This window comes from Chelon labrosus (genome assembly GCF_963514085.1).
Source record: "Chelon labrosus genome assembly, chromosome: 13".
Lineage (NCBI taxonomy): Eukaryota > Metazoa > Chordata > Actinopteri > Mugiliformes > Mugilidae > Chelon > Chelon labrosus.
This window is the reverse complement of record NC_140346.1, coordinates 21,045,612-21,189,790: the sequence shown is the minus strand read 5'-3', so window position 1 is coordinate 21,189,790 and position 144,179 is coordinate 21,045,612. Positions and strand designations below refer to the sequence as shown.

General features: G+C 42.7%; 1 protein-coding gene across 1 annotated transcript; it reads left to right on the top strand.

The window, feature by feature from the left end:
- Window positions 1-71,650: 71,650 nt before the first annotated feature.
- On the top strand, window positions 71,651-134,316 carry dph1 (diphthamide biosynthesis 1). The gene is made up of 12 exons (XM_084558299.1): window positions 71,651-71,774; window positions 73,902-74,051; window positions 84,760-84,823; window positions 104,762-104,883; window positions 108,950-109,104; window positions 111,149-111,270; window positions 114,018-114,086; window positions 114,649-114,805; window positions 120,589-120,689; window positions 130,287-130,365; window positions 133,112-133,246; window positions 133,568-134,316. The coding sequence occupies exons 1-12, from the start codon at window positions 71,723-71,725 to the stop codon at window positions 133,649-133,651; spliced, it is 1,290 nt and encodes a 429-aa protein (XP_084414425.1). The 5' UTR covers window positions 71,651-71,722; the 3' UTR covers window positions 133,652-134,316.
- The last annotated feature ends 9,863 nt before the right edge of the window (window positions 134,317-144,179 follow it).

The following is a 144,179-nucleotide window of genomic DNA, read 5'->3' as shown; positions in this document are numbered from 1 at the left end:
TTTGAATATCATCATGCAAACTCCGCATGTGCGTTAATGAGTCATGGCTTTAATTAGATCAATGAATAATTCATTTTGTTAGTATTCAAAAATTCATGCCCGCACATGATACATGCATCAAGCACACGGGCCGGAGAGAGCCCTTCTGCACCAATTGCCTTACAATGGAGTGATGAAACGATGTAATGATTGCTGATTGTCAGGGTCTGATTTCATTTTAAATGGGGCCAGACAGAGATGGAGGGCAGTTCGTGGAAGAAGTTATAGAAATAATCTTTCATTGGACAATTTTACATAAGCTTCAGTTTCACGTCAACAGTCTTCCACTTAAAGAGACGATTATTAGACTGCTAGTTTCATGTTTTATCTCATAGGCATGATTTCACTTCCAATCTCCTGTAGCTACAACTATCCACGGGTTTAGCAGCTGTTGTATTTACTCTCACTTTTAATCTCATCTCTGTCTTTGTGTGCTGTTCAGGGGCACACGTTAGCATCCTGAGCGGATCTCCCCTGAGCCGACCATCAGGGGAGTCAGAGCTCTGAATGCTGCCTCGTTCCAGGATTACCTCCAGCTGTTTATATTACTGATGGATATCATTCTGCTTTTCACTCATCCTACTTCTCCCCTATTTCCCGCGAGATGTTCACATGAGTGACAATTCCTCAAGGGGGTTTGTTGAGTGATTCGATAGGGAAGGTCCTCTCCAACAATAATCTACACCGTGCCTCTTAAGATCCGCTCATAAACAAGAATGGACACGTGCACATGTAGGAAAACGCACAGCTGCACATGTACAAACGCTCTGCCTGCACCCTGTGGAGGCATAGCCTCATCTTTCCCACTCTGCCCTTTGCTCTTCTCATTTTCCACCTGTCTCTGATCCTCTGCCTCTTTTACATTTCAATCCACCGCCTGTTCCTCCTCGTCCTGACAGGGGAGTGAGCGGAGAGAGAGAGAGCAGGAAAGAGGGAGTTGTCCCCTTTGGGTAACTAAGCGATTACCGTTTGAAAGATCCAATCCCTTGCATCATAGTACCTCTCACAACCTCCTCTGCTCTCACATTACTCTGTGGGAACCCGTTTCTGCCTCCTCTGCACGTCTGGCGCCTCCACTCGCCTTCGCTTCATCTCTCCTTATCCGTTTATTCTTACTTCATTTATGACTCCCCTTGTTGTCTCTAATCCCAGCAGTCCATTAATTCACACTTATGAGTTTCTCTGTTTGCGTTGTCATTATTTCTATGTGTAGCTGAGCTCTGCGCTGAAAGAAACTGCAAACTGTGATCAGGTATTTGAGACAAAATAGTGTCGACCAGCAAAACGTCTCTTTCTGAGATAAGATCACGTTGAAAGTACTTTAAAAATATTTGTATCTGTATTTTCACGTTTTCTGCCTTAAAGTAAGATGTGCTTGTAAAGCGTATATCCCGGTGTGTGTTAGCTGCTTCAGGAGCCATTTCTGCTTGCCTTATCTGGCTGAGTGGAGTGCTGTGGAGAGCCAGAACCCACTGCCCACTGCTTAAGTGGAAGAGGACTAATCCCCCTTCTCAAAGCCCACTCTAGTAAACACCACTTCTCCAAAGCCACCCAGCTGTGGTCTTCAGCTCTCCGTGCATGCTATGTGCAGCCCGGGGTTGCTTCACGGAGGGGGGAAATTATTGCTGGTGCCTGATCTCATATCAAATAATTACCAGTGCTACATTCCATTAAGAGTTGAGGGGAAAGAGCTTTTTGTGCATACTCTTGTACAAACACGTTATTTGTCACTTAAATTCGTCGGCGCAGCATGCCCACATAGAGTTCTCTGCATCAATATACCAGTTTCCCACATTCATTACCCTGTATTTCAATAATGAAGGATAAGATATTGTTACGGAAAGTGTAGCTACTGGAGCTAAGAACCACAGACATCGGAAGCCATCTAACAGCTGCCAGTGAAATGTTCCTAAATGGGTTTTCATTTAAACCTCTGAGGGGTCATTCCCTGATCTCAACTGGGAAAATGATCTCCTAGCTCGGTGTCTTCGGGGTATAATTTATTCTAATGAAAAAAGATTACATCTTGAATTAAAAAGTGCTCAGCGCTGACCAACACACCAGACCGGAATCATCTCCGAGACAATCATACGATCTCCATCTCCCGTTGCAGCAAATTTACTCCCATCTACAATATCTGTTTGAATATGCGTCTCACACCAATTCCTGTATCAGTATAATTGTTATTACAGCGGCTAATAACTCAACAGCAATGAACACCAGCAGTGTGGAGCACATAACCAGTCAAGGACGTATAATGGTTTTGCTTTACTTGTTGTGCGCCGCATATAATTAACAGTGGTTTCTGAGGGTTTTCTCGTCCCTGCTGTGTAACTGAAGGCCATTCTGTGCTTACCTCGCCGCCATGAAACACTGTATTTAACAGGAGAAGGTCAGATGCAAAACAGAGATCTGCCATATGGCGTGACGAGTCTTTGATGAGGAAATTCATCAAAATCACTGCCGAGCTGGCAGCCTTGTGATTTTTCACCGCAACGCTTCCTTTAGCCATTTTGGGAACGTTTTAAAGGTGGGTGGGTGTTTGGAGGGACAGGGTTGCAGACTGAAATTCATTAAAGCGAGCTCTGCATACACGCCTCACTCCGCTCTGCATGGGTGGTTGGCTCTCTACTCAATCAGTCAGGTAAAAATTGACCTACATCATCCATTCTTCTGTGAGGAAGGAACAGTGTGTAATGTGGCATGCTTTTTCCATTATTTCAGAGTGGCCTTGCTTTTGGTTTTTTTTTTTTTCAGTTGCAGAGCAATTATTCCATTACCTGAAACAATTAAACTGTACAAAAAATGGATCGATAATTGGCTGGCTTAGTGTACCATAGCAAAAGTTTTTCCTTCATACGTTTGGGAATTCAGTCGGCCATTAAAATGAGAAGAATGCTACACCCTTTATTGTTATTAGGACATTTACACCAATCAGGCATAACATTATGACCACCTCCCCAGTATTGTGTCATATATTGAGTACAGTTGTGACTCATCAGAGAATGGACATGGGCCTTCTGAGGATGTCCTGTGGTGTCTGGCAACAGGATGTTGTTAGTGGGGGCCTTTGGGTCCTATGCGTTGAGGGGAGGGGCCTCTGTGGATCATCATCAGTTAGGATCTAATGAATTTGGTGGCCAGGTCAACACCTTGTGCCGTTTTTCATGTTTTTTTTAGTTGTTCCTAAACCGTTTTGTGTGTGCGCCTGTGTCAGGCTGCATCCTGCTGCGGATGGCTGCTGCCATCAAGGAGTGTCATTGCTATGGGGTGGGGGTGCCTGGTCTGGTCTAGGTGGGTGGTACATGTCTAAGTAACATCCACACGAATGCCAGGTCCAAAAGTTTCCCAGCAGAACATTGTATTGTCAATGTAACTTAATTCTCCTGCAAGTGGTTTTAATGTTATGGCTGATTGGTATATATTATGAACCATACCGTCAGTGTCCGCTGAAAGCCAATAAAAGACCATAGGCTAAAAAACAGCCCATTCTGCCATAATTTTTATCCTGTGTCAACAGTTAAGACTGAAGCTACGAGATTTGATTAAATGTATTTATTCAAGCAGCCTGTGTTCTCACGCAGCCTCTGCAGTGACCTTCTGGGGTTGAATCTTCAATCAGTCCAAGTCTGTTCAAATCTTTAAAGAGGACACTGGGGAAACTGTGGATTGAAGTTAGAACAATCTTTATTTAGCACATGCTGACAAGATAGGGAATCGCTTCAGCAGCAGCTCGAGTAAACTTGGATGAAATATAAGAAGCCTGGACGGCATTATATGTAGATGTGTTGAGTCAGGACGAGGCCTGGTCTAGTCAGTCTGTGTCTAGAAGTTCCATTGGCCCGTCCCTGCACCTGTGAGACTGTGCTGCAGGTTTAAACTGCTCATCAATCTTTTAGGACATTTTCCTGTGAAGGCAAGGTGGCTGTGGAGCTGGGTCACTGCCAGATGTAGCACAGCCAGATACTGAGCGGGTCCAAACAAGCACAAGCTGCAGCAGCCGGCTGGGCTTGGATGGGCTGCTCTGCTCCGGTGGACGGACACCAGAGGAGTCCAGTCTGTTTGTCTTTTTTTTTTTTTGCACAGCAACAAAACAGCCCAGCACAGCACCGTCAGTGCCGATATTTTGGCCACAGTCAATGCATGCATGTGTGTCGGACACTTTAGTAACAACAGGGAACGCGGGGAGCTGAGGAGCGTGCTGGTAAATTGTGTTTGTCTCTGCCAGTGAAACCACATAGCACTTTGATCCTTTTTTACTCATCTAACCCAATGCACACAAACACCCAGGCTATCTCAGGCTCCCTGTCAGCTGTCAGAGAACACACCACGTCTCAGCGCCGCCTTTTCCCTTTCAAAGCCGGTCATCCCACGATAGCAGGAAGGTTATTTTCTGCCAGAAACATGTTATAGGTGTAACCCTCCAATGTTACTGTCAGAAAAAAGCTAATGAGCATCAATTCTCATTCACAACTTTTCACTTCACACGGACACATGCCGACACAAGCGCACACATCAAATCTTCAGCTCCGCCAGCCGAGGACACACACTCTCTTCCACAGCGGGAGCAAAAACACTCTGTTGCTGATTCTGTTTGTTTCTCCTGTTGGATGGAGTTGAGCGTCCCTGGGGCACAGTCAGAATATTGTGGGCATCCACAGAACATAAACGATCCGGGAGTTGCTTTTTAAGTCGGGCTCATCGTCCAAAAAAAAGAACTTCACAGAGAGGTTAGTTTAAAGCCGATATAAAGAACAGCCCTCCTTGTTTTGTATGTTTTCTATGTAAATTTCAGCAGAAAACAACTGGAAATGTTCTGTTTTGGAAAACCATCATAATGCATTATCCACCCTGCCAATAACCTTTTCTGCATTCATCTGTTGATTTTTGCAAAGTTAAATGGGGATGGCGTCCTGGAGTGCTATTAAGCCTTTGCATTTCTGAGTGGCTTCAATTAACCTTTTTTAATGATTGCACTGGAAGACACATTGAAATCCATTGTTAATCCAATAATTATTGGCTGGCGGATGTACTTGACTTCGCCCCGCCGCCCTGCTAATTCACTTCATGTATTTGTTTGCCGGAGTCAATAATTCTTCTGATTAGAATTGGATTTGCGGTTTAAAACGGGAGATGTTTCATAGATTGTTCAGTTAAAATGCCACTCATGCAGAGCTATGTAATTTACCTGTACGCTTGCAAAATGTTAAACACATTTCACTAAATAGATATCCATTTGAATTGTAATTCATATTAAATGTCTTCTAAAGATATTGTAGCCATGTCAATTTGGAAATTGGACTTTTCTATGTAAAATAAACAGGAGTCCTTCACATTTAAAGAAGATGTGGCCATAAAGAACACAGTTGATTTATGAATATGTATACAAGCACTTATTTAATGTTGTATGAGTTGTATAAATTATTTATGAACAAACTGATGTTTATATTCACAAGAGCACATCATAAATGAGAGGTCAAGTCTTCCTCCCTGACCTCTCTCACCCCCAAACTCTGCATACACTGAAACTCCATTAGAAACACCAATAGACTACTAAACAGAACTTATTAATTTTTTTTATTATTTTTGAAAAATGTCATCAATTCAAAATCATCCCCCGAAAGACTGAAACTGAAAGAAAAGAAACCCTCCGAAGCTCTTGAATCAACTCAAAATTTCTCACCGATTTGATCTCACAGGCCAAGTGATGAGCTCCAAACTACTATCATCTGTCTGCGATGCTCCGCCATGTCGAAAGAGCACTTGCCTTCATGAGAGCACTATTCCCTGAAGTTCGTGAGACGATGATTTCAGCTGGCCATTTCAGTGCCTTTTAACAAGTTGGCTTAATGGCGCCCTGTTGGTCATACAGCACTGATGTTTTGCTTGTTGAAGACATTCGAGAAGCAAAACATCAGTGTTTTATCTCCTCTCGGTGCTCGAGCTCAGTGGCAACAGCCGGCTCCTTATTCCTGTTCCTCCCCTCCCCATGCTATTTCTCTTTCTCTGCAAGGCGCCCATCTGTTGTTAGAAATCTTTTTACCAATAATTATTTGCTTCAAAATTTCAACCCAAGAGTGTTACTGTAGGGCATAAGAAGACTTTTTTTTTATTTTTGTGCCATTTTGAAAAATTTTCCATGGTTCCTTAAGCTTGTTACATACTCTGTGAGAAGCAAGAAATTTGTTCTTGATCCTAAGGCTGTGAGAACAAGTTCAATTTGGCCAGGTCATTTATACTTCCCGAGAAACTCAAGTACAGAACTCTGGGGAACTCCTCATCGGGGCCCTCCTACTGCAGCATACGTCACACGCGCTATGCATTGTGGGAGATGGGCGACGAGAGGCACTTTTCTTATTTTTGGATGTCGGCCAGTCGTTTTGACGACCGTGTCCGTCGGATCACGCCGTTAATTCAGCATGGACCCACACACAGCATGCCAATCTCTACCCAGGAGAGTAGAGATCGGCAATTTCTGACCAATTGCAGAATACTTGCCAGACACGACACAAGAAAAAAGTTCTGCCCTGTTGAGAACAAGCTGCGAGAACACAAATGTCTCGCTTCTCGCAGAGTATGTAACAGCCTTTACCCTTAAGTGGTAAAAAAAGAAAATGTAAACATGTATTTTAGACCATAAGAACACAAGTGCTGATTCAGGAACTTGTCAACACACACATTATCACATTAGACAACATTAGGCCACTTCTGCGTTGGACCTTGCAGACTACATTTGACCTGAGAATGTTTCCTTGATCTGAGAGGCACGTGCACACAAATTAAAACGCGTAACTTTTTGTGTAATTTTTAAAAGTGCATCATCTCCCATGTGTTTTGGACTGTCTGTATTGTATTATACACACACTTTATGCTTAGTCCCTTGTATTGTACTTAGTCCCGTGTCTTCATGCAGCTCCATGGTCCTAGAGGAACATCCTCCCATCTCACCATGTGCTTCACCTGCTATATATGGTTAAACTGACAGTAAAAACCCTTTTGACCTTAACCCATGAACCATTTCAGCATTACACTGCAAAGTATCTCTGGACTTGTATAAAACATCACGGTGTTGCCACAGTGTGTCTAGAAACCTGGTTAATATTCTAAACACCAAGTGAAATTTGAGACTGGCGCTTCCTTAAAGTGGTCCATTTATCTTGTTTGAGGAGACTTTGGGACACGCTTACAAGACAAATCGCAATCAAGCAACAGAAAAGCATTCAAAGGCTTTCGTGCGGTCATTTGCTAAAATTTGCCTCTGTTCCTGCACACGTTGTCCTGCAGAAACCGCTAAAAAAACATCCCACAAACTGGTGGTAACTGCCAATGACAGAAGGCCTCCTAACCAGAAAAAGTACAGCGTCTGCCACATCTTATCACCAGCAATGAGCCCACGATGACTGAAGCAATTTATTCCAACACACTTACAAGTTAGAGAAAGGTTGGAGTCAGAACTTGGATGCAGAAAAAACAAAAAATGCAGATCATGACATAAAACTGAAGTAGGTTTTTATGGGGTGACAGTAAAGGTTGAAATTAACAATGATGAAACACAAGTGAGAAAATTAATATGAAATTTTCTAGCAGTGTAAAATGGCCCTAATGAAGTGAGGCGATATCAATTAATGTGAGCGGGAGGACGGGTGGAGAGGGTTTGGGAGGGGGGTAAAGCAGGGAGATACAAAAACCGTGACAGTGAAGGAGGGAGGTTTGAATCAGGAGTGTGATGTGGTACGTGACTGTTTCAGAAACACGGTTCGCACTCCATTGCATGGCTAAGGAGGTCAATTTGAAGATGGCAACAATCCTGCTGTGTTTAATGATTTATCTTCCTAATCTGACGCGGATCATTAGGCGAGGGCCTCTGTACAACCAAAACAAGGAGAGCATTAAAAACATCACTAAATCAGTTTTCTCTAACAACATCTAAATACAAATTCAACACAATCACACATCTGCTAGAAGAGATGACAGCCTGCTTGAGTTTATACATCCCTGTTCCTCTTGTTTTTTTCTGCCCTCTATGGTGATAGAGGGATGCCGATTGAATTTTCTTATTAACAGTGACTGATCGGGATGTGTATGTGGCAGCAGGTGGCGGGCTTTGAGGGAGAACCAGCCCGGCTGAGACAAAGCCTAACTGCTGGGAACTCACCAACAGGACAGACACATATGGAGGAATGCATGCACTCCTGAAGAGTTGTATTGTGTAGTATGTGTGTGTGTGTGGACAGTGCTGAAGCCTTTCACACGGGCTCCATTATAAATGAGCACGGCTCACTGGGGCAGCTGGACCAATCCCGGGGCAGCTGGGTAATTTGGAGAGTTGCGGGGAGCCGTTTGTTGGCCCAGCTGTGTTAGCTGAGGTGGTAAAATTGGTCTGGGTTGATAGAGTGTGTGTCCGTACATATATGCCCGCCGCTGTGCATGCGCGCACGTGCTCCGCGAGGACGGAGGCGCCAGTGGTGGCTCATCTCAAATCCTTGAAGTAGACAGGGGAAATAAACAGGGCTGGAACAGAAATGACACTTCACTGAAATATTGATCATCCTCCACAGCAGAGAAAGAGCGTGGAGCCAGACACAAAGATAGATGGATGAAACTGAGTAATGCAGATATGAGGGAATAGGTTTCTCAACAGAATCTCCTGCCCGCGTGCAGTATTGTAAACAAGTTTTCTTCACTTTGAACCCCACACTTATAATTTACAAGAACGCCAATGGGTGGCGCATAATCTATTCTTATAGATTCCATGTTGACAACTCCTATACGGGCAGTCCTGTTATCTAGAATAACTTTAAATAAATAAACAGATAGGCAAGCCACAGTGTTGAAAAGGGAAATGTTGCAGCTAGTCTGGCTACTCCAAACAAATAAATTATTCAGTTTACGATCTCACAGTCTTTGCTACCGCACACACACACACACAAACTACAGGTGTGGGTAGGAACAAAAACGGAAGAGCACCATTCAAGAACCCTGTCATCTATTTTTTTATTTTTTTGAAAAATGAAACTTTTCATCTTGCCACAGAATACGCATTTCAATAGCACGAGAAAGCGGGTGGCTTTTAACAAATCAATTAGCACTATCTCCCTGTGATCCATGCTGACTGACGACTGAGAGGGAGAGGGGGGGAGAGAAAACTAGAGGCACTGGAAGGAGGGAGAGGACATGTGGAGGGAGGCAAAGAGGAGATGCCTTTGTTTTTCTTTCTCTCTGCCTTGCTCTAATTAGACAGGGTAGTGTGAGCGGAATCTCAATGGCAGCATGCACGAAGCAACAGATGTAGAGAGGAGAAAGGAAAAGCAGATAGGGTGGTACACCTCGCAACTGAAGAACGCGGGAAAGGTACATATGGTCCCAGGGCTTGAAGATGGGAGGATCAAACGTAGACAGATGTAAAACAGAAAGATGGGAAGGTTCTTATTTGGTGGAAAAAGAGAAAGAGGGAAGAAAACAACAAACCACACTGAGTGTGTCTGACGGCAGACAAAAGGTAATTTAGGAGAGATGCTGCAGAGTGCACCATGCAGTGGCTCCCCACCCTATTGAACTATCAAAGACCTTGATACTCTTTGCTATTTATGCTCCTTTCTGAGTGACAGGCTGACTCGAAGGATAACAATTTCTCCAAAGAACAGCTTTCACCGCCAACATTTTTACAAGGATACAGTGACACATATAAAAAAATAAATAAATGCAAGGTTTAAGTAACCGAACATCTCTAAAGGTTGTTGAAACTCTGTTGTGGCAACATGCTTGATACAATAAACAAGTTCCCAGTCTGAGACCACCCAAGAAGATATTCCTTGAATCTGAAAAATGATGCATAAAATTTTGGATGCTCTGCTTTACTGACAGCAGTGGTCTGTCTAGCAGCAGAGCTTGATAACCCATGTCACCAGCGTGATCTAACAATGTTCCAAAGACCTCCTCATGATGTCAAGTTTCAACATGCCTCATAAATGCTCACTGGATTCAACTTCATGACTATATGAAAGTCAGTCACAGTTAACAAATACAACGACTTCAAGGAAATTACAAGTCATCCAAGCCTTTATGTCTTTAAGGCATGCTTGGAGTTTAACCAGCTGATTAGTTTCATCTGGTTTCATGGATAAATATAGCTGGGTGTCATCTGCATAGCAATTGAAGTTTATGCCATGTTTTCTAATAATCTTGCCTAATGGAAACATGTATAACGTGAAATGTATTGGTCCTACCACAGAACCCTGAGGAACACCGTAACTTACTTTTGTATAAGTAAAAGAATCATTGTTGACATGGATAAACTGGAAGATAGAATTCAAACCAGTCTAATGCAGTTCTTTTAATCTCGATCTCACTTTCAAGTCTCTGTAGTAAAATATCAATAGTGTCAAATGCATCAGGCAGAACAAGTATAGAGAGTCCACTGTCTGAAGCCATGAAGAGATCGTTGGTTAGGACTCATTGGTGTTCGTTGGTCTTATTGTAAGTGATTCTTTCAAAGCCTTATGCGTGTTTGAGCTCAATATCTTGCCGCGTTGCGACTCCTTCTCTGCAAACATGCAAACCAGAGGTTATAGCATACCTCTGAAAAATGGAGTGCTACTTCTCTGTAGTCAATTCTCTTCGGCGCAGTTTCCAAATACAGAGTAGCACTTCTGTAGACCTCAATATTCTCACCACCATGTTCCACTGCGGTCAAATAGACTGGTGAATAACACACACCTTTCAGTTTCAGCTACAAATCTCGAACTAGGATTCATCAGTAAATGTATTTTTTGAGTGTGTGTGTGTGAAATGCCACTATCTTTGATCAACGTAGGCGTTTAGCCTTGTCTCCCCACCAATGATGTGGTGTAGAGGCGCCATCTGTCCCAGACAACTAGACAGCCTTTCTTTTGAAAAGATGTCTGCTGCTTGTTAATCTCTCAGTGAACAAATCTTGATGGGTTGTATTGTATTTTATTGATCTCAGGTCTGGTCGCTTTCGGTCCACCTGACTGTGTTTTCATTGCAGATGATCAGGTCCAGACCGAAGTAGAATAAAAATAAGACTTCTCACACTGTCATTTAGTTCTCATTGTGTTTTCGTCACAATGCAACTAAGTAGGGAAGAAAATCTGACCTCGTTTTTGTTGCAGCTGCTTTGGTTAATGCCACAAACCTGCGTGAATGTGATTGTTGAGTATCTCTACATCCGTTTTCATGTCATGTGTAACTTCTTGTCTAAATCATTAGAGGTACTCCTGTGTTCTTGACTTAATGTTATGATTAAATAACATCTAACATGATATTAAGTAATCAAATAAAGCCAATAACGCTTCTAATATACACTTAATTATGTCTTGTTATGGCAATTTCATCCATTGCATCTCTGCTCCCTTAATTGCCAAACAGAACAATCAAAGTAAGTATTCGTCTATGTTATTCTCTGTCTACATTTCAGCATAACTATGAAGTATGAAAAGCATATGGAATATTCAGGGAACAAATGGATTATGAGCCTCCAGCTCAGCTTCATCGTCATAGGCCAGATTTGTCATTCGGCAGGATTTTAAATATCTTCCTCCAAGCTCTTAAAATGGATTCCCTTGATTTGTGCCACTATTTGGATACTCGAGCCCGCTGATGAGCCACCACAAGGCTGTCGCTGAAAAGAGTCTTTCACAAGTGATAAATTAAGTGAACCTGACTTATGAGAGCAGTTTTCAAGGTTTTGATGCTTTAAATACACGGGGGAAAAAAAGAAATTCATTTGTGAATGATTTAAAGTACAAAAATAAAGCGGTTCAACTTTTATACTTCTAATGACAGAGGAAAATCTCACTCAGATTGTGCAGCTTACAACAATGAGTGTTTGCGGAGATCTGAGGTGGCTTCATCAAATATTGAACGGTATTTCAAATGGAACTGTCAGACTGTGATTGAGAATAGCACATCTGAAAGCGAGATAATCCATCAACACGTTCGAACCTGTAGACGCTGATGACCCATTTCTTCTTGACACCTGTTTCAACACTTCAGCTAAAAGATGCATAATTAATAACATTTATCCGTCGTTTCCGAAGCCCGTGGGTGTATGTGTGCGCATTTGTGCGTGTGTGAGAGAGAGAAAGAGCTCGCGAAAATATGAAAAATGAACCCAATGGTCTGTCACAAAGATATAATAGCGCTCTCTTTTGATTTTACCTTTTGCTTTTAGATAAGTGCAGAAGTTCATGTCCAGGTAGTAGAAACGATGATGGCATTTATTTCAGATTTCTACTAATAAACAATAAAAAGTAAAATTCCCTCTATGGTGTATTTGCAAGGTTCTACCACTTTTAAATGGCATACAAAGACTGCAGAAAAGATTTTTCTTTCGTGTAAAGGCTTGGTTGCTATGCTTCCATGTGGTAGTCCAATGCAATACAACAGCTATAAAATGACTGTGAAGGCCATATTCCCGCACCACATTAAATGGACTTGTTTAATAGTGCATTTTTGTCTAAATCCCGTCTCTAAATGGAGGCTAGCAAGCCTTAACGGTGTTCTGGAAATTTCCTTGAAACCTCCCACTCAGAAACAAAGCCTCACGGCCAACTGTGGATAATCCATCTGATTCAAGTTTTTTCAGGGGCTGTAATTAAATTTTGTAATGGTCGAGGCTCCGTAATGGAGGGGGATTGGACATTGGGTGGAATTGAAGTTCAGAGGAGCGAGACCTCTATAATGAAGCTTATTCATTTAAAGCATATAGCGTGCCTCCAAACACAGCTATCACGCTTACACCATGTAGTTGCCAAATGACCTGACAAAAAAGTAAGATATATTCTACCATATGTGGCAGCAGTAATAATCCACTATAATATGAAACCTGGTGCAGATCACAAAGACGCAACACATGTTTTTTAATGAGGGAGACAATTAGGCTGTGATTCTGAGGGTCCATGTGTATGAGATTGTTAATTTCAATTATGGGATACATCAGTATCCACCTCAGCTCTCCTTCCTCCGTGGGGAAATCTTAGATCCTCCACTATATAATGGAGCATAACTGTATTAAGATGAGACAGGTGAGCCTGCAATCCTGATCACAGCGCAGCTGTACCAGCTTGAAGGAGAAGAAATAAAAACGAAAAGAGATGATCAGGAAATATTGTCTGCAAATAACATTTGATTTGGTTGAGCTGTGCTGCTCACCCACAGGCAGGGGGGATGGCCACATTTTATATAAAGTGAGGAGTTTAAATATCACATCTTGTTCATGGGTGAAGGTAAATGGATAATTAAATCAAACACATTTGGAGGATTGGTGATGCAGCTGCCAGCATGCAGAGATTGTAAAGTGTAATTAAAAACATGGAGGCAAAGTTTCAAGTTTACCAGGTCATCTTTATTCTGTGCCTTACTTACTGCGAGGATAGGATTGATCCTGAGGGAAAGAGCAAGGCTGAAGTGAGAACCACTGCTCCTTAGCAATAAATACTGATAATTGAGATGGTTAAGGCATCTGATTAGAAACCCTTGCATTTGCTTCTGTTTAGGAGGCATGTATGACCCTGACATTGAAGCAGTTTTTGCTGCAGCCTGCTGCAGTACCATAAGGTTTTCTTTGATATCCAACTTCCTGTAATCTGTGAAGGATTACTTCGTTCAAAAATAGATTTTTGGATTGTTGCAAGGAATCATTTGGTCCCTATTACCCTACAGAGTGTCCTGTTCAGTAACCTTTTGATTGTGCTGGAGTGCATTTTTGACGATGCCATTTTTCTGGCTTAACTTGACTTGAATTCTTAGTGTGCCGGCTCGTTTTGCGGCTGGCCTTTCCATCCATGTGCGAAGGAATAACATGTCTTCTAAGTCTTACCCATGTGTGACAGTAAGAAGGATCATGGGATTAATGTAGGGTGTCAGCTGCACTTATTGCAGGTGTTATGTTGGGATATGGAGCTGAGTGAGTGTGTAGGCCAGCAGATCAGGGCTCTTAATTTTCTGCTGTTGGTTTTGCATTGGTCATCTGTGAACATGCGATTTGTGCAGGACTAAAAAATATAAAATAGCACTGCTGAGGGTTCTCTTCAGGTTGGCTGGCCTAATTTTGTATGGGGAAAAAAAATGAGGGCATCAAGTTGTATAAAAGTTGCTGGAGAAAAGAACATCTGGTCTATTCCCAATTGGCACCACAATCCTTAAAAGATTACTGTGTAGACTGGATTTATGGATGCAAGGATGGAAAATGCCAAAATGCGCCAAAAACGTCAACACAACCATTTGCACAATTGCTGCTGCAGGATTGAAGAACCTCAACACGAGGGCCTTGCAACGGTAACAAATGGCTCAACCCTCTAATCTTTGGTGTAATGCCATTATTATTGGTGACATGGTGTCAGCTCAAAAGCCGTGATACGGCGCATCACAGAGTCACTTTGTGTTCATTTTTCACAAATGGATGGGGAGAGTGCGGCACGCTTGGAAAAAAAGGAAAACAAAATTAATCTAACGAGCTTTTGCTTGTTAAGTACGTGCTCTGTCTCCAGCTGAATGACAATGACGAGGCATCCGCTTACCACGATACACATTCCATTGTGAATAAATGAATATGTGAGCACACTGCAAAACAAAGGCAAATGGAGGAATTAATTCTATGAAATGAAAAGCCTGCATTGCCAGATAAGCCATAAGGCTTCGAGGCTGAGGTATGAAAGATGACAGTGTTTGTTGAGCCGCATGGATATGGTGGCTGGGTCTACATGTGACAATCTGTCCACTCAGTGTCCAGCGTGGTCGGCTTGTACTAACCCGGGCCAGAGTTTCGTGCATCATTAACTGAGCATCTCCTTGGAACAGAGTTTTGGCTGCTTTTTCTGCATATGGGCAAATTGAACGCCAGGAGAAACAGAGGTCAACAGAGAGCAACAGAAAGAAAAAACTTTCATTGCTGACTAGCTTTTACAGTTTACTATATATATAACATCTGACTGACATATATATATATAATATCTGACTCACATCCACAAGGATTTGTAAAGTGACCTCATGTTATATTTGTATTTATATAGATGTATTTCATACATGCTTATGTGTTTCTACTCCCGCTTACAAAGAGGGGATCCATACCAAGATCAGCATTCAACCAGCAGTGCATCAGAGCCAGCGGCTGCCCAGAGGGTGGGAGGCTGGACGTTCAGCTCCAGCAAGGCCATTCAACTATCAGGATAGCAAAGACAGGCACAGTGCCTGGTGCCGGCCTGCGGAGAGCCGAGGCCTGCAGGGGAGTCCCGTTTGATGTGGAGGTGATAAAAACATGGTCACCATGCCAACTGCACTCTAAGTAAGGTTCAGGGTTGGCAAACCGCAAATAAAAAAAGAAAGAAACTAAAGCTGGATGGTTATGACCGACCTAAGCGGTGCTGAATGGTCGTGAATGCTGGGTAATTAGAAAGGGAGATCCCTTGATGAGAGCGAGAGGATTCTGCTCACAGCTAAGTGAAACCTCTTCCACAACCACATGTTCTATTTCCTTTCTGTAACTATCGTGGTCTGCTAATGAAGCCCCTTTGAATTTGTCCTGGCGCAGTGCTGCAAACAGTTAACACTGCTGTTGCGAGGGCAGGAAGACACCATTGAGAGTTTCTAGTGTTATGTCTTATATAGAGACAGAGAGCTAACAAGAATTTACAGTGTGTGATTGGACAAACTACGGCAGCTCCCTCAAAGCACATCACCTGATTCATATGGTGAGGAAATTATTTCTCATTCTAACCTGATTTACAACAGTTATTTAGTTTTCCTGCATGTCATCTGAAATATATTGGTTATCAACATATTTTGTGCAAAAGTCATTCTCATGCTGATGCTAATATGCATTTCAATATGCAAATCTTTATTAAGGTTTGTCATTCTATCAGTGTTGTTAATTTGTTCAGGTAAGGGATTTATTCATAATAATTTTCCAGAATAGTAATTCCTGATTAAGTACTTATAAAATAAAATAAATAAATAAATAAATAACAATACTTGTTAACTTTAGGAAAATTAATGACGTTTGATTCCCAGTTGAATTCTGCGTAATTGTTTTATGGGGGGGCAAAGAAAATGGCATGAAACTAAGCTCAAACAAGAGGGTAAATAAAGATAATAAGTGTTTTTTGGGGGTTTTTTGGTTACTTTTCCCTTCGTTAAATTGGATTGGAATATTTTTATTTTAATGAGAGGCGCAATCTGATGCCTATAAGCATTGGGACAATGGATTGCGTTTTTTCCGACTGAGAAGTAAGCTAGCTAGTTTAGCTACTGGTCGCTGTTGCGCGTCAGACGTCGGTTGTGTTCTTCACCAGCACGGACGAAAGAGAGAAAGAGAGAAAACTACAGGAGCTGTTTCTGCTTTTCACCGCTGCTGTGTTGCCACGGAAGGACATACTCTCGGAAGGAGAGGTCTCTAAAGACAGCAGGTAGGAGCTGGGTTCACTGTGCATAAGGAGGCATTGCCATATCTTCTTTCATAAGCTCCAACGTTAAGCGTGCCAAAAAAACAAAACCAAATTTATTTTAATTTATTTTCTTATTGGGTCTTTCATTTTGGGTAATGTGGAGTTTTTCAATTAATATAACGTCTAAACTGAACACTGTGTGCTGTATAGTTGAACAGGTTGATTCACCAGTGTTTCCCTTAAGTTTACGGTTTTATGGGGCGGGGTTTGAGGAGAGGGGGCGGGGTTTATGGGGAGGGGCGGAGTTTGGGGAAGTGGGGGTGGACACTGACACAAAGACGCCAGTCAACATAACAAGCGAACAATTATTTGAGCTTTTGAACATTTATTCTCAGTTTGTTAGACAATTTTCCTCTCTTTTTCAGGGGTTTGTCATAACAAAAAATGAGATCCTGTCGTGTAAATAAGATAAATAACATAACGCTATATAGTTTGTTTAATAAAAGGACAATGTATAGACCTGTTCGATAGGAAAGGTAACCTGAAGTTACTTATGTTGTGATCTGATACTGTAAAGAAAATAAAATTTACTTGACTGTGGGGCGAGGGGGGGGCGTGCCCCTCTGATATAATAGTAGGGGAAACACTAACTTAAAGGCATTATCTACGGGGTTACGAAAACCAGGGTTGTTCCCCAGCCTCTAATGATTATCTGGAAATGAAGTGAGAGTCTTTGTTTACCCTAGACCTGTTTATTATACAATATGTCCCTTTCACCATCTTTTTAATCACTGAAATTAATACTTGACTAAGTACTGCATCTAAAGTTTCATATGAGGAGCCTATGGTGAAAAGGGTTACATAAACAAAGTCAGCTTGAGATTTCTCAGGGTTAAAGAAAAATGAATTTTTAGGAACAAATTAAACTAACAGCAACTTAGCAGTGTGACCTTGACATTTCTATCCACTCAAATGCATACCCAGGAGTTTTATATGACCAAAACAGAGGAAAAAGTGTCCTGCAGACATCTGCAGGGGGCATTAGCAGAAGCTAAAGAGGACAAACTGCCAGTAAACATTTACGATAATAAAAAAAATAATACATATTTTGAGAACTTGAATTGGTTACAATTACTTTTTTATGACTGATTCTAGTCACTATTCAATAGTAACTCAATAACACATTCCTTTAAAAAAAAGTACAACAGAAAGGCAAAAGATGGATGTGAAAAGGCAAGCGATGACATTAAAATGCAGCTCAGCAAATACTCATTATTTTTACACTTGTGCAGTCATAGAAGAGGAAAAAACCCTGCCGTTGTATGAGGGCAACACTTCAGATTAGTGGACTGAAAAGAAAAATGAGTGAATTCAAATGTATTCCATCTATGGCTCTCTGTTCTTCCCTCTGAAGTGTTCCCAGAATGATGGGGAGGTACATGGGAAAGGTATTTAAGCATGACAGTGGAGCTGGAATTAGTTAAAGCTACAAAATACTGCTGTCAGAATCCTTCGTGCTCGGTCACACAGCTTTAGCAGGACTCACAAGTGACCTTGAATATATACATAAATGTATGAACACATGGACACGATATAGAAATATTTACATTTAGATACACTGGTGGTCCACTTGGACTTCTTATATCCCACATCTCTAGGTTTAAAAATTGTACAGTGAGATGTTCAGGAAAACAGATTCAGATTCTCAGGCAGTGTTGACAAATCTCGAGGGTGCATGCAATTCTCTAAAGGAGCTGTTTAACATTTAGATGTATAAAAATGATTAAAAAAAATATTCTTTTACTATATCCGCTTATAATTTCATCTTTCTAGAGTTGGCAAAATAAATCCATTTGTTGCTTATTTTTAAGCGAAGAAATGTGAGATTAGTGCCATGTTTTGTTACCTACGAATAGACTGATTGAATTCTTGTACTTCATTTTACATTTTACAAGTTTTAAAGAGAAAGAGAATCTTAACAGGCTAATGCACATGGGTAAGAAACAGTATGTGGCTGCAGACTGAGAAGCTTGAATGCTGGGCCTTAAAATAAGCTTGACAATTAAGTGACAAAAACATGGAAGTTTCCTGCTCATTTCTTATCTCTGCTATATAAGCCTATACTGCCATCATGCACCTACATTCATAATCTAACTGTTGGTGGTTGTAATGCATTGTAGGTACAGGCCAGGTATTGACAAGGAAGATTAAAATGTGGAAAACATCAAATCAAATCTCTCATTCTGCTTTATTGATTCCAGTGTTTTTTTAATGGTCCTCTTGAGTGTAACAATGAATTATTTATTTGATGCTGTGGCTTTAAGACATTTGGACATAAATCAAAGCAATTACCATTTGATAAAGCGAAACGGACAATATTTTGGCCACTTGATGGCAATGGAAACTTACTGTGACTGCAACTTTGACATTTGGAAAACTTGTAAAACAAATTCTAGCAGCGAGATTGTGGGCTGCAATCAGCTGAATAACCTTATTTGATGGCTTCCTTTCCAAACATGTTGAAGAACATTGTTTACAAAAGGCATTCATAGAGTTTTGTCCGTCCAATCCGGACTAATGTCAAAACATGGTTGCACAACATGGTAGAAAAGGAACTACTCCCTATGTGTTGTAGATAAGGCTCATTCTAGGTTAACAAAAATACACTGTTTTTTAGGATTATACACTAGTGAAAATATAAATAAGAGTCATATTTCTGTTCCATACTCATTCTCCATTTTAACTCTAGTTTTGTCTCTACCATGACTGCTTTTGGGAACATAGATTGACAAATATTTAATGGCTGGATCACTTGGCGTTAATTATTACTGGGTGCAAGTTTCTGCAGTGTGCAAAGCTACGGCTCAATTGTTAACACTGCCTCCCTACAAGGTAATTTTGCATATCACTCCAGCTCTAGGCTCCATTTCCCTCCCCTTGCTCTCTCTGTAGTTTCTTCTATTTTTAAACATTTATTTACCCAGAGAAAGTTGACTGAGCATGCTTGTCCTCCTCTACGCTGCCCTGCTAAACAGTCATAGAGCTACACAGATTTACACCCGGGACCTGCGCGGTGCAACGACAGACCTCTGCTATTAGTCACTACGGCACTCTGAGGCATTTGTGGGTTCACTGCTTTCCTCAAAGGATCATTAACAGTGATTGCTATGGCAGAGCAATGTATTTGATTCACTACTTTTCCCTGTAGTTTTTTTTTTTTTTTTTATTAGTTTGCCAAGGGGCATTAGCAATCTTTTTGTTAATCCAGCTCTCTAGCTGCTTAGCCAACTCGTGCTGCTCCAACCAGCAAGCTGACAGCATGCATAAATTCATTATTTTTACATTCAAGCCACATGTTTACTTTGAATATTCCTCTGCACGTCAGATTTAGTCCTCTTTGGGTCACCTAAGGCATTAATCAGCTTTTGTTATCTGACTAATGTTCCTCATTAAGACTCACATTACCATTATGATGCAGTCAAAACAATGGAAAGCATTAATGACTACAGAAACCTATCTTCCATCTGTTCTTTTGCTGATTGCACAGCTTTTTATCCCTTATCCCCCGTTTCATGTATCATGTCGTATCATGCATTCGCAGTCAAGTATCAAACTGCCAACCGCTACATTAACCTTTGAACATTGCCCAAGCAAAAATCCACCGTAAAAAATCTCAGGGAAGTCTCAAGGGGTGAAAGGCCATTAAGTGGTCTACAAGGAGCCTTAAACTCCGCTGCACTTTACCTTCTCTGCCCGCCTGGCGCTACACTTCCATTACAAAGGGAGACGTGCACATTGCAGATACCACAAGCTTTTCTTCTAGCTCCCTGAAGAGAGCTTTATACTTTCAAGATCTTCACAACCCACTGACCACAGAGACTACCAGCGTTTGTGTAAAGTCATAAAAAGACAGACCTCAAGGCTGTATGACAGGACTTTGAAGGCGTATACGTTTACACTATTTGGATTATTACTGGCAGCACAGATTCTTTACTAACCAAGAGGAAATAATTGCTTTGATACAACAACTTTGGCGATAATGCCCATGTTATTTTTTCCTGTCTTACATCTTACTTAATAATATATTGTATATTCTGCTCTTTCTCATCGCCTGCAGCCCTGCCAGTCACGGGTTTCCACTGTTGTCAAAAATTTAACAGAAACAGCTCCTTGACACTGCAGCTTAGAATGATGTAATATATCACGCAGGGAAATCATGTGTGCTGCAAAATAGAACCAGTTTCAATTCAGCTTCACCGATTTTGAAGTTACGGAGTCATGCGAAAGAAAAATATACAGTCCGTGTGTTTTGAAGTTGACAGAGTGCATTAGTTCAGGCAGCAGAATGTCTCTGTTCGCCGCTTTTAATGGATTTCAGACAACAACGGCCTGTGAGGCTGGGAGGCAAAAGGGAAATAAAGAACAGTGGCTTCTAATTGTGTGTAATAGATTAGTGGATTAATAATTAATGGTGCTAGAGTTGTACATATGTATATTGAGATTGTAGGATCGCTCCTGAAAATGCTTATCAATTTTTAAACGTTTCAAAATAGTGTAGGTGTTTATATATACACATATATATATATGTATATATATATATATGTATATATATATATATATGTATATATATATATATATATATATATATATATATATATATATATATATATATATATATATAATTTCTGTTTCCAGGCTGTTATTGGTATCTATAGCATATGGTGGATACTATAGGATTCAAGCAAACATTGTGCAACATCTGGGGCATTTACCATAGGAAATACAGTACAAAGTGTTCTATATTTATATTTAAAATCTTGTGCTGTATCACAATCAGAGAAACGTGTCTGGTGTGGAGAATCCTGATTAGTGATTTTCTTGTTCTGAGCAAAAAGCTCACCTCCACCCGCACTAATCATAACCTCTGAAGTCAGTGAGAGGGTAAATAGCCTCCAGTATGAGGAGGAAAAACCAAGCTTGAGCCAACAGCCCCTGGGGCATGTGTGGATGGGCCATAACAACTAACCAACACTAGTTCCCTCTCTGGATCATTCTCTCCGGCAAAGAGGTGCACTGTTTTTGTATTTAGTATTTAGTCAGTAATGCTGTAGTGCAGTACAACCTCTCACTGGGTTGTTTGAGGGCATTAAAGGTTTATCCAAGGATCCATCTCAATTATTTAAGCTGATGGTGGTGAGCAGTTGGAAAGATAATTTATTCATACATTTAGAAACAAAGCAAGAGAGTAATGTTCTGTGTTTGTCCTCAGTCACTCTTACGGTTCCTCTCCTTGACACACAGTTTTACAGTGAAAGTCAAACTCCATCTTATGATGCTACTACACGTATTTGAGATGTTTGATTTTAAATTTTCCCCTTTTTTTCCCTCCCTTGTCATTTCAGCATGCCTCATCAGCCTCTGCTTCAGTCAGTGATCTCCCAGAATGACTTCAACCAGCTGCTACAGAAACAGCTTCTCACGACAGACACAAGCGGTTATGGATGAGTCCCTTCTCTCCAGGTGGGACAAGCCTCATTAATTGTAAAACTATTAGATACATTATCATTATCAGCAATGCTATCTTGAGATTATTATGTGTTCTTGACTCATTTTCAGATGTGCAACAAGAAAGAAAGAGAGAAAGGGAAAAAAAAAACTTTCGAAGTTTTAATGGCCAAAAGTAATCCATTTCTATCTAATTGTTATGCATAATTCATAGCTGCTAATGAAACCTCATATATGCATACAGTTCAATATAATGTCTGTCATCACCCAGAATCGTTTATGCTTCAAAGGTCCTCTTGATTATTCTTTAAGAACACACTGTATATACTCCAAGTATTTCTACTATGTTATCAGTCTCCTTCTATTGTGCATCACCTAGAATCATGTAATCTTGTTTGTATCATGTACAGTAGTGGTGTCAACTCAACCAGAGAGGGGGGCCAAAATTAAGAACAGACTCCAAATATATATTTATTCAAAAGGAGACACAATTTATCTATATAGAAATATGAATTTTTCTTTTTCCAAGCCATAATAAAAAATTTAGAATAAATCAAAGCTCACTGATGAATTTGCTAAAATAAAACGAGACTAGCGGGACTAATGTGGTGGTTGCTGCTGTTATTTGGCTAACAGACACTTTCAGTGTGTCTGCATGTTAGTATGTTAACCGACTGGTGTTTGGCTGTAGTGGTGTTGTCATTTATATTTTAGTAAGTTTTCTGTTTCTGCCTTGTGTGCTACCGTGGAACAGTAGGGTAACCGATTTAGCCTGTTATCTGCTAACTGGTACGGGATTACTACGTATTTGTGTAAGAATCTCTGTTAACATATTTTAGTATGTAGTGCTGTAATGCTTGTGGCTTGAGCTTTTATGGGTCAACTGTATGTATGGGCTGTTGTAGCCTCAGAACGCTGCGCTGCTGATACGCTGAATTGTTGCCATGGCAACCATGAGACTCTGATGATGTTGTCAATCAAGTTGGGAGGGGGAGCTGATTGATGTACCTGCCTGATGCCTAAAGTTTTTGCAATGCAGTCTGTGAGGTGTAGTATCAATGGTGCGCACGCAAAATACCTGCGGGCCAATTCTGACAGATATGAAATATGTATTTACTGCATGTCTATATTAAGAACAGAAGATTGTGAGTCATAGGGGAAATTGTACAAGCATGAAGTGAGAAAAATAGGTCAGTGTCACATGTTTTATAAAAGCTTACTTTTAAAAGAACCCTCACAGCCATTGGTAAAACATATTCTGAAGTAAAAACTGATCAAAAACTAAGGCGTAATATAACCACTATTTTGCTCACTAAAAGGTGAAGGGATAAACTGTGTTTTGGCATTTGACGATAGAAACACGCCGATTGGCCTGATGGGTATATTAAAAGGTCAACACTTCACAAATCACAGGATGAGGCATCTTCTCACTGATTGATCCTGCTGTTTGGAATAAACAAGGATCGTCTTCAAGTCACTTCTCTTTTCTCCACTTACTCTCCTCCCGCTGCTGCACATTTCACAGCCCAGAGGATTGTCAGCGGTTGCTGCATGCATATTCTCCTCATTAAACACCTTTATGATAGCGATGAAGGAAACAAAATGCCATTTAAGTCATGCATCGAGGGATAAATCAAACGAGAGCTCTCCAAAAACGACGGTGCGTTGCGCGGGTGACACAGCACCATTTATCACTCTGTAAATCCATGGCCTTCTGACGACTTTAAGTTGCCTGACAATACTTTATCTCGGTGTTTCACCTCCAGCACAGTGATCAGTGTCACCTGTATCCACTTTATCTCCGGCCCCTGCGCCAGCCCATCAGGACAGCATGTCACGGTGCATATACGGCCACCAAAACACCTGTATCTCCTCCAGTGAATAATAAGAATGGAGGGAAACTAGCAAAAGAATCATGTCTATATATAACTTTTTAGATTCAGTATGAAGGTACGGATCAAAAGTGATGTTTACTGCCTTACGTTTTTCTGCCATCCATCACAGAGATGCAGGCACGCTGGGTGATTTATGTCGTCTCCACACACACTGCTGAGAAGAGTAAGACATGCCGTTCTCTTTATTTATCCTCCCTACCCATCCTACCCAAGTAATAAATGTTGCGCTATATAAAATGTGAGCTTGAAGGCTTTCGTTTTCTTTCTTTTTTTTCATTTACAATTATAGTACCATTTATGAGAGGAGATGCCATCGCGGTTTGGATAAAATCAGTTGGATGTTTTGTAGTTGCAGACGACAGGGGACTGGCAACTGAGAACAATATGAAGCTCTAATGCCTGTTCATCTCTCACTCTCTCGCATACACACAGTCACAAAAGAAGTTGAGATGAGAAGATATTTATTTAATACGATCAGATATTATCACAGCGGGGGTGACAGCTGACAAGAATTTAGACCTCAGCAGTGAAGACTCTTTTAGGCTTTTATGTGATCAGTCACTCAGCAAAGTTTTTAGCAAATTAACACACAGCAGTCATTTAACGTTCTGCATTTACCCGATCTAAACAATTACTTCAGTCAAAGGCACAGTGGATTTGCATTTGAGGATGCTCCTGTGTGCGGGTCAGCAACAATAGAGTGGGTAAATGAATGGCCCTTGCCTACCTTGTTCTTTCATGCTTGTCTTTTCACAGAAGCGTTTCTCTAGTTTTTTTCTCCTATCAATCCAGATCCTCTTTGTTTTGTAATCTAATAATACAGAGATTGTGTGCATGTGTACTTTTGAGAGGTGCCGGGCGGGTGTGGGGATACTCAGTCCTGGATGGGTGCCTCCGTGCTTGAGTTCTCCCCGATGAAGGAGAGGGTCGCCTCCATGCGATTACAAATAGCTGGGGGTAAGGTTTTGACAGTTGTCTGCGCATATGCACCGAACAGCAGTTGAGTGTCCGGCCTTCTTGGAGGCCCTGAGAAGAGCCCTGGAAGGGGCTTCACCTGGGGACTCCTTCTGGCAGACTTCAATGCTCATGTGGGCAACGATGGAGCAACTTGGAGTGTAGTGACTGGGAGGAACAGCCTGTCTGATCTTAACCCAGGCGGTGTTTTGTTGTTGGACTTCTGTGCTGGTCATGGATTATCCATAACAAACACCATGTTCAAGTATAAGGGGGCTTATAAATGTACTTGGTACCAATGCAACTTAGGCCAAAGGTGAGAGCTGTGGCCAGAAGGTTGTCAAACCTGCTGGTAGACACCAGTGGTGAGGGAAGCTGTCAAGCTGGAGAAGGAGGCCTTTTAGGCTTATTTGGCCCAGCCACCACCAGGTGGTGAGTTGGATCGGGTGGCGGGAAGGCTGCTGGTCAGACCTGATAAACCCAAATGTATAGTGAGGGTGAACTAGGAACAACTAGCAGAGATCTTCAACTTCCACCTCTGGAAGAGCTTCTCTTGCATCCCGGGGGGAATTGGGGGCATGGAATCGGAGTGGGCCATGTTGCTGCCATGTTGGTGCCATGTTGGTGGACACCAGTGGTGAAGGAAGCTGTCAAGCTGGAGAAGGAGGCCTTTCAGGTCTGCTTGGCCCAGGGCACTCCAGAAGCAGTAGGCAGATATCGGGAGACCAGACAGACTGCAGCTTCTATGGTCTCAGAAGCAAAAACTTGGGTGTTGGAGGAGTTTGGAGAGGCTATGTGAAGGTGAAGGTGAAGGTTGGCCTCTAAGAGGTTCCGGCAAACCATACGGCGAAAGTAACAAGTAATGAAGTCGGTATTATTGTTTAGACCTCATATTGTGTATGTTTTTATACCCAAAGAGGAGCGTTTGTTGTTCTAATGTTTGCAGCATCACCCCTGTGCACCCTAGCCTCAGCCTCATGTTGGTGATGAGGAGAGAAAAGGAGAGAGAGGCCATGTCTCCATGACCGCTTTCATACTACAGTACTTATTGATTGATTGCCAGTACCGTGGGCTAAACCCCCCTTCCAAGGACAAGCGGCTTTCACATGCCCATCCTGCAACTAAACACACACACACACACACACACATACACAAACAGAAGTCCCTCAAGCTTTCGCTTTGAACAGGTCTCTAAAGTACACCGTGCTCGCCTTCTGTGTTTGATGACAAATTCAGTACAGGAGCTGATGCAAACACTGAGTCTCCCTCTAAAATGAAAGATGCTTTGACAAAGTCGAAGCAGGCTGCTTCTGCACAAGTAATTAATGTATGTATGTATGTATGCATTCAGCCATTTGAGTAAATAACACTATACACTAATATACTATGTAGACAACCCTGAGACTGTATCTCCCAACCTCAGCGACAAATCTTGCTAACACTCTTGTGGGCGAATTATGTTGCACCACCGAGGTTCCAAAATCAGTCTAAAAAGATGAAAAGAGGCAGACTGCTTATTTGGAATGAGCTGTATCTTATATACTTTTTTATCAGTTTAAAGTTACATACAGTATATATGGCCAATAAATACAAGCAAATAACCTGTCTCAGCCAACAAGTGTTCTTCTGTCGTGGACGCTGATGAATGTGCCTTTGTGCTCACCAGGGACATGACTCGGGTACATAAAACTTTCCAAATCAATGCTTCCCAAAAGCGACAATGTTAAAGCCACAGTGGAATATACCAACCTCTGCAAAACGCTGAGCTACAGTTAATAAATAATTATTTTTTTTATGACAACTGAATCAACGCAGCATTTTTTTAACAGTACACCTTGACTTCACTTTAAACTTTGTATCATCAAGCTGCACTTATTTCCTGCTTGAAATATATTGTGTGCATATATATATGTATATATATATATATATATAACGGACGCGGTCACTTTAACACCAAGCCACCCAGTGTTAGGGTGTATGAATAAATGAGCGTCGGAAGTGATGGCTAGAGTTATGGGGTTATGGGTGGAGGCTGCAGGGCGGGCAAAGACAGTGGACAAGGGGGCGGTAGAGGGACAGACTGCCACCAAGCAGCTGTTAAGCTCTGCCGGCCTGCCGTGTATTATTTATTACAGCACTGGTTAGGATCTCAGCATGGTGTCTGCAAAATGGGTCAGCATATTATCTACCTCCCTCTTTTGCTCCTTCCCTCAGCCACTATCTTAGACTCCTCATCATGCAGCCCTTTCACTAACACTGACTCTGCCTGACATCTGTTTCACTACATATCTCACATCTTTGTTCTTCATTTTCCTCCTCTCATCCCTGCCAATTTGTCTACTTCCTCAAACTTGGCTCTTTTTCTTCTCCACACCGCCCTAATACCGCTTATTATCACATCAGTCCCTCTTCTCCGACTGTCCCTGGGTCATCCTCTCATCATTGGTGCATCGCTGTAGTTTTTCCACATGTAACCTTGCTGAGGAGGAATATGGGTGGAAGTGGCCAGTAAACAACAGGAGTAGATTACTGCAGCCCAGAGACCCAATGAGCATCATTAGCAGCCTTCCGCTGTGATTCAGGAATCACATTTAAAATAATAAATGCACGGCGCTCACAGGAGAGTACACGCTTCCATGCGTAGCCTCACACTCACACGGTGGAATACATTCAAATACAAACAAAGTCCCATGCTCAAAGGCTTTTTAACAAACCCAAGTTCATGGACTTTCTACAATTAAATCCCCTTGCTGCTCAAGAAAATGTCCAAACATGGCCTGAATTCATCCTCCTGACTTTGTGAATCCTCCTCAGAGTGCATGATCATCAGACCAGGAGCCAATAAGGATGTAGCCTGCTGAGTCATCAAGGTTTTTTTTCCGTGAATAGTCTCTGGGTTTGGTTTTGGACCCTCAAGGCTTGAGGGCTTCCAGGTTCCCACAACTCTTAAGAGCTGCACTGATGATTTGCAATCCTCTCTCTGACTGGCCTAAAGCCTTAATCAGAATCTCAATCCCAGCAGCCCCTGGGGTATGGGCGGGGCTCCTGCCTATTCCCACAGCCATGTTGCTAGGATACAGGGCTGAGATCTAATAAAAGTGAGCACCTGTGTATGAATTGCACCTGCTACTCTAAGGGAGGAATTATTAAAATCTATGCCAGCACTTCTCCTCTAATCTATCTTTCCTATTCATCCTCATTTGATGAGAACAGGTTCATTTTATGGCGTAATTTAAATAGTTTTGCAAACATAACCAATCTTTCTCCATCAACAGCAAAAAAAAGTCCTATCCATGCCAAACAAGCTGTACTTAAACTGTTTCTCTCAATCTTTAACGATACAGGACAGTTAAAAAACAACAACACTAAATCTAGACCATCCAGAGTCTTAGTGTTTCATGTTCTGCTTTTGGAAAACACATGCACACACAAGCCCAGCAGTAAGAATATGATAAAGCAAATGAAGCCACTCAAGCAATTCTTGCTTCCTGTCTCTCTCCTCCTTTGCTTCCCTGCGTGGTTCCTATTTCCCCATTTCTCCGACCCTTCCTCCTCAGAACATGTGGTGGTCTTGCAGAGAGAATTGCTTTGGAAGGATTGCAGCCAATTAAAGGAAGCAGCGCTACACTTTGAAGAACTGCTGCACACAAGACAAAGCGGTATGTTTGTAATCTGGCCGAGTGTCTCCCTTGCCGGTCCACGCTCATCAATCCTGGCTACAGCGGGTGGCAAAGGGGCAGGCGCTTTGCACCAGGGTCACTTCATCATCACCTTGCACCAACCTACCACTACATCTCTCGCTGCTATTGCCTCTTCCACGGGGCGCTATAAATGTCAGCAGTACCCGCGATACTCTATGGTCCATGCCCATATACTGAGAATCAACCCCCCTGGGACATGATACATGTTTCTGTCCTTCCCTGTTCACTCTTCTGTTACCCCACAGCGTACAAGGCTACATAATGAGCGTCAGTACTGAAGCTTCACTCATTCTGCTGTGAGATGTTTATGGTGACAGGAATTACAGGTGCTGTGAGACATACTGTATCTACTACCTGTTTAATGTAGCCCATAGATTTTGGACAATATTACCACACATAACATATGCTATGCTCTTTTTTGTCCTTCATAAATAATGTAATTTGTCAGCATTGTTGCGGCTTCAGATAAACAGATGCTGCTGTATGTCCTGTGGCATAAACATGGAAGATTTGCCTTTACACTGGCTCGCCCCCTGCTTGCCCCTGCTGTGGATAACAGCTATTGAAACAGCAGACCTGCAAGCCTGCGAAACAGCAAATGAAACACACTGCAATCGTGATAGAAGACCGTATCCAGTAAAGACCTACAAGCCATGTAGTACATGTCCCATCGGAGCTCTGCTCATCTCCTCCATGCCTCTCCTCCTTGACATTTACTTACTGCATGCCTGTGTCCCTTCCTAATATCTTGAAAAGAAATTTCTTGTCCATCTGTCATTTTTTTTCATCTGTTTCATTCTCCTCAAGGGCAATGGATATTTTTATCCTTTTGTTTCTTGCTTGTGCCCTTTTTTTTTCTTGTTCTGCTGAATGCCCTGCTCCCCTATAGAAAGGATACTACTGTTCTTTTTTGCCATCGCTCATAATCAGCGTTTCAAATTCTGTATCAGTTTTAGTTTTGCGCATAGGACAAAAAGCATTTGTCTGGGTTCAAAAGATTTTTGGTGCATCCCTTTTTCTACTGACATGAATTTTCGTCATTTGAAACTGCAGTAGGCTCTCAAGCCTGAACGTACACTATATGCCATTTGTCCATAACATCTGACTACAACCCAAAAAGCAATTTTTAACTCACCTTGGTTTAAGGTTTGGGCAAAAAAAGATCAGGTTAAAGGTTAAAACATCCCTCATCATGGTTTCAGTGATAAATATGTAAGTTTTTGAATGGTCTAAGATAAAAGTAGCGCTAATTACCATATCACAATGGGAAACAAACAGCCGTCCCCCGTGTTAAAGTCCAATCTTTTGTCGACCCAATTCTTCTCCCTTGATCTCCAGAACAGCTACATAACCAACATTGATTTCCTTGTTCATTCATATGGATGCCTGTCTGTGTGTGTGTGTGTGTGTGTGTGTGTTCTCTTGTACACCTATCTTTCTCTGGACCAGTTTTTAGTTTTATACCATCAGAGTGAGTACATTTGTGCAAAGTGAGTACATTCTGGCCAGTCCTCACTTCTTTACAAGGCTGTTTGAGCGTTAAGACTCGGTTTTAGGGCAAAGGTTGCAAGTGTGTGTATGGTTTCATTTGCTTTCCTTGTCTTGTCTGTGAGGCACTTGAAAAATGGTCTTGTTGGCCGATTGACTTATTGTCAGCATGTTAAGTGTGTAAGTATGTGTTATGCAAACTATGCTGTCAAGGTTCAGCAGTCTTTGCTAACACTGACAGGTACTGTAGGAGACAGAATGAAGAAAATCTCCCTTATTATCACCCCCTGTGACTGCATAAGCAGCCATCTTGGACCAGGCATGCACTCATGGCATACTGATGGCTGCAAGGGATAAAATAAATAAATAAATAAATAAAAGCTTTAAAGTCATGCAGGAGCTTCGCTGTCTTTATGTGTATCATGGATAGCTCCACAGAGGATTTGAGGGCCTGTCCTTTCATAGTGCTGAATAAGAACTGTAATACTGTCTTTATTTCAGTGAGTCAGTGTTTAAAAAAAAAAAGAATAAAAAAAAAAAAAAGATGTGCACAACAGAAATATGTGTATCAGAGCCTAAACCAGCTGTGGCCTGAATGTGTCAGGTTCAAACGTCACATTGTGTATTGAATGAGGAAAAGAGCATAAGCAGGAAAAGCGGAGGAGCTTTATGGGGGCGCCGTCAGTCTTAATGGAGTCTGAGAGGCAGCTATGTACACCACGTCGTCTCGGATTGTTCGAGTGCGCTTCTCTCTCCCTCTATCTTCATCGTTTTCTCCTCAGTCCTTCAGTTGCCTCAACACACATTTCAGAGCTATTAGAAAATGTCAGCCCCAGCAAACATGGAATAACGCTCGAGCACATAAATACTGACTTGACACCGTTGCAGCATGCTTTGCTGCCATTATCCCCGCTGTCACATTTACAGTAATTTCATTCTTATATTAATGTTGGAATCACTTTTCTTCCTTGCAGCACATAAAGTCCCATCTGTTCACATCATCCCAAATGCGAACAAATAAGGCCATTTTCGGCGTCATGGTGAATTTTTCAACATTATTTCTCATTGTTCAACAGAGGACAATATTATGACAACTGCAGTTTGTACTACAGACAAGTGCTACATGTCTGGAAATGGCTCCTTCTTGTCTCATACTGCACCATTCCTGTGCATCTTTTTTTTTCCATATTCGTGTCCTTTATATCTTTGTCTCGCATAAAGATGCACATATATGCTCTTGCACATATCAGGTTCATCACCATGACTACCACATCCCATACAGTATATTCACTCATACACTACGCCTAATGATGTCAGAAACATTTTTAATAGGCCAAACTGAGGCCACCATCTTTGTGTGGCATTTTTCTCGTCTCATTAGTATCTCCATTCCTCGGCTTAGCGAGAGAATGAAAAGAAGAATGGAGACGGCATTGTTTCGTGGCCTTGATGTGCGTCGCCAACATAAATGAAAAATAAACATGTCTGTCTGCAGTTCTGACATCAACTACAAAGCCCCATGGAAAAGGGAGGAAAAGAAAAAATTAGCTACTCTTGACATGATTGTGGCAGCTGACCCGTAAACTGCTGTTCGCCTGTCGCGCGAAAAGCAGTTGCCTGTGGATGATGTATGGTTCGGCAAAGCTCTGTCCTGTGCGCCCGAACACAGAAGGATGTATGACAAATGCCACTGATCTCAACACAAATACTGATCAAAGACACAGGCTCTGTCTGTATGTGAGGTGGGAAACGTGCAGACAGTTGGATGGGTGGGACTTGGTGACAATAGAAAATAAAAGACAAACACAGAATGGAGTGAAGGATTTTATGGGTCTCCACTGCTGTCCAGTGCCAGTTAGTTGGCAGGGCATGTATCAGATGAGTGTAGCTTTGTCTGATTACAGTTTGTGTGGTTCACTGTTGAAGCAAGATAAGAAGCAGGATCAATGCTCAGAAAAGAGGGAAAAAAACCTTTGGTGCTCAACAAGGACATGGCTGCTGCAGACAGAACTCTCTTTGATGCATGCAAAGTAGACGTTAATGTGAATATCTTACTGGGCTACTGCTGTGCCATTTGGGGGGGAAAAAATGGACATGCATTTAATTTAAGCTCTGAGGCTCGGCGTGGATTTCTGTCTAGAGTAGAAGGGCAAAGTTCAGAGAGAAGGGAAGATGAGTGGCTAGGACTAGTATGGGCAAAGGAGCTTCTTAACACTTGTGATTGAACAATATGGAACATAATTTTTTTAGATGTATTCTCACTGTCCAAAGGCTTACGTTAATACATCAGGACACAGTAACTAGTTTACTGGTTCATTTAATGTTGGACACTATGTTCAAATTATTCCTTGTTGTGGCAAGAGTAACAGAAATAGGTTATATCCAAAGAGCACTGCATTATCACTGCTAACATAGCAGTCCGAAAGAGTTTTTGATGAAATACTGCTATTCTTCTGTAAGTTCAGTATATAATTCTTTCCTAGTATGCCACTAAAGTATTCATCCTTGCATGGAAAAGCGTGTTCTCGCCTTTAGTTGCTGCTGTGTCTGGGAAGCGTAGATCAGTTAATCACAGCATGCGCCGAACAAATGGCTGTGATAGGTCAGACAGTCTTCCTGTTTTATTTCATTACACCCAACCAGACATTTGAAACATGAAGAGACAATGTCACACCTGGTCAAGTAAAATTACCATCATTTTGGAATCCAAAAACATGATCACAGTTATCACATTCACTGTGAAACCCAACATTTACTCAGCATCACCCTCCACTCCACCCTTTTAGAAACACTTTGCTGGGTACAACGTACGTATCGGAGTGTAAATTATAGAAAGAGACTATGTAAGAAACACCTGGAAAAAAATGAGTCTGAGATTGAATGTGCTGAGGAGGTAGATATGTGCTATTCTCTAACTCTCTAAGCTTCAGTAGGTGTGACTGCAATCTGCAAAGTCCTACCGCATCTTATATACAGTACTATGCACATGAACAGATGCTGATGAGGAGCTGGTGCCCAATAAGTAAGATATATACTATATGTGTCAATATCCATGAATGGTGTGCATCCCCTCATGAGAGGTCTGCAAAGGGAACTGTAAAGGAGGAGTCAGGGCATGGCTGACAGATGTGCTGTGCAGCAGGAACACAGGTGCCGGCCTGTTTAATGAGCAAAGGGAGGCCATGTGGACTAAACTCCCTCATCTGTTGCCATCACATCTATGATGAGTCCATTTTGGGGTCAGTTCCGCTCCGTTTACCCTCCTCCAGGACAAACTAGATTTCAAACTCAGCCATATGGAGTCTAATACTGGATAGTGAATCGCCATGGCTCTGACCTATTAGACTACTGCTGGGCTACCCTGTGTTTATAGGGAGTGCTAAGGCTGATTTACTAAAAGAAGTTGGGGTATCTAGTTTTCCCAACAGAGCAGGATACTTCCTTCTTAAAATAAACAGTGAGGTTTAATGCCTGAATTCGAATGCAGCGTTGGAGAAAATTAGGCTACATTAATATGGTCTTGCATAGACGTCTCCTTCTTGTCTAGTTCTAGTATTCCAAGAAACACAAGAACAGTGTGGTTAAAAACAGTATGGCTCATGTTTAAATTATAACCAATGATGTTACCCTGCGGGGAACTTGTTTGTGCCCAACCTGAGGTACTGTTTCCTGAGGCGAACATTTCAAACTCACTGCCAGTTGAACAGCTGTGTAAGGATTACCTGAAATCTCACTATTACATTTTGTAATGAGTTTTTTCTGCAGACCACTGTGAACCGTACAAGCATGGGTTCTGGCTACTTAAGATTAACAATCATGTAGCACTCAGATACTGTACTTCTCCGTGGGATATGAACAATGTTGCATGCCAAGAAGGGCAGACAGGAGTGAAAGTGTACTTGAGTGGGGCTGCTGGGGCTGCCTGGTGTGTGCACACAGTTCTGTGCCAGCCTCTCAGAAGGCCCAGAAAGTAATTACCGGATTCAAAGAGGTAATGGGAAATATATGTCACACTCTCAGCCTCACAGAGTAAGGTTTGAAATTTGCAATCAACCTGAATATCCCATTAGATCCACACAAGTCTTTTGTTGTGCCAGTGGCTGATGCAAAGCTAAAGCTACATGGGCACCAGAACTGACCTGGCGCTACCATTACCTCTAGTCTAATGTTGCATTGCATTCTATTTGTATTTGATTTTTGGATTTACTGAACAAACGTACACTGCCTGGCCACAAAAAACATAAGTCACCACCTGGATTTAAGCCAATAGGTACGAGCTTCCTATTGGATAATTACTGCATGGGTGATTATCTTTCAGCTGGCAACAAGTTATTTAACCCCAACTGATGCAATGAATAGCTTCACATTTCTTAAACAACCATGCTGAAAGACACATCCCATCCCAGGGTCAAATCATTGGCATGCATCAAGCAGAGAAAATATCTAAGGAAAATGCAAAAACTACTAAAATTGGGTTAAGTACTGTCCAACGCAATATGAAAAACTGGAAGGATAATGGGGAACCATCGTCTTCGAGGAAGAAATGCGGTCGGAAAAATATGCTGATTGCTTGTGATCGGTGATCACTTAACGGTTTGGTGAAATCAAATCGAAGTAAAACAACAGTAGAACTCAGGGCTATGTTTAATAGTGAAAGTAAGAGCATTTCCACACATACAGTGCGAAGGGAACTCAAGGGATTGGGACTGAACAGCTGTGAAGCCTTGGGAAAACCACTAATCAGTGAGGCTAACCAGAAAAAAAGGCTTCAGTTTGCTAGAGAGCATAAAGATTGGACTCTGGAGCAATGGAAGAAGGTCATGTGGTCTGATGAGTCCAGATTTACCCTGTTCCAGAGTGATGGGGGCATCAGGGTAAGAAAAGAGGCAGATGAAGTGATGCACCCATCATGCCTAGTGCCTACTGTACAAGTGTGTGGGGGCAATGCTATGATCTGGGGTTGCTGCAGTTGGTCAGGTCTAGGTTCAGCATCATTATGTGTCCAAAGAATGAGGTCAGCTGACTACCTGAATATACTGAATGACCAGGTTATTCCATCAGTGGATTTTTTCTTCCCTGATGGCACGGGCATATTAAAAGATGACAATGCCAGGATTCATGGGGGTTAAATTGTGAAAGAGTGGTCCAGGGAGCATGGGATATAATATTTACACATGGATTGGCCACCACAGAGTCCAGACCTTAACCCCATTGAGAATCTTTGGGATGTGCTGGAGAAGGCTTTGTGCAGTGGTCAGACTCTCCCATCATCAATACAAGATCTTGGTGAAAAATTAATGCAACACTGGATGGAAATAAATCTTGACATTGCAGAAGCTTATCAAAACAATGCCACAAACCACAAACCACAAATGCCACAATGCCACAAACAATGCAACGAATGTGTGCTGTAATTAAAACTAAAGGCGGTCCAAGGAAATATTTATCTGTGTAATTTTTTGTTTTTGGTGGCGACGTTTTTTTTGGCCAGGCACTGCATTAGCCAAAAGATGCTGGAGTTTCCATATTGTCTTGCTTGGGGTCACGAGGTAAACTTAGCAGGTGAAACTGGATTTGTGTTTCTGCCTTTTGAAGTCCTTCTTGTCTGACATGGCTTGTACGGATGGGTTGCAAAGCAAATAGATTCAGCCGGGGCACAGCCCATATGGACATGGACAGAAGAAAGGTTTTGGTACCCTGCTTCTGACAACAGCAGTCAACAGATCTCTGCTTTGATGGTGGCACCCTATCTTCAGCACCTGCCCGATCCTACTAACCTCTTGGTGTCCTTGCAGAGGAGATAATCATCATCTCTGTCGCTCCCTTAAATATCACTAGCAGCCCTGCTTTTTACCACTGCCGCCTTCTGTATCAAGTTTGTCTGTACAATGAACCTCCTGATCTCAACCATCACTGTTTATTACCATCAACAATTCAAACTAATCAGAAATGATTACTCTGGTAACAAATTGGAGAAAACTCCCTCTGCATTGACTACAAATGACATGATGGAGACTTACTGGCCCCTGGTTTTCACAGTCGACATCATGTCACGTGTATCAACATCATGGACCGTGGACAAAATGCGGTTTGTTACAAATGCATGTCCATTTCAAGTAATGTTTTCTATCATAGCACGAAATACAGTTTATTATCTGAGAGAGGAGGACTGGGTTACATTAGACTTTGGGAAACACTACCCTATTTTTTAGCCCTGCCTGCTCTAAATAAACCGTGTGTCCTTATGTAAACCGAGACTCTCTCTGAGTCCATTTCGCAAGGTTGAATTTAGTTAGTCTCCATGGATTCAGAGATGCCGATAAGACGCAGGATCACATGGACAAATGGTCCTGCTCTTGATGGGATGTGGGGAGTTACATGAGAGGGGATACTGCAGGTTACTCAGGCCAAAGAAATGAAGGCAGCACTACTGCGGTCTCATCCCTCTCAGCTTTTGACCTCTGAGCAGTAACATACTATTCACTACAGATGGCCTGCATGCACCTCGCTGCTCATTGCTCACCCAGGTACCATCACTGTCACCTTGTTACCTCCAACTCACACACACCAGTCACATCGCCAACTGACGGGGCTAAGAGCTGGCGAGTGCCCAACTGCCCTGGACACACCTCAGTGCAGCTGGGGAAGCTCTTATACAACTCACTTGAGCTTTGTTCAATGCACTCTGGGCTGCCTTAAATGCAAATGTAGGCTTTAATTGTGTGCAACATTAAATGCAGGACTGATAGTTTAGTTTTAATAATCAAAGACAAAACAACAACAACAATTTTTGTCAAAAGAAATCATGTTTATCTCCTGGAAGACAGAATACCATTGTACAATCTGCACTCACATCTGTGCTTCATTATAAAAATATTGTTGTATTTTGCACAGCTTTGTCCGTCCCCGTATCTTGACTCTGTCTTTTATGATTCACTGCAGCTGATAGGTGAAAAACAACTCTATCTTCTTTGGAAAAGCTTAATGGTGCAGTTTAACCAACAAAAAGGCAACGTACAACGTTTTTCCATAAGTCATCATCGTTTCCCTCTGATCTGCTCTAAATACAGCAAAACAGTACAGTAAATACACTATTTTTAGTACCTAGCCTTCTTTTTTGAGGTCTAACTCAAAATAGCTGAACTCCTGTATTACTTGTTATAAATACCATGGAAAATAGAGTAAGTGAGGTTTATTCATGCGTTAAAAATGTGATATTTTGGGCAAGGAAGTCAAAATCTACCATAGTGAATTCATATGCGTATACTTGGGTTGTTATCAGCAATACAAAAACCTTTAACCTTTAACTTCAGAGTCAGAGTCAGTTATCTACCTGCATTGCAGTTGTTGGCTTCATCATTAATGCAGGAAAAAAAAAAAAAGAAACTTGCAAGCAAATTGAGGTTTGCGTTGACAAATGCTCTGTTTACTGTTTTTAAGCTCCAAATCATTCTGTCACCCACTCACCTCCTCCCTGCCCATCGCCACCCCGCTTCCTCTCTGTCAGTCAAAAGCGCCGAAAAAACACCCCCTCAAACGACACATATACACAGTCAAACATATGGACACACACATATATGCCAATCCGGTTCCCTGCAGCATTTTCATTTGCAGATTCACAGCAGTGGAGAGAGAGCGGGAGAGAGGGAAACAAAAAAAGAGAGCGAGAAGGGAGAGAGATACATGGCTAGAAGACGTTTTGCTCACAATAACAAGCATAGAGCTCTGCTAACTGCAAGGAGCCTCCAGCGTAGATAAACACTAAATAAAATTATACATACATATACGGAGGCACAAGAAAGAAAAAAGCTACTTCTATATAGGCATCATTGAATGCAGAAGTAATGCAAGAATTGACTAAATACATGTAGCTGCACTTAAATCTGTACATATACTGTATGATGAGACTACTGCTGGCGTTCTTTGGGCTCTAATTGGTCTGTTTGCAGCAAGGTTGTGTCATGGAGCCCAGACATGATTCTCTCATTTCATGCTGATGCAGCAATTAGATGAAAATGTGGTTGTGGATTACCGTGAAATAGCCAACGACAAAGCTATGCCTGCACGCTTTCAAACATCCAGGGTTGAATCATCTTCTCATCTGCTTACACAATGTTGTGGCTTGGCAAGTAAAGTTTGAGGTGACACTAATTATAAAAACATCTTGGGTCACGATGAGTCCAAAGATAGTTAAAAGCCAACTGTACTGTCTTTACGAAGCATTTTTGTGTCTTTCAGCTGGTTTTACAACGACCCACTTTACTGTTTTGGTTCTTTCTTTGGTTCAGACTTTTGTTTCCCCACAGAGGTAGGAAGAACTGACTTGTCTCCAAATTGTTAAGACAAAACGACTAGCTGGTTATCGTAGGAATTGAGCTGCTAAGGGTTCAGATATTTTTGCACAGGGGTTGGTGGAGACCCAAACAAAGTTGAATGAGAGCGAATTTTAGACTCTGTGTGAATGAATGTGGTGTTTTACAGAATATATTTGAACTTATCACTGTTAGGTAGGCACAAGGGTCTTAATTATGGCTGCACTGTAGGTCTTGCTTTTGTACCTTCTGGTTGGAATAGAAGCTGAGCCATCATACGCTTGAGGTTTCCCAATTTTGACAAGGCTTAACAAGTCCCTTAGTGAATGCTTTATAGTAGGCCTATCCCCCCAAATGGCTGAAGAAATCAGTTGAATTCATTGTTAGCATTCACATTTAAGCCTAAATTCACCAACATTGAATTAAAGGGGAATTACCGCTTTTTACAACCTGGACCTTATTTCTGGCATAAAATACGTTCGTTTACTCACACATATAACTTTGGTGTCATTTGGAGTCGTTTGGACGATATTTAGAGCTGCGTATATCCATATAGTGGGAGTGACTGGGGCACCAAAACGCAGTCTCTAAATAACACATTATCTGCTGCGAAACTCGTTAATTTCATCAATATTTTGTTATGATACGCTAGTGCTATTCATAGTTACCTGCTATCTATTCGCGGACGTGCAGCGGTTTGTGACATCATCCAGGTCAGAGGTTAGTAGGTCAATCTACAGACCCCAGATGATGATAACAGGTAACTCTAGACTCAACGAGGAATAGCACTAGCGTATCATAACAAAATATTGGTGAAATGAACGAGTTTCGCGGCAGACAATGCATTATTTAGAGGCTGTGTTTCGGTGCCCCAGTCACTCCCACTGTATGGATATACGCGGATCTAAATATTGTCCGAACGACTCCAAATGAAACCAAAGTTATGTGGGTGAGTAAACGATCGTATTTTATGCCAGAAATAAGGTCCAGGTTGTAAAAAACGGTAATTCCCCTTTAAAATTCAAACAGAGATGCAAGGTTGTGTCTAATTTGTAGTCCATGACTGCATTAACTGTGTGCAACTCTCTGTGTCAACAATGTCAAGCACCTAACATGGTGTTGATTTGGCGTAAATGAAAAAACAATGAAAACAACAATAAAACACTGATGCAATTCTTTTCCTGCCTGTCAAATCTTTCTCAAGCGAGATTTTGTGTTGCCTCCCGCCCACACCCTGTGTTTACTTCAAAACATTTCCTCTTTTGATGTACTCTCCCCATCAGTGAAGTCGGCACCGGCACGACAGAGGCAGGAAGACCCCTCACATGCACACACGTATGTGCGGTTGTAAACTTGTGGGATGGAGCGATGGTGTGAATACCGCTTTGGTTATTAATGGCGTCCTCACATGTATGCACGTAGAGGGGATGTGCTATGGTAGCTTGAGAGATAGATTTGCTTTCAGATGTCTGGCTTAGTGCGTGTGCATGCGTTAATGTCAACACTGAGTGCAGTGGGTGAGGTTCATTGTCTTTGAAGACGTCAGAGAGAGATGAAAGAGCTTTTTCCGCACTGATGTCCCACCCTCCCTGTTAGCCCCCTCTACCTTTTCTCTCCCTCCATAATCCAATGATGGGCCTCGCTCCCGTCCTCCTCCCTCCCTTACGCACGCACACATTGTTGTATTGACATGCATAGACCATAACCCTCTCTTCTTTAAAGGAAAATGGATTTTGCGGAAGTGGGTCCTGGAGCACTTTTGCCATGTTGAATGTCCCGGGAGGTTTGAGAATGGATGGGTCTTTCACAAGAGCGAGCATAAAGAGACGAAACCTTCCTTAACAACACACACACACACATACACACAGAGTTAATCTTTCAGCCCTCCATCCCGCTCACTACATCCGCAAACATCCAAACAACTGTTGAACGCTGCCCTCAGAAAGCATGTTTACTACTTCCACTCCCTCAATGCAATGGTAAAGTAGAGGTTACACGGGTAAAGATAACAAAATAAAATAAACATATGCTGCAGTTATTTCGATCATTGGTTATTTCCGTAAATTTCTCGGTGTGGTAAATCTTGTTTTGGCAAAACACAGCATCAGAAAGCCAGGGCGAATGGTGCAGTGGGACGAGCAACTTCTTGGCTGGTGCATTTCAGTAGATCCTGATTTGTTGTGCAATTTAAATCAACTGACTCAGAAGGATTCTCTTATGCGCCAAGGTGTGTTCAACCTGAATGTGTAGCCGTTTTCAGAGGTGGCACAACTGCATAAAAAGTCGGTGCAAAGCCACAAATGAATAATGTGATTTCCTGCCGCTAGGTCAAATGAAGGTGAAGTTTCATCCCCGCAGGTTGAATATCTAGAGGTGTTGCGAAGCAGAGTCGTACGAAAACGAAGGGGGAACCGGGAGAGGAAAATAAGAGGAAGAAATTGAAACCCTTTTGTGATCAGTCGGAGGGTGGGCTGTCACTCAAACACGGCGCAGAGAAATCCAACACAAGGTCAAGGGTGTGTGTTATAGCCAGCCACTGCTGCATCTGTTGGCTGCTTGGCCTGAACGAACACAGACAACGCGGCTTTCAAATTCGTGTGAACAACCAGCGGTGAAAATTTGCTTTGTTCTCTGTCTGAGCAACCATTTAGACATGCACAGCTCAGTTGCTGGACTGCTTAATTTGCCGCTACCTAGCATTTAGGTCAATGCACAGGGGTCTGCCAGCAGCAACTCCCCTCTACCTGCTCTCCTCCAGGACAGATGAGACGCTCTCAGCTGTTCAATTACTCTGTCAGTAAGGAGGCAACGGCACAAGGGTGAAGGAGTAAAGGGCCGTGCACGGGCCCTCCTCTTCAATCTCTGCCCAGCTCCAAGCTTGGTGTCCTATATTCATCAGCAGAACCGTGAATGTCAGAGAGGAGAAGAGATTAGTACAGTGTCAACCCTGACGGAGGTTAATGCAGGAGCAGGCCAACCATTTGCAACCCAAAAGGAGATTAATTACTGTCAGACTGTGCGTGCGTTGATTTGAGCAGTGACTATTTCAATCGCTTTGCTGCCTTTTTTTTTTTTTTTTTTTGCTGTGTTTGTACTTGTTTCACGGATTGACATCTTAGCTTCAATGGGGATTATCTCTTGCTCTCCTTGCTCCATCTTCCCGTGGCGCTGTTCTCCCTCCCTCCTTGAAACAGCATCCGCCGCACCATTAGAAAGGCCAGGCTGTTTTATTTTAGAATTTCATTAGTCGTTCAGATACACAAGAGAAGACGGATTGGAAGCTCGAGCCAAAACACACCCACTGCTACACACTCTGCGTGGTAAACCCATTCTTTAATGTAGGTTCTGCCTTAGTGGGAAACATTTCCCATCATGAGCTGCTCTGCTTTCATTTAGCGCGGCAGCACAAAATAATGATGTATTTAAGGTGACATCAGTGATCAGTTTCACTCACACATTTCACACGCACTCGTTTTCACACATATTTCCATTTTTGGAAGTTCCTTCTTCCTTTTGCTCTGCGTTTTAACTAGTGATTAGTGGAGGACAATGGTACAGCTGTGCAACATCTTAATGTGATCAAATTATTATATTTTGCATCACTTCCAATTCGCCATCATTCTCCAGCTAGCTAGTCCACTGAACTAGCTAGCTCATTTGTTCCTAAGCTATTTAAGCCATTCAAAAACCACCATAACCCGGGAGAAATTGGAAAAGAGAGAACTGAGGGGAGGGCTGAAGGCTACACCAGAGAGTTTTTTAAGAGGAGGCTTTACACTGAAAATAGCAAATTACCGCTGCATGCTCATTCAGGGCACTCAGGATTTTTAATACTGCTTCAAATGTCAAAGGAGCACACTGATTTTTTTATTTTTTGTATGGATAAAATTTCTAATACTTAATCTTCCATTTTAAAATATTCAGGGATAATGAGGCGCAGATGTGTTGGGTTTAAATATTTTTTTCGAGCTTCATTACTCAAAAACAGCAAACAATTAAATATTATTAGGTAGGATAATTACACAAAGACTGACAGAACACAGGTTACAGAAGGCCACAAGAGTCTGACCACACTTTAAAACTTTATTTCTCTCTACAGTGAAAGCATACCAACTGTAGGTGCTGTGGTGCCCTAGGTTTTGTGAGAGTACATGCATTTTTTTACAGTAAAAAATGGCTTTTACAGTGTCCACAGAAAGTTTCACCACTAAAGTTTTGTATTGCATATAAAATCGGCCCCCTGCTGAAGGGCTTCGGTGTGGATCCAAAGGGGCAGAGCCCTTCAAGGTCATTTAAAACACAAGGAGTTGCAGGATGACAGAAGAGGAGAGTAACACTTTGTAGAGCACGCATATATTACCCCTTCTGCTGCTGCTATTTAAGAGCAAATAACAAATCCCAACCAGATAACAAGAGCTGCAGCTATTATCGAGGGAAATAAAGTGCAAGGGTGAATTGCGGCTCACAGTAACCTCAAGGTGCAACACATGTTTGTAACGCAGCACCTGTGGCAAAGCAAAGACGGTGGTGGTAAAACAATTTGTACACTGTCGCACTGTGACATTTTTCTGTCTTGTTTTATTCAGCACAGGATCTCTTCGACTGATCCGAGTGCGACACCGCTGAGTCACGTCTCACTTTTGCGGAATAAAAAGGTGGAAGATGGAGGAAGCCATCCATCGAAAAGCTCGCGTGGGGGACAACTGGGCGAGGGAAAACGCTCAGGACGGTAGGAAAGGCTGAGAGAGGTGAAATAATTCGAGCACTGTCCCTGTGGTAAGCCAGTCTGATGAGAACAACAGCACTGCTAACTGGCCACAGATGTGCCCACACATACCCGGTGCTTTCTAACAGAGAAAATGGGACAATAACCCCTTGCACCTCCCTCCCTCCGTATACCCACTAGCTTCATCTAAAGCTCTGCAGGTTATCCTGCTATGATCCATCCTGCATTTAACAAGTAATTGGTTAAGCTACTGTGGCACCTAGTGTAAGCATCCTATCAGTCAGCAATCACCACTTCAGTCTACACACCCAATGTGATTTTCTAGCATTGTTATTTTCTAGTAATCGGCCTTTGCTAGGCTCATTTTTACTGATTATTCTCATTTCAATTAAGTGTGTCAAAGTGGCTTAATGTACGATCAGATATGGCTGTGTTTGAGGGCTGCATGCACTCGTAATTAAGGCTCAGTGGGAGCCGTGGCCCCGGAGGGAAGCAGGGTCTCTAAGGTCAGACTACAATCACTGCCTTCACATGTGGCCTGCCTGCTTTCCTCTGTACCACAGAGAAATCTGAGCTTCCAGCCAGGTGACTTTATCATCAGCAGCCTAATTGGGAAAACATGGTTTTCATTGGCTGGGTAATGACTGTGAATGGTTTTATAGCTTGTCAAACAACAGGCTATTTTCAATTACCTACAGACCCCAGTGTTCGAATGCCATGAAATTGAGCAATGGAGGTGTTTAAAAAAAAAAAAAAAAAAAAAAAAAATCATAAAAGCCCCTGATGTGCTTAAATCCGTTCATTTGGAAAATCTACTTCCAACGGTGATGGCGATATAATCAGAGGAATGTAAAACCTGGCAACTCCCAGATAGATGCTAATGGCAATAAAAGGTTCATCCGCATCTTCCTGGTTTTGTGCACGTTAAAAGTAAATGGTTTCTGATGAATTTTAACCATTGCATAAAAAGGTTCCTGTGCAGAAACCAGACGGTGAAATAAATAAAAGCTAGCGTTATAAAAAACAAAAGATGCAGGCTGATGGAAACAGAGTAATACAGCTTGGTGTTTCTATACTAGGCTTTTATGTCAGGTTGCTGCTATGTTACCTGCTCCCAGTCCACCCCAAAAATAATATATAATTAATCTTACCACATCCTTTTTAATATGTTTTCAAAATAAAAACACCGTTTTCTGACATTTGCATGAACATTTCAATTTAAACACTCTGCTTTGTAGACTACCAGTGTGACCATAATAAACGTTTAAAACATGATGTTACAGAAAGACACCGGACACTGTGGCTGGTCTGTCTTGACACAGAGTCAGGTCCCACATGAATTCATTGTCTTTGCCTTCTTGCCTGCCAGCACACAACTGAAAGAGCCCATTTCTCCAGTGTTCCCTCACTCCCTTTGTCTGGCTGCTATTTTTCCACATGACACTGTTTAACTTCACTTTATCTACGTCTCTTTTCTTTCCTCTTTTTTCTTTTTAGCACAGCTCAGCAATTCCTCTTCATTCCAGCTATGCGCCCTTTTTTCCTCTGTTCTCACTTCATCAACCCATCAACCCACCTCATTTCTCTCCATGCTCTGGTCTCTCCATCCACTTCACTTCCACGCGTATATGCTGCTGGTCTCTCTATCCCCAGCTCCCCCGGTTTTACAACCTCCAGAGGCTGAATCCTCTATTAATAGCGTGGCAATGTAAGGAGAGAAAGGAAGATAGAGGAAGAGAGTGACAAATAAAGAGACAAAGAAAGAGAGAGAGAGAGGGGAAGAAAAGAAAACTTTGCACCGCATGCCTTCATTTCTGATGCATAGACGTGGATGCCTGTTGCAGGGCGGGCAGCCATCCACGGTCAGCGTACCGCAGATCCTGCTATTACAAAGAGCCGAGTTTCATCCCACACCCTGAACCCCTTAAGGCAGTCTGCACCACAGCGCTCCTTATAACAAACCTGTGTGGGTTTATCAATGTGCACAATGGGGTTTGAAATCCAGCCATTCCCTCTGGACATTGTGATTCACTAACAGCAACAGCTCACATTTTTCTTGCTTAAAATTCAAGCTACGAGCTTGTCTGTTTTTGAGTTAGATAATACCTGTAAAGAGCATTAAGAGAAAATAAATGTGAAGGCTTTCTTCATCACCCTACAAGAGGAACCAGGCTTAATATTCTAAACTAAGAACTAATTGGCACAAACGCATATATGACTCACTTATGACACACTTTTATACATTATTTTCACTATTTTCACATCGTTAAGCCTTTATTTAACTATGACAGACACTGTATTTCTAGCCCTACCTAACATTTGCTCGCAATTTAGAGGCCATTTGGATAGTAAAGAGCACGTAAATGAGTACAGTTATGAAGCAGCCGACAGGAGACACTGTATCTCGAGGTCAGCTCAGCTGGGGGAGAGGACTCACTCAATCACTTGGACACAGATCAAAAACGTGAGAGGCTGTATTTCTTGCTTGGGAATTAATTGGATTCCTTTTCCATTTCTCAGGAAAGAAAAGCAAATAAGTGTGAGGGTAAGGAAGAGGGCGAGGGGCTCATTATTCTTCCACTTAGTGTCACGAGGGATACGTGGCTAGAAGAGAACCATGATGAATCTGGAAAAGAGCTTGTATCCTTGGAAAAAAAACAAAAAACGACAGAGCAACTGGGGAATATAAGGCCCTTTATCTGAGATTGCAATCACAGGATTGGAGACCTTGAGGCATTACTGAATGGCATATCTATCATGATGAGATGGCAAGAGAATTATCCTGTAAACTGAGTCAAAGCCGGCGATTGCTGTACGCAGCGAGCTTGTGTTTTGGAGTGCACCAATATATATCTGCGTTAATACCTTGAGTTAGATGTGTGCAGCTGGAAGCTCGTATCTCTTAGCCAACCACTGGCAACAGCTTAAACTCTACTGTTCTTAATTAGGTGGGCAGAGTCACGAATAGTGTTTAAATTGTTATTAATGACCGTCATGATGGCTGCAACATTTTTCTCCATCCGTTTAGTCGGGTCTCCATTACTGTCATAACTGTTTAATGTGTATTAATTGCTGTTTTAATCTTGATTGCCAATCCCCAAAAAGGGATTCCTGAAGGACCGATTTAGATATCTTAAACAGAGCTTGAATTATAATTAGAGAAGTTTGTTTGTTGTCTTTTTTTTTTTTGGTTTGTTTTATCCAAGATTTATCCGGCAATATTTTACTCTTTTGCTGATTTTGCAGGTGGCCCCAATTATGTGCAGGGGCAATTTTGCATCTTGCTCTGGTTGTATCTAAGGGGATGCTCTACTCATCATCATCTGAGTCAGCTTCCAAAAAGCCCTGCATTCAAGGGCTATGTTTAATCAAATGCAGAGGACTAAAAGTAAGCAAGCAAGGACCTTGAATGCGAATGTGAAAGCACCACCAAAGATAGTTTTCATAAAAAGTACAGAGGCTTGTAAGGAAGGAAGGATAACTACAAGGGGTATAAAAAAAAAAACCCATAGCAATAATAGTAAGTAGTAACAGAATTGATAAACATTTTTTTGAATGAGGCCGCAAAAACTGAAGTATTCCTTTCAAGTGTACATAGTCTAGGAGCTGTGTTCGGAAGATGTAAGATTCTGCTGTACTTGAACTTTTGGGTCGAGTAGAGCAATGACGGTGAACTTTTCCGTGTACTCCACCTGCCTGATTTTCCGTGATTGCGAGAAAATTACTGTGCAAAGGCCATAGCATCGCGAAACCTTTTAGCACTGTGGGCCCATGTGTCATATTGTCTGATTCTGAAATGGGTTGCGAATTATATGTTGGAATATGTGGTTGGTGAAACACTTAGAAAAGACCACGTGAAAAGGTAAAAAAAAAAATAAAAAAAAAGATAAGGCAAGAGAAATGAAAAGGAGCACGCAATAAAAACACTTTTGGTAATGGATGCAAATTACACCCTGTTCGACAGCGAAAAGTATAAAGCATGAAAAAGAAATGTGCAAGTGTTAAAACAGCGTTAGTTTGTTTAAAGAAAAGGTTTTAAATGCTCGCGCTTCCATGCTTTTGTTACATCTGCAACCCAACCGCTTGCTTTGGGGAGTCACGTTTGCTTTATTTTGTGCTTACTTTCCCCCCTACTCCTGCACATATCATACACTTGGCTGGTTGCTTTGGTTCTAAGTTTATTTTGTTGTTGTTGCACTGCTGCCATTTTTTATTAATGTCAGTCATGATTGCTTTGCTTTCTTCTCCACAATCTTTGCCCCGACGTCCCACCACTCATAACGGCTCGCAACCTTACCCTGTTTATACTTCAGAACCTGTTAGTCAGCCTTGAATCACCAGAGGCCACACTTTTCCCACAATAGACTAAATTTTCTCTTTCAGGTTTATTTCACTTCTGTGCGGCTATGTCCAGTACTCTGCCTCCGTAACTCTATAGACACACCACACAGATGCGCGCACAAACACTGAGTCGCAGACACAACAAAACTAAAGGGTGGAGGGGCGGTAAAGGACACGGAGATGTAATGTATCAGCCTCCTTGCCATGGCCTTTTCACACAACCTGTTGTGAGCCTCTTCTCGCCCACACATCTTTCAGGAGAACACATATTTCTACACCGAATGTCTCGGATGTGACTATACATCAGCAGAAATGCTGCGGTCTCTGTAGGAGTGTCCACGAGGACAGAGAGGTAAACAGGTTCAGGGCTGTCGTGCTGCAAAAGGAAAGAGTGAGTCAAGATGGGAAGCTTGGAATAAAAGGGAAGGGTGAGAGGCGGTGTTTGATGCATATTCGCACACAAGCATGCCTGATTAGACAAGAGAACAACAGCACTTTGTGGTTTCATGTTTCAGCTCCTCCTCATTACTTCCTCATTCAGTATCAATAACAAATTCTACTGTCATCGAGTCCGCAGTGCAGGGGTAACTAATTATAAATATTTATTGACTCCCAGAATAAAACTGCTTTTAGGGAGGCAAGCATTACAAAGTGGCTACAGGCTTCCTGTTACAGGACAAGTCAAACATGGTCAGAATTCAGTTTACTCCTCATTTATATCAATGAAGACATACATTTGTGAGTTGCTGACTCTGTTCAGCTCAGTCGGATTGAACTGTGACCTACAAAAATATGTTGTTCTCCAGTGTCTAACCTCTCAGTTGAATGCTTTTTCCTTTTAAGGCAGTCTTTAAAAATACCCATTACTTATGAGTAATCAAGTAAATGGTGCCCTCTGAAAAAAGAAAACACCCTTTTAGGCACTTACATGAGTTATTCCTTGTACATAGTCAACATAGTGAATACAACAGTGCTCTTAATAAGAGGTATCGGTGTATTCAAGCTCTCTTTCCACCTCTGCAGTTAAGTGCAATGCCTGCACAGCATATCCACCTCTTAGCTGTTGCAGCCATTTTAACTTCTGCACATAAAAATCTATAACCACGTCCCTATGGGATATTCTATTGTTGTGCTATACATAGCCATGGCCTGTTTGCGTAACCTTATGTCTGTCGTTATCGTCTTCAAATGACCCTGAGATTGCAAGAGTATAGACAAAAGTGACAAAGAGACTCTTTATCTTGTTGATGTTTGGCATTCCTGCACCTATTGAATCCATACCTGTCTATTAACAGAGCTGATGTGATTCGTGCCCACCTCTCATCACTTTTCTCCTTGGGAGATGTCTGGACATGACTGAATTTGGACACTACACTGTTCTCCTTATCATCCACACATTGCATCCTGTGGTGTAACAGGCAGACGCGTACCTGGCCACCTCAAACGCCATCTGGTCTCTTGCGTCCTAAGGATTGAAGACCTCGTCAGGGTCAACCAGGTAGCCCAGTGGAGGCAAGCAATTTCGGCCGGCAGGAAAGCATTTTTATTTTGCTGTGTACTTTACGTATGACCTAGAGGGCAGAGCTACAGTATATCTCCACATTCATACATAAATTGCTATGGATTTTTTTTTTGTTATCTTTCATTAGAAACATATGAAAGAAAAATGTTTGACACCTGGAATGAATGTGCTTGAGCTTCCTTTCTAGATGCCCAGAAAGTCAAGAGTTAACGATGCACTTCAGAATAAGCTATGATGCTAGAGTTGTAGCTATTAAAACATTTATCAACAGATAATGTAGTTTGCTTGCAGAAGCCATGACCTGGTGGACTTGCAAGGACTGCAACACTCCTGAAGGAGTTGCTTGCTTCACAACTGAAGCATGTGAAGGCATCACAAATATATTGCTAGTCAAAAAAAAAAATACAATCAGGGGTTATTGTCCCATAGTAGACAGGAGATTTGACGCCATTGCCATGGTTGTTCTTTTTACAAGAAATGTCTTAAAATACTACCGGGATAAGCCTGCCAGAAATGTGGACATCTTATAAATTCTGTGAATCTCTGTGGACAGAGTGACTTTTGTTGGTTTTGAGAGGAGTATTGCATTTGGCATCTTGCTTTTCCAATGATAGTGCTAGACTGACCAAACTGGACAAACATGTCCAAAGTAATGTCTGAGTTGAGTTCGATTTGACTGCAGTTGTATTTTATGATTAGCACTTTTTAAACATAACTTTTATTCTTTATTGGGCGTACTATTAAAACTGTACTTGTACCCTTGTTAATTGCAAGTGGGAGTTTGTGTAGCCTATGGATAGAAAGCTGTATCCAGCCAAATATTTGTTGACTAAAATGTGTGTCTGCTACTACTTGTGTTTTATATTACAGAAAATAGCAGCCCTTAACCCAAGTTAAAGGAATATTTATGTACTGCACCAAAATAATGTAATGCAGCACATCTACAGTAACAGTGTGCCTTCAGCATACCTAAAAAATAAACTTTTATATTGCACCAGTGCAATACTCTGCGTGCATATAAAGAATGCACCAGTTGTTAGGTTAAATAACAATCAAAACAGAATCGACACACTGCAGTCCACATTAAACAGAGTGCTTAATTCAAATTCCACGTGGTTGCTTCCATGGGGAGGTCGAAAGCATCTCTTCAGCAGCTTTTGTAGAGCAGAAGTCTAGGGGAAATGTGTTGCTCTGGCAACACCGTGGTCCCAAAACTCACTGTCCTAGACGCTGTCAATTACACATCTTGAAGACACTAAACTATAAAGTCACAGTGTTTCACTTTTCAGACGTGCTACTGACACTGCACTTGATGGTAGTCGTCATGGTAACGGGCCAGTGTCAGACTTTTTTTTCCGTTCCTCAGACAGATTCCCTTTTGTCCGCGCACAGTCCTCCCGTGTCAAATCTTTGGCTGTGAAGGGGCACTTGATCTCACATAGTCCACAGCGGAGACAACTGACCAGTCTATTTGAGGAGGCTGCAACCATTCACTTTATACTCTCACAAAACCATCCACAGTTTTTGGTTGCATCTCCTTGCCGCCCTCTCCGTTTTGCAGCCACAGGCTAGTTGGCATTAAGATAAAAGCTGGCTAATCATGTCACAAGGTCCCTTAGAGTTGCGTCATAAATTGCTAGGTCAAACTCCGAGTTAAGGCAGGCAGTAAAGAGCTGTAATCAACCATTTTTGTCAGAGAACTGCACAAAAAAGGCTGATTCTGCTTTGACCCCCAGTGAGTCATGAAAAGAGCAGGAAGTTTTATTCCTGTGGCAGCAAGCTGTGTAGTGCAGTTAAGATAGAGTACCAACTCATCTCACAGAGCTGAATGTTTTTAATATCCCTACCCAGAGCTGCACTGAAAATGATGGTTATGCTTGGCTTCCCTCTCCAGAGAAACGCTCCACATCATCTGGTTTTGCCACACCTCAGTTTTTATCTCTTTTGTGAAGAGGCACATTTTTAAAAATAGAAGCTGTTGCCAGATTCGAAAATAGAGGTGTTTTTTGCACGCTGATAAAATGATGTCACCTCGCTGGATTCTTCCTCACACCTTTTAAAACTTGTTTGTAAACTGGGGAAAACATAGGTTTCAAAGACACCTACAGGGATGGTACAATTTAAAGCTGCCAAATGAAGTTGGTGATGTGTGTGTGCCTTTGTTTATATCACCATGTGGGGACTCGTGGTTTGTAGTCCACTCACTTTGAAGGGACTCTCCTTTTTGTTTGCACCTCCCAACACTTATTTTAGTGTAAACACTTGGTGATGTTATACAGTTATCCTTAGAATAAGATGAAAGACTCGGTTTCTTTAATCATCTTTTAGATGTCAACTGTTTGATGACCCAGGGTGGCAGGGAATCACAAGCATAAACATACGCAGACATCACACAGAAACAAGGCAGATATGTGAAAGTAGGTAGGATTTAAACTCCATGGAGCATGAGGGCGGGATTTTTAAGGACCACTTGCTTTTTTCAATAACATCCTGGGATAAAAGGTTTCGACTTGGTCTAGCCATAAAATATAACCAAATGGTATCAGCAGATTATCAGTGAATCAAAACAAAATCAGTAAGGCTGTAATTGGTGCTGTACTGATTTTTATTTCTTTTATTTTTTTTCTGTATTCTCCAACCACCAGCATGTCGGTAAATAAATCTTAGGGGAGTCTTTTCGATGGCACTTAAGAGTACAGCTCTCTCCCACCGGCATGCCACATAACCAACCTTGTAAGCTTGCATAGAAAATAACTTCAGGGGCAATAACACAAGGTTTTTTAACTCAAACCTTCTGCTTTCCCACATTTAGCTATATGATGAACATTGGAGCACCTTACTTCGACATTTAAAAAGGCTTAAGCTATTTCCCCATACAGTTTACGCCACACATTTCATCTACATTAACGTCAGGAGATATGTTTCTCCACTGCCTCCTGAATATCTTATGACTGACAGATCTGTCTACGGGTTTAATAACTGGGGGTAACTGTTTATATACCATTAACCTAAGTGAAATAATGTATTCCGTGTTTGGCCATTCCCATTAATCTTGTCTTTCATGAGACATCGAAGAATGTGAATTTTAAACGGCTATTATCTTTATATTAAGCCTGGGTTTGTGACAATCGCAGTGGAGTGGTTTTTGATTGCATTATTTCGTAGGCAAGCCTACATTTGCATGTGAGTAAACAATGAAAATAAGTACAGCAACGGCATAGGCGGAAGTCACAGCAAAGAGAACTCATTTATCTTTCCCAACAAGATAGCATTTGTAGCTGAGCTCCATGTAAACACCCACTGCAAATTCAAACATCCACATGATTGCTCATGTATTCACCCCATCTGAGAAACAGACACAGGCAAACATTAGAGGACAACACACATACACACACAAAATAGCAAAGGGGAAAAGAAAGTGCAATGAATTTCAATACCACACAGCTCCCTTTCTTCCAGGCATATGACATTTAGTCAGTTATCGTAGCTGTCAAAACATTGTTTTCTCCACTCTGCAAAGTGCAGTATGTGATAGTGTGGAAGACAAACATGAGGGTTTGCCCAGAGAGGAGAGCTATAGAGAAAGACTTAAATGACAATAGAGAAAAAAAAGACAAAATAGATTTTACACCATCTTACACTGAAGCATAACTTTAAAGAAACAGAGCCACTGATTAAGCCATTAACTTTCTATCCTACACCACTGTCAAACCCATCTGAAATTACCTCTACACCAACCAGCACATGTACGGAAGTCTTCTCTGAACTGAAGCTGATCACAGACGGTCTCTGTGTGGACACATCCAGCCCTGGAGGCATGCTCTGGGGAAGAGAGACCACTGGATTTCATCTCATAGCTCTGATTTAGCTGGTCCTCTAATGATCTGGCTGAGTAGTCCCTGGTCCATTCAGGGTGTGATTAGGTTGGTCACATTAGCATGCCTTTGGCAGCTAGCATGGATACATGCTATCCAATGATGCTTTGAAAGACTACAGTAAATTGCATGGCCGCGTCTGTGAAGCCAGTTGATTAACATTCATAGCAGTGAAGCCACGGGCAACCCCCAGAGCAAGAATGATGTTTAATGACAAGTCAAATCTAAAAACACTGTCCTTCATCATATCCAACTGCCAAGTCCCCACTGCACAGTGAGCAACAGCACAGGTGGATAGATTTTGATACCACATGTAGTCTCAGCCAAGGCTCTTTCACCAGCATTATCATTATGTTGCCAAATCCTTAGTGCAGCTGCCTTAAGAACCTGTAACCCTGTATTCATTTTCCAATCCTTCTCTTGGACAACCTCTGTTTCTCCCTCATTAGCATACATTGATCGGAATAAAGGACGCTGATACACACCGACCTGCACAGTACCACGTCAGCCACCTAATGCCTCATTAAACTACTATTCATAATCCCTGTGGCCTTTAATGTTAAATTCACCCCCCACCCCCACCCCCACCCCCGTGTTTTTCGTAGAATAACTCTCATTACTTAGTGCAAGTACATTTTTGAAGTAAATGTGACTTTTATTATACCCTGCCATTGATATAATAGTACCATCTCATTTATATATATGAAATGAACCCTCTTGAGCTCTCTGCCTACTAAATATTTCATACCACCATTTAATTTAACTATATACTATGTTATACTATATGCTATGCTATGCTATGCTATACTAGATAGATAGATAGACAGATAGAAACTTACTGTTATGCTATGCTATCCTATGCTATGCTATGCTATGATAGATAGATAGATAGATAGATAGATAGATAGATACTTTACTTACTTGCTATGCTATGCTATGCTTTGCTACGCTATGATAGATGGATACTTTACTTACTATACTATACTGTACTGTACTATACTATACTATGATTTGCTATACTATATGATAATACACTATGCTATACTATACTACACAATACTATGTTATGCTACGCTATACTATACTAACTATGTTATGCTATGCTGTACTTTACTGTGCTATACTTTACTACGCTATACTATAATATACAATGGAGAATGTTGCTGCCAAGATAAAACGGCATAAAACAATGTCTGCACTATATATCTGTCATTCTTAAGTGCCCCCTGCTTCTCAAGTTCCTGTGCATGTTTACAACCAAATATTGATTTAGTTATGTATTAAAATGAAATTACAAGTAAAGAAAGTTCAAGACGGCAATATGATTCCATCCGTACATTTTAAATGTGCCAGTTCCTTTCAGAGAACTGTCTCTTTCCTCAGGGCACACAAAGAATAAATCAGCCAAACTCCCAGAACTTGTTGTTTTCTTGCCTAAAATCCAGCATCGTGAGTCAAGCTGGATACTGAAACTCAAACAGAAAACAAACAGCAGTTTATCCTATTTAACTCAGATGTTTTATTAATCCATCCATCCATCCATGCTCTCGTCTCTAAATGAACTATGCCACTCTATTACTTTATATTGTTACTTGACTTCCTCACATAGACAGTGAGGCTTCCAGAGAGTTTTTGTCATTTTGGGGCAGTTTCTCAAATGATGGATGATGTTGTTTTTATTTGGGGGAAAGTCTACTCACCAGAATGTATTGAACGAATCACAATGTCATCATTAACCTTCTCTACTTTCAGAGAAATCACATTTTCTGCTGCAACTGATCCACGATGAAGAGAGATTTGTACGATTTAAGTTCAAGCTTGTGCCTGAAGAGTATCATAACACTTCTCTGACTGCTGGAAAAGTGTAAAAAAATAAATAATATTTTGGTGCCTTGCAGAACTTTCCAATCTAGTCCTTGCAGGCTTGCTGAGCATTTTAATAAGCCAATTCATTTGCTTTTGATGGTTGAATTATGATGTATTACAGACCTATTTGAGTGTTTCTACTTAAAGTTTTTCCCAGATACAAGTTATGGAGCTCATTAAATAGTGAACATGCTGCACACTGTAAGTCTGCCACGGGTCTAAAAAGATTTTTGAAGAGATACATGTGCGCTGGAAGTAACTCGGCAAAAGAGGACTCTAAAGCTACAAACACAGTTGCTTTCAGCTATAGAAAAAGCTTCTTTAACCATTCGTATCTCTCTCTCTCTCCTCTTCGTATCCTCCTCTATCGTGCTCTCTGAGGATCCCTCTCATGTTTTCTGCGCTGCCCTATTAGAGTGTACATCCAGCCAGTGCCACATTAAAATCCCTACAACCCAGTGCTTGTGGACTGAGATAAAGATCCCTCTTTTTACTGACTAGTTTGATCCATCTCAGACAGCACAGACTACATTAATATTCTCCCACAGATCAGAGACAAAAGAGACGCAGACCCATGTGCTGTACTGACTGGTGTGTCATCTGTGCATCATCCAGAAAGAGAGAAGGAGAGAGGGAGTGAGACAGAGGAAGAGGATGAGGCGGGGATACTCAAATATATGGTAACACAGCATGAATTTTTCATCTGCCAGCAGCTGTTTTCATAACCTTTTCTCAGGGCAGCTACTGTGGTTTCTGCAGTGCCAGAGAGTCACTGGCACGTCAAGTTTGGCAGCCAGTGGAATCTGAACAAGCACGAAAAGCAGAAGAGGTGGGGTCATTGGCCATGGTGGCAGGTCAGCTGTGGGGTCCCTTGGGTCTTTGGTTATGTTTGAGAAGACAACGGTCATGTGTGCTGTGCTGAATGGATGTCCCTGGCAGGTTTCCCTAAGAGAGAGTCAGGCCAGAGACAGGATGCTTATCCCTGGAGAAACTGTCCAACCCTCTGTGCCAATTTGGGTCCTGCTGCTGGTGCATGATGGGAAAGAAAAATATCCCTCCCTCCCTTTTCCCTCCCCTGTGAAAAGCACCCTGACCTGAATACAGATTCAAAAACGAATAACACTTGCTCTGTAGACGAGGACAGACACGACTTTTTGAGTATTCATCATCTTAAATCCCCCTCCCCCTCCCCCCTTCTTGCCAATTCAAGGTGAGATTTGGGGTGTAAGGACTGCAACATCATGCTCTGACTCGTGAACCAAGCGAGAAAGCACAAGAAAAGACAGGGAAAACACTGCGAGGGGAGAGAAAAACAAGCAAATGTGACTGCGCAATTGAGAGCTGCAGCCCCAGATTCACAATCATACTGGGAATCACAACACTTTTTAATAATTCAGGATGAATAGAGGAAAGAAATCTGCAGCAAGCAAGGAAGCCAAGGAAATGACAGGGGGAAAAATAATCCACTCTCTGTATAAAGTCTTCCAGTTTGGACAGCTGTTTGAATACGTGCTATAGAGTTAGCTGTATGTCAGTGTATAGAGTTTCCTGTTCTGCCCGTACAATAATCTTGGTTCGAGTTTTCAGTTTGTCAAGGCACCACCTTTACAGTTTCTCCGGCAATATTTTCCTTTTAGCAGAGATTTGTGTTTTAATTGAATTTTGTCTCAAACTAATCAAACTATTTGGATTTTTTTAACTTCACCTGAACTTGGCCCAAACCACATCTCATTATGTTCCTCTATTCTTAATTTCTTACCACTGGCAACAAGGTAGATAGTGGGGAAAACATTTGCCAATTAGTCTGAGCCCTTGTGATTTTGCCACTCTTGCTAACAATTCCAATTTACATTAATTATTCATTTTGAGGCCGCACACATAGTCCCTGCCAGAAGGAGAGGGGAAGTGCTGCGGTGAGATACAATCGTTTGTGTCGACGCTGTCCTGTTTCAAATACCACCACTTAGCATGTCTGTTGTCCTGGGTTTTTCATGTCTCACTATGTGAATGATGTTATCATGGCAGCCTGTTAAAATCTATTATTTACACCCCAGTTACATTGAACATGAACGAAAACACAAACAAATTCCTGAATGTAGACAGATAAGCCTCCTGTTTGTCTGCAGAACGTCTGTGTACAAGTGCTGCTTGAGATAATATTTTTTCTGTGACCTCTATTGTGTGTTTAGCGTTATGCATCTGCATTCAGAATGAAATAGTACCAGCTCTCCTGCAGTCAGCAAGAGGCAGCGGATCAGACAGAAAACACCTTGCCTTGTTGTTCATACTTCTATCTTCTTTCAACAATGCCTCGTTTATACTTGTGACCGGAGATAAGCCGGAGCTCTGCCAATGTTTACAGGACTGCAGGGGCTGAGCGTGCTGAGCTGAGGGGTCGCGGAACTTGTGCCGAGAGGTCGCGGCCTTTGTGTTCACACACACTCTCCAGGGAGCACCGCTTTCTTTGGCCAGCGGAGGCCTGAACACAAATGCTAATACACGAGCACACTTCTCAGACGTGTCTTATTAAACAAAAGCCAGGAGAATAGACACAGTAGGACTGGGCTGACTGTAGGCCAATGTAGCAAACCTGGCAGTGAATCATCACCAACCCAGACAGATGTTGCATTCTTGTCTTTTCCCAAAATAGGAGACTAATTTGCACAAATGGGGATGCAGTCGGTCCATTAATTTTTTTCTATGAAAAAAAAAAAAAGACAAAAGACAATTCTGACACTAATTGTGAAACGGCATTATCTGACAGGTGAACTTTGAAGACAGTCTATGTTCTATTTCTTATCAGCAAAAGTTATTGTTTTAATCTTTTGAGAATTTGAAGAATTGGCACCAAAATTTGATCTTGAAAGAGGCAAACATATTGTATAATTTTGTGCTTCCTGAAATTAACGAACTGCTTCCCTCTCTTTCATTAATTACAAGCAATTTTCCTATACTGGGCGGCACAGTGGAGTGGTGGTTAGCACTGATGCCTCACAGCAAGAAAGTTACGGGTTCAAATACATGGGCCGACTGGAGCCTTTCTGTGTGGGTCCTCTCCAGGTACTCCGGCTTCCTCCCACTGTGAAAAGACATGCTCGATAGGTTAATTGGTGATTCTAAATTGGCTGTAGGTGTGAATGGTTGTCTGTCTCTCTGTGTTAGCCCTGCAATAGACTGGGCTCCAGCACCCCCCGCGACCCTTCACAGGACAAGCGATTACAGAAGATGAATGAATGAATGAATTTTCCTATACTGTATTCAAGACATTAACTATGATATATTGTGTCTTGACATCTGGTTTGTCTTTTATTTTTCTGCCGTGTCAATTTATTTTGTATTGACCTTAAATTCAGTCTAAAGTGGCGTAGCTACTGGACCCTACGCCGAACCCTACTCGGTAGCCTGACGTGCACCTGATGTGCACCCCCCCAGAAATGTAACTGTGCTTCGCGGCAATGTCGACTATAACAGCTGTGATTTATTGGAATTGCTTTTAATTTTTCACGTGACTCAGCAGCCAGACAAGCCCAGAAAGGTCTTCTTTGTTCAGGCTCATACACGCCATCTACTCTGATGTCTTCTCTATGTTCTGTGCTGCTGTGATTTTAGTGTAATTCCATACAATACGGACACACCAGCGCACATTTATAAATATTTTCGACGGCGTAACCCCCTACGTTGTAACTACACCATGGGGACCATAAATTACACTTAACTGAGGTTTTCTTCGAACATTTTTACAGTATTGTCTATTGCGGCCCAAACTTCAGCGACATGGCAGAATGCCGAGAAGAACTTGCCATTTTACCCCAGTCAGCACATTTTCAACTTAGAACATGACCTTTTGAAAAACTAGCCAACAACTGGGGTGCCGTCACATGAACAAAACAAAGTTCCATTGAAAGTTTTCCTTTTGTAGTTGACACTCAATATGCACAACAACTCACAGTAGAGACAAAGCATAACTTTACAAACTGTTGTGTTCCCCACATGATAATATCACATTCTCCAGGAGGACTACGTGGGCCATTATGAGTGCATGAGTAGTGTATGGAGAGAGAAAACTGAAGCCTTTTAGTTCTATAGAAGTGCTTGCACCTGCTGGTTGGCAGAGAGCTGAAGAGGGCTCATACATACACGAATATAACAACAATAGCGCAAATCTCCAACAGAGAGAGAGAGAGGGAAAGAGTGTGTCGGTGCATGTATTTTTGTGTGTGTGTGTGTGCGTCCAAGTGTGTGTGTACACCTGCAGCCAGTTCGCCCCAGCTGCTCCCACACAGCGCCAAGAGCTATTCCGATCAGCGGGATAATAGTGCCATCATCGCATGGTTTCATAAGCCGAGGTACTCCGTGCAGAGATGAGAAACTGGCTCAATGTATGCATTCTAAGAGACAGTCGCAATCCTGTACAGCGTGTGTGTGTGTGTGAGGGGCCCTGACAGACTGGGATATGGGTGCACCTTCTTCTCTCTGCCACATCATGTAGCTGTGAGCGTGGAGAGTTTGTGACACGGATGATGCTCACATCATAAACAAGGTGTGAAATTTGGAAATAAACACGGTTCACTGGAAAGCTCATTTTCTAAAAAGAGGAGGGGCCACGGATGGCTTAAGTCACTGGTCTGATAAATCCACTAAACTGCTTGGTTTGCATTCTTCATCTTGTGTCATATTCATGGCAGCCCATCATTAAGCATTTCAGAATGCTCTTTCTATGGTTCAAAGTCTTTATTTGGCTGCTAGTGATTGCAAGACAGGGGCTGGATGGGGCCTTCTGACAAGGTCGACTGAATTTTATTTTTGTCTCAGTTTGTGTCAGTCAGAAAACTTTGACTTTCTCTCCAGTCGTATGACAACTTCCACATTATGTCCATGACTTTGATCAATAGTTGCCCAAAAATAACATGACAAAGTGCAAGACGTCCTAAAGAAAAGACGTGATTTGAATATTTTGACCACTAGAAAACAAGTGCCTCATGCCCTAACCTAACTGAGCTTATGCAGACTTATTTTATCTTTGGACAAGCTCAAGTACTCCTTTAAATTCCGCTGGCACAAAATGTTGAGAGAGGTAAAGGTCTGCAACCAGATTCCCCGTAAAGATGATCAACACTTTCAGTCGAGAAATGATCCATTGACCAGAAGATGGCAGAGGCGGAAACATCTGTTAAGTTGCGGCAGATGTGCTTGCAAGTGTCGTAACAGAGACTTGTTTACTTTATTGGTCTACAACCAGTTGTATTAATAAGTTAAAGTCCACCTTAAGAATGTTGTCTGAATGGTCACACAGGTCCATATTGGGGTTTTCCTTCTGTTCCTGCTTTTCCAAATTCTGGTTCTACAGAGCTTGTACACCGATCAGTCACAACATTAAGACAGGAGAAGTAAATAACATTGACCTTCTTGTGACTATTCAGTGTTCTGCTGGGAAACTTTTGGACCTGGCATTCATTGGTGTGGATGTTACTTAGACATGTACCACCCACCTAGACCAGACCAGGCACCCCCACCCCATAGCAACGACACTCCTTGATGGCAGCAGCCATCCCCAGCAGGATGCAGCCTTACACAGGCACACACACACAAATGGTTTAGGAACTACTGACCTGGCCTCCAAATTCCCTAGATCCCAAACTGATCAACTATCTGTAGGATGATCTACAGAGGCCCCTCCTTTCAACCCATAGGACCCAAAGGCCCCCACTAACAACATCCTATTGCCAGACACCACAGGACACCCTCAGAAGACCCATGTCCATTCTCTGATGAGTCACAACTGTTTTGGAGGCACAAGGGAGACCTACACAATATTAGGAAGGTGGTCATAATGTTATACCTGATTGGTTCTCTATTGGACTCATATCAGTGTTTCTCACAAAATTCCATTTCGCAATCTCTGAATGTGTTTTGTAAGATATCCAGTTTAATAATACCACTAACTCTCATGCAAACATCTGGCTTCTACTTGTTTGGCATACTGTGTGTGTACTAGGCAGCCTGCCACATATTGCCACATAAATCTTGTTTTTCGAACTTGCTGCTGGGAGAAAATGACCCGGTTATAGTTTATTACAATGGATTAAAAAAAATGAAGTATCAGATTTGTTGACTCACTGATCAGCAGCTACAATAGGGCTTTGTCTGGAAAAGTGGCTCCAGAGGATGTTGTGCGCTGGGCTACCTAACTCACAGCGACTGTTAACCTCCCCATCCATCACTGGAGAGAGCAGCCGTGACACAGAAAACCTGCTTCCTCCATTAGAGCCCTGACAGAGTCTAATGCCCGTCCTTGCGCTCTCTCCCTCTCTTGTTGGCCCTGTATCTCAGTTACAATAATGAAGTCTTCTGCCTCCTCCCGCTGCCGTGATGTGAGCAACTAAACAAGTCTTTAATAATACTTTTCTGTTACCTTCTCCTCAGTGCCTCTTTGTTTTCCCTTGATGCCCTCGTCTTTGAGGGATGAGGGGACTCACATTGGCAATGGTGCGAATTAGCAGGCAGACGCATAGGGATGAAAGACCAGCTCTTATTATGGCCTAAACGCATGAGCACACTTGGGAATAGAGATGTGTAAATGAGCTCCACACACAGAGTGCTGTCTTTTTCTGGGCTGTTGTTTTGCTCTTTTAAATAATTGACAAGGCTGTGCTTGTGAAGACAGGGACAAATCTGCTGAGTTAATGTCCCAGCCAGAGGACTTTTAGTACCAAGCGCTATCAATCCCCCCCCACATAGAATTGTTACCGCCATGGCAGTTCATAAATCTTACGTAACCCCAGCTCAGCGATATAACAAGTGAGTATTCCGCCAGCGTGTTCTGTTTATTGTTTCACTGGAGAGCTGGCAGCAGATGACATCTGCTATATTTACCCTCTAGATTGCGTTCCATTTCAAAACAACACTTTGGCGTCAGGCAGGTCTCTGCATTGGGGCCGGGGACATATTAGCGTGATTGCTGAGGGCAAACTGTGGGCTGATCCTGGCCGTCTACGGAATAAAGAGACTTGTAGTTTTAGTAAGAGTTGGAGCTGTCAGAAGTGCACACATGGCTTAGACAGTGATCTTATATCCGTGTGTTGGGGCAGAGCCGTGGCAGTGTTCACTGTCAGAATGTGGCATCTCTGTGTTCCCCGGCCTTCCCATGGGAATTGAGCAGTGTGTGATTGAGGCCTTGACTGGGAGCGGCAGCTTCGAGACACAGCATTCATGGTAGTGACTATCTATTAGCTTGACAGTTTTTTTTCTTACTTCTTTTCTCCTTTTTTTTTTTGACTGCAGGCGAGGCAAGATGCAGCTTTCTCTTCAAGGTCCCTTGCCAACCGCAGCAGATGGGTGGAAACCTCAATAAAAACAGCTTTGAGCTTTCCCCTTTTGCTTACCATTAAAAGCCCAACAAAAAAAAAAAACTACCCTTGCATTGCCTAAGGAAAAAAATCCATATCTGACTGTGTTTTCATGAAATAAAATATAAATAGTGGATTTCTGCAGCTTTAGAATGAACTATTATGACGTTGGTTGCTTTGTTGTTCCAAAATGATGGTCAGTTTGTTTCCATCTTAAACATAAAGAAAACACCTGGATCTTAACCTGAGCACTGTGCAAAGGAGAGCACTTCATTGGGATGCACAGCTGAAATCCTGCAGGATCAAGGTGATCTGAATGTAAAACAACCTGCTCTCTATTCCAATAGTCCTCATTACTGTTTCTACACCTCCATCCTAAAGACGGGTCTTCCCAGCCACACAACTCTAGCAAGAAAAAAAAATAACTGCATCAGTTCAAGAGGCTAGAGATGCAATGCAGCACAATACTTACACATTTTAAACAGTCACACCATGCACTGTGTGTCACAATCCTTCCTGCCATGTCATTTGAATCCAGCCAGGACCCTATACTATTTAACAAATACTGGAATAATTACAACGCTTATCTCTGCGCCACAAAACAGCACCTTGCCCCTCTATTGTGGGTTTGATGCCCAGTGTTTATGATGCAAGGTCTTAATGGCTCCAGCGGATTCTGTGAGCGAGGGCCAGCGCTGAAGAGCTATGTTTGTCACGGAAGGAAAACAGACAAATGTCAAGGACTTCAGTCTCATTCAGAGCACTGTAATGTGGACGAGAGCGAGGGTCCTTTCTGCCCCAGAAATAGATTCCAATTTGATGAAGGTGGCGGAAAACCCAGCACGACGTTTTTGACTCAGATGTAGACAGATGTCGAAAAGAAGCTGGTAATTCCATTCGTCTCTTATCCTCATTGTGTGAGTTTTAATAAGGTCAAAACATGGCTCTGCTGCTGTAAATGATTGAATTTAAGAAAATTCTTAGACAATTGTCAGGCATTTGCATATAAAAAAGATGCGTGATTGTGGAAGACCTTGGCCTATATTCTATAATTACTACAACTCCATCTGTCTCTCAGTCCTGCCGCTTAAATATTACTCACCCACTCCTCTCTTTAACTATCTTTTGGACTCTATAGTAAACGCTTTTGTCCTTCTCAAGCTATTAAATGAGACACAACATCTGGTGCCACATTGTATTCCATCGCTTCACTCTTGAAATATTTAATACGAGGACATCATCAAGACACAGTTGAATATCTTTACCAGTCCTAAAAGACTTGATGAACGTAAGGAAAAGTCGAAGCTACGTTTGTTTCATAATTTGACACAATTAGCCTAATCACCCAACAGTTGGTTATAATTTTTAAGGGGTTCTGCCGTTGTGAGATCACAGGCCACGACATTTACATCACAGGGCGGGTTTAATTCTAACAGGTTGGAGCAATTACCCTGCACCCTCGCTGTTCGTAAAAGTCAGCCCGAGCTGTGACGGACGTATGAGCACCGATAACATTAGCCAGAACACAGACACGGCAGATATTACAAGCACTAAGCTCAGATGTGACTGTGACAGTGGCCTGTCTCATTAACGCCAGGGCTGAGGAGGCCTGATCTAGTGGAGCTGTTGAGCAGAAGGTGAGTGACTCCACATAGCCAGAGACAGAAACCCTGGTTAAAAAAAAAAAATGGTAAGACAATTGTTCCTCCTTCTTTCACCGAGTGTTTTGATTTTTTTTTGCCCAGCAGCTCGAGCAGAAACTTTTATTTTGGAAGCGTCTTCAAACCTGCGTACTCTGGAGGCTGAATTAGCCACTGTTTTCACGTCAAACATCTTGAGATAAATGAGTTCTGACTTTGATATGGATGGAATGTGAGTTTAATCTCGGGCATAATAAGCAAGATGAATCAATGCCAGGAGTCAGATGAGTTTGTATCACACAGGAGACTATGCATGCCAGCGAGTACCTACCCAGTGCATGCCAAATTACAAATCTCATCCTTTATTTACTTGATAATGAGAACAGTATATGTGGATGACAGACGGCCCCCCTCGCCACTTTTCTTAACCTCTGCTGCATCTTGGTAACATGCCACTCCATCTTGAGGACTTACTAACTCTCAATGCCAAAAGGGCAGATGCCCAGGTGCTGGCGTAGCTGAATTGCTGTTCTCAGCACACAAAAGCAATGTCGCCCGGGGAGGATGGCTCAGGAAGGGATGGGTGGTGGTGGTGGTGTTGGGGGGGTGCTGTCAAAGTAACAGGAGAGCACCTGGGATTACTGTCAACAGTCTCCTGGACTGTCTCCCTCCGCCTCACCCCCACCTCCCGCCTGTCTTCTAAGATCCATGGCATTCTCGTTGACATTGACCTTTAAACTCCAATTAGCCACTTAATCACAAATTAATTATTAATATTAGAAAAACCAACAGGGCTTAGGCTGTTTGTCTCTTTCACCTCATTATCATCCACTAATGACCGTCCTTGCATCTCATTTTCGCTACAAAGACCGAGAAAATGGCGTTTTTAAAGGGCAAACAAACGGACAGGTTCTTCCGGGCGCGTTCTCTCATTCTCACCCCCTCCTGACTCCTATTCCAAGTCAAAGTGTTTCGGATTTAATTGTTCAGACGTTTCTTCGGACCGTGTTAATAAGAGAGAACCTCAGCTGCATTGGAGCACTGCATCCACTTAGGAGCTCGGAGGTCTCGTGACATAATTCAGTGTGAAATGGTTGACAAGGAAGTGTGAAATGGCTCCCAGAAAAAAAAAAAAGTGACATGCACACCAGTCAGTGGTGTCTTCTTCACACACGTCTAATTTAATTGTTTGTCATCTTCTATTAGCTGTCACGTGATGGGAGTGAGTATCGGGCGCTACATGAAAGGCTTTTGGCCAAATCAGACATTTGTAATGCACTGACAGAGCCAGGGGTTCACAGTGTGGCAGCGTAATAAATGTGACTCAGCCATCCAATAATGGGTAATGTTCTTCTGTCAATTACCCTCGGCTCTCTTTCCTAGGCTAGATCTGCAGAATACCAATCGGTGAGTTTGTCCAAATCTTTGTTTGACTTTTCTTGTTACCTCACAGAACGATGAACGTCCGCCGGTGTATTATTCTGCACCTACAATGTTTTTGACTAACCGGCTCTCCTGTTTCAAGCGCGTGCGGAAGGTCTTCAAATTTAAATTCTTAAACAACTGTCAGACAGCAGCAGAAATGTCGTCCTCCACTCAGATTTGCTTTTCTATTTTTCCGGCGGCTTAGAAAGATTTAGGGGATCAGTTTGAGGTTTATATTTTTGCTCCTCTCTACATTATCCTCTTCACTTCTCCTCAAACCTCCGCTCCTCCAACAACCCTCAGTCATCAGTCCGCGCTGCCTCTCACCCGGCACCGAAACACAAGTCGCGCTGAAAAGTACAACAATGCAGAGCTGACAAGGAGTGATAGCAGAAGGCTGACACTGTGAGAGGATTAGGAAGGTGATAATATGAGCCGGGAATCTATTCTCTTTAAATAGAACATTTTTCTGTGCCTGGACGACGGCTGAAAGTGTGCAGTGACAGATGGGCAGTTATTGCTCTTGTGCAAACATTTCAAATCGCTCGCGTTGCGCTGAGTTAAATCTGGACACTTCTTAATAAGGAGAAGCCTCTGTCCGCTGGTAACAGAAGAAACCATTTGTTTTTATGACTTCAGTATTTTGCTTCACAATCATCAACATCCACTTGATGTCTATGAGTCATACCCTACTTTGGACAAAAGCATCTGCCTGACAGTAAAGAGGGCCCCCTTGACGTCTATGGTTATTTGATATTGTGGAGAGCAGAATTGGAGCTGCAGCTGAAGAGCCGCTCTGATGAAACAGGTCCATGAGACGCGGCCCGCGTAAGTGAGCAGTGCTGGGAAGCTGGAGAGCAGAGGCCACAGGTGTTTCCCTCCATCGAGCTGAACTCATTAACGGCAAATCCCCCAACCCTGTCTGCTAGCACTGAAAACAGCACAAACCTCACTACAAAGACAATGCCTGAACTGTAATTGGAGCTGATTTTCAAGATATGATTAAATGCTACGGCTTGTCACAGTTGCTGCAAGTAATTATCTCAACATATTGTCAATCAGTGCAGTTGGAGGATTAAGGAACAGACTGTGTTGTTTTTTTCAGATGATGAGTTTATGGCATGAACGTTCAGAATTTGCATTTGTCGGTATTCAAACAACTGCTGATGTGTAGGAATGAATGGATAACACTAGCAGGATCTGTAATATCCTTACAGACATTTTTGTCCTGTTTAGGCTAAATTGCATTAAAAATGCTCATCACACTAAGTGGAGTCGGCGCAAATGCATTTCCTAATTAGTCCTTTCTTGCAAGCCAGACACTTACAAAGAGTAAAATGTGCCATATTTGTGGTGTGTGGTCCTTTGTTAAACTGTCAGAGTCTTATTTTAGATTAAGAACTGGTTTGTGATGGACTGGCTTAGGTTCAGGTCAGGTACAAGGTCTGAAAAAAATTAAAACTGGATCAATGGATTTGCATAATTTAGCCTTTTAAGTAAAATAACTTGAGAAAAATAATCATTTTTGCTACAGTTTCACCGTGTGTTGATGACAGATGTTATGAGAGACTGTTTTGCATTTAAAGTGTTGCTTTGAAAGTTGTGAAATATCAGATGTCATTCACTCTGACACAGCCTCGCTCCCTGTCGTCCGTACCCATGTACCTTCAACATTTTACAGAATACATGCTCTACTTGAAAGTAGAGGCTTTGTTTTTTTTGGCAATCCCACCTCCACAGAAGCCAGGGTCGAGCCTATCTATAAGCAGCAACTTATGAAACAGCCTTGGAAGGAACAGATTGCAACACATTCAGGGTCTTGTAGGATTTTTTATTTTTTTTATTTTTTTTGGAGGGGCTTTTGAGCAGTCGAGACTAACCGCGGCCCTTTTCTCTCTGTGTTTTCTGGTCACACGCCACCAATTTCAGAAGTAATTGCACCTCTCCGCTACACAGACTTCCAGCAGGAGGAATTCCTCTTTAAGTCTCGTCAAAAAACGGCCTAAGAATAGTTCAATAGCATCAGGATACAGCGATGACGTGAGCGATTAAAGAAATAAATAAAAGGCGGTTTCACGTTGCTTGTGATGTTCTGAAGCACGTTTCAAGTCTTTCCAAATTGATTTTATATGCTCGTCTGAAATGAACAGAAACCAGTGGCTGCCCATGGCGGTGCAAAAATCTATGACACCCAGGTTAGCAGTATATAGAGAATGGACTTAAACATGCAAAAACCATCAGAATACACAGTATAATAGAGCAAGCAGAGTATTCTCATTAAGATAGAAGGATGTTTATGGATGTTTACCTTTGATTTAAGTGTAAGTTTACTTTTCTTTTTTTACAAGTGTGAGTCAGCAAATAGTTGTAAACCCATGTATGCTTATCTGCAAGGATCATTTGTTATATGCCAAAGCAAAAAAAAAAAAACAACAGCAAAAAACAAAATCCCCCTCTAGTAATCTTGAATAACTTGTATTAGCAATTACAGTTTGTGGAGACATGGTATATTCAGTGGACATCCTGTCCTTTCCATCTCAGAGCTGTTCTGACACATCATCCCTTGTGCCCACCCTATGGATGACTGGTTTTGAGAAGAAAAAAAAAAAGAGAGATCGTGAGAGCGAGACACAGAGACAGATGGGGGGAAAATTCAAGACAGAGATGGAGCGACGTGTATGCTGGCATGGCTTAATAAACGTACATGTGGACCCAGATGTGCAGTACTTGTAGAAGCCATTTAAAACACATACGCACACAAGCAGAATCCCAAATGTCAGTCTGACTGCTCAAACAAAGATATGAGGACTCTGTTGTTTCACCTGCAGTTGAATACATAACTAATGTTGTACGTCGTATGGATACGATAACACCACGTTGCAGCAATCAGCCTCAGTGCAACCGTGGCTTAGACATGAAGAGATCAGTATGCAGCGACTGTCATACAGAGTGTCAACCAACAGACCATTATAAAATCTACATACCCACTCCATTAACATGGTAATTAGGCACAGCTAGCCACAATGTGAAGTCAACCTGAGAGGTGCTGCCAGCTTGTGTCAGCTAAGATACTTTCCTTCGACGTGTTTGTGAATGGTTGGATCTGTCACAGTAAATGCTGTGCCAGATGCATCACCCAGGCTCCCTGCAATGTGTTATTTTAGGTGCAAAAAAATTCAAATTCACCAGAGAACTTCTGCACTGTTCCTGCCAAAGCTGACGCATCTCTGCTTCACTATTGTAGACTCAGACATGTTGGAATGCCGAGGCCTTTTTGACAGACCGGTGAAGTCTGTACATTGAAGCCGTTTGTCTTGAATTAAGTGATTTTTTACGTCCGGCAGCGTGCGGCCTTAAGAGTGCTGATTCGCATAGAAAAACCTCGGACGGAGCGGGTATTGGCGCATGTTTGGAGTGCACAATCCACGGATGCCAATCACCTCTGCGTCGCTCAGTCTTCCATTTAACCCTCAAGATAAACGGAAAACTAATGTGCAACGTGGGAAACGATCGCCTTGAGGATCAGCTGCTGACAACGCCGCCTTATCACTTCACTGTTTACCAGCATGCTCGTCTGTTTGACACAAAACAAAGAGAGAGAGAGAGACGCGTTTAAGGGGAACGGATCGTGACTCATAGCAGTACTCCCAAAAAAAAAAAAAAAAATCCAGACATGAGACTTCCTGTAAAAGACGAGAATGAGCTGTAGCCGGATCAATTATGAGGAAGTGTCATGATGCAGGTTCAGACGTTAAACCTTCCCTCAAAGCAGTTACAGCGATGAGTGACTTGACTGGTGGAACAGCAATAATCGATCTGATGGCAGCAAGGAAAAACATGTTGTTCTTCGTTGCCCCTGAGGCGCACGGCAGAAACAAACACTCTCTAAACAGATGGTTTTTCGCAAGGCAGACTAAGTAAATACAAACCCAACACAAGCAGTGAGCGTCGTATTATGACCCTCCCTCTGAAGCTTTTTTTTTTTTGGTTGTTGTTGTTGTTGTTATGTGTGTCTCTTTCAAGCCTTTACTATCACCTACGCTAACACAATAAAGCAGGTTAGTTCTGTGTCATGACAAAGTGATAAAGCTTAATTCATTGGTTGCAAACGTGGAGTCTAGGGATCTCCAAGGGGCCCCGAGGGGTCTCCGGGGACCACGGCAAAATGAGAAACAGTTTAATTTCACTGTTATTTCACTCCCTCAATAATAGCACAGTGGGAGCATGTAGTACTGTAATCTATTCTCATTAGAGGTTTTACAATCCCTACGGTTGTCAGACATCCAGTGCAGACAGATATGCAGCTGTATAGCCCAATTAAAGCCACAGAGAGAGAGAGAGAGAGAGAGACACAGAAACAGCTCCTTGGGACGAATCAAGCAAGAGCGAGGTCTGATGTGTATCCGTCTGGGGGGATCTTGATATTAAAAGTTCGAGGAGCTCTTCCTTTTTATATGAGGTGCAAAAGGTCTCGGGTGCTCATATATTGTGTAGCCGGCGGACGGTAACCCCTGCGAACCGTGATTTGATCCATCACATCTAAATGTACTGACACACAGCAAATAATAACGCCTCAGCGGGGAGTGCGGCTCGGAGAGATAGCCTTGTGACCCGGGTACAACTCATAAACTGCAGTGCGGCATGAGCTGTATTAATATCACACGGCCGTCCCCATGTATCCTTACACAGATGAATATTTCATCCCCCCCCCCCCAGAAACCTTCAGTGCGCGTTGTGCAAAAAAAATGAAAATTAAGATGCGCTTCAAATGGCGCATCGTCTGTAATCACACATATGCGGGGCAGCGTGGTGCATTATGAATGGGTGATGTTTAAACATCTGTTTCGTGACCGTTAAAAGTAAAAGCATAGGTGAGTGTGTGCTCTCTACGCCAGGAGGACGCAGAATTCGCCATTTGTGCGTAATAGCCTGCTGTGATGGGCGAAATGAGGAATAACGGGGGGAGGAAAGCTGAGACTTACTCACCTCTTTTGAACATTTTGCAGGACTAGGTGTATTTCGTCTTATGTCTTCTGAGAATCATCTATTCTTATATTCCAGACTCAAAACTTGCGCGCTTTAGTTTCTGAAGTTGATCCGGAGCGTCCGTGGCTCGTCGTGCGAATGTCACTTGTCACTCCTCGGGGTTTTCTCGCGATCCGAGCGTACTGAGTTGCACTGCAGATTGTCGCGGGTTTCACAAACACTGACAAACAATCATCCCCCCTTTTTTTACCCCCCCACACAAAAAGTCTGGCAGATCTCAGCCGGATCTAAGAAAATTACGCGGCAATCATTGGAAAACAAACGCACCGAAAACCATCTCCTCAGTCCGAAACACTGATGACTCCGGTGTGTGTGTGTGTGTGTGTGTGTGTGTGTGGTGGGCACAGGCGCACAGTAGTCCGACACAACCTCTGACAGCCAACTCCTTTTACACCCCAAATGTCCGTACACAGGCTTTCAGATCAGTTCTGGGGGTAAGTCGACGGTGAACGCAGGCACTCTCCAAAAAAAAAAATTAAAAATAAAATTCAAGTGTCCAATCTCAAATTCCTCTCTCGGTGCTTCAGAGCCGTTCAAATCGCATCATGCTCGTTAAAATCTCTAATTAACATAAGTTATTTGGATTCACATTCCGCCTCTGATGTCGGATTATAAACGGAGACTCCTCAAATCCTCCTTAATAATGTAGACTTTGATGCCGTCGCTTTCCTTAAAATCCCCCCCTCTTTTTTTTCTTTTCCAGCTCTCCTCTCCACTCGTGGGCTAATTGTTACATTTCTGTGATCTTGTCTGAGAAGATCTCTCTCTGCTTTCCCACCTATGGATCAGTGCTCGCTGGTGCGCTCAAGGAGGGAGAAAGTGTGTTACCGCCTCAGCCCCTCCACCGGGCAGCGCACTGCTCCATCCCTCTCACTGTACACTGCCCCTGCCCCCTGCCTGCGCCAGCCCGAGACACCCTGCTCCCTGACACCTGAGGTCTTCCCGCTAAACATGATGTGACACGGGAGGAAAATACTTTCACTCATTAACAATCCTTTTAACCAGCAGGAAGAAGAAGAAGAAAAAAAAAAAAACGTCAGGGAGGGACTGGTGGTTTGTTCCAGGCTCCTTATTCCGACGGCATTCATAAACGAAACTGATTTGCTGATCAAGCAGCCACCACCCAAATCAATGTCTCATAGATAATACACCACCTCTCTCTCTCTCTTTATTTCGCACATACGTAAAGTTAGGATACTACACAATATTTATTTATTTGCATATTTATGTAATCTCTAAATATCTTAAACAGTATATTTATTTATTTTTGTTTCATTTTACATGGCTATTCTAATTTTCTTTTCAACAGTATACACGTATAATAATGAACAAATGCTTCTTTGATGATTAATTGATTTATTTTTTATTTATTTATTTTTATTTTTTAAGTTAATGCTGTTATATTTCAATTATTTGTGTTGCCCTTTTTTTTATTTATTTTTTTATTTTTCATTATTATTTTTAAAGCCCTGCCCTTTAGTTTAAAATCAACAGTGTCCGTATCTCGTCCCGTCCTCCCGTCCCATTCAGTGACATCGATTACATCGGCGCTCGACTTCTCCTCACTGCCCTCTCCAATCGATTGCTTTCGCCTTTCTTCTTCCTCACGTGTTGTATGTTTGGGAGGAAAAACGAAACATGGCTGCAACCTCGACTGAAGTACAACTTGTCCCTGCCAAAAAGCCCATAGGTGAGTATTAACCAATTAAATATTTAATACAGAATAATGTATAACTGATGTGAGTACTTTATAAATAGCCCGCTTCCGGTTCTACGGGCTCTTGTCACGCCGAGTGCTTATCAGCAGGATATGATGCAAACGAGAACATGAACAGCATCGTCTAGTGTGTTTTAAGCCATTCAGCTATGATCAGTTCAGCACATTTACATGACAAAACATTTAATTTCTGTCTGATTAGCATCCAGTCGGTGTTTATTGTTGCCGTAGACATGACTCGAGAGCTTATCAGATCGATGCTGTCTGGTGGAGTTTAGCTTTTTATGGAAGCGTCTGTCATCAGTGTTATTATGACAACAGAGGACGAGAGCATTTGGAAAGGAAAAGAAAATGCTTTTAATATTCTACAGCCCGTTTTGTCACGATCTTCAAGTTAAACCTTCCCTGGAAATAATGCATGAGTATACACCGTACAGCCACAACATTATGACCACTGACAGGAGAAGTAAATAAACCTTAACCACAACCCAGCTCACATATGGGGACCTGTGTGCTTGAAGCCGGCCAGTTAGAGAGAGAAAATAAAGGAGGTGAACAGAAGGGAGAAAAGAGGAGCAGAAGAAAACTACACCGATCAGCCACAACATTATGACCACCAACAGGAGAAGCGAACAACATTGACCATCTTGTGACAATACAATGTTCTGCTGGAAAACTTTTGGACCTGGCATTCGTGTGGATGTTACTTAGACATGTACCTAGACCATACCAGGCACCCCCACCCCATAGCAATGACACTCCTTGATGGCAGCAGCCATCCCCAGCAGGATACACAGGCACACACACAAAAACACTTTAGGAACGACTCGAAAAAACATGAAGAACAACACAACCTGGCCTTCAAATTCACTAGATCCCAAGCTATCTGTGGGATGATCCACAGAGGCCCCTCTCCTAACCCCATAGGACCCAAAGGCCCCCACTAAAAACATCCTGTTACCAGACACCACAGGACACCCTCAGAAGGCCCATGTCCATTCTCTGATGAGTCACAACTGTTTTGGGAGGCACAAGGGAGACCTACACAATATTAGGAAGGTGGTCATAATGTTATGCCTGATCGGTGCAGATTACAGCGCATGTTCACATTCTTCTTGAATGTTGTGCAAGTTTTATCCTTAGGTACATAGTTATACCCAGCATTGTTGAGATTTAATGACGCAAGAGATTGGAATAGTTTGGAGCCGCTAGCCTAAGAAGCACATATATTTGTCTGTGTTTGTGACGTAGATGGAGATCAGCATTTACCTTTTGCTGTTTAGCATAGTTAGCATTGGATTAATTAAAATACAAAGAAATCATTCTGAGTTTATGGTTGAGTTCCGTTTTCAAAGATATATAAGATGGTCCTGTTACACTACAAGTGTCACACGCTGTCAGATGTCTCTATACCAAGTGAGGTGATACAGAGATATTCTAACCTGGTGTATTGTGATCAACAAGTGTTCTCTTTAAGTCATTTAAACTGTGTTTAGCCTTTAGTAGGAAAGTGACAGATTTCTCATTTCCCATATCTGTTATAAAGGAAAAGCCAAACATAATCGTTGCTGTCTGGTGGCAAATAATTGTATAAAAGTGAAATAAAACAATGACTGAAGTTTAAGACTGTGAGCAAATTTTATATTTCTTTGAGTCAAAATAATTTCCCAGAAGAAATATGATATAATTTCAATGTCTGGGTTGTTAATCAAACTCAATAAACCGGTCATGAAGATGTGTAAGCCTGTCAACAAGTGCTAATAGCATAACATTGAATTGCCAGTATCCAAAGGACGTGAAATAACAACATGAAATAAAAACTGGGTTGGAATCAATCAAAAAAGAAGTTTTCTCTGTGTTTCTCAAATATCAGCTGACATTTCAAGCTACGCAGTAACTCTTGAACTCTGATTGGAGAAGATGGTTCAAATTATTCCCTGTCTGTCATACCATGTGGCTGGTTGCTGCATTTGTAGTGTTTGAATTTGGGAAAACAGCTTTCCTGAACTTTATCTGTAGAGTTCAATACAATACGTACTCTATGCTTCAGTCTGTGTTAATCACATTGCTAACAGCTCAATAATTTAACTTTCTTTCCAGTCCGAGGACCACGGCGGGTAGCCAATCAGATCCCAAATGAAATCCTCCAAGACCCCGAGTTACAGGAGGCCATCAAAGCCCTGCCTGCGAATTACAACTTTGAGATCCACAAGACCGTCTGGCGGGTGAGACAAGCAAAAGCTAAGAGAGGTGAGCTGCCTTCCTTCTTGATACGCTTTTCATTAATTTTGCACACAGTGATCAATATTTACTCTTGACAGAGATAGCTACTGTAGTTGTTATTCGGGGGTTGCCAAACCTCAAATGATAGAAGATCAGTTGTTGAATACACTTTATAGGCGAAGTAAAAACATGGTCTGGGTACTCCACACTCAAGAATTCCTAGATCCTATAACAATTGGAGAAAGTTCCCCAGTTTTTGTGTGAGAACTCAGGTCATAGTCCAGGATGTTGTTAGTGGGGGGCCTTTGGGTCCTATGGGTTGAGGGGAGGAGGCCTCCCCATAGATACTTGATCAGTTTGGGATCTAGTGAATTTGCAGGCCAGGTCAACACCTTGTGCTGTTCTTCATGTTTTTTTTAGTTGTTCCTAAAGCGTTTTTGTGTGTGTGCCTGTGTCAGGCTGCATTCTGCTGGGGATGGCTGCTGCCATCAAGGAGTGTCATTGCTATGGGGTGGGGGTGTCTGGTCTGGTCTAAATGGGTGGTACATGTCTAAGTAACAGAAAATTGAATTGTCACAAGATGGCCAATGTTATTTACTTCTCCTGTCAGTGGTCATAATGTTTTGGCTGATTGGTGTAGTTTTCTTCTGCTCCTCTTTTCTCCTTCTCTGCTACCGTCCCTTTTGTCTCTCTACCTGGCCGGCCTCAAGCACATGGGTCCCCACATGTGAGCTGGGTTGTGCTCAAGGTTTCTTCCTGTTAAAAGGAGCTTAAAGCATCTTTACAATTTGTATTTTAATGTTGATGCTGAAATGGAAGTATGGGTCCACAACTAGATCCACACAAATCTTCTTTTATTTTTTCGTGCTGTAGACTATAGACACAGCTGGCTGCTGAATTAACTTAAATGAGCTAAATCGGATCAGCAGCTGCATGATGTTACCTGGAAGTAAGTGCTTCTGCATTCATCTTCTACACAGCCTGTATTTACATAAAAGGAATTGTCCCATTTACAGTCAAATTAACTCACAGGAATGAAGCGGAAGTTCTGCTTTTTGTTAAAAGACGCCTGTATCCATATCTGACAGATATACTCATTACACTGAACCATCATCCCATCATTATCTTGATTCAGAAATATATATTTTATATCCATTAAATTCATTGTCAACACAAGATGCAACTAATATTAATTTCCTTTCCTTTGTAATGTTATTTATTAACAAAGTAATGGGAGATTTTCAGTTCGCAGTGAATATATGAACGCGCTGGTCGTCCATTAAGCATTGTTTACAGAAAGACAGGTTTGTAAAAGCATCATTCAAAATGCCATCCACGAGTGCATCTGTGCTTTGACCTACTTTGAGGACTGTTAACCCGCCAGGTTTACTCAGGTCGGTCCATTGTTGGGACACAGTTTTCAAAAGGCCATCAATGCCGTCCCACGGTGACTGCGTAATTCAAATCTTACATCACTGTACGGAAAATGCATCACCTTAACAGTCTCGCGTCTTAAGATGTATCATATTTGTGCATCTGTGAAAATCTTACAGCATGTCGCCAGAGTGAAGCGAGGTGCTTTTCACAAGCACTTGGTGTCCAGTGTGTTATAGAGTCAGTTAACGCTGAATGTGTGAACGGGATGTGTTAGCCTTCTCTCAGGTATTGTGCTTATGTTACTGAAGGCTACGCTCACACTACCCAAACTCAGATTTCTTCTCACCAGAGATGCGAACAGATTGAGTGCACAGATGTTTTTTCTTTACATTTATTTTTTTGATCCGTATTGATAACAGAACTTGAACAAAGATTACTATTAAAACATTCTCAAGTAAAATGTTTTATCAACATGTACCTGTTCAGTAAATTCTGCCTGACTGACTGTTCAGATGTCAGATATTTAGGTATTTGTTCATTAATCCTATTTCAGGATTGAAGTCCCAAAATAAAATATAAATAAAAAATTCTAAAAATAATAGTGTAATCAAACAGATTAACACGACTGAAACTTTAAATGAGTTGCCAGGTCTGCAGTGATACGTATGACACATCAGTAGCAACAGATTTGCCTTTTCACATAGCCTTATATAGCCCTAACTTATTGACTACTACCAGCGTAATATTCGCAGATCTGCACCAAAGCTGTTGCTGAGCTCCATAAAGCAGATGTCATATTTTGAGAAAAGAAAAGTTTTATTTTGGAACATCTCGACTTTGATTTTTTTCATGGGATTGCAATGCTAAGTCAGTTCGTACTTTCAAAGTTTCCATGAAATCTAATTTTCTGTTTCTGTTTTTTTTTTTAATAATATGAAATATAACGTCACATATTTGCTGGTGATGGAAAAATAACTTCGAGAGACTCTGATCAGAAGTCAGAAAGGTTTCTTTAGTCAGCGATTAACAGAGAGTCTAATTGCAGGTTCTCTCAGGAGAGAAGCTCCTCTGGCTTTCTCCCCTACACACACGGCTTTTATACAGATAATATTGGTATGTGGTTTTCATGTGAGTACTATCAGTCCATTATTACTTGTTGCTCGCAACATCCTCAGTGCAGTGACCTTGTGAAGAAGAAGAACAGGTGAGACAAGACTGTAAATCCAACCACAAAAATGTTACATAAAGCATCATAAAGATGTTAAATAAAGGATTATGCATAGGTTATACATTAAGTTGTGTCATTGTTATACATGTCTGTCTGTGTGTAACTAGTCTTAAAGGGGAACTCCGGCGCAAAATGAACCTGGGGTTAATAACACATGTGTACCGAGTTCGACCGTTCTCTGGTATTTGTTTTCATGCATTTGTTTTGTTAGTCAAATGTGACCAGTTTTCTTGCAAACCGCTAATTAGCGTATGACGCTAGCCTTCGGGGCACACCTACACATAAAAAGAAATCGCTATTTCTATACCACTAACAAGGCTCACAATATCACCACACTTACACGGTAGCATGACTAGGGTCTCTACATGTAAACCGAAGCATTGAGAACTTTGCAAGTATACAGGCAGTTTATTAAAAAAGGAACACAGTACCGTTGGCGTCTGGCTCGCATATCCAGGCGGGCGCCATCTTGGGGAAACTGAACTGTCTGTTGCTGGAAGAAAGCACTGAGAGCATAGAGAAGCACTGAACGAAGAGAGTTCAGTTTCCCCAAGATGGCGCCCGCCTGGATATGCGAGCCAGACGCCAACGGTACTGTGTTCCTTTTTTAATAAACTGCCTGTATACTTGCAAAGTTCTCAATGCTTCGGTTTACATGTAGAGACCCTAGTTATGCTACCGTGTAAGTGTGGTGATATTGTGAGCCTTGTTAGTGGTATAGAAATAGCGATTTCTTTTTATGTGTAGGTGTGCCCCGAAGGCTAGCGTCATACGCTAATTAGCGGTTTGCAAGAAAACTGGTCACATTTGACTAACAAAACAAATGCATGAAAACAAATACCAGAGAACGGTCGAACTCGGTACACATGTTATTAACCCCAGGTTCATTTTGCGCCAGAGTTCCCCTTTAAGTTGAAAGTAAGGTGAAAATAGAACACAATCAATGATACAATCAGTAGTATTTTTCTGTCAGCTGATGTCTGGCTCCACGGTGGCAAAATAATATATAAATTTAGCTGTATTATTAATGGTAATGGAGCTTGCTATACTTGGAAATGTGACTTACCTATGGTCAAGAGAATGGTATCATGGATACAAGTAACCATTTCCCCCCTAAGGTGGATGCGCTCAGCTTTAGAGATCGGGTGAGAAGCTCTAAACATCCAGGGGAGCTCGTAGTAGAACATCTTTCCATCTAAAGTTAGCTGAAGTCAGGTGCTGCCACTGTGAACTCACTTCGAATGGATGGAAGGATACATGGATGCTGATGACTCATCCTGCACTTAAGGATGTATACCAGTTTCGCGGCCAATAAGGTGCTTTCTGTAAAACTGCTGGCTTCGTCTCACAGCTCAAACTTGCAAACTTGAGCTCCGGGCGTCACGTGACTTTTTTTGTTGACGCCGCCATATTGGCGGGAAAACTCTGAGGAAAAATGAGTGACGCCAGGGCTAATTTCTGGCCATTACAGTTTATTGCGCACTTTAAACTGATAGAAATTGATCAGTAAATGGCAAAACTTGACAGATTATATATCACGGACCCTTATCATGCCCCAGGTGTGCTTTTTTTTCAAGCATTGAAACAGCCGGCGCGGACAATGTTCCTGACCTGCAGTATCCGGATATATATAACTACCTCATTAACTTTCCTTCGTCCTACTCCGGAGAGTCACTGAAAGCATAGTTTGAAGATAGTTCTCAGGAGATTCATGACTGTTGGACATTGTGTTAAAAACATGCTAAATAAAAAAGTCATTACACTTGGGAAACACTAGATTCTGTACCTGATATAAAGTGATCGCTACATAAGCGGAATCCGTTTCTTGAGGGATCCCATCTTCTTGTTTTCTCGTGCCTGCTTCGTGTGCGTTTTATTGCAGTAATCCACATCTGCCGTCTTGCGGGATCTTTGAGAATCCTATAAAACGATTTCCCCTTTGCTTGGCCCCGACTATTCTGGCATCCTGGGGCACAACAGCTATCAACCATTTTTGGATGTAACTGGTACAAGGACAAGCTAGTTAGTTGCTCGCAGTTGTCAACCAAATAGTAATTTGAAAAGCGCGCTTTCCTGCCAGTGTGGTGGTGGTGTGAGCTCCATTGATACTTGCCCAGGCCAATGGAGCTGCCCAGTTAGAGCAGACTGGGCTTTTCGGGAAGGGGTTCTCCATGTATTTTTACAAGAAACACGTAAATATGTATAAACAAATTCAGAGATTTGGATTCTGAATCAAATATTTTTAGTAGTACAATCTTGCAGTTCTGTGTTCATGAATCTCTACATGTTCATTTCGACTTTACTGGTTCTCCCAGTAAACCAGGTTACAAGGTAGTGTTTCAGTGGTGGCCTCCAGCCTAAGAAAAAAAGTGCTCCAATTGCCCTTCACTAATATAAATGTCAAATGGTTCGTTCTTTCTGTCCCTTCTTGCCTCAGGTACAAATATGCAGATGGCATGCCAAGAGGACTGAATCATTTTTTAGGCATCCCCTGGGTAGAGTGTAGTTTACTACAGCTTTGCTCTTCTTGTTGTGTGACAGTTTCTCTCTCTCTCTCTCTCTCTCTCTCTCTCTCTCTCTCTATATATATATATATATATATATATATATATATATATATATATGGCTCATCCTCTCTCTCTGAACTCAGAGAGCATAACTCACCTTATCACCCCTGTCTCTCTCTCTTCCTCTTTGTGCCCATCTGTTTCTTTGTCAGCCTTTGAACCCCCCTTGAGTCTCATACTGTTCTTTTGAAACTGAGGACTGAGAAACATACGGTAGGATTTTATTTTGGCTCCCCAGCCTCTTTTTGTTTCTGAGATTATAAATAGTCATAACTTTATTTTTTTTTTTTTGCCTGATGCTGACACTAATTTTGACTCTAATTGTGTGATGTTGTCTTGATATAATCTGTGGTGCATCTCCCCTGTTTACAAGTGCATTTTAGTTTTGTTGAAACTTTTGCTGTTGGCTGTCTGCTCTCTTAATTGCTATCACACATTCAGTTAAAATACAGACAAGTCAACAAAAATGTAATTAGGCCATAAAACAATCTGATGGGAGTCGAGTGTTTTGTCTATAGAGAGTCAATCGCTTGATTTATGCCCGTAAAGTGCTAAAAACAGCTTCTTCAGACTAGACTTTCACAGATAGGATGGAAGCAGACTATTAGACGTTACTAAAAGTTTGTAGAAACTACTGTCTTTTTTCCAGCTTTTGTTTCTACCTTAAATAATTATTATCTGATGATATAGCCTGAATAATATTGCATGTTTGGGCTTATATTTAGCCTCAGGGCAGTTTTTCAAGAATTACATTTTCAATATTTTTTTTTCGATGTACTGATTCAACTGCTTTCCCTGTCAGCTCTAATTGAGGCCTGTGTTTAGTTAATTAGATTTGAGACAGTCTGATTGTTTCTGAGCCCCATCCTTGTACATGTCTTCATAATTCTATTTTAAAACACAAAACATAGAGATGAAGCCAAAAATTCAAAAATGCAAAAAAAATAAAAAAGAAAGAAAAAGTGCAGCCTTGAGTGTCTTAAGGGACCATGAATCCGTGAATGTGTTTTCCCTGGGGTAATTGTGAAATTCCCAAGGAGTCGTTCTGTTTTCCAAGGTCCTCTCACAACCAAACCAGAGATAATCAAAAGATGAGAACAGTTGACATTTTCTCTTAGATGTTTCCTTGAGCTTGAGGACACCAAGCACCACGTGGAGGATTCTTTTAGTTTCTGCATTTTTGTTTCCCGTGGTACATTTACTTTTATGAAACGGTGGGGAGTGGGAAAATAAGCGCGTATGCCACTGATAGGTTCGCATCCAACAAAGCCGTTGATGTCCTCATTAAAGAGAAGTGAACAGAAAAGTTCAGAATGGAAGCAGTTGTGTCAAAATTATAACATCCCATGGAAATTGTGGGCTTTTTGAAATATATCTGAACAAACAAAAACTCTCAGTGAAGCTGCGACTACAGGTAAAGGTCAAAGCTGTCTTATCTAAACCTCTCCACTATTGAAGTGTTTGGTGTCATCTTGCCAAGACCCAATGAAGCCACTATGGGTGTCAAAAAAGGTTGTGGATGCCTGTAAGTGTGGTGAAGGATTATTAAATCCTGGCTGCCAGTTTGTCCAAGGCTGGCCACATCGGCAAAGTTTTTGATGGAAAAAAGAACCCTAAGAACCCTCAAATTTTGTCCCAGGATCTGCAGGTAACTCCTGGACTTGCTGGGGTCAAAGTGCTTGTGTCTACAGACAGAAATTATATACGTTTGCAATAGTAGACATCCCAAGAAAAATATTTGCTGTCTGAAAAGAACATGAGAGCAAACCTGTAGTGGATATGTTTGGTGTAAGCCAAAGTCAGACTTTTCAGTAGAAGATACACCAATCAGGCATAACATTATGACCACCTTCCTAATATTGTGTAGGTATCTCTTGTGCCTCCAAAACAGTTGTGACTCATCAGAGAATAGACATGGGCCTTCTGAGGGTGTCCTGTGGTGTCTGGCAACAGGATGTTGTTAGTGGGGGGCCTTTGGGTCCTATGGGTTGAGGGGAGGGGCCACAGTTACTTGATCAGTTTGGGATCTAGTGAATTTGGAGGCCAGGTCGACACCTTGTGCTGTTCTTCATGTTTTTTTAGTTGTTCCTAAACCATTTTTGTATGTGCGCCTGTGTCAGGCTGCATCCTGCTGGGGATGGCTGCTGCCATCAAGGAGTGTCATTGCTATGGGGTGGGTGGTGCCTGGTCTAGTCTGGGTGTGTTGTACATGTCTAAGTAACATCTGCATGAATGCTAGGTCCAAAAGTTTTCCAGCGGAACATTGAACACTGAATTGTCAATTACTCTCCTGTGTTTTTAATGTTGTACCTGACTGGCGTATATACACTGAAGACAGATATTTATTACTATCTGCATAGTGTTTCTAGTTTAGTTTTTGCATTGCAGTTGTTTGACATTTGACAATTTGTCCCAAACTTATTTCACTAAGGAATAAACCATGTCTATAGTCTTATTCTATTTTTTTCTGGCCTCAAACCCCTTTTTGAAAACGAGTAATCCCTTGGCTTTGTTCGTTCAGTCTGCCGTTCACTATTAAATTGGTCCTTCCAGCACATTCTTAGTTTACCCCTAGTCTTTGATTGTTAACATAATCCTTCATGTGTCTTCTGAGTTACCTTTGCTGCCATTAGAAGTACAACAATACAAGTGTCAACAAAATGAGATGATTGGCAAAGCCTTCTGCATGTTCTTGTTTCTTGGTATTCTTAGCATAAGCACAACATCCATTGGATTGAAACCCTAAATAAAGATTTTTGCTCTCTTCTTTCTGTGTGGTTTTGGTGCACTGTTTATTTGGGCAGGAATGTACTTCCAAACACAGAAGTAGTTTATCGTGCTTGTGTGCAAACTCACATAGCCAGACCCACCTCTAGCATCTGACTCACCTTTCAAAGGGGGGGAGGCAGCTGGAGAAAGCTCTTTGCTTCTGTCAGCTGTGGCTGAGGTGTGCTCTGGAACCTTTCTCTGTTAATAAACTTGCCCTTTTCTAGGTAATGACCTGTCTTTCACTGTCTGCATGAGCGCTTGGTGATCCCTTAACCTTTCATCAGTAAGAAGTGCTCTCGCTCCACCTCTTAGTACCGCTCCATCTATCGCTCCATCTCATGGCCGTCCTCCACCAACCTCCTTGGCCTTTTCTATGTCCAAGCTTTTATTGTTTACTGCTGTCTGGCACCAAAGGCAGTCCATGAAACTGTTTGAGCCCTAGCCATGTGGAAATATTTGTGTGCTGAATTCAGTGTCTTTGAATTGTAAGTGTCCACCGAGACGCTGATGGATTTATCGGTGTAAGATGTGACAGAGTTCGACTGGGAGAAAATGTCATGGTTGATTGAAACAAAGCCTTTGTCCTTAGGTACAAGCTTGGGGTGATGTGCGGTTTATACCTCCGCGTCAGTTGGGTATAACCTGACATGCACCTCCCCAGAAATGTAACTACGCTCATGTTTCCGACTACTTCTTCATCTCCACAATTTTCAAATTGATTGTTTTGGATCAATAAAGATTTAACATATTGAGGAAAGGTTAACTAAGGAGGCTCGACTCGTCTCAGGTGAAATTTTGGCGAAAGTTTCAGTCGCCATTGTTGAAATTGAAGCAGGAAGTAGAAATGAAAATGAACCCGACTGACAAAAAAAGACACGGCTCCAACTAGTGTTTGGGTGACGTTTTTACAGAGCGAGCGAGACTGACGAGCGCACAAGCACAAATGGCTCGCACCGGCTTAGACTACGTACGTAGGTTACGCCATCTATACCTTAAATGAGCCTTCAGTCTTCACTCGGATCTGTTGAAATCTTGTGCATGCATGTTTGTAATAGAACACATCTGGTAATAACTGAATTACTGGGATTCATTTGCCGTGAATCTTAGTTATTCTGTGAATTTTCCAACGCATACACAGATATTTCTCATTTTTCCGTGCAGAGACAAGGTTTCCTCATCTAGATTACAAGTCACCAAGATGTATGTCAAAAGACGTTCGCGTTTGTCCAATTTTCTTTTATTCAGCCCAAACCCAAGTGAAATAGTAAATTTAAGAAAATAAATTCCCAAGTATTTTGATAAATTATTAAATGTTTATCATTTATCCAGCAAAGTTTTCAGTTTCAGCTTCTTCAATTATTTATTTATTTATTTATTTTTAATTACTAAAAATTGTGTCTTGTTGAGTTTTGGACTGCAGGTCATATGAAACAAGAAATTGAAATTTGTTACCTAGAGCTTTGGGAAACTACGATGAACATTTTTCAGCATTTTCTGACGACGAGGCCCATGAAATGATCATAAATTCTGAATTGATGAACAAGTTTTCACTTCGTGCACTGTAAAAATTTCAGACCGAAACGAGTAAGAGTGTTAAAAAAACAAAAAAAAGACCACACAGATACACCGATCAGCCACAACATTAAGACCACTCACAGGAGAAGTGAATAACAATGACCGTCTTGTGACAACACAATGTTCTGCTAGGAAACTTTTGAACCTGGCATTCGTGTGGATGTTACTTAGACATGTAGCACCAGCCTAGACCAGAGCAGGCACCCCTACTCCATAGCAATGACACTCCTTGATGGCAGCAGCCATCCCCAGCAGGATACAGCCTGACACAGGAACACACAAAAACAGTTTAGGAACAACTAAAAAAACATGAAAAACATCACAAGGTGTCGACCTGGCCTCCAAATTCACTAGATCCCAAACTGATCAAGTATCTGTGGGATGATCCACAGAGACCCCTCCCCTCAACCCATAAGAACCAAAGCCCCTCACTAACAACTTCCTGTTACCAGACACCACAGGACACCCTCAGAAGGCCCATGTCCATTCTCTGATGAGTCACAACTGTTTTGGAGGCACAAGGGAGACCTACACAATATTAGGAAGGTGGTCATAATGTTATGCCTGATCTGTGTATATTTTCTATTGGACTAATATATTTGTGCTTCTCACTTAGGATTCCTTTCTTTTGCTCCACAATTATTATTTTTTTTTCTAAAATCTGAATTTTCTTGCCCACTACAGTGATTTTAAGAAGTGATGAAGCTTTCCTGTTATAGGGGTTCTTGTGTTCATATAAGAAGAACATCTCAAGTCATTTGTCTGAATATGCATATGCATAAAAGAGATAACAGGCAAACTGTGCTTCCTCAGCTGGTGTCACATGTCAGTAGACCAGTAGGTGTCAGGACACAACTTGATCTCTGGATTTACTTTCCATCAGGTTGCTCATGCTAACTCAGTCAAGCGACGGTGTTTGTGCTTGTTGGGACAGGTGAAAGTGTGATGCGTTGAGCCAGGTAATGGGCTGTAGCGTTAGACCTGTGGTGATTGGTTTGAACTATATTTCCAGGAGCCCATCACCTGCTGAAATAATCCAACAACCCTGGTGTGGCAGAGGGAAAATTGCCCTGAACTGCCACTGTTTGCTGTCAGTGGAACCGGTAGCAGCGGCTATGTATAACTGTGCTGCTGTAAGGCATGAGAATAAATTAAACAACATGTTGCCATCAGTCTCGTATGTATGTAACAATGCTTGCTTTTTTCTCTTTCTCTTTAGTCGCCCTGCAGCTTCCAGAGGGCCTGCAGATGTTTGCCTGCATCATCGCCGACATCATTGAGAGGTAGAGTAAGAGGTTTTATACTCTGATTGCTTCCGAGTCATTTGAGAGTCTGTGAGCGAGCAGCAGGCGAAGGAGTCAAGCCAGCAGCATGCGAACTTTAACTGGCGTGGCCACTTGACACTCATTAGTAGAGCAGGAGCTTTTTCCTAACTCCCCGCCTTCGACTCAATCAGGGATTCGGCTGAAAATGAGATACTATTACGCTGTTTTAGGACAGATGAGATATCGCAGCTTCCCTTGCTCACAGTTGGAGGAGGGATGAGATATTATTCTTGTTAATTACATCTCGTTTCAGTCTGCATATGCCCTATTGCACACCAGCACTTCATCACACAGACACAACGTTATTTTTCTTTTCCTCCAGCAGTGAGAAGTGCTTCAGCATTAATGAGCGCCAGACCTAATAGTTTGTGGTAGGGGCCGCTCTGTCCTAAATCAGTGCTGCGTAAATAAAAGCACGCGTTCTGAAATACGCTTATGTGCGAGTTTCCACGAAGTCCGAGATTAATCTCCTTTGTATTTTCATAGTCTTTTCTCCGTGGTTGTCGTCGTATTGCTCTTGTTTCACCTTCAGCCGGTCCGTGTTTCTCACGAGCACTTTCTGCTTAGTGTTATAAATGGAGATAATGACTGGTATCACTAAACACACTGAGTGGACTCCTTTCATGTGTGTTTAGTCAATAGCAACCTGATTACAAGATGGACAAGATGAAGAATAGAGTGCTTGGAGCTGCCATAAACATTTCAGGCTGCATATATTTCATTTCATGCTGGAAACTTGCTTCATGTGAGTGTTAATGTGTTACCATGCTCTTCGTGAGTACATGCTCTTTACGTTAGTATGTAAAGAGCAAAACTTAGGTGTTGCTAAAAGACATGTTGGGCACAGGACTGCATTTCTATCTTGCCTATTTTATCTGTTTTCTCTTCTTACACCCTCACTTTGCTCATCTTTTGCTCCTGCTCTATCACAGTTTTTGTATCACTTTATCTTTCTGTCAATTCCACTTTTCTTTTTTATCACAAGAAAGATGATGGCGTTTTGATGATATGGTCTGCCTTATCAGCCATGCAGCTATCGGACTGAGAGCTACCACCGTGAGCTGCATGACTTTTAAACCACACCACTATGCAGTCCACATTTATGTTTGAATTTCCACTGTCCATCATTGAGTCTTCCTAAATCGCCCATCTCTTCTTATTATAGCAGTTAGCAGACACTAATTCCTTTTCTCTGTGTCTTCATACCTCGGCCTCAATCACTAGTCTGTATTTTGCACCCTGTCTTCACCATTCGTATGATTTCTCTTCCTTGACTGCGGCAAAGATAGTTCTAACGGTTTCCCTTCATTAGGTCTTGCTGTTTAGTTTCCGTCCCCAATGACTTTTTTTTTTTCTTTTGCAGTCCTGTCTTACTTAGTGAGAATTGCCATACTTTGCAGATCTAACAGATGGATTCTTTGATTCCTGGATGAACATCAAAGTCTTTGTGCGTTACTGAGTATCTTCCATCTTGTGCACAGATTGACGGCTTGGCTATGTCATTTAAATGACATCAGCTGAGGATATTTACAGCTTAATGCGATTTGACCCCATTGGTAATTGGTAGTCCAAACCATTTTTTCTGTGTGGGACACCAATCTTATTGGCTATGATAATGTTGTGCTGACCAAACTAATGGCCGAGATGTGGGAATATGGGAAGATTACCACAACAATCTTAGAAAAGGATATAAAAAGGAGTCAGGCAATACACGGATGTTAAACAAGACAAGAGACACTTTATTTGGAGATAAACGTAAAGTCAGACAAGCTGAAATATCAAGTGTCGTAGGTGAAAAATTGGTCCACCAAGTAGAGGTCAGTAAACCATGACTGATGTGTTAGTTTTGGTCATATATTTGTCAGAATACAGTAAGATTGATCAAAGTATGATTGTTTCCAAAACCTTGGGTATAATGTTTTGTTATTGAGGAATGGTTGCCAATAATTACAGAATTAAGAACTAATTTATGATATTCAGGCTGGGTTTCATCTCTCTTCTGATGACCAGAGACAGTGATTGACAGCGGTTGACTCATTAGCTGGCTGTGAATCTGTGTGAATAACTCAAAAAATACAGCAGAGGTTATTTGTCCAAAGTCTACACCCATAGGAGGAAAGATGACAGATGACATTTTAGTTGACAGCCGCATCACGCTTGCCTTTGAAAGGGGCTTATGGGAGCAAACAATAACTCTAGGGTCAACACCATATGGTGGCTTCTTACTGTAGGAACTTTGATCCTGATGTGAGGATAAAATTGCAACATTCGTAAGAAGGAACTAAAGCAACTTAAGGTCCTGGTTCTCTGCTTCCACATCACACTGTAACTGGATAGATAGTGCCTTGTAAGTCAGTATAGTCTTGATAACAATCTCAACACAGCGCTCAGAATTTGGCTGATCCCTTCAAAGGCTTAACCTGCAGGTGAAAGTTATCTGTTTCTGGATGTTTAATCTGCCCCTACCCCCCTGTCTCAAGACAGAGAATGAGAAATCTTTAAACCCAACCTGCAGCTGCCGTTTCAGAGCGCTATTTTGGCAACAACTGAGACTTTTGGTCTCAGTCCAGTAAATGGGCATATTCATCCTAATGTGGTTGTGGAGGGTTAGTGTGTTTATGGGAATTTTTGACCATTCTTCCAGAAGCACATTTGTTAGGTCAGATACTGATGTTGGACAAGAAGGCCTGGCTTGCAGTCTTTGCTCTAATTCATCTCAAACGTGTTCTGTCGGGTTGAAGTCAGGACTCTGTGCAGGCCAGTCAAGTTCTTCCGCACCAACCTCGCTCATCCATGTCCTTATGGACTTTGCTTTGTGCACTGGTACCCAGTCATGTTGGAACAGGAAGTGGCCAACCCCAAACTGTTCCCACAAAGTTGGGAGAATGGAATTGTCCAAAATCTCTTGGTATGCTGAAGCATTCAGAGCTCCTTTCACTGGAACTAAGGGGCCAAGCCCAGCTCCTGAAAAACAGCCCCACACCATAACCCCCCCTCCACCAAACTTCACACTTGGCACAATGCAGTCAGACAAGTGCCGCTCTCCTGGCGACCACCAAACCAGATTCATCCATCAGATTGCCAGATGGAGAAGCGTGATTCGTCACTCCAGAGAACGAGTCTCCACTGCTGGGAGTCCAGTGGTGGCGTGCTTTACACCACTGCATCCGATGCTTTGCATGGCACTTGGTGATGTATGGCTTGGATGCGGCTGCTTGACCATGAAGCTCTCTACGCACTGTTCTTGAGCTAATCTGAAGGCCACATGAAGTTTGGAGGTCTGTAGCGATTGACTCTGCAGAAAGTTGGCGACTTCTGCGTGCTATGAGCCTCAGGATCCGTTGACCCCACTCTGTCATTTTTTGTGGCCTGCCACTTCATGGCTGAGTTGCTGTCATTCCCAATCGCTTCCACTTTGTTTTAATACCACTGACAGTTGACTGCGGAATATTTCGTAGAGAGGAAACTTCATGACTGGACTTGTTGCACAGGTGGCATCCTATCACAGTACCACTCTGGAATTCACTGAGCTCCTGAGAGCGACCCATTCTTTCACAAATGTTTGTAGAAGCAGTCTGCACGCTTAGGTGCTTGATTTTATACACCTGTGGCCATGGAAGTGATTGGAACACCTGAATTCAATTATATGGATGGGTGACTGAATACTTTTGGCAATATAGCGTAGCTTAGGAGTAGAGGGTGGTGTTAAGAGAATGCGAGAGAATGAATGACAGTAACCTTTGGATGTTGGCATAGCCTGCCGCTGACCTTGTGTCACCCAGCTTATGTTAAGGGTTACCAGAAGTCATACGAGTTGAGCGGCTCTGCCATCCCCATCACTACCACCCTTGTACTCGAGAGACAGGGCTGAGGTCCATTTCAAAATGGGGATGAAAGGGCTAAGCTGCCCTCAAAGTAAGGAGCTTCAGCGGGATGGACTGCTAAGTCTTAATGAGGACAAGCTGCTCTGAATTACGGCCATGCTGCAGTTAATACACTTTGGCCAGTGTGCACACCATTTACATACGCACACTTTTACAGTCACAGTGCACCGTGGTTAATGTGAGCCACGGCAATCCTTTTCTTCATTGTCACTCTCTCTCTCTCTGCCTCTCTCACTCTGATCCTAACAACCAGGAAAAAAGACATGCGCTTGCATTCATGTTTATTCATTCACGGTGACACAGACAACAGTGTCTAAAATGGCTTTAGAATAAGATCACAACATTGCCGCCTTCAGGTGCCATAAGAATTCAATAAAACCAAGAAATGCACAAATCAGCAACAAATAAATAAGATCTAGAAATGTAATTTACAGCTCAGTCATTATTAAAAACGTCTTTTTTAGCGTTGACCTAGGAAATATTAACAAATGCCCAATAAAGGATGTTAGAATATGCTTCTTTAGGTGTATATACGCCCCCTTACTGTTTAGAATGAAAGTTTACAGTTTAATTACTAATTTACTATGTTACTTATATGGATACTACTTATATGGGTTGCAGCTCATGCATTGCAGCCTACAGACCCCCAAGAGCCTATGCGATACTTTAAAATTTACTGGTCTCCTCTAAAGTTTGCAATCCAAATAACCATTTTCATACGTTGTGTACAGCAGCAGTCCTGTCTATTATACGGCCATCCGCCTTCATCTGTTTCTGTGCCATTTTATTTTATTCCCTTCTCTGCCGGTGATGACATATGAATCTAAGAACTGTGCTTTCACAAGTAAACAAGAGAAGGAAAGGCTTTCAAAACAAAAGACAATATTGTGTGCTGGTAGGCAATGATGCATGCGCTTTCACTATACCATATATTTTATTGCTGTTGATGGTTTGCCAGCTGTCTCCTTCTAGGTTTGAAAGATACTTTTATGAACTATATTCAGTGCTCCTTTTCTGACAGTGGAGGGATATAAGAAGAATAGCAGAAAGCAGGACGTGCGTCTGCTATACAGGCAATGTTGTCCCGATCTTGGGTCTTATTTTCCAGTGGTTACATTATAAAATTTGAGAACACACAAGACTAAAAGTTTCCTGTTGTTTGAGCAAATAGCAGTCGTGGAAAATGACTAATTGTCCTGATTTTTGTATTTATTGAATTAGATTAAATAGCTCATGGAATATGTGGCTCAACACCTTCAAATAGTCAGTAGATATACAACACATTGAGCATAAAGTAACATTCATTAAACGAGTAAAAAGAGGAAAGCAGGGCAGAGAGGTAAAAAATCTATTAATTTAAAATTGGTCAATTAACATAAATGAGTATTATCTCACTGAAAGTCTACACAGTCACTAAAATATTAATTTCCCCTAGTTCTGCCGACTGCCCTGTTCTCATTCCCCAGTTACCCATTCCTTTAGTTTCTAGTCTGCAGAATAGCAGTGGGTAAAAGAAATATCCCACGTCCTCAGACTACCGGTATAATGAGACCGGTAGTGATGAATATAGAAACAAGAGTAGGAAGTAAGCTTTCTCTAAAATGGCCTTCTAAATAAAAATAGACCGGTGGCTGAGCCTTCACTAAGACGACGATGGCTGCCCAGCCATGGTACTGAGTATACAGTGATGAGTCAGGGATTTGTGTCACCCTCAAAAAGCACCGTAATACATGGTGTCGTAACATCCAAAGAAACTGAGCGAGTCGAGGGAGTCTCGGCAACATCACACAAGAATAATAAAATGAGGCAACACAACTTTCTTTTGCCCCAAACTAAAATGTTTGTGAAACCTCCCAAACTTTATTGTATTCAGTTAGCTAGGGACCTTAATAAATGACAGTCATTCATTAAAATCCTTAAATCTCTGTATGAAGACACTAACTTCAGTGTTAAAAGGCCTTGAAGTAATTTTTGAACATGCCAGCTTCATGGGATGGCAGTATTTGACTGTAGGTCTGTCTATCGTTTCTGTCCTCAATTATTAGTTGAACAGTCAGCCATTGTTGGCCCTGGATGAACAATACTGCTTATTTGACAATCTCTGAATTTACCTCTAGCGCCGCCAACTGGTTGATATTTTTGACCTTTTGTCAAATGCACAACAACTACCACTGGAGAAAAGTCCCTGATGTGATACATTGGTGGCTTTACACAAAACTTGGCGCAGACCCTCATGTTCACAGACAATGCAGCTAATCCGCTGATATTTTCGGCAATACTACCTTCAGGTTTACACTTTCTGAGTGGAATATCTCAACCGCTGTTGGATGCTTTGCCCTAAAAGTTGACACAGACAATCACATTCCTTTTGGGATTATTTCTAATCACTTTATTGATCCCTTAACTTTTGCATCCTTTTCCTTTTATCCGGTCAAAATTGAGCTTAATACCAGTATTGCTTCAAATTGCCACTATTTAAAGAATGGGAATTCTGCTTTTGAAAACTGAATATAGGGGTTGATTTTAATCTGGATTTACAGACCTTTAGTGATGCAGGTATTAAACACATCAAACTTAAAGTGTAAAAGGCTCTGAAGACAAATGTCTGTTAACCGAATGTCTGGGACTAACACTATTATCGGAACAAGAGCAGGATTCAGTCAAATCTGACCAGTGTGGGGGAGCTGGTGTGGAGACAGTTGGTTGTGAGATGCTCATTATTGAACTGTCTGGAGGAGTTGTGTGGTTGTGTCTGTGGTTAAACAAAACAAGTGATGGAAGATGCTCACTTGGTGATCCCACTGACATACTGTACTTGTTTGCTGTCTCCCTCCATCATGTACTACCCCAGATAACTGCCAACGTAGGCCCTAGATGGCTCAAGTAACAGTAGTGTCAGACGCAGTGTATTGGTAAATCAAGGTACAGTATGTACACACAGCCGCCAGACATGTCTAGGTCCTTCACCGTAGCTGTCTCCATCCATCACAGTAGATTCCTTTATATTCTGCACGGCAGCTTGAATCATTTCTGTCGGAGCAGCAGCCACAGCCCACAGCCTCCCAGGGTAAATGTCAAATCTACCATTAGGAAGGAGCCTGGTAAGTGCCTCCAACGGCTTCTTACCCTCACATCGCCACAGTCTTCACAGCGCCCACAGCGCAGCTGAGCTGTAGCAACAAATCTGGGTGTATGAGGGTATGTCTACATGTGCCATGTGCCATATGCATATGCGTGTGTTTCTTTCTGCACATATGTGCACTGGGGTTGTGTGTCTGTGCTGGCTCTGTCTGCTCTTAGGCTGTATGAGATATTCATATATGACTCCCACATCACCCATGTGCTGTCTAATTAGCTCTCCTCCCAGCCATAACCATGTTGGCCCACTTGAAACTTGTGCTGCAACAATATATCAGCGACCACCCGTGAAAAGCCTGTAGAAACCTGTCAGTGTTAACCTGGAAAGAAACACATGGAGAAAATGACTCAAGAATAAAAAAAGAAAAAGGTAGGAGGAAGATAGAATTCCTTTCCCAGTTTCCCCTCAGTGTATTGGCAATATTTGGAATATGGTATATTGTCCGAATATTTTCTGTTATATTGTAAAAAGCAACCATGTAGATAATAAGTTAACTGCACTTTGTCTTATTCACACTCTCACAGTTACCCAATGTCACTTTGACATGTGGAGAAGGATGAGATGAAACCCCAAGTCTGGGGTTTAATGGCCAACCTGCTTCACCACTTGAACCACAGCCACCCTAATAATATGTTTTATGTCATTATGATGATTTGATACTGCAAGAAAAGACGCAGCAAACATTTAATAATGAAACCCAAAAGTTTTGTTGCAGCTACCTCAGATATTTTTTTTTTTTTAAGCGTGTTCGTCATCTCCCATTGATGATGTGACACTGATGCTTTACAGGTAAAGTTCGTTGCGGTGGCATGTGGAAGTGTAAAGTGAATCAGCCACACTTACGTCCCCAAGCACCTCACGGGAAAAGGCCCAGGTGACCACCAAAATACCTGCCATTTCTGTCTTTGCTAAACTTAATCACATCTCATCTTAGGGGGTCATCATGCCAGACAGACTGGAAATCCTGATGGCGCTGACGTGTAATACGATAGCTCGGAAGATAACACCTTGGAAATTGCCTCAGCTGTCTTGAAAACTACAATTGATTCCCTCTAGAGATACAGTAAGAAAAAAAGAACGGTAACTTTGGCTGTAACTTGGAGACAGATTGAGGTTGGGGCGTTTAATTATAATGGCTGGCCTTTGACTTAGGAACAAAATGTGGAGATAGTGACGATCCCTTGGGTGGCGGCAGTAGTGAATTAGACCAAATACTTTGTATTCATAAAGTTATGATATAAATACATTTAATTTCTTCTCGATAGTGTGCAGAAGAGATAACCAATGCTTTGCGCTGAAGGTTACAGTACCTCTTTCCCCCTCTGTTCTCTCTCCAACACAACCACTCAGACCGGTCATAATCATTCTCAATTCAGATGGCACAGTCCCATCCATGTAATTGCACTCACAGACACCCGTGTAATAATATGAACAGGCTGAAAATAACGTATTGGAACAATATTACGTATGCTTTTAAAATGACCTCTTATAGTAATTCAAGTGGAATTGCTGCGGCAGTTGGTGCATATTGGGGTTGTGCAATTCGCAAATCGCAACGAATAAAAGCAGCAACAACAAAACCAAATAAAAAAAAACCTATGAAAGCATAATTGGAAGTTTTGCTTTATAGGAACTTTGCAAACTGCAATTTTGTTTTTCCCCGATTTCTTTTAAAATCACTGAATGTTGTGAAACTAGACCAAAAAGTCATGATCGTAAACCACCATGAAAAAGCAACTTTTCGTCTTTTTAAAACATGAACATGTGTTTTTGTGATATTTATAATTTTTGCCCTGTTTTGTTAATAGTTACCTACATGACCTACATGAAATCTAACTATTTAACTAAGTGATTATTGGGGACTGATTTAACTAAGATTCTGTTAAGAGAATGACAATACATATGGGATCACATGTAAGACGTAAGGTTAGACAAAAACTCTTAAAATCATGACTAGGACCATAAGAAGAGAGGAGAAGAGTCGGGCAGCTTGAGAAAATGAAGCGAGAGGAAAAAGAGTGTGAAATGACTTCGGGGAGCCAAGCGATTTACGGGTAAATGAAAGAGGGATTAGATGGGTGTGACCTCATCAATCTCTGCAAGAAAACGTCCTTATAATCGTTATTTTTCAGTTGGCTTTTATGTCGTGAGGATTGTTGGTGGAGAGGCTGTGTACATGATGAATATCCTTGTCTAAAGTGGAATGTGCAGAAACGGCATGTAACTTACCCTGATCAAGCATATCATTATGACCACTATGTCCCAATATTGTGTAGGTCTCCCAAAACAGTTCTCACTCATCAGAGAATGGACATGGGCCGTCTGAGGGTGTCCTCTGGTGTCTGGCAACATAACGTTGCTGGGGATGGCTGCTGCCATCAAGGAGTGTCATTGCTATGGGGTGGGGGTGCCTGGTCTGGTCTAGGTGGGTGCTACATGTCTAAGTAACATACACATGAATGAATACCAGGTCCAAAAGTTTCCCAGCAGAACATTGAATTGTCATAAGATGGTCAATGTTATTTACTTCTCCTGTCAGCTCATTAGTGTATATCCAGTGGAATTGAGCTTGAGTTTTGTTTTTGGTACAATAAGTCAAATTTATTTTCATGAATTCAAGTGGATGGCACCTTTTTTTAGTAGTCTTTGTACATGTTTCAGTAGCCTAGTGGCTGTTGATGGAACCTAGATTACCTTCAATTAAATCATATTTACACTGATGTCTTATTTGATTTTTTAAAATTATTATTAAATAGAGCAATAGTTTCTTAATGCATGATTTGCAGTGGGGCTGGAGTAAGCAGATTTTCAGAGATATGTGTTAATAATTCAAGTGCACAGGCTTTCCAACATTTTAATCATAATATAACGACAGTTACACTCAACTGTAATCTAATCACACCCACACAGAGCAGATGTAGCAGCTGTATCATCGTCTTTGAGGTTAATATGGCTGTCTTGTTTGCATATAGCTGCCAATTTATACAACAAGCACACATGGAGCAACAATAGAATTTATTGTTAGAGTGAATAGAGTTTTGGTCAAGTATACTATTCACACTTTCCATTCTTTAGGAAAATATCTGTCTTTTTTGCTTCTAAATTACTTAACAAGTAAGCTGCTTGACTTCCCGCTGTTTGGATTACAGGTAAGTAGAACACAGTTTACTTTTATATAGCTGAAAATGGCTAAGAGCTTTGTCTGAAAACGACGCAGTTAGAAGCTGTTTTCACAGCAGCCCTGAACTTTTGTAAGCATTACCTGGATATGTATGTGACAAACGCAAATGTCCAAATAAGTTGGACTAGACATTAGACGCACTTTACCCCGGCGGCTCTCTAATACATGTTTATGTCCGACTGAGCCCATGTGTGAACAGAGCAACTGTCCGAAGAATTCACATCAAGCGATTGTGTGTGCTGATGTGCATCACGCCTTACCTCCTGCACACTCTACCCAAGCGCCATCTCTTGCATAAACTAAATCGTACTCCAGGCAGTGAGAGCAGCTCTGACACATACTGCTCTCTGCTACATGTGTGAAGGGGAAACTCCAGACACTTGTGTGGTAACAGCTAGAGTGAACCAAATGAGTGCAGTTCATATTTAAAACCAACTGGCAACAACAAACTTAGCACCTTAAAGGGGAACTACTGTTTTTTACAACCTGGACCTTATTTCTGGCATAAAATACGATAGTTTACTCACCCATATGACTTTTGTGTCATTTTTAGTCGTTTGGGAGATATTTAGATCTTCGAATATCCATATAGTGGGAGTGACTGGGGCACCGAAACGCTGCAAAACTCGTTCATTTCACCAATATTTTGTTATCGTACGCTAGTGCTATTCCCTGTTGAGTCCGGAGTTACCTGTTATCATCATCCGGGGTCTGTAGATTGACCTACAGACCCAGGATGATGTCTTCTGACCTGGGTGATGTCATCTCTGAGTGCCGCGTGCACCTGCAACGGTCAGCTTGTTTACCTGTAATTTGCCACTGGTAGTTTTTTGCAACATGGCTGAATATTCTTCCGATTCTGAGATTGTGGACGAACCAGAGCAGTAGCAAATTACAGGTAAACAAGCCGACCGTCGCGGGTGCGCGTTTCACGGCAGATAATGCGTTATTTAGAGGCTGCCTTTCGGTGCCCCATTCACTCCCACTATATGGATATACGCAGACCTAAATATCTCCCGAACGACTACAAATGACACAGAAGTTATAGGGGTGAGTAAACGATCGTATTTTATGCCAGAAATAAGGTCCAGGTTGTAAAAAAAACAGTAGTTCCCCTGTAAAGCGGAGTTTATGCCTCTTCGGGACTAGATGGCGTAACATACGCACATAGCCGACGATGGCGTGAGCCATTTCTACTTGTGTACTCATCAGTCTGGCTCGCTCTGTAATAACACCACCGTCAAATTGACGTAGGAGCTTAAACTGCCTATAAATGTACAATTTCTACATGTTTGTATGATCATTAACAAACAGATAAACAGGAAATGAATAAGTAGTTTCAGCCACCGACAGTCGCTTCAAGGGAACTTCAGTGTTCTGTTCTTGTAGCGGCACAGTATCATTTAATACGTCTTTGGTCCTTATCCTGATTCCTGTCTTTATGCCCCCACAGATCAGATAACCACTGTGTCAAACTCGATTTAGTGTTCTGTATTATTTCTTTGAGATCCTTACAGATTAGATATGTTCTCGGTTGTAGGCCCAGCCCTGGGTTTTCACCTCCTAGAGCAGTATCAGCGAAAACAGCCGTCTCTTCTCATAACTGCTGCCATGTCATCATTTTGTTTTGTTTAGTAAATGGGATTGCAGCTCTTTTAAGTGTGAGCTGTTATGGCGTACAGTTTGGGGCTCTATCTTGATAAAGCTGTAGGCTTTTCCATAATGACCCGTGGCTCAGGCTCTTGAATAAATGCCATGACAAATAGATGAGATACACTCACAGAAATAGCAGTAATGATCTTGTTTTTTCGGGGAGTTAAAGGATTATCTAATGGTATTACTGAAAACATCTGTCTAAGCATCATCCCGTACTCGCTGCGTCGCTTGTTCTCCCTGTTTACTCATTCCCTGGCAGACGTTCGGTGGCTGCAGTTTGACTGTCATATTTTACTGTGAGTTTTGTCTCTCTGCGGAAGACGGGATCGCTGTGTCAATATGGCAATGAAATGAAGTGAAATATAAGAGAGGAGACATTGAGTGGAAGATGAATACGGCTAGAGAAGGAACGGCGATCATTTAATCCTCCTGCCCAGTGCCCCATGCCAAATTTATTTTTGGAGGGGAGCACTCTGTCAGGATATTTGCTGTGTTATATGTGCAGAAAGCAGATTATAGATATCAGATTTGCTAATATTACAAACCCAGCAGCAAACGGCTCATCTGTCTTACGTGGTCTCTCCCTCTCCTCTTCGTCACCATCCTCATTTTCACCTTCTCCGTGTTACGCTATGTAGAAAACACTCATCCTGTACTCCCATTACGTTCCTGTTTCCCCTCTGCATCGTCTCCCACTCAACACAAGCTCGCACACAGGACTTTAAATCAACTCCTTTCTGTCTGATCTTTTTTTCCTCGTCATTTACCAAAACTGAACTCATTTGAGGAAATAATTTCTGTTCCTCTCTGTTGTGCTACCCTGCTACCTTTGGGAGAAGCCTCTTTTCCTGGGCCAATCTGCTCTTTCCCATTGCCAAAGCCCACTCACAGACACACAATGAAATGTAATGGAATAAAAGATGAGCTTTTGCCAGATGTGGGAAATAATTCGCACATAGGTTTTGTGTACAGGAGAAGACAGGCTTGTGTCCTCATGCACATATTTGTATGTGTGCGTATGTGTGTGCACGCATGGTTTGACTTGGGCAGCAAACACGCTGTATATTCTCATTTGAGCTGTCTGCCCACAGTGGCAACTATGCAAGAGTGGTGCTGCTGCACCTGTATCCACCTTGCTGACCTGCTTGTCACTTTGTTTCCTATGAGGCCAGTCTGCTGCCTCTGCTATTATTAGATCTTAGATGTAAAAATCTCACTGGCAGCACAGTCATATGGACAGACAACTTAATGTGGAGTGTACTGCAGCTTTCCTCTGACTGCTTCAAGAGGCAGTAGCTCTACAGACTGTCCTTTTTGGAAAAAAGAGCAGTCCCTCTAGTCTAGCCTAATCCTTTCTTGCACATATGTTCACTGGTGTCAGTCAAGACATGTCACACTACACTGGTCAGGCATAACATTATGACCAACCTTCCTAATATTGTGTAGGTCTCCCTTGTGCCTGGACATGGACCTTCTGAGGGTGTCCTGTGGTGTCTGGTAACATAATGTTGTTAGTGGGGGCCTCTGGGTCCTATGGGTTGAGGGAGGGGCCTCTGTGGATCATGCTCGTTCCAGTGCATCCCACAGATACTTAATCAGTTTGGGAACCATGGAATTTGGATGTCAGGTCAGTAGTTCCTAAACCGTTTTTGTATGTGTGCCTGTGTCAGGCTGCATCCTGCTGGGGATGGCTGCTGCCATCAAGGAGTGTCATTGCTATGGGGTGGGGATGAATGAATGAATGAAACCTTTATTGATCCCGCAATGGGGAAATTACAATAGTGGGGGGAGGAAAAAGGGAAGAAAAACCTGCCTGGTCTGGTCTAGGTGGGTGATACATGTCTAAGTAACATCCACACGAATGCCAGGTCCGAAGGTTTCCCCAGCAGAACGTTGTATTGTCACAAGATGGTCGATGTTATTTTCTTCTCCTGTCAATGGTTTTAATATTGTGGCTGATGAATGTAGTCTGTACTTATCTGAAGGATTCATTTAGAGTGTGGAGATGTGTAGGCACTCAAGACCTCCTCAAGAACAGAAAACTCTGCTAGGTTGTTAATCAGTTAAGGCATTGACACATTCAGAGCTGTGCATTTCACCAGGGTAGAAAACAGAACAGAGAAAATATATGTGCACAGGTACAATTATAAGTGCTATTCAAGCAGCTTTGGTTATTAACAGTCTTGAACCGCTGAAAAGGTTGTCAGAGTAGAGAGCACAGATGTCAGAAAAGCTTGCTAGATGTTTGGAAAACCTTCAACACTATATATTATATTGTAAATACATTAAGTGCACAAGCAGCAAAAATAGTGAGGCGAGTGTCGGATATTCTTCGTTCGGCAAGATCGCTTTTCTTCTTTTGTAAATCGATGCGCCACCACTGGTTGCATGTACGCAACACACATATAACACAGCGGAGAAGCCTTTATGTAAAGATGCTTACACCATGTAGGCACATATTGGTATTGGCTGATGAGTTTGGCGGTTAAATCTTCAAAATACACTGGAAATAAATGAAAAAATCTAAATTGATGAATTACAATTATAGCATTTAAAGTACAGTGCCTAACTTTTGTCTCCCTGCTCTTCTTTCATTGCTCTTCAACAAAGAAAAACCAATACCAATGGTAATTCACGTTTATCTCCTCCATCATTTGCTTTCTCCGAAAGACTTTGATCCTGTTTCTGAAGACAAAGATTTTTATTTATTTATTTATTTATTTATCTGCTGCATTAGAAACCTTTCCTGAACATTTTCTAGGTTTGTCAGTTTTCCATTCTTCCTGACCGCCAAAAGCTGAATTCATAGAACCTCAGTTACATTGGTAACTTTTATTTTTCTAGCATAGGCTCCACCATACTAATTCCCATCTTTGACTCTACCTTTTCTCCCCTCTTAACCATCAATGGTGTTTATCGAAGAATTGCTGTCAAAATGAATCAGACAGTCAGCAATCCATCCCAGCATGCATTGAGTCAAAGACCGTGACACAGTCTAGACAGATATGCAATCCATCAGGGCCAACATGTTCCCAATTCTGCTTGGCAATTTAGAGTCAAAAATCTATTTGCATGTGGAGTATGAGAGAAATTTCAGAGTCCCTGGAGAAAACCCACCTGGAGAACATGCAAACGTATTATAGAAAAGGCTTTGGCTAAAGATTAAAAACTGAAATTTTAAACTACTTTTTAAAGGACAGTGCTGCTCCACTCGTGTTTGGTTGGCGGTTATTCCCTGTCATAGCTATTTTAATTACTTCCATAGATGACAAATACACATTGGCTACCATGATAACTAACCATTAGGTGGCATAGAAATATGTTTTTTAACTACATACGCCGATCAGCCACAACATTAAAACCACTGACAGGAGAAGTAAATAACATTGACCATCTTGTGACAATACAATGTTCTGCTGGGAAACTTTTGGACCTGGCATTCATGTGGATGTTACCTAGACATGTACCACCCACCTAGACCAGACCAGGCACCCCAACCCCACAGCAATGACACTCCTTGATGGCAGCAGCCATCCCCAGCAGGATGCAGCCTGACACAGACACACACACAAAAACGGTTCAGGAACAACTAAAAAAACATGAAAAACATCACAACCTGGCCTCCAAATTCACTAGATCCCAAACTGATCAATTATCTGTGGGAGGCTCCTCCCCTCAACCCATAGGACCCAAAGGCCCCCACCAACAACATCCTGTTACCAGACACCATGTATGGACACCCTCAGAAGGACCATGTCCATTCTCTGTCACAACTGTTTTGGAGGCACAAGGAGACCTGCACAATATTAGGAAGGTGGTCATAATGATCGGTGTATATATCTACCATTTACCTCAAAAGATGCAAATCTTGAGTCTTATGTTTATATAATTGTGGATATATATATATTTTTTTTACCTATTTTTCCTCTTGTCCAGTAAAACAGTTGCTGAACAACTTAAATCAAATCAGTAGGGAAATAATGAGGCATACAAATTTGCAAATTAGATTAGCCCACCTGAATGTGGCATATGACTGTGAAGTCAAGCTCAGCCGTTGCCAGCTTTTTTTCTCGTGTTTCGCCTGACGGGCTTGTTGACCGTCCACACGTTTACCAAGCAAGCACATAAATGCGTGACAAGCAGCACTCATGCAGTTTATGAGAGCCTGTTATTCTTCTTCAATGGGCTTGATTGCACTCTACACATCAGTATAGAGAAGCATAAGGGTTTTTATCTTCCTTCCTTTACATCAACAAGCCAATAGGAAAACATGTGGGTTGGGAAGAGAAGCAGTAACATTTCACTTTTACTCTCCATTCAGCCTTGCCCTTGAGCAAGGAACATAGCCTATTTCTGTTGAAGTAGAGCTGGAGGAGAGAGACATGAACAGATAAGAATTCGAGAAAGTAAGCCTAAACATAATTCCAGTTATCGCGCTTTTCAACACATTGTTCGGATATCGACTCAGTACCTCAATATTGACGGGTCTGATATGTCACAGTGTTTTAATAGACAGTTTTTTGTGTGTTTTCCCTCAATATTTAACCAAAATAAACAGTGAAGTTTGAGGAAACAGTGTAATAGAGACAGTACAGCGAAGCAAATACACAGATTAACCGTTCAAACAGATTAGCTCTTAATTAGAGTACGGTTCAGACATGGAAATAGTTTGTCGTCAGCCGGCTGAATTGCAAAACTTTTGGCACATAAATATGAACGACATACGTGATTTTGTGCTCACGCATTCGCCTTGCACCATTTGAGACTTTGTTGGAGATGTATGAAGATAAGGTATGACTGTCGACCCCTTCCAGGTAGGATTGTGTGCTCTGTTGCTTCAATTCGGTCCATTACTCCTGAATAAATGGAAAACAAAAGAATCTGCTGACAGGAGGAATGTCCCCCACCACTATGGAGTACATGCACTACTCCGTCAAGCACGCAGCTGGAGGTTTGCACGCAATGAAATGCATAATGTGTCCTTCTAGCTCTGATATCTATGACAATGCAGCGCAAAGTTATCCATGCAGCTATAATGCTACCTCAAGCTAATATGCTCAAGAGTAGAACTGGGTGTCAAGAGTGAAAAACCGTCTGAAACTTCCCACACTGCAAAATACTGCAACCCCTAAATCAACAGTTACTCTGGCAGATGGTGGAAGCCTGTTAGTTTAATTCAGTCCTAGTGATATTCATCAAAAGATAAGCGTCATCTACAACAGAATGGCTTTGTGTGTGCTAATGGGATGCTTCAGAGACAGGAGATGTTTTTCATTCTCTTTGTCTGCTGCAACATCTCTGAGCTGTAAGGCATCGGTGCCAACAATTCCCTCTTTTGTGGTGGCATCAGAAGAAATTCCTGTCAAAGTCAGAAACAGGATTTCATCTCCAGAGGACGGGGCAGAAAGATTAATTTGCTTTTTGGGCCCACCTGCCGCACCAGCGCAGTGATGTCGCTGAGTGATACGCCATTTATGTAAAACATATCAGCTGATACAATTGACTCGCAATAATATCTGGAGCCGGTGTGAATGTGTGCATGCTCTCGTGTGTCTGTGCATATGTACATATCAGTCTGGCTGCAGACTCCGTGTTGTGTTTCCAGCAAAGTGTTTCTCATAACGAGGATTCAAATCAGTTGGCAATTTCTCACACATATTGAGCTGTATGCTAAAGAGCTAATTAACAAGGGCTGTTATGGAGTTCACAAGCTCCTCTGACATCTTAATTAGATCTTAATGACATTTTAGTTGGAATGGCTGAACGGAGGGCGCCCTGAGATGAAGCGGAAGCCGGCGCCGATACGCGGAAAGAAACGGGGACGCCGGCGCCGGCGCTGGAGAGAAGCGCGCGCGGGGACGGAGAGGAGGAGTGATAGTTGAGGAGATGGGAAGTGGAAGAAATGTAAATGAGGAGGGAATGGAGGACGTTTGCGCTGTAGTATGTCCTGTGTTGAGATGGTGTGCTATAAATAGGATTTGATTAGCGCAGATAAACCCTTCATTCTCTCTGACTATCCTTCATTCATTCTATCGTCCCGCTTCTATTTTTTTTTCCCCCTCCTCTCTCCCAGCGGGATGTGGGACTATACATCGCCCAGTAATTACTCTGCCCATGTCCCAGTAGCATCACACGCCTCATATCAGCCTCTTAATCGGATTCTTAGCATTTATTACCATGAAATTTCAGTGTACTCGCTCTGGAAATAACTAGTGTGCCGCCAGTGAAGATAGTGTGATAATGATATTTCTGCCAGATAGATGGCTGATTAGATACAGTAATCTTCTGTAGTGCTGTGTTTTGCATTGTAGAGGGTTCTGCGTGGTCTGCAGTGGAGTGCAGTGGAATAGTCTCATGTTTTTTGTTTTTTTTTCCAGGTGGGCAGGCTGTGTATTTTTAGCTGAGAGGTTAGTGCACGTTTAATGCTGCTCCAAACAAAGTCAGCAGACGGCAATGAAAAAGAACAATGGGGCTGCAATGAATGAGAAAAACCTGTGCGTGAGTCCGTGAGGCTCAAAATGTCCCTGCGGTTGTGTAACTCGTAGGAATCCGCCGCCACCTTGCCCCGCCGTTTGCCGCGCACGCACATGTGTGCAGCTCAGACACGTGCAGGCAAAATCCCAAACCTTGACAAGGGAGAGGGTAATTGATTCAAACCTTCAAAGGCAAATATTTATTTACCAGATGAGCTGCTCCGTGTATGTTTTCCCGGGCTCAGCTGGCCCCCGCGCTGCCCTTCACTTGAGAGCAGCTATTAGAGGAGAAGCGGAAGGGGAAATGGGGAGAGAAAGGGGGGGAGACGCGGCATAGAAAAGTACGGGACAATGAGGAGATTGCGTCGGGGAGATCGAGGGAGGAAAAGGCTAAATAGAAAGTTTGTCTGTAGCCCCTTGCGCGGAGCGGAGCGAGGAATAAAAGGAGAGTGGATGTGGGTTGAAAGATTGGGCAGCAGGAGACGCATTACTAAGAGTCTGCTGCTCTCGGTTGCTATACATGCTGTTCTGTGTGCAGCCATGTCTGTTTATCACTTCCCTCCTCTCTCCCTAAGCCCTGCGTCTCATCTCTATTCTACCCCTTCTGTCTAGCCTAAATCTGTCAGAATACAGCCACAAATACCTGGCAACAACCACCCCCTCGTCTACCATCTTTGCTCCCCTACAACGCTTAAAGCTTCTCTTCGTTCGCTCTCTCTCTCTGCGTTACTCTCAGCTTCTTTTTTTTTTATATTCATTTTGCTTAGCCTTTATGGGTTCGCTTAGCATTTTATTTGCCAATAAAGGATGATAAAAGAAACCTTGTTGTGCAATCTGCAATTCTTTCCAACAGATCTGGGTCTGCAGATGCCTGTGTAATTTCTTTGTTTTCCTCTCAAGAAGAACCATGATATTTTTTTTTATTTTTTTTTTCTCCCCCTCCTATTACAGCTGCAAAGTAGAACATTATGCCCACGTATTCTGCAGTACGCTTTCGCAGGCTGCTTGTGGCGTAAAGTATCTCGTCTGAATAGTTTACTCTCAGGGTGCAGGCGCTAACTGTTGCTCAGGCTGCTTCTCCTGTTCCCACAGATACGCAGTAAATCCCGGGCCTTATGCAGACGAGCAAAGCCCCCTGTAAACATAATTCTCTTTCATCATAGCAGTCCCCCAGCTTTGCTCTCATGCCATTTTCCCTTTGTGTAGCCTCCTTGCTGTGACCGGGCTAATTGATGACATTTTAACCTTCCTCTGTTGGGCTTTGACTATCAGACGACTTGTGCTGTCCTGACCGTTATCTGCCCGCTCTTAAAAAGCAAAAGAGTCAGTAGTGTGCCGCCCTGCTGTCCTGTGAATCAGTCATTGACTGGCAACATTGTCAAATACGATGTAGTGTGCTCTATGTGCAGCAAGTGCCTAGGGATTGATCTTATTCGCCGACCTCATAATAGAAAACATGACTGGCGTGCCACGTGTATTGATCTCTGTGGTAACAAACGCCAAGAGGTGCATGCGCTCCGCGACGGCACTGATCATTGTCTCCGTGTGTGCTCGCGTCCCCAGGTTCACGGAGGCAGATACCATCGTGATGGGAGACGTGACGTACGGGGCCTGCTGCGTGGACGACTTCACGGCCCGAGCCCTGGGAGCCGACTTCATGGTGCACTACGGCCACAGCTGTCTCAGTGAGTCTCTTCTGCTGCCCGTGCGCGTCTCCCCGCCGCTCCGCATGCAGATTTTTTTTTGCCTCAAAGAGGAACGTGAAGCGAGCGGGCATCAAGGTCTCCCACCTACTGAGAGTGGGTTGAATAGAAAAAGAAGCATCAGAACGCAGACAGACAGACAGACGGACAGACGGACAGACAGACGCAGGTATCGATCGGCGGAAAGCGTGACTAGTTTTTTCGCAGCCTGCACGGCTCTCGTACGGAAAGCATATCAGACCTTTGGAGCCTGGACATCACATTTACCTAGCAGATCAATGGGGAACATGCATTAGAGCCGTCCTTTGAAAACCCTCACGCGGTTCACGAGGAGCTTCGCCCTCCCCCCCGCTGTCTGTCTCTTGCGGAACATGGGAGGAAATGTTAAATCAATAGTTTTGATATATTTCTGCCAGAGCAGCCTCACCTCTTCCAAATACCAGAAATGACCAACAGAATTTTAATGCAAGTCAAAATCTCTCTGTTGGTTTGTGCTTTTCTTTTGTTTGTCTCCGTGTATGTGTGCGCGCATTCATTTGTTGATCGTCATGGAGGAATTATTAGAGTGCAGACATGTATGTTTGCAAAGCAGATTAGATGCGCACACATCCCCTTTTACGCTCACTAGAGCACCAATAAAGGCAAAGGAAGTGAAGTCTTTGTGGGCTGGGAGGTTATTAATTCATAGGAGAGAAATCAAATTCTCAGACAAAGTTTGTCAGTGTGTTATATGATCCTGACCTTCATCTCTCAGTCACGAGGACATCATCTGCAGTGTTTCCCGAGATGTCAGCCACCTGTGAGAGATGAAAGACGCGCTTTTGACTGACTCACAGAGAAACTGTCTCCCTTGCGTTCCTTTATTTTTCCTTTCATTTCCTCTGCGGTGCCTGCCTTTGAGTGTTTGCGTCCTCTCGTATTTCATCATGAAGCGTCCCCATTTTGCGGATGTGGGGCAATATCGGCGGCAAAACGTCATAGAGGCGCGTTTTAAAGTTCTCACCATGTTGTTTGCGGGTCAATTTTATTTAACATTCTTCAAACTGAATACCTTATAAGTCGGAACAAAACCGGAAAAAAATAAATACAGAGAGCGAGTGGGCAGGAGAGAGAGAGAGAGGAAGTAAAGAAACAAAAACTTTTTTATTTGCCTCCAGGAAAAAATAAATAAATAAATAAAAACCTGGCAGGACATAACAGGTTTGTTCAGATAATGCCAGGCCAGCTGCTAAGTAAAGTATTATTGGAGCTCCTCAAACATCACAAGCAAATTCTCACTATTTTAGTGGTATGACTCATTTTAAGAGTTAAGCAAAGCACTTGGTTTTATTTACAAGCTACTTTCTGACTCCTGACTGTCCCCGTCTACAGACAGTTATGACAGCGCTGCTTGTCGTTTGTGCTCCCCCTAATGACATAAATTGTGGCGCCTAATAAGCAAGTCAGCCTCGTCCACCAAAAGCTTACAGATTTTTATTAATTTATTTACCTCTGCCCTGAGATGCTGTTGCTCAGCTCATACCTCGATCCCTGAATGCGTCCATATGTGCAGTAATGTCCCTGCTGCTCTGTTTGCAGCAGTTCTGCAGTGATAAAGGCAAATTAAGACCACGGAAAAATTAATTCCACGTGGCTGTGTGATGAAATTACACATAGCCTGCTCATATTCAATAACTGCATTTGTTAATTCCTGTTTAGATTTATTTGTTTTTAGCTGGTTAACAGCTACAAGGACAAACGATATTCCCTACTAATTAACAGATATCACCTGATGGTGTTTTTCAGGCCATCATTCAGAATAGCAGTACTGTTTTTCTTGTTTTTTTGTGAATTATTAATGCAAATCTCCACTCATAAGATAAGATAATCCTTTATTTATCCCACAGTAGGGAAATTTGCAATTCTGCAGCAGCCGCATGCAATTTAAAGGACGTCGCACACAAGAGATAGAAAAGTAATTAAATACAAATAAATTGCAGTTTTGGCTGCACAGTGGCGAGGTGGTCACAGTGAGAAGGTCCGGGGTTCGAATCTGTGTGTCGACTGGGCCTATCTGTGTGGGGTTTGCATGTTCTCCCTGTGTCTGCGTGGGTTCTCTCCGGGCACTCCGGCTTCCTCCCACTGTCCAAAGACATGCTCGTTAGGTTAATTGGTGATTCTAAATTGGCCGTAGGCGTGAGTGTGAATGGTTGTCTGTCTCTCTGTGTTAGCCCTACGATAGACTGGAGACCTGTTCAGGGTGTACCCCGCCTCTCGCCCGATTACAGCTGGGATAGGCTCCAGCCCCCACCCGCGATCCTTCACAGGAATAAGCGGTTACAGAAGATGAATGAATGAACATCTTTATTTTAAAGCTGGCCACTTGTGATCAGACCACTGAAGAGCACACTTGTTGATGCCAGGTCTGAACAAGGTCACAGTTCACCACACTTTCCTACAATAATAATAATAATCATCATTTATTTTCAGATAAAGTTCCATATTTCTTCATATAACAGGCGCGTCATGAATTATTTTAGCGTTCTGTGAATTTCATGCAGTTTCTTTATAAGAAAAACTGCAAACAAACTAACATGGCAAGCGATTTCTGCATTATTCATGAAATTGCACACATGTACAATACGCAGTCAAATAGATTGTTTTTACATATCGATTTTTAGCAAGCTGTTTGTATACAACCTTTTTTTTGTTTCACTTGGAACGAACGGCCGTGTTTGTTTACACGGCCGCTAATAAGCAGCTGCGCTAAGTGACCTTATTGCCACAGCACATAAGAATAAAAGCGGCGATGGTGCGAGTGAGTCCTGTCTATCTCATTGACTGCGTCTCTAATTGCAGCGCCTAAGTGCTTTCAGGCTACCGTGCTAATGTGAACACGGATCGATGTCACTTTCCCCTGCCCTTTATGTTTTGGGAGCGCCTTTAAACAAACAGCCGACAGCTGTTGGCCTCAGTCGAGATTTTTTTTTTTTTTTTTTAACTCATCTCCTGCTAACCCGTCGTTAGCCTCATTATATATTTAACTCATTGGTTTGTCACTCACCATGTAGATTTCCAGCGCAGCCCAACCTTTTTAAAAGTCTATCCATCTGCTCCTCTCCGCTCTCCACTCAGATGTGGAGCCATTCATCACTTCTGCTCCCAGTTAATTGACAACCCACCCCTCTCCCTCTAAACCAAGCACACGCTCTGTATCCTATTACTTTTTCCACTCCTATCTTCCATGCTGAATTGTTTGGACCTGTACAGGAGATTATGAAATCACCTACCCCCATGACTAAATTGAATTTCAGTGTTTTCCACTTAAGAATTCCTCATTCTTCACTTTTCTGTTTCTATCTCATCTTCACTACAGTCCTTTGTCAAGACATGTCCTTGGTTTTCACAGCTTCTCCTTCTTCTCCGTTCACTCCCTGTTTCCTGCACCGTATTCTTTACTCTCTCTCTCTCTCTCTCTGTGTCTCAGTGTTGCCTTAATCTAGGCCACGAATTCAGCAGCACTTGCTCATAAAGCACTTTCCCCATAATGGGTCATTTATTTAATTATAACACAAAAGTTCTCTTGTTCCTTATCCGCAAATTAAATGTAACGCGCAAGGAAGAAAGATTATTAGGATCAACACAAACAATCATTTTTCTCTCTTATCCGGCGCCCTTTCCCCTCTCCTTTCTTGGACTCTCGCCTACTTTGTTCTGCATCTAACTCGGCGAGTCCCTAGCAGGGCCCGGTGCGTAGTAAATGGTCTGTGAAATCAATGACATTAATAGTAATCGCATGTGTCCCTCTCCTTCCCTTAATAATTGAACTCTTTGCATCGGTTCCTGCATGTGCTCGCGGCTCGCTCTGAATGAGTTTCAGTTATAACACGGTAGTGCCTGCTGTGAGCTGTATATCTATATATATATATATGTATATGCAGTGTTTTCTGTATAGCTGTATTGCTGAACATGTGCTGCACTTTAATGTTTGAGACCCCATCAATAGTGTATATGTTACCTGACATAATACAGTGAATTATTCATCCGTCTTTCTTTTGTCTTCCTCCAGTCCCCATAGACTCGACTGCAGGCATTAAGATGCTGTATGTGTTTGTGGATATCCAGATGGACAATGCACACTTCCTGGACACGGTCAAGTTCAACTTCCCCCCTGGACAATCTCTGGCACTCGTCAGCACTATTCAGTTTGTGGCAGCGCTGCAGGTGATTAAGCGGTTTCCGTCTTATTGTGTGTGTAGATGAGTCTATTTTTGTGTCTGAGCTCAGGCAGACTGATTCTGTATCTCAGGCACACATGCAAACATGTCTACATTTTTATATAGCGTGCTTCTTTTTTTTTTTTTTTTTTTCCTCGGTTCCTGCCTTTTATGAACAAGCTCACATTCTTAAGCTCACTTCAAGTGTGGGTTTGACAAATCCGGCAGCGGTTATTTTGGGTTTGAAAGGTGGAATGAACTCGGAAGGCCTCTCGGTTCAGCGTCGTGCTCGGTGCTGCACTTTACATAAGCAGTGGCAGCGGCTACGCAGCGTTAAGGCTTGAACGCCCTTCCTGCAGGCTTGCCGCCTCCCTGTTCTATAGCGCTGCTTTCGTGTGCCGTGTTGAACCAACACCACTCTTCGCTAGTACAACCACCGCTATTTTTAAATCCCGCTCTGCCCCTGTGGGTCATATGTATATGTTGGGGTGTTCGAGTGCATCCATGTGTATATGTGTGTGTGCGTATCTTTCCGTCTAGTTGTGTGTTGCACTGCATGCATGTGTGCCTCCATCTCACGTCTTATGGTGTGTGGGCTTGCTGAGGTCACACAGTATGGGCGGAAGAAGCTTGAAGTTCATCACTGGTTTAAATTAGCCTTAAACCGTTCACTTTATCCTTCTCCAATAGAGCACACAACAGGTTTATTTATTTCTGCTGTGACTCCAATCTTCGCACTTTGCTTAATTGAATGCAGGTGTTTGGAAGAGTTGATTTACATCTTCTTCTTATTTATTTATAATAATATATACGACGTGGCAGACCGTTTCTCTCAGCACTTTGCAGTATTGTAAGGGTTTAAACACGGATGGCTGCACTGAGAGTTAATTCTCTGGTAGAATGAGTATCATGCATGACCCTCTCAGGATCACTTGAGGGTCACATTCCCACTGAAGGCTTTTCTGGTCTTTCTCATTCTTTGCACCGTTGCTCTCTGTCGTTCCTTTGTCGTTCATTACATTTTCTCTCTCTCTCTCTCTTTTTTTTTTTTTTTTCATTCTACATACATACAGTCCAGACTGAAAGTGTGTGGACCCACTTTTATTTCATGAGCGGTGTGCTGCAGAACATTCAACTAGAGACAAAATAATGGCGGCTAAATTAAAGTTTCAAGTCTGACGGTATTGAAAGAAAGGTTGAGATGTAATTGGTTGGATCTGTCCATTCATTTGTGCATTATGTGTTGGAAGACTTATATCTCTTATACAGATCTTTTTATATTGATTTAAATCTACCAGCTCTGAAATAAAGACTTGCCTCTTTAATGTGGTAGCCATTATTTCATTTCAAATCACATGTCCTGATGCAAAGAACCTAAACAAACATGTAGAAAAATGTTTTATTGTTAATTCATTACTGATCAGCCACAACATTAAAACTACTGAGCGGAGAAGTAAATAACATCGACCATCTTGTGACAATTCAGTGTTCTGCTGGGAAACTTTTGGACCTGGCATTCATTCGTGTGGACATGTAGCACCCACCTAGACCAGACCAGGCCCCCCCACCCCATAGCAATGACACTCCTTGATGGCAGCAGCCATCCCCAGCAGGATGCAGCATGACACAGGCACACACATAAAAATAGTTTAGGACCAACTAAAAAAAAGGTGTTGACCTGGCCTCCAAATTCGTCAAATCCCAAACTGATTAAGTATCTGTAGGATGATCCACAGAGGCCCCTCCCCTCAACCCATAGGCTCCCACTAACAACATTCTGTTGATCAGACACCACAGGACACCCTCAAAAGACCCATGTCCATTCTCTGATGAGTCACAACTGTTTTGGAGGCACAAGGAAAGGTGGTCATAATGTTATGCCTGATACCCGGTACTCTATATGCTCTGTGTCAAGTTCAATTATTGTCTGTGTTTTGTTTCTTCATTACAACGACACCAGGACCCACTGAATGTAGAAAAGTAAGAACATTTGTTCTCATGTGATACAAAAGCTCTAACAATGATTTCTTCTCCTCTCCTCCATGTTTCAGGCTGTGAGCGCAGCCCTCAAGCCGGAGTATGACGTGCTTGTCCCGCAGTGTCGCCCTCTGTCACCGGGAGAAATATTGGGCTGTACCTCCCCTCGCTTGGACCGGCATGTCCATGCCATAGTGTAAGAAATCTCCTTCCTCCTGTCTTCCACTTCACTGTCTTTTTTTTTTTAGTTAGCAGAGATTATCCGGCTAATCAAAGACATCCAGCTTTGACTCACCCAGTCATTATATCGCCCCTTACAATACCTGCCATAGTTACGCCTGCCATTGCCATGCCCACCTATGCGAGATGGTTAATAATCAGCATGTCATATCAGGCATATGTAGCTGTGATAACTAGCCTCACTATGTCTGTGTGCTTCTGTTCTGTCCAGCCGGAGACCAGATGCTGATCCAGAACGGCAAGGCTAAAAATACCTTCATGCTGTGAAAAGCATTGAGTTGACACTTGTGTGGTTTCATACCTACCACAACACATGCACACATCTCGTCGCCGATTTTTAAGGAAATGCCTGTACAGAGTATGACACTCACTGTGGCAAGAACATGGCGGGATTTGACAAACTGTGCAACATATCACAGTCGGTCTGTAAATTCCTTTCGGCTCGTGTGATTGCCTGTTTTAAGTTCTTGTTTCCCCCCCCCGCTTCATTTCTTCTGAACGGGAGAGAAAACACGATGAATCCAGCCGGTCGGTAGCTGCATGTGTCTTAAAAGACTAGTTTCTTCTGTTTTCACATAAACGCCGCGCGTGTGACACTTGTCAAAGCGATGCTCATCCTCCCTGTGCCACGACGAGGAGAGTGCTCTCTCGAAGTAACAGGGCCGAGCGGCAAGCAACACCTCCGCAGCCGCTTTGTGTCCATGCATCTCGCCCTGTTTCACAATAGAGAAATCCTGTGCTTTGGGGTGCACGGTGAGATGATATAATTAAACTTAGCATCAACCAAAATGTCTCATCTGCACACATTTATTGTTGCGCCGTGCGATTTAAACGTCCCGGTGCATGTGATTAAAACGGCTACACAAGGTGAAGCTTTGCTATGCGCATAAGTGGAGACAAAAGTGTGTGTGTGTGTGTGTATAAGCGTGTCTTTGTACTGTGTGTGTGAAAGATGGGGAAGGGTTAGAGTGTGTTTCACCTACTAATCCAATGTGCGTTGCCTTTGATGTGTCAGTTGGGTGTGGAGGAGTGTGTTGGGAGAGAAAATCGATTAGCCCGCCTGAGCGTTGGGATCCCTCGTCTTTCTTTTTTCTCACACGCACTACTTTCAGTAGACATGTGCTTACATCGTGCAACGTATAGACATTCAACCCCCTCCACCTTGAAATTGACCATATTTCCCTCTCTGGTAAAACAACACCCAGCCCGAACGGTTTAAAGTTTTCCTTTAATATTATACCATCCTTAATAGGAGAAGTGTTTTATTATCCTGCAAGCAATACTGAAAGCTTAATGACGGAGTAATAGTTTCCCTCTGTGAATAAGCTTCCTTTTACCTTAATGAAATACTGTTAAGTTAATCACACAATGATAATTCACTACCTCCAACAAAAGCGGCGCAGACAAAGCTTCTTAACATTCTCAACAGTGCTCGGTTTTTGTTCATCACCTTTAATAAAGCATCAGGCTATCTCGCGCTGATTAGAAATGAGTCGCTGCTTCAAAAAAAATGATATGTGCACAAAGTCGTAATTGGATTTTATCTTAAATTCTTCACTACTTAAGCATTGTGGAGGATGAACGGCGGCGTATTAGCCTCCGCGGGCCACCTTAAAGCTTTGAAAGGGTCGATCTGTGTTTCATTTCCATAATGTGAGGCATATTTTTTAAAAGCCGCCGAGTACTTTGAAAAGAGCTTTAAGAAATGATCAGTCGACCATCTTTAGCTGCTGCCTCTACTCCGGCTCTTGCTCGGAACGGAACAATACCGAGACGTGACCGTGAAGATGCTGTGCTGCGTAACGCAGAGGAACATAGCATTCACCATTATAGCGAACAATAGAATATGGATGGAAGGTCTGTGGTCGTGAGGTGGGAGCCGGAGTGAAGCACACCAGCCTCTTAAAGCTACAGCTGACGTTAAAAGTGGCGGAAGCCTTCTTATTGTTGGAGACATAATTATACGAGGGCCTTGGAAGTTGCTAAGCAAAGAGAAGCAGTGCTGCAGAAGCTTAGCTCTAGTTTATTTTCTGCTGCAGATCACAAAGAGACACACAATATATGCTTTCATACAAGCACACTAGTCATGTCTCCAGGTAGCTTACATGGCAAACCACCCACAGCCTGCTTCTAGCTGCTCTAAACACCGACCAATTAGTGGGTTTAATTGCATGTCCTGACTCAGTAGGCCTACTGAGACTGCACTGTAATGAGTAGGGGTACTGACCTGAGCCTCCTCCCGCTACCAGCAGGATTTTTCTCAGCTTGACCCTGAGGGAGGGTTTATGTAAGAGACCTCGTGTTTTCAGGCACCCACATGCCACGGTGTACTTACGGTTTGTGAACTCTGCCTCCGCTCGTGCTCCGGTGAACCCCCGGCACCAGACCACGGGTTAATTGGAGGAGCTTGTATTCTCCGTAAACTGCGTGCTCCGATCGTTCGGGTCACGTTCCCCAGACCCTCCAACCCCACCAGCCTCGGGGCTTCTGCCTGTAAACACTTGGGTCTTCTGTTAAGAGGCGGCAGAGATGAATAAATTGAAAAGGAGAAAGCCGATAAAGAAGATGGGATGGTAATAGGTCAGTATTTATTATGGCTGCACATGGAAATAGTTTTGTCTAGAGGGAGTTTTCTTTGCACAAACGAATGCAGTGTCGTGCCGTTTTATCTTGAGCATTGATTTTATTGGTGCTTTTCCACAGTTATCTTGGAGACGGAAGATTTCACCTGGAGTCAATCATGATTGCAAACCCAGATATCCCTGCCTACAGGTACTGTGAAACAAAATGACACCATTGGTTGTAAGCTGCAAAATTACTGCAAGTAAAGTATATAAAAACATCACTCAGATAATGTTTTAGGCATAAAAAGGTTACTTTACGACGCTGTTCAGCTCAAATTTAAGAAATCGCTCGTGGTCATGATCATCCACCTTGTTGCAGCGCCCTGATAACATTTTGAGGGGTACGTTCTGTTTTGATGAGGCCTTGTTTGCATGCAAAGTGAAATTGTGTCGCTACAGACGTATGCACAGCCGCACAGATCACAGGTTTCTCTCATAAACAAGATTCTAATCTCAAGTGAACCCCTTGTACCGGAGAAAAGGAGATTAGAAGCTCCGAAATACCTCCATTTTCCCTAAGATACACTAACTCCTGTCATACTTGATGGCTTTTCGTGATTGGATTTTACGTCTTTTCTTGCATTTCAATCCCCAAGGTAGATACCTGAACAATAGATGGTAATGTGTATAATATGGTTTGTCTATTTATGTCCATGCCCAGACTCAACACACCTGTGTGCCTCAGACTTTTTTTTCCTGTTGGTTTGTAGATATGACCCCTACAGTAAGGTGTTCTCCAGGGAGTACTATGACCATGAGTCCATGCGCGCATTAAGGCTCCAGGCTATTGACAAGGCTCGACTCGCCCAGAGGTGGGGCCTGATCCTGGGAACGCTCGGCCGACAAGGCAGCCCCAAAGTCCTGGAGGTGAGTTTGCATGCTCATTTCAACAGTCTGTGTGTCCCGAGGCCACTTGTGCAATGTCTTGTAATATTTTTTCAGCGCGAGTTTCTTTGACAAGTGATTTTGTGACATGAAATACTAATAGGACGAGTGCTCTTCACACTGAGAGCTTGTTATTTCATATTCAGGATGATGCAGCCAAACAGCCGGAGAAAGTCCAATTCTTGATCTCGCTGTTGGCCTCAAAGTTGGCTGTATTAGCGTGTTAGTGTATTTTGAGCAGTTTCTTTTATCCTTTCAGGAACACAAACCCAGAATTAATGGGCAACATATGCAGTAATTATCCAAAAGCATAAAAATACTACACAAACTCCATCTGCAGTGAAGGTTTTTCACTGTACAATCCATAGACTGTATATTAAAGATGGAGGATGGAACAGCTCCTCAAAAGTGAAGCCAAAGCAAGTAGAGCTCCCCCTGGTGACAGGCTGCAGTATAGGTCATAAGCTCCACCCCCTCCATGTTAGTGGATAGGACCAAACTAAAACACTAAAATACATGTCAAATAATTGTTTTTCAAGGATGGTTTCTGTCATTTTAGGTTGTTAATATTGTACTGATGCATACTCAAGTCGTTTAGTTAGTTATTTGTGTTAGAGAATAATTTCTCTTCCCTATAGATAGTTTGTGTAGTTAATGTTAGATTACTGCTGGGGTCAGTTATCTGCCCTGTTTTCTCTCTGAGGAACATGCCAAGGACATGGTCCCTCTTTGGCGTCTTCAATCTCACTCTCTGGCTGTCTACAGACACAGCTGTAGAGTTAGATGATAACGCCCTTCGTCACTGGAGGACACTTTGTATTTCCTAGCTGGTGTGAATCCTTATCTTCATGTTTATGTACTATAGCCAATTGGATGTTAACACATCTCCCCTTTGTTGCCTCGGCCCACCTTTCTAGTATAAGAATCTGAGCTTTACTGTTTGACCCTTAGAATTGAGGTGGACTCATGCACTTATGTTATGATGACGAATCTTCTGTTCTGTTCTCCTCGTATACGAGCCTAAAGAAACTCCTTCAGCATAAGACATACAGGACTCTGGTACTTCTTCTTCTTCATCGGCATCACCACAAATTCCTCCCTAATAATTTGATGCTGTGGGAAACAGGATGTGACATCATAGTGACTACGAGTTGCCATGCCAACCACTCCGTGAAGCCGTCCTGTGGGGACGTGAGAACTGGGAATCCAGCATTTCTTTGTAACTAGTGGAGGCAGAGCAGAATGTAGATTTAATGGCGCCGCCCGTGTCCCAGGAAACTAGCGTAAGTTTGGCCAATACAAGGAAGAGGGGATGCATTGTCCATATTTATATACAGTCTATGGTACAAACCCAGAAACTGAGCAATCAATTCAATTCAATTCAATTTCATGTCTCAGATTAGCTGCTCATGTTTTTATTCAGCAAGCATGTCTAAGCAGAATTCAGATGGTTAATTTCCATTTTATAGAAGATAGCTGCAACTGTCAATGTCTCAGGTCACAGTTGACACGCATTTACCAACTATATCAAAACACTCGTCATAAACGGAGAGGTTGAAAACACTGGCTCAAATGCAACGGATGCCTTTTGAATTGATAGATGGTATGTGTGCGCACACTCTCACATGCTGGCCAATTATTTTTTCCAACTCATAAGTGAGAAACTCAAAGTCTGTGCAAGTACAAGCTATTATGCGTTAGCATGCGTACAAGTCTGTCTTGGGATAGAAATCGATGGACCGAGAAGCCCTCTCTAGTCACACCAAACCTACAGCTGTTCCTCCTGCTGCTTTCCCTGCCATTGCCCACTGTTTATTGTTCTCTACTTTGCTTTCTGTGCTGTTATGTGTTCGTCTTTGTTTATTAGCTTTGCCGTCTTCACATAATCATGTCCATAATTAATATGCGTTGCGGTATAGTAGAGCACTTGGGCCCTACCTGAATGCTAAATGTAAACGGTTTACATCCACTGCATACCTAGGCTTCAATGGACAATACACATTCTCGGCCTTATATCAGTGTACTTCCCTTATTTGTAAATAGCCAGATTTTAAATATTTAAGTAAGCATTCATGTAAAAATACCACTCAGAGGCCAGAGCGCAGTTTCATCTTAGAAAGCCAGGAGAGGGTGGATTTAGGAGGGGTATTAGAGTAAAAACCCAGCAGCTCTCCCTCTGTCTAGATTAAGAAGCATTGTGTTAGATAACCTCTTGAGTAAAGGGACAGAACTATCCCCGATAAGAGCACAGTCATAGAAATGTTTCACGTCGCACCCGAGGACAGCAGATATAACCAGCCCTCTTACCTTTATCTCACCAAAGAAACATTTATGGGATTTCTTCTCGTGTTTGCCTGCCTCCTGCATTCCCGAGTAACGGCTCCGTCCACTGTCCACACTTTCGATCCCTGAGCCAACGAGAGTGCAGAGTTCCTTGAACTGACGAAACCGTTTCATTTGTTGGTATTATGATATGAGGTCTGGTTTCTGGGGTCGTACCCGAGGGGCCCGTTCCCTGAGGAAGAAAAATGGGGTCAGCTCTACGCGGGCCTACTATCCTCCTGGGTGGTATTGAGGTATTGTGCACTGTAAAACGTAAGGCCAGTCTGAGTTTGGCTCAACCCTACGTAATACCAACCATGTAGCCTGGCTGGACTCTCCTTGTCCAGAGTTGTCTATGTGAATAAAGTAGGAGGTATGTGCAGGACTCTAATAGTTCAATTGCAAAGTATCAGAGAAGGAAGGTCACATCTACAGTGCATTAGAGAGTTTAGTGCTCTCTCAGCTGTACTTGGGCTTTGTTTTGATTTGATATTAAGTCTGTCATCTTTATGGAAAGAATCCCCGGGTGTGCACACCACAAAGAGTGGAGAGACGCCCGTTAGGTGACCTCACTGTGCTGAGGATGTGATTCTGTAGGCTTCATCGGACTGTGACACAGTTTATAGCAGGGGTCGCGTTAACCCGAATATTTTCCGTCATTGACCGTTTTTTTAAAACTGTGACGGAAAAATCTGAAGGCAATGTGTCATTTTGACAGGTTGCAATTCACACACCTGACCACTTGGTGGTGAGTGACGTTATTTATTGGCTCTTGTCTCTAATCGCAGTTTGCGTTCCAAATATCGCAGAACTTTTGACAGTGCACGATTTCCTGGTACACCGATTATACCAATGCACACGTCAGAGTTTGCATACCACCGAAGCACTGCAACCCTATGGTACCATCTAAGAGCTGTTAGCGCTAGCAGTCCCGGTCCGAGTACGGACAAGACGTGCGTGTTGGCAGCCCAAACTTTTTTTTCTTATCCATTTAAAGTCAATACTGTTTTGAAAAAGTACAAAAGTACTTAAAGTTAATGAACATTTAATGAAAATTAGATGCTATTGAATTGCATTATTATCATTTAAAAAAATTAAAGTGACGGGTAAAAATAGATTATGATGGGATTTTTATGACCCTGTCAGTCAAAATGACAGACAACGAAAAAGTCTAGCGCAACCTCTGGTTTATAGCTGACTATGAAATGATTGTGAAAGTCAATTCTTCCATGTGTGAAGGTTTAATGCTCTACCTGAAACCACTGGAAATCCTTCTTTGCATTAGTGATAATTATTTCCCTCCTAAGCAGAAGGGAGTTTGATCACAGTTAGTAATCGTAAGATAGAGTAGTAGATTGACACGTGGGCTGGTTTGTTGTGCTGGACATGTGGATGAGGGCGTCTGAAGTGTTAACACTCAGTCTGAATTCCTGCCCACTTTAAGATTCTGAAAAGAAATGGGAGTATTTTTTTTTTCCACGTTTCTCTATAACCTACAAACATCTAGACTGACAGCTTCCAAATAAACAGGCTGTTTTTTTGAAGGGATCCAGAGATGGGTCAGTGCTCTCCTGGCTGGGTCTGGAGTTGTCTGGGAGAAAACAGATCCCGATGGTCCTTATTCCCTTTTTGAGTGATTTCAGTTTTACTTCTATACTCTTATGCTTGTTTGTTATAGTATGTGTGCACCAAGCATCTCAAGCATAACATTATGACCACCTTCTTAATATTGTGTAGGTCTCCCTTGTGCCTCCAAAACAGTTGTGACTCATCAGAGAATGGACATGGGCCTTCGGAGGGTGTCCTGTGGTGTCTGGTAACACAGTGTTATTAGTGGGGGGCCTTTGGGTCCTATGGGTTGAGGGGAGGGACCTCTGTGGTTCATCCCACAGATACTTGATCAGTTTGGGATCTAGTGAATTTGGAGGCCAGGTCAACATGTTCCTAAACCGTTTTTGTGCGTGTGTCTGCATCCTGCTGGTCCTGAGTGTCATTGCTATGGGGTGGGGGTGCCTGGTCTGGTCTAGGTGGGTGCTACATGTCTAAGTAACAGCCACACAGATGCCAGGTCCAAAAGTTTCCCAGCAGAACACTGAATTGTTGCAAAATGGTCAATCTTATTTACTTCTTCTTCCTGTCAGTGGTCATAATTTTATTCCTAATCAGTGTATATTATTCATAATTAAAAAATAAAAGGGAGTATGGTTATGAGCATCCTTCACAGTGTTATCCGGCATAGATGCTTCCCTGTGGAAGCATTCAGGCCAGAGGCAAGTAGAGGGAAGCCTGAGAATATATTACATACTATAGACCTGTCAGGATAATTACATTATTTACTCATTATAGGATACATGGCTATGGACATGACCTTGATATTGCCTGTTGTGTTTACATGCATGTTTTTGTTCATGAGAGTGTCCCCATGACATGATGCCAGATAAAAAAATAACCAGCTTTCACTTGTACAAGACTTGTGCTGACAAATGTGCTGAGAAACATTTTGCTGTCACTTCCCGTTGTGCATCTTCTGTCCTCCTCTTCTGGGTCGGATTTCCGCCACGGGCAGGGCTAAGGCAGCTTATTCAGACACACACACACAGTAAACTGGGAGAAATGAAGATAGCGTGTAGCTCGAGGTTAACGGGTGTTTTTTTTTTTTTCTGACGGCTGCATAATTTGAGCCAGAAGGTTTGAAAGACCTTACCTGATTTGGTTTGCCAACATTAGGGGTTTGAGAAGAGTCAGTGTGTTCTTCTAAAGAAAACTCTTATTGCTGTGTCTAATAGCTAATACTTTAACAGAGAAATGTTATTGGCAATATATTGCCTTCTAAATATTGACTTTGCATTGTTTTGTAACCAGGGGCCGTTTTATTGTTCTGGTTGTGTTTTTTATTTTAATTGTTTTTTTTTTTTTTATTGAGATTATTTTTTTGGATAAGTATCAGTTTCAGTACCTGAAAAAGGTTGCTCTTATTATCATTGTATCAGTGATATGAAATAGCCCTACCGGTAACAATAATAGGCTTTATTGCAGCAATTACTGGGACAGCATACTGTCCCAACAAAAGCTGTTATTGTGTAAGGCCTTCCCCTGGCTCGAGAATGCAAACAATAGCTGGAGGACGTGGCTGGGGAGAAAGTTGAGTCTGCAGCCTTGCTCAGCTTTCTGTCACCACTGCGTAAACTTGAATGCGCAGGTGAAAAAGGATGGATGGATGTTTGAGGCTCCAGAGACGGAGATCTGGATAAAATAGTCTTCTTGCTGAGATTGCCCAGAACAGTAGAGCAAAACAACCTTTGACTGCAGCACTTAAAGGACTGTCAGCGCAGGTGAATGTCAGGGACTGTGTGATTTGTAACTTATTATTTCATATAGTGGAGTCTCGCAACCCTTGAGAGAGCTGTGTTTGATGTGTAGATTTATCTCTTTTCTCTTCCTAGCACCTGGAGTCAAAGCTGCAGTCGCTGGGAAAGTCCTTCACTCGAGTCCTCCTTTCTGAGATTTTCCCCAGCAAGCTGGATCTGCTGCCGGATGTAGATGCGTGAGTATTAAGAGGCACACACATACTGTACGTGTTACTAACGTGCGCCCAGATTAGAACGCGCTGGATCACTTTTAGAGTTATCGCTGCAGAACACAAGTGGAGCACGTTATTTAAGTTGTGGTTGTAGCTGTTTCAAAGCTGATCCTTTTCACCTGAAAGGGAGTTTTTGCTCAATTTCTCATAACAAATCTCTCATGCCTTTGAGCTAAATTATAATGCACGAAGCATTCTTGTGCAAGGTGAGGATTTTCTCTTATGCAGAGAAAAGGTTGCCATTTTATTTTTTGCTACCTGCAGCATTAAAGTTGAGATTTCATCCCGCTACACATTTAACTAAGCCTCTCCCTTTGACTCCTTTTATTTATTTTTTTGCACATTCTTAATCGCCACCATGTGTCTTTGATAACAAGGATGCGTATTTTATTTTGGATCCCAACGAAGCTATTATTATCAGCAGCAAGTAGTCACCTAAAAGTTGCAATCAGCGTTTGAAATGTATTCTGTAAGCATCGTCGCACACATAATTGGGGAGTCAGCACCAACAATGGAGCTGACAGACAGTAGTCTAGATTTCATAGCTTCATAAACAATATTGTCATTCAGGTCTCGCTAAGATTCAGTAGCTTCGGCTTTGTAACAAAACAAATAGCCCATTATAATGAATTTGAATGCTTCATGCGATTTCCTCAGCTTTGACATATAACGCATAGAAAGAGGGGATTTTTTTTTTTACATGAATAATCTATTGAAGCGCTTACTTTTCACTCTGTACTTTTCCAATAAGGTTGACGTATTGTAAAAACTGTGAAAAGACATTAGCTTTGCCCTTGCACAAGATGGATTTTTTATTTTTTTTTACCTTTAGGCTTTAGGCTCTCCTGTTTAATCATCTTACCATAGGTTTCCTTATGCAAGTTAATTAGCTACACTGGTGAAAACGAATGCGTTCTAATGTAACAGTCCTACACTATATTTTAGCTTTGTGAAGGTTATGGTATTCAGGATTTGTTTAAAATAGCTTAGAGAGCTGTTGATTCAACTGTGTTTTCGTTTCGGAGGCTGTGGTTTAGAGTACTATTGTACTATTGTAGAGAGACGCGCTTCTATTATTCAGTGGGCCAGGCTAAATAACAGATCGCACAGTTGAATAACCATCTTTCTCACGCTGTTTCAAAATAAACTGAACATTTTATCGGTGATCAAGGAGAATTCAACGCAGGGCTGTTATGTTAGAATGCATTTCTTTTCACTAGTGTACCTAATGTTTTGGCAAGGACGTGTATATTGCCGTAAATTGTGAACCCATTCAACTTAGAGCTATATTGTGGGACTTGCCAATGATGGTTAAGCTCATCGCCAGCATCCACAGGTTTGCTGTAATTTTCTGCAAACTGTAGTTTTAATTCTGTCGTCCATGGTTAACATTTTCACACAGGCGCATTGGTAGCAAGAGTTGAAGAGGGACACAATGGTAGGGACCATAGACTGTAAATAAATATGGAGGATGGAACTGCTCCTAAAAAGTGAAGCCAAAGCAAGTAGAGCTCCCCCTGGTGGCTGGCTGCAGTATATGTCATAAGCTCCACCCCCTCCGTGTTAGTGGGTGGGACTTGGGCCAAACTATAACACTGAAATACACGTCAAATAATTTATTTTTTATGGATGGTTTCTATCATTTTAAGTAGTCAATATTTTTAGTTGTTTATTTGACACCATAGAAACATTATGTGACCTCATGATGACTACCAGTTGCCATGCCAACCGCTCTGTAAAGCGGTGTGTAGGACCGTGAGAGAAGTGTGGGCGGGTCATCGATAACACGGCTCCGCGTGGCTCCACTCTCGGACCGTACTGCGCAGACTCTGGCTCTAAACTCGCAAGATGGTGCCGCCCATATCCCCGGGAAACTAGCGTCAGTTTGGCCAATGCAAGGGAGTGGGGGATGCATATTTATATATATATCTATTGTAGGGACGTAGAAGGAGTAGCTTACACTAGCTAGCCTAGGAGTATCGCTATCAATCAGTTCTGGCACATCCATGTCCCTAGAGATAACGAATATCACTCTCATAGACTTGAAAAATGTAAAATAGCAGTTAACAATGAAAGGAAGCAAACTAATAGTCCACTGCAATTATTTTAGTTTATAATTCAGTATGTCTGCCTGACAAAGAATGTGTAAGATATACAGAAAAAACTTAATTTGATCCATCGTCATCATCCACTTCAGTCTCCAAACATCAAGCTGTTTCAGAAGTGTCTACCTGGACATCTGTTTTTATTGAGTCTCCAGGTAAACAATTTACCAGTGACTTTTTTTTTTTTTTTTTTGCTTTTCCTGCCCTTCTTTCACACAGAAATGAGCGGCACAGCTGCCAGCGCGCCGTAGTGGTGTGAGGACCTCTCATTAGTTTGCTCTTCTCTTGTCTTCTTGTCAATAATTCCACCACAACCATGTCCAGAGACTACACCTCATCAGCGATCAACAGTTTTGGATTCATTGTTGAGTTATATGGATTTATTATTCTTACTAAAACAGGAGCACGGTGATGCTCGTCTAGTATGGTGGAGAAATTTTAACATACGGTTTTGCAAATTCACAGAAATCAATACTGTTTTGTCTCATTGGAAACGGCTGAAACCAGAAACGTGACCAGTCAGTGTTTACGTAACTGCCAAAACAGGGAGATCCGCACTGTAGCTAAAATTAAGACCTATTCCCTCACATAAGTAAAGCGTTTATGATGCACACCTGAGTCATCGGTACACGTTCCTGATATTCATAGTGGAAGCTGCAGAAATATTCTGTTCCTCTTAGTCCGGCAACATTCACTCATTCGTCAATGAAATGTCAAACACTCAGGCTGCAAGGTTCAGCGCGTGTGATTTGTCTGACTTCCAACCAGAAGAACGGAGCTGAAGATGGACAAGGGGTTAGTGAGACACTGATGTGCAACAGCTCCAATCACGCTCACACAGGCGCAGGCACTCGCACTCCCTCGGATTGGCCTCTCACTGTGGAGTAATGAGAGGTGTGATGTGTGAGGGAGGAGTGGGTGAGAGAGGGACAGAAGGTCTGAGAGAGATTTGGAGAGTGAGTTGGAGAGAGAGGGAGATGGAGCGATGCAGAGGTAGTTGAGGGGGCTGTGTTTGGAAAGCAAGCGATTGTGGTAAAAGCAACTCTTTTTTTTTTTTTCTTTTTGGCTCTCCTCTTCAGACTGACGTATGAGTGCAACTAGAAAATTATGTAATTCAGACACGATTCATGACATGAACCAAAACACACCCTCATTATACACAAAGAGCTTTTCAGCAAAGATCTGTCTGTGTAGTATTTAAATGGTGTAGATAGATGAGGTTTGAATATAAATGAAGGCCCAGTGTCTCAGGTAGGAATACCATATATATATATATATATTATTAATACGAATTTGGCAGTTTATTAACTTAATTATTTGACTTATATGAAATGAGAAATTGTACTTTATTTATTAAAAATGGTTAGAAATGTTAGAAATATTGACTATAAAGACCATAAAGTTGAATCCACACCTTTCTACAGCGTTTACTAGAATCTAAATGTTTCACATTTGTTTTGACACAGACAAGGAGTGCAATATTTGACCAGGGTAACTCTTCCTCTTTAGATATACACCAATCCGCCATAACATTATGACCTAATAGTGTGCAGGTCTCCCTTGTGCCTCCAAAACAGTTGGGACTCATAAGAGAATGGACATGGGTCTTTTGAGGGTGTCGTGTGTTGTCTGGCAACAGGATGTTGTTAGTGGGGGGGGGGCATTTGAGGGGAGGGGCCTCTGTGGATCATCCCACAGATACTTGATCAGTTTGGGATCTAGTGAACTTGGAGGCCAGATCAACACCTTGTGCTGTTTCTCGTGTATTTTTTTCTGAGTTGTTCCTAAACCATTTTTGTGTGTGTCTGTGTCAGGCTATTGCTATGGGGTGGGGGTGCCTGGTCTGGTCTATTCTAGGTGGGAGCTACATGTCTAAGTAACATGCGCATGAATGCCAGGTCCAAAAGTTTCCCAGCAGAACATTGAATTGTCACAAGATGGTCAATATTATTTACTTCTCCTGTCTGTGGTTTTAATGTTGTGGCTGATCGGTGTTAAGTCAGCGCAATAACTAACTTTATCATGATTAAATGATCCCCAACCCTGAAACCAAACCCACAGTCTTGAGAAAGTCTGGTGTTAATCCATTTGAATATAAAAGTAGTTTAGTCCTTTTATTGTTAAAGACCGAGGCTGTTCTTTATTCTACATTCTTCAGTACTTGTGCTGAGTTTCTCTGCTGATCCAAAACTAAATACTTTTTTTCAGTATCTCACTTTGAGGCATATAAGAAATATTTTTGTACAAAACACCCTCTTTTTTTTTTTCCAATTATCAAAAGAAAACGCAGCCTGAACAAAAATAAATTATCCAAGGATCTTGTTTGAACAGAGTAGTTTCTGCGAATAAGAGCAGCAAGAACGTGATCATTTGATGCCAAGTTCTGGTAAGCGCCAGTTGCATATACTTGCCTCACCTGACACTTTCGTCTTTTTTTTTTTTTCAGTCAATACAAAAGAAGTGTGAAGTTCAATTGGAGGCCATTGTGCCACGATTTGATCGCCGCGCTTGTGTCGGTGTCAGTGTCGCTGTAACGAGCCTTAGTTTGACACCAAAGTGGAAATTACCGACAACAATGTGCTCGTTATTAATTAGTGTTTATTGTCAGTGAGCGAGAGTGAACGTCGAGTGGATCTCTTCTGGTGATATTCTTTTAATGTACAGTACAATAGGCAATTTAAAACACCAGGTGTTTGAAGCTGTGTTATATCCAACCGTGCCGAAGTAGGGATTAAAGGAAAGGGAGGATGGAGATGGAGAGAGAGATGGAGCGCTGGTAGGGAACATGCTACCGCTCAGCTCTACCCGACACGCTGTACGCAGCCCACCCCCAGGCTTTCTCTGTCATTAGACACACACACACACACTCACTCGTATAAAGAGAGAGGCACCATTAGCATATGCTCTTAAGTGTGTAATTAGGCTGTCCCCGAGCAGGTTTTAAACTATTGTACAGATATCTGCACACCACACACACTTATCTCCGCCAGACAGCAAATGCCACGCGGTGCCTTTCAGTCTTTTATCTTTCGGTTACAATTCCAATTCTCGGCTCCACTGAAATTGAATTGTTTGTTTTAAATCAATTACGTTTGCCACTAAAGGTGAAGACATTTTTTTCATTTTTTCTCCTCCCCCCCTGTCGTTCTGAAAGGTTAATTGTTCTTGCTTTTGTCGGGTCACGGGTAAGGGTGTAATTGAAGCGGCTCCGTGCAGGTGGAGGTCCTCCTAACAGTGTCGGGGTGTAATGGACCACAGCAGGTAATGCAGTGAGGCCGTAGCTGTAGCTTACGTTGCATAACAGTCTAAATGTCATGCCGCTTTTACTTTTATAAATCACAGCGTAGACCTCAACAGCCCTGCGTCCTGCTCCTCTAATCCTCGCATGTGCCTTTGTGTTGAAAGGTTGTGCTTTCTGCTGAAGTAAACCGATCCCCCAGAGAGGGACTAAAGAGACAGATGTCCATCAACGTCTCAGTCACTGATTCTTTATTTTAGCTGTTCTTTGTTTGCGGCAACCTGTGGAAACAAGCGACAGACTGAGGCTAAAGCTAACCTTCTCTTCTGTCTCCATACCGGTCCTCATCTTCTTTCTGTGTTTCACTGCACCTCATGATGTGGGTTCTCCACTGTGCAGACTAGATTGAAAGCTAGATAAGGGCTGAAAATACAATTTGGGCTGACTTTTGAGGGCAATACTTCGCCTGGCACCCTGGATTTCACTGAACGGCGTGTCGCCTCTCTGCGAAAACCGAAAGTCTCTCCGTCTGCTCCGTAAGAGCAATGCTCTCTGTCTTTCCTTTCATGATTTTTGTCTTACTTTCCTCTCTGACTCTCAGAGCTAGCCCCAAGGATTTGGTCTGAAGAGTCTTTGCTTATTAATCGCTCTCCTCCTTTTAACCGCTTCCAGTGTTCTTTTTGCATCTTATACGACCCATGTGCACAAAAAAAAAAAGAAATGCAGATATATACACTATATTACCAAAAGTATTCGCTCACCCATTCAAATGATCAGAATCAGGTGTCCTAATCACTTGGCCTGGCCCCAGGTGTATAAATTCAAGCACTCAGGCATGCAGACTGTGAAACAAGACATTTGTGAAAGAATGGGCCGCTCTCAGGAGCTCAGTGAATTCCAGCGTGGAACTGTCATAGGATGCCACTTGTGCAACAAATCCAGTCGTGAAATTTCCTCGCTCCTAAATATTCCACAGTCAACTGTCAGCTCTATTATAACAAAATGGAAGCGTTTGGGAAAAACAGCAACTCAGCCACGAAGTGGTAGGCCACGTAAAGTGACGGAGAGGGGTCAGCGGATGCTGAAGCGCATAGTGCAAAGAGGTCGCCGACTTTCTGCACAGTCAATTGCTACAGAGCTACAAACTTCATGTGACCTTCAGATTAGCCCAAGTACAGTACGCAGAGAGCTTCATGGAATGGGTTTCCATGGCCGAGCAGCTGCATCCAAGCCACACATCACCAAGTGCAATGCAAGGCGTCGGATGCAATGGTGTAAAGCACGCCGCCACTGTCCTCTAGAGCAGTGGAGACGCGTTCTCTGGAGTGATGAATCACGCTTTTCCATCTGGCAATCTGATGGACGAGTCTGGGTTTGGAGGTTGCCAGGAGAACGGTACATTTCAGATTGCATTGTGCCAACTGTGAAATTTGGTGGAGGAGGAATTATGGTATGGGGTTGTTTTTCAGGAGCTGGGCTTGGCCCCTTAGTTCCAGTGAAAGGAACATTGAATGCTTCAGGATACCAAAACATTTTGGACAATTCCATGCTCCCAACCTTGTGGGAACAGTTTGGAGCGGGCCCCTTCCTCTTCCAACATGACTGTGCACCAGTGCACAAAGCAAGGTCCATAAAGACGTGGATGACAGAGTCTGGTGTGGATGAACTTGACTGGCCTGCACAGAGTCCTGACCTGAACCCGATAGAACACCTTTGGGATGAATTAGAGCGGAGACTGAGAGCCAGGCCTTCTCGACCAACATCAGTGTGTGACCTCACCAATGCGCTTTTGGAAGAATGGTCAAAAATTCCTATAAACACTCTCCTCAACCTTGTGGACAGTCTTCCCAGAAGAGTTGAAGCTGTAATAGCTGCAAAAGGTGGACCGACATCATATTGAATTCTATGAGTTAGGAATGGGATGGCACTTCAGTTCATAGAATGAGTAAAGGCAGGTGAGCGAATACTTTTGGTAATATAGTGTATATACACCGATCAGGCGTAACATTATGACCACCTACCTAATATTGTGTAGGTCATCCCATAGATACTTGATCTGTTTGGGATCTAGTGAATTTGGAGGCCAGGTCAACACCTTGTGCTGTTTATCGTGTTTTTTTTAGTTGTTCCTAAACCGTTTTTGTGTGTGTGTGTGTGTGTCAGGCTGCATCCTGCTGGGGATGGATGCTGCCGTCAAGGAGTGTCATTGCTATGGGGTGGGGATGCCTGGTCTGGTCTGGTCTAGGTGGGTGCTACATATCTAAGTAACATCCATATGAATGGATGCCAGGTCCAAAAGTTTCCCAGCAGAACATTGAACTGTCACAAGATGGTTATTTACTTCTACTGTCAGTGGTTTTAATGTTGTGGCTGATCGGCACAATAACTAACTTTATCCTGATTAAATGATTAATTTAGTCCTTTTATTGTTAAAGACTGAGGCTGTTCTTTATTCTACATTATTCTTCTTGCTGAGTTTCTCTACTGATCCAAAACTAAATCCTTGGTCATAATGTTATGCCTTATTGGTGTATACAGCAGGGGTGTGTGTGTGTGTGTGTGTGTGTGTGTGTGTGTGTTTTCTCACATAGATAGAATAGATTAAATTAGTTCTTTATTCCTTTGCAAATGGGCGAAGGCAGTTTTGATGCATGTGCAGTGTTTGGCTCCCCGCAGGACTCTGGTTATGAACAGCCACTGATGGACCTAAAGGTCACATTTCAGATTCCACTCTCCATCTAAACTCAGCAAACTCAGGTCTGAGGAGACCGGCGCTCGGTGCTGCAAATGTCTCTGACTCAGCTGGCTCTCAAATTAGGAGAATGAATAAAAATTCACTCTTTAGGGGGAGACATTTAAAAAAACAAAAAACAAAAAAAAATACATTATTTGATAATGAGAAAATGCCATGCATTTGCCCAGGGGGGAGGGGGTTGGTGGAATATTCCTGTGACAGAAAGCAGAGTGGAGTCGGCGATGCAGTCAGTTCTGCAGTTTAGAAACTGTGCAAAAGTTGGAAAATTAAGACTACACCGACGGGGAATAATCCGACGCAGTAAGCACTTGAAAGTATTCCAGCGATTACAGCAAAGCTCTTTCTTCATTATGTGTTTTCCGTCTGCACACACACCTTTGCTGAGATCTCGAGCTGACATGTTCCTATTGACATTTACCTCCATCTTATAAGTGCTGCAGCTCAACTCGTGTTTGTCAATATTTCTGATGGAGCTCCGTCATTAGGATTAGGGACAAGGGAGGGTACAGCCCCTCGGCAGAGACGGAGCCGTGGATAACATTGATCTGTGAAAGCTAACCCCCGTAGCCCCAGCGGCTTTCCATTTTCCCATTGTTCATTTTTCCCTGCAGCTGTTTACATCCACACCCTCCTCATCCCTCTCTCATGCGTTTTCCAGAGTAAACACTTTTCTCCCTGCCAGTCTTCTTCCTCTCTTCTGCCTCTGTTCTGTTCTCCCTCCTTGCTTGTGCCTCTTCAACCTCCCTCTCTCGTTTTTATCTTCATTGCTCTTCCTCCCTATCGCTGTATATCTGTGCCCTCTCTCTTTCTCTCTCTTTTTTTTTTCTCTCTCCACCTCCCCTCCCCTCCCCGTCTCTCTAATACACAGCCCCCCTACCACTAAACCCTCAGGCCCCCTCCCCTCCACCACCCTGTCTGCAAGCTATGTAGGCTACCTCCGTGGAGACCGGCTGGTGCGGCTTTTTTATTCACACTCACCTAACCTCTCCCTCTTTTTTTCTTTCGCGGCATTTCTTCTCTTTTCACCTCTGTTCACTTCTTCTCCTGTTTTTTTTTTTTTTTCTTTTCATCCCTGCTTATGCCTGCTGCAACCAGTCTGCCCCACTACACCACCACCACCACCACACACACCTTCCTCCCTCTTTTTCTCAGCCTCCCCTCGTTCGCCGTGGCCGGCTATGAATTCAGACGGTGTAGCGTGGCTGTCTTTAGAACTGTTGCAAATCAGGACAGATCTCTCCAACAGATGCTGGAGATCAGGTGGAGGGAGGCTCCCCCCGCGCAACCCGCTGCATCACGTATCCACATTCAGGGTGCAGTCGCAGATGTGCCCTGCCTGTCTAATAGGATCTCGGTCTCTCACCTTCTCTGGATGCTTAGCTTCATATATAAACGTATATGTGCACATTTGCACTCGGCGGATAAACATTTGAGCGCAAATTTGTACCTTGTCTCTCTTACAGGTGGGTGCAGATCGCCTGTCCGCGCCTTTCCATCGATTGGGGCACAGCCTTCTCCAAACCCCTGCTGTCTCCATATGAGGTAAACATGCATTTTTATTATTTATTTATTTATTTTACAGCCGTCAGACGAGGCGTGTGAATTCCCTTATCGTTCGTAAACCCTTGACACGCTGTCACGTCTTCATAAACGAAGTTGTGGTGTTGAGTCGGCTTGAAAGTCAGTTTGTATAGGGCTCATCAAGGCCTGCTGGTGCTGGACATGAAGCATCGTGCCTTCCTTCCTCCCTCCCTCCTCCTCCTCCTCTCTTGCCATAAAGCACGCCAGGGAACACATAAAACATAAAACACAATCGGCAGCAGACGAGCCCCCCCTGCTGGCTGCAAGACCCCACAACACCACCACCACCACCACCCCCTCCCCTCCACTCCACCCATTTCTGCAGCTGTCTTGTTTTTCTAAAGGGGTAGAGAGAGAGAGAGAGAGAGAGAGAAAGAGAGAGAGAGAGATAGATCGGACAGCAGCGCATAAAGATCCATTTCAAAGCAAGTGTTTGTTTTTGTGCCGCTGCAGCTGTTGCAGAAAAAACAAAAAGAAACAAAGCAGCCCTTCTCCGTCCGCGGCGGCTTTGGCAGTTCAACGCCGCTCGTGTGACCTGCCTGGTTTAGCATCTGAAGTCAACTCCTAATGATTTTCCTCAAAGACACACTGCTGATTTGAATCCGTGTGAAATGGCTGCGAGGGGAATTGCTGCCTAGAATATTGGATTGTGTTTTGAGACGGTCGCCGCTTTATTCCGGCCACACGTCTTGGCGCGCCACTTGTGAAAGCACTTACATTCCCGAAACGAGGCCGTTAAGAATAACGATGGCGCTCACCTTAGGAGAACAAGCGATGATTATTTTGCATTGTTTCTGACTGAGGTCTATAATGCCGCATGCGAAGTGTAAAATTCGCCCCCGCCGTAATGAGGAAAGCAGCAATCTGTTTTCTTAAGCCCTTTGTGGTACGGCTCGCTTATGCTCTGCCCGCGAGCTCTTTGGGAACAATGCCCGCGCATTTAAATAATTTGCAGCTGCACTCGTGTCTATATGTTTGCTAGAGTGTGGCTGTAATGAGCCTTAATTCACCTATGAGTGTAATACATCTCAGTGCACTGTGCCTTTCGCCGTGGCATTTAGGATGGAGATGAAGAGCAACGAGATGGGAGGGTGGAGTGAGCGAGGAGGACGGGTGCAGGGTGGGTGAGGGTGTGTGTGGGGGGGAGGCAGCAGCAGCAGCAGCATTTATTTTCAGTGCGTCTCATGTTATATTTATAGTCAATAAGACACACTTGGCTCTCCTGTCAGAGCAGGGATTAGCAAGAGAAGCTAGCTTCCACAGAGAGAGAGAGAGAGGCAGGCAGTTGGTGGGAGAGGAGGAGAGCAGTGGGTAAGAGCTGGAGAGATGAGGGATGGAGGGTGCAATAAGGGCAGAGGACGGGAGACTAGTGGAGGGATGTTTGGGGAAATTAAGGCCAAAAGAGAAGCAGATGAAACATTTATTCCAGTGTACAGGTGGGTTTGTATTTCATCCATAGGATTCAGTTGAGCCATAGATTTGAAAGCACGATGAAGGAAGAGGGTTAATGTTCTAAATTGATAAACAAGAGAGCGCTATCTTGTCAGTGTTGGCTGTGTTACACTGATAAATTACATCGATCAGCCAAAACATTATGACCATTATGGCAGGAGAAGTGAATAACATTGACCATCTTGTGACAGTTCAATCTTCTGTTGGGAAACTTTTGGATCTGGCATTCGTGTGGATGTTACTTAGACATGTAGCACCCACCTAAACCAGACCAGGCACCCCCACCCCATAGCAATGCCACTCCTTGAAGGCAGCAGCCATCCCCAGCAGGATGCAGCCTGACACAGGCACACATACAAAAACTATTTAGGAACAACTCAAAAAAACATGAAAAACAGCACAAGATGTTGACCTGGCCTCCAAATTCACTAGATCCCAAACTGATCAAGTATCTATGGGATGATCCACAGAGACCCCCTCCCCTCAACCCATAGGACCCAAAGCCCCCCCCCCCCCCCCCACTAACAACACCACAGGACAACCTCAGAAGGCCCATGTCCATTCTCTGATGAGTCCCAACTGTTTTGGAGGCACAGGGGAGACCTACACAATGTTAGGACATAATAGGTCATAATGTTATGGCTGATCGGCGTATTTTCCCATCATGTAGCTCGTCCATTATCTGAATTCCATGAAGTGTAATTTAAGTCTCGGCGTGTAAATAATGAAATGAATTGAGCTGCTGCATAAATTAATAAATGAACAATCACAGAGATTTGTTCCTTCATTCAGAACACTTTGTTTATTCATCTGTTCAGTAATTCCTGCTCTTTCCTTCCTTCATTCAGAATCAAAAATTCACCGCCACCTCTCCTCCATATGGAGCAGCCTGCGCTTATGTCACAGCACTGTCATGCCAGCGCCGTTGCTCGCCTCCAACAGCTGTTGTGTCACGCGGTGCAGCTGCATAGGGATAACATGACAACTCGGCCTGTTATCCGGGCTTAATATTATGACACCTGTCTTGTCTGTATAGTTGGTCTGTTGTGTATTCCCGACACTCTGTGCTCCCCTGCAGCCTGTTTGCCCAAAAAACTGCAAATATAGCGGCGAGAGCCAGCGGAATCCTGTACCATGGCACCTCAGAGGGAGGTGTTATTGCACTTTTAGCTTGTCAAGTTTCGTGTTCTCCTCGGTTTTTCTCTGATTTGCGGCTGTCTGTTCATGTATCTTCCTCGCCTGTTTTGTCTTTCAGGCAGCTGTTGCTTTACAGGAGGCAGGCTGGAAGGAAGTGTACCCCATGGACTTCTACTCCAATCAGAGCCTGGGGCCGTGGACGCCCAACCACCCCGACCACCAGCCCGCGCGGCCCGCTCGCAGACAGGCGCAGGTGAGCAGGGCTCGGGAGATAAAAGAAAGAGTGACAGTGAAATTGATGGCCTTTAGCGGCGTGTCGCCACACTGACACCCAGTGGCACGGTGACAGCAGGACACGTCTCTGGACGTCTCTCTTAAAGGCGTGGCTGTGACCTTGACCTTGACGTGCGTCCTTCATTTATTTCAGTCAGAAGACACTTAGACGTCGATCTAATTGATGGATTTTGTGATTACGCCCCGGTGTAGCCTTATTACCCAGTGTTGCCACTAATCTGTCTGAGGTAGGTACTGTCACCATTCCAAGTGTTAACACTATCCCACTGCCTGCCTGCAGAAACCAGGCTCGGAGCCAGCCCCTTCTACCAAGCAGTGCGAGCAGCAGAACCAGTGCGCCCCCTGTGGCTGTCAAGGGAAATGACGCATCGTGACCGGGGCCGTCTTTGACTCGGCTCGTGCCTCCGCTTAAGGAGGGAGGTCAGACCAGAAGAGGAGAGTGGGTCCAGTCTATCAGAGCTAAAGCCGGAGTAGGTTTCAGCCTCTCCTCGAATGGATTACCAGTCCCATGCATAATCCCTAATCTTTCAGCACAGCAGATCAAACCACATCCACTGCACTCATTGACTTTTTTTTTTTTGCTCACAACAACTCAGAGACTAGTTTATATGTTTTAAGCTCGTGTGAGGAGTTGCTTTCTGGTGAAGTCCTCCTGCACGGGAGGAAATGTGCTGCCCGCTCTGTAACGCAGGCGCCGCTTTTGTGATCGTAAAGAAAAGAGAGAGAGACGGCGCGAGATGACCTTGAGCATGTTGTATGGAATTAAGTGTCTGTTAATGTGGGTGGCTTCAGTCAAATGCAATCCACTCGTCCTTGGATGAAGCGCTGTCCACTGATTGACACTTCAAATGAGCTTCCCTTTATGCTGCGTTTCCCAGACGCTTAGACATGTAGGAAGTTCTTTGATGCACAGCGTGAGACTTCTTCCACATTTTCTTACTAAATATGTGAATAATGAAGACTGCGTCATGACCCGGCCTCGTTTTTTTTTTTTTTTTCTCTGTCAGATTGTGAAACAGTAAATCAGAAACCTTGCTTCTTGTGTGTGTGTGTGGTTTTTTTTTTTTTTTAAACGCAGTGGTATGCTGAAGCGATGATTTTTTATTTTTTTTTTAAATCCGAGCTCCAAGATGCACGCGGTGCTAGTCACGACTGCTCTCCATCCTCATTATTTATTGATGCAGGAGTCCGTCAATAAATAAATAAACAAACACGCTATTGCCGTTCGCCCTGCTACAGTAAAACTGACGGCGTCTCTCCGTGACCTCGGCTGATCCTAAAAAGCTGCGAGCCTTCCCCCCCCCCCCCCAGGTGGCTGCAGATTGTCTCAGGTGGGTATGCTCTTTAGTGAGTTTTCTTATTCACCCACAACGACTTGGCTCCTCACGTCAGACCATCTCTCTGCTTTCCACCATTGTATCTCCTTGGCAACAGAGGCCAGCGTGATGCAGCCATCCTGCCAGATATCCGTCGTTTTCATGATGCGTCTCACTAGCGGCTGTTCTTTTGAAGAGCTCAGTACAGTTTCTGACGCACAGCGGTCAAGAATAAATGATTGGTCGGCATAGTTAAGGTTTGATGTCATTTTAGGTTTAGCCTGTCGTCCCTTTCTAAAGATTTGTCTTACTTTAATTACAAATTAATCACTGATTTGAACATCCTCTGCCTTTACACACATATGAACTTAAGTGACATCCCATTGTTAATCCATAGGGTTTAATATGACGTTGGCCCACCCTTTGCAGCTATAACAGCTTCAGCTTCAGGTTTAGGAGTGTGTTTATGGGAATTTTTGACCATTCTTCCAGAAGTGCATTTGTGAGGTCAGACACTGATGTTGGATGAGAAGGCCTGGCTCGCAGTCTTCGCTCTAATTCATCCCAAAGGTGTTCAATCGGGTTGAGGTCAGGACTCTGCACAGGTCAGTCAAGTTCTTCCACACCAAACTTACTCATCCATGTCTTTATGGACCTTGCTTTGTGCACTGGTACCCAGTCATGTTGGAACATGAAGGGGCCATCCCCAAACCGTTGGGAGCATGGAATTGTCCAAAATCTCTTGGTATGCTGAAGCATTCAGAGTTCCTTTCACTGGAACTAAGGGGCCAAGCCCAGCTCCTGAAAAACAACCCCACACCACAATCCCCCCTCCACCAAACTTCACACTTGGCACAATGCAGTCAGACATTACCGTTCTCCTGGCAACCACCAAACCCAGATTCGTCCATCAGATTGATAGATGGAGAAGCATGATTCGTCACTCCAGAGAACGTGTCTCCACTGCTCTAGAGTCCAGTGGTGGCGTGCTTTACTCCACTGCATCCGACGCTTTGCATTGCACTTGGATGCAGCTGCTCGGCCATGAAAACCCATTCCATGAAGCTCTCTACGCACTGTTCTTGAGCTAATCTGAAGGCCACATGAAGTTTGGAGGTCTGTAGCGACTGACTCTGCAGAAAGTTGGCAACCTCTGCGCACTATGAGCCTCAGCATCATTTTACATGGCCTGCCACTTCATGGCTGAGTTGCAGTCGCTCCCAATCGCTTCCACTTTGTTATAATACCATTGACAGTTGAGTGTGGAATATTTAGTAGTGAGGAAATTTCACGACTGGACTTGTTGCACAGGTGGCATCCTATCACAGTACCACGCTGGAATTCACTCAGTGACCCATTCTTCCACAAATGTTTGTAGAAGCAGTCTGCATGCCTAGGTGCTTGATTTTATACACCTGTGGCCATGGAAGTGATTGGAACACCTGAATTCAATTATTTGGATGGGTGACTGAATACTTTTGGTGTATATTAGAAACCCAACTGGCCAGACATGTCCTCCGTGTGAAACGATTTGGGTTTTCGACACGGATGCAACAGACGGAACAAATCCGTATTTAAATGTAACAGAGTCGAGTCAATATTAGGTCGGTTTTGTGTGTAAACATGAGCTGAACTATACATTATTATTGCATTGGGTTTATTCGATTGTCGCCATGGAAACAACTACTCTTGCACAGATACAGCATACGTTTAAAAATAAAATCAGCAAACGCTCTCTTGCACAAAATGAAGTCGGTGGCCGTTTAAGAAATATCACGTTTACTCCAAACACAATACGATTATGCAGGAATCAGAGATGTAACACGACATATTTAAGGTTGAATTCAGTAAAAGAAAGAGTCAGCGTATGATTTATTTAGCATTTCGTTTGTCTTCAAGAATCTTTCGTCACTCTAAACATGTGTAATTACTGTGGCTTTTAATTGCACGGCTCTATATCTCATCCTAATTGCATATTTCTTGCAAGTAAATCAATAAATGTTAATAAATAAAGTGTATTATGATAACTTAGTAACATAGGGAGTTAGACATGAAAATTGGTGACGCTCCATATCAGCGTTTTAACCCACTCAGCTGTCTACCAGAGGCTGCTGCAGTCACTCAGTCTGTCCTGCTCTCTGATTCATCCCCCGCCATGCCAGCAGCAGAGTGACCACTAAGTGGCACTGTCTGCGTAGCTTATCCGCAGCCCTGTGAGGCATTCAAGTCACACACACTTCGCCGTGGAGCGCCTGTGCTCGGCGTGGTAGCACGTGCGCGAGTGTGCTTGGCAGAGTGCAAGAACCCGGTGTACTTTTGTCGCGGGAGCGTGCGCGATTACTTCCAGGCAGGGTGGAAATTTGACTCCTCCATCCTGCTCGGCGTCGTCCCGTCTCTTCTCCTCTGCGCCCTCTCTGTGTCCGCCATCAGCACCGAGATCAGAGAATATGTGTGACATGTTTGTCACGGGCGTCGGGGCTCTGCAGAGGCCACAGATTTTCATTTATCTAGGGCTTACAGTAACACAACAGGTGCTCTGGTCACGTATCACTCACAGCGATACTGTTGCGCGCCGACTGCGTGGTTGGCTGGTTCCCACCACTTGTTTGTGTTGCCTACAGCAGAGAGCAGTGATATGACTCAAAAGTCATCAGTTAATGCACACTCAACCACCACTCATCATCCAGAGGAGTTGATGGAAATAACACATGTTCAGTTCCCGTGAACCGTCTGCCCGGGTTCGCGTTTCTTTTTCTGTAGCCTCGTCTGGTACCTGCAGGAAACGACAAAAAAAAAAAAACGTGTCAGCACCTGTGATGTATTTAGTTGTTATTCCTCCGATCAGGGAAAGGCTGAGTCACAGCAGCCGCTCGCCGTCCCATCCACCCTTTCATTTTCACTGACCCCATGTGTTCAACACCTTCCTGTGTGTCGTGCGTCTTCACCCTGTCGCTAAGTAAACGCATTTATCCTGTTCTTTATTTTGCTTCTCGTGTGTTTCTTATCATTACTGGACTTTTGTTTTGTTTTTTTTTTCCAAAAGGGAAAATGATAAGTAGAAACAAAATTGTAAAATACGTCGCAGTACTAAAACGAACAAAGACGAGAAGGTTTGATTTTCAAGTGTGCTTCATCAGCGTAGCTTTGGGGAGGTGTTAGACTTCAGACAGCCACATGTGTCTGGGGATGTGCAGAGGAAGGTGTGACGGTGTTTCACTCTCTGCTTCGCTCTCATTTTTTTTATTTTGTTCTTTCCACCTCTTATTGAATTACATTTGAACTCGGCAAAACTGACGACAAGGAGGCGATTGATTTGCTTCAACTCCTGTCAAGGCGCTCTGTAGGCGGGTGATAAACTGTTTATAGAGAAAAATATGTATGAAGAAAATCTAGATTTTATAAGCTGTTTCAGTAGCATGTTGGATGAGACCCTTTCGGAGGGGAGGCCGAGGAAGGTTGCAGCAACTTGTGCAAACTCCTGCGTCGCTTTTTCATGGGTAAACTGGGTACCACTCGTCTCTCATAATCTGTCTTGTTATCACATCTGAAGAAACCAGCTTTATTAAAACAGCTTGTAGTATTAACCGTATGTTAAATCTTTTGTACTCGAGTTTATTTGATTTAGTTTAGTCAAGTAGAAGCCAACTAACGATGATAACTAGCATCTGTGTGTTTAATAACCTCCTGATCGGCGTCCCCGTGGAAATCGAACAATAAATGATTATGTCTAGAGGCTGCTGACTCTGTATCTGTGTGGGAGACAAGAAGCCTGGGCGGCCACACGGCGATGTGAAGGAAGGTTGCTAAAAGGTTGAATAAGAGTCTTTAGTGGAAAGAGGAAGAAAAAAAAAAAAAACTAAGTGGTGTAAAGAGATGACTAATTCTGCGTGGGAGGTCAGCCTGTCCCTGATCATCCGGCCAAGAGCCACCCCAGCACAGGGCTGTCACAAAGTCACCTTCTTCCTCCACAGACCTCGTCCGGTCGTCGATTGTCAGCGCTTTCCTCTCGTTCTCCTTGATCTGCGTTTTCATAATTAAGTTCAGTCCTTTCTTACTCATCCCAGTGGGATGGAGCCACACGGAAAACCTGTTAAACCGAGTGGTTGCTGTTGTGTTGCTTTAAAGTTTACAGGTCTTTTTATAGTCTTGTGATTCATGCTGTGAGAGCCGTTAAAAGCTTTAAAAAAGTCTTATAAATATACAGATTGTGAATAACTTTTAATTTATTTTTTTGTTTTTGATATATTCTTATTAAGAGAGCAGTTTAAATGCATTGACTTCGCATCACATCCAAAATTCTCGACTAAAAGGAGCAGCATGACTTAGTTTATTTTATTTAATTATCCCAAATAATGTGGAGCACAACACAGGAGATGATGAAGCTGCTTATGACAGATCAGATCATACTAATGTGCCAGTATCCAATGATGAGTCAGAGATATCCGCGAGCCTCCATGCTGACCCTTTTCCAAATGATTAGATCTAATAGCATCGATTTAGCCTCATTTCCAACGGCGAGCGGCGGCCGCTGTTAAAAACCCGGAATGACTGTTCTGCTGTTTGAATTTAAGTTGGTGAAAGCAGGGAGGAAATGAGTCACTCGAAAGTGATGGAGTCATGCAATAGCCTGGCCACCGGAAATAAACTGCATGGGAGTGTTTTCGCCGTCCGGCGTGCTCTGCTCTGCTCTGCTCTGCTCTGCTCTGCTCTGCGCCGGCTAATAATAAAACATATGGACGTGAATATTAATGGTAATGTGTTCTGATTAATATAAGTTTTTATTTATGTTCCACAGACGCCGCAATGTTTTGCAAAAAACTGCTGTTGTCATGACAACCGCAGCTGGTAACGTTTTTTTTTTTCTTCTTCTTCTTCTTCTTCTCCTTTACTTATAAATAAAACATCTGAAGGCTTCACAGATGATGTGCTAATCCGCTATAAAGGAGCATGAGGCAACTGAGCCGCCGCTGGTTGTGACAAATCCCAGGTAGCACTGAATCCAGTTCAATGCATCGACCATTCGTCGCCGTGGCCTTCTCCATAAACTATTTGTGCTCGTTGAGTCGCAGATTGTTTGGTGGAGTTTTAATATTGCAGCGCTGCAGCAGATGTAAAAGACGCAGGGCTGGATTTTCCCCCCCGTCCCAGTCTTCTCTCTTTTCTTTATTGGCAGGTAGAGGGGAGGACACAACCCTCAAAACTAACCTCAAGATGTTTTCTCTCTATCCCTGGTGGTTTCTGTTACTTCGATATTATGCGGTGGACATAATAATAGTCGTGGTACTGGGTGAAAAGAAAAGCTTTTGTGCAGAAATGATGAGTTTATGATCATTTCATGGACAAGTGGAGTAGTCTGTTTCTTGGAACTTGAAATATTAAAGTAAAACCTTCAGACCTACTGTAAATGAGGGACGCTTACCACTGTGGAAGCATCTGGCTGTTTGAGAGCAATTCATTAAGATTAATAGATAAAATTATTAGTCGATGGAGATTTATAGAGTTTTCTAATTTGGTCTGCCACCAATCGTACTTCAAGTTGAACATTTCACGTCTGTTTAACTCCAACCCTGTACACTGTCACTGGTTTAGAGTCACATGTTATCAGCTCTTTAATCAGCGTTTACTTCTTCTAACTCTAACTAACCGAAACCTTTTATTACTAAGTCAGATATTTAAACCAGAAGCTGATCTGGCTCTGAACACTCATCTCTAGACGGACTCACCCAGCAGGTGACAACTATTCTTAAAGCAGTAGATCGACGCTGGTTTGGCTGTGTCCTTTTGAATCCCTGCTAAGCCTGAGGTCACAGCTGTGTGGCTGAACTGAGTCTCCACTTATTTGTCAAAATAAAAAAGGTTAAAAATCGTAATTTGATCCTCGGTTTTAAAATGCTGCTAAAGTAAACGTACCCAATTATTAGCAGCAAAGTTTTAATATTTAAGTGAGGTACTGGGTTGGTCCTGTTGCCTGATAAATAATAATAAATAACATTATTGTCTTATTAATGCTGAAGCGTCTGCATGTAAGCACCGTGTTGCTGTTGAGGCTGCGGCTTGTTTGCACCACTTTATCATCAGCTTTATGTAGAGAGACAGCGAATGCATCCGATGGATCGGGAGACGATTCGTTTTGGGGAAGAAGAAAAGTTCTGGCACACAAATCTGTTTTCAGTTTGTGGACCTGGCGTTAAGAGTTTAAAGGCAGAGATGCCGACTGCTGAGACACATCTGGAATATGACACGGAGTACGTGCTGCTCTTTAAAAGAGGAGGAGCTGGGAATAACTTTAATGCTGAACAAAGTTTTGTGCTTAAATCAAATTGTGTGTAAAGCCTTCCTGTAACATCACTCTGTGTCTTATCAAGTAACTAAAGCTGTCACATAAACGTGTTGAAACAGGAGGAATATTTAAGTCTTAAGATGCATAAAATGGAAATACTCTAGTAAAGCAAAGCACCCCCACTAAGTCACAGTATTTCGTGCTTACACCGATCTTACGCTGTAACAGATTAGAGGAATGAGGTCTCATGTTTAAATCATTTATTTGTAGGAAATTGTACATTACATGGATAGAATTCAAACATGTTTGTCATTCAGCGGGGAAACGTGTTAACTATAACCAACAACTTCTGAATAGAACAGCTGTAGGTGTTTATACAAAGGAAGACCAGGGCCGATAGAAATCACAGGATGTTCCTTGAGCTCTTTGGAGTGGATTAAGTGTCTACCGGGAGAAGACAGGTACACCCACAGCTTTCATCTGCATCCCCACGGGCCATCTGTACGTGTATATATATCACATGAATGACACACTGCACACACGAGCCGTTGTCAGATTTAGTTTTAGCCGAGCCTCTAGTTTAGGTCTCTTTTCTTTTAGTGTGTCTTTTTTTTTTTTTTTGCTCATTTGCACCACTCTGGTTCAGACGTGTGTTTTGCCCCCTAGCGACCATGGCTGTAGACTGTTACCAGTGGTGCTGTTGCTACAGTAACAATCTAATGCCACGGTCACCATGGAGACAGCAGGAGAAATATGATTGGCTGCGGTAACCGCTGACGTCCTCTGTGGTTTTATGATGTTGGTGATGCAGCCTTCAGTAGTGCTGGGCTCCGAAAGGAAAACTTCATGCAGCACGGCACCGTGTCCCCACTCATCTTAACTCTTAACAGTCACAAAGGTGTGTGTGTGGGGGGGGGGGGGTTAATCACACAGGGCAGAGGTTTGCCAGACATCAGTAGCCATGACTGTAGACTGTTACTGTACTTTGGAGGGGTTATAGCAGTAAGCAGTCTAGAGCCAAGGTATTGATGCACTGACTGATAGCAGAGAGGTAGCACAGAATTAAATCTGGCCGCAGTGAGTAAGAAGCATACAACATGCAGAGGGAAAGGTGGGGGGTGCAGAGTGAGGGAGACACCATGATGCTGCCCTTTGTCCAGCAATTAAATGTCATCTATAATTGCATTACATAAACAAATCAAGGTGTGAAGAGCAGAGGGAAAAAGAGCTCTTTTTTTTTACCTACTATATCTCTGCACGGCATTAGCCAGACACAGATCACCAACCGGGTGACGCGGTGCTCACGGCAGCACACGACGCGGGCCTTTCCTGCCGGAGGCCTCAGGCTGTGACTGGCGGTTATGTAGCCGCCCGCTTGTTGTGTTTGTGTTATCGATTTCCATGCCGATTATCTATGAGTCAGCCACAAGACGGGGATGGACAGGATCACGGGGGGGGGGGACTGGCGGCTTATGCAAGCTCAGCTGAGTAATTCTAGGACTGACGTCAGCAGGCCGGAAATTTGAGCACTCTCAAGCTCTCAAATGGTATATGTATATATGTGTGTGTATATACACAAGCCGTTTGAAGCTGTGTAAAGCGCAGTGGTGGTGATTCATTTGTTTTAATGCGAGCAGACTTTCCTCTGAAGGAATCTAGAAAAGAAAGGTGGCGAAGCAAAAAAAGAAGGCGTGAGAGGGAAAGTGCAGAAGCTGCCATTAAAGTGTCAGAGGTTACCGCCAACTTGGACGTGTCCCTGCATCATCTTTTACTCTTATGTCCCGAGGTGTGATTATAAGTCATATAAGTTTGACTGGGAAGGTACAGCTCACCCAGCAACTACTCTCTGTACCAGTCTACTCTGTAGCGGAGCAGCAGGACTCTGGTCACTGTCCGTGGTCCTGAAAACCACCGGCAAAAAACCCCGAGATAGCCGAGGTTTGTGCAGCTGAGCCGTAAATATCACTAGACACGCGCCTCTATATTTGGAAGAGATGTTAAGCAGAGGTCAGAGAGTTTAACACATGGCTTACATTTAACTGTGGAAGTAGGTTGAGACTGACAGGGAGGGCAGAGTAAAGGAGCCACGCTGAGAGAAAACTGTGAAACATCCATAAGAGATGTCAAGGTGTTGTATTAAGAGTCTTTACTGGCACACATCACCTCTAGCTGTAAGCAGAAGTCTAAAGCTTCGTGTTTGGTGATTCAGCCCCTCAGACCACGTTCAGCACCACGGACAGCGACGCGCAGCTGCTTATTATAGGAGCTATGGTCATTTTCTTTTGGCTCTTATAGTTTCCGGTGAACCGACGCGTCGTTTAAAGCCAACGTGGATGCCCTGACTGAGCAGCAGCTGGACATTAAACTTTAAAAAAAAAAAAAATAAGAAAAGAAAAACAGCGGGAGGTGTTATTGAACCGTGCTCATTGTAATTCTGGCCATAGCTCCTTCCAGGAGTTACCTTGGGGAGTTTTCACCAAACCCCCAGGCCTTCCCACCCCCCTCTCTCTCTCTATCTCTCTCTCTCTCTTCCATCTCCCTCGTCTCTCCACCTCCATCTAGTATGGAGACGCATCGCAATGCAGCTTGTAGACGTATATAGGCGACTCGCGCTGTGCCTTTAAAGCCCTCTGCTGGGTGATTGGAAGTCGTCTGCATGTGCGCAGGAATGACGCAAATTTGACTTCATCTCAATAACGCGTCACGATGTCATCTCAACATGGAGAAGAAAAAAAAAAAACAAGAAGAAGAAAAAACAAAAAGATTTATAGAGAGGATCTGTGCCTGAATAATAGGTCACTTTATTTAGAGCGAGTCTCTTCATCAGGAGAGCAGATCTGACGCCGCACGAATGTGGCGTTGCTTTTGATTTAAGTACATGCTGTCTCAAACACTGGCTGCGTTTGGGTGTTAATAATAATAATAATAAGTCCAAGAGGCAGCCGGTCAGGACTCCCCCCCCCCCCCCCCCCCCCCACATTAACTGATCCCCCTTAACAAAAATAAAAGGCATCAACAGCGTGTCGTGATTCGCTCTCTTGTCTGCAGCCTGGTTAACATGCAATCAGCGTAGCCTACACCCTACAAGACATTCTCTCCTCTGTGTTTTTTTTTTTTTCCTCTCTCTCCACAGTTGTCACTGCCCATGTGCGCCAAAGTGACTCACACTGCAGTAACTTCCAGCCTCTGTAATCTACCGTAGGTTCACGAAACGACACGCAGGGGGAAAAAAAGAAAGAAAGAAATAGCTAGTCGGATGACAGGAAAAGAGTGATCTTAGGCTGAATTAACAAGCT

What these genes read in the sequence shown, in the direction of transcription:
- dph1 (XM_084558299.1), top strand. Translation starts at nt 71,723, where the DNA reads ATGGCTGCAACCTCGACTGAAGTACAACTTGTCCCTGCCAAAAAGCCC. An exon ending in CGGCATGTCCATGCCATAGT is followed by an intron (nt 111,271 to 114,017) that starts GTAAGAAATCTC and finishes GCTTTTCCACAG; the next exon opens with TTATCTTGGAGACGGAAGAT. An exon ending in CCCTGCTGTCTCCATATGAG is followed by an intron (nt 130,366 to 133,111) that starts GTAAACATGCAT and finishes TTTGTCTTTCAG; the next exon opens with GCAGCTGTTGCTTTACAGGA.